The sequence below is a fragment of the Homo sapiens genome, chromosome 2 (genome assembly GCF_000001405.40).
Source record: "Homo sapiens chromosome 2, GRCh38.p14 Primary Assembly".
NCBI lineage: Eukaryota > Metazoa > Chordata > Mammalia > Primates > Hominidae > Homo > Homo sapiens.
In genome coordinates this window covers 223866192-223972013 of record NC_000002.12, presented here as the reverse complement: position 1 = coordinate 223972013, position 105822 = coordinate 223866192, and the positions used below count along the sequence as shown (strand labels likewise).

At 41.8% G+C, this 105822-nt stretch overlaps 2 protein-coding genes, 1 long non-coding RNA gene and 1 pseudogene across 5 annotated transcripts, besides 14 other annotated features; 1 reads left to right on the top strand and 3 right to left on the bottom strand.

Moving 5' to 3' along the window:
- MRPL44 (mitochondrial ribosomal protein L44) lies at positions 4300–21160 on the bottom strand. 2 transcript variants are annotated; one of them, XM_011511668.3, is made up of 4 exons: positions 20950–21160; positions 12012–12480; positions 8080–8258; positions 4300–5151 (listed from the first exon to the last, which is right to left on the bottom strand). In XM_011511668.3, exons 1-4 carry the CDS (start codon positions 21084–21086, stop codon positions 4980–4982), a joined length of 957 nt encoding a protein of 318 aa, XP_011509970.1. In that variant the 5' UTR covers positions 21087–21160; the 3' UTR covers positions 4300–4979. The 2 variants fall into 2 exon arrangements, with proteins under 2 accessions (XP_011509970.1, NP_075066.1); NM_022915.5 differs by lacking the exon at positions 20950–21160 and adding an exon at positions 14363–14551.
- Positions 14467–14636: an enhancer, noted in NCBI's record as "active region_17184". NCBI's record gives its function as "activates an Ori minimal core promoter by ATAC-STARR-seq in GM12878 lymphoblastoid cells {active_cell/tissue: GM12878}" and the evidence as "EXISTENCE:reporter gene assay evidence [ECO:0000049][PMID:35858748]".
- Positions 14707–14776: a silencer, noted in NCBI's record as "silent region_12379". NCBI's record gives its function as "represses an Ori minimal core promoter by ATAC-STARR-seq in GM12878 lymphoblastoid cells {active_cell/tissue: GM12878}" and the evidence as "EXISTENCE:reporter gene assay evidence [ECO:0000049][PMID:35858748]".
- Positions 22227–28790, bottom strand: LOC124907989 (uncharacterized). 2 transcript variants are annotated; one of them, XR_007088100.1, is made up of 2 exons: positions 27607–28790; positions 22227–24173 (listed from the first exon to the last, which is right to left on the bottom strand). It is a non-coding gene; the product is annotated as an uncharacterized LOC124907989 (long non-coding RNA). The 2 variants fall into 2 exon arrangements; XR_007088101.1 differs by lacking the exon at positions 27607–28790 and adding an exon at positions 27459–27535.
- Positions 26679–96666, top strand: WDFY1 (WD repeat and FYVE domain containing 1). The gene is made up of 12 exons (NM_020830.5): positions 26679–26866; positions 54004–54071; positions 59688–59761; positions 66013–66067; positions 70681–70831; positions 72944–73056; positions 76384–76510; positions 77675–77780; positions 87265–87366; positions 89942–90072; positions 91782–91890; positions 93284–96666. The coding sequence occupies exons 1-12, from the start codon at positions 26730–26732 to the stop codon at positions 93341–93343; spliced, it is 1233 nt and encodes a 410-aa protein (NP_065881.1). The 5' UTR covers positions 26679–26729; the 3' UTR covers positions 93344–96666.
- Positions 26928–27107: a silencer, noted in NCBI's record as "silent region_12378". NCBI's record gives its function as "represses an Ori minimal core promoter by ATAC-STARR-seq in GM12878 lymphoblastoid cells {active_cell/tissue: GM12878}" and the evidence as "EXISTENCE:reporter gene assay evidence [ECO:0000049][PMID:35858748]".
- Positions 27678–27737: an enhancer, noted in NCBI's record as "active region_17183". NCBI's record gives its function as "activates an Ori minimal core promoter by ATAC-STARR-seq in GM12878 lymphoblastoid cells {active_cell/tissue: GM12878}" and the evidence as "EXISTENCE:reporter gene assay evidence [ECO:0000049][PMID:35858748]".
- Positions 27748–27867: an enhancer, noted in NCBI's record as "active region_17182". NCBI's record gives its function as "activates an Ori minimal core promoter by ATAC-STARR-seq in GM12878 lymphoblastoid cells {active_cell/tissue: GM12878}" and the evidence as "EXISTENCE:reporter gene assay evidence [ECO:0000049][PMID:35858748]".
- Positions 49560–50060: an enhancer, noted in NCBI's record as "H3K27ac hESC enhancer chr2:224786671-224787171 (GRCh37/hg19 assembly coordinates)". NCBI's record gives its function as "activates a minimal SCP1, AML or CMV promoter by ChIP-STARR-seq in primed H9 embryonic stem cells {active_cell/tissue: H9 hESC(primed)}" and the evidence as "EXISTENCE:reporter gene assay evidence [ECO:0000049][PMID:30033119]".
- On the bottom strand, positions 51138–52119 carry GTF3AP3 (general transcription factor IIIA pseudogene 3; annotated as a pseudogene).
- Positions 74876–75075: an enhancer, noted in NCBI's record as "active region_17181". NCBI's record gives its function as "activates an Ori minimal core promoter by ATAC-STARR-seq in GM12878 lymphoblastoid cells {active_cell/tissue: GM12878}" and the evidence as "EXISTENCE:reporter gene assay evidence [ECO:0000049][PMID:35858748]".
- Positions 75196–75255: an enhancer, noted in NCBI's record as "active region_17180". NCBI's record gives its function as "activates an Ori minimal core promoter by ATAC-STARR-seq in GM12878 lymphoblastoid cells {active_cell/tissue: GM12878}" and the evidence as "EXISTENCE:reporter gene assay evidence [ECO:0000049][PMID:35858748]".
- Positions 75997–76056: an enhancer, noted in NCBI's record as "active region_17179". NCBI's record gives its function as "activates an Ori minimal core promoter by ATAC-STARR-seq in GM12878 lymphoblastoid cells {active_cell/tissue: GM12878}" and the evidence as "EXISTENCE:reporter gene assay evidence [ECO:0000049][PMID:35858748]".
- Positions 76067–76216: an enhancer, noted in NCBI's record as "active region_17178". NCBI's record gives its function as "activates an Ori minimal core promoter by ATAC-STARR-seq in GM12878 lymphoblastoid cells {active_cell/tissue: GM12878}" and the evidence as "EXISTENCE:reporter gene assay evidence [ECO:0000049][PMID:35858748]".
- Positions 76227–76286: an enhancer, noted in NCBI's record as "active region_17177". NCBI's record gives its function as "activates an Ori minimal core promoter by ATAC-STARR-seq in GM12878 lymphoblastoid cells {active_cell/tissue: GM12878}" and the evidence as "EXISTENCE:reporter gene assay evidence [ECO:0000049][PMID:35858748]".
- Positions 87304–87393: an enhancer, noted in NCBI's record as "active region_17176". NCBI's record gives its function as "activates an Ori minimal core promoter by ATAC-STARR-seq in GM12878 lymphoblastoid cells {active_cell/tissue: GM12878}" and the evidence as "EXISTENCE:reporter gene assay evidence [ECO:0000049][PMID:35858748]".
- Positions 89385–89884: an enhancer, noted in NCBI's record as "H3K4me1 hESC enhancer chr2:224746847-224747346 (GRCh37/hg19 assembly coordinates)". NCBI's record gives its function as "activates a minimal SCP1, AML or CMV promoter by ChIP-STARR-seq in naive H9 embryonic stem cells {active_cell/tissue: H9 hESC(naive)}" and the evidence as "EXISTENCE:reporter gene assay evidence [ECO:0000049][PMID:30033119]".
- Positions 89885–90386: an enhancer, noted in NCBI's record as "H3K4me1 hESC enhancer chr2:224746345-224746846 (GRCh37/hg19 assembly coordinates)". NCBI's record gives its function as "activates a minimal SCP1, AML or CMV promoter by ChIP-STARR-seq in naive H9 embryonic stem cells {active_cell/tissue: H9 hESC(naive)}" and the evidence as "EXISTENCE:reporter gene assay evidence [ECO:0000049][PMID:30033119]".
- Positions 96667–105822: the final 9156 nt, after the last annotated feature.

The window sequence follows — 105822 nt, the reverse complement described above, 5'->3', positions numbered from 1 at the left end:
AAAATCCCAGGACCAAGAATTGAGTCCTGGTGGCGGACTGCCAGGAGCCTCATGAACATCACTGTCAAGTCAGTTCATCTGATGACGCTCAGCTGATTTTTTTTTTTTTTTTTTACTAGATTTGTCTTATTAACTGTGTAAGTCTATTGCTAAACGTCTCCTGGCCCTTACTGATATGTCTTCATGTGAAGATGCTGACATCAATAGTTTATGTACAGGAAACATTGTCAGAAAGTCAAACTCTTCCCCTCTCGGAAATATCCTTCTCTGTCAATGACCTCTTTACTCATGTCTTCTGCAAAAAAGAGGATCAGAATAGAACAAACTGAGTTCATTTGAAATTTGAAAAATAAAATAGGGACAGGGTCTTGCTATGCATCACAGCTGGTCTCACTCCTGAGCTCAAGCAATCCTCTTACCTTGGCCTCCCAAAGTGCTGAGATTACAAGCATAAGTCTCCATGCCAGGCCTTCATTTGCAATTTTAATACACAACAGCTCAGGTGAAAAGATACTCCTTGAACTCCTCTGAATAATCAAATAATGTCGTTCTTCCTCAATTGAAGAAGGAATAAGTTAATGTTTTCAACTTTCCCAATTGTTTTTCTCCCAGAAAGTTTTCTTAAACCATTAGTCTTCTGTATTAGTAAACACTAATAGGCAGGCAGATAAATGAACAACAAATAGTCATGGAAAGCACAAAGACCACCAATGCCAAAACAGCTTTCTTTTTTCAGGAGCATGTGTGATTGTGATTTTTGATTGTATAAGTTCCAGGAAAAATTGTTATTAGTTTGCATGATGGGATTAGATCTAGCAATCATTCTTGGTATTATACAGAGAGAACCATGGCTTTCAAGTAAGTGCTCTGATACTCAACCAAAGTTAAGAGACTCTAGGTCCCAGAGGACAATAGTTGAGGGACTTTGCAAACTAAGGCTGGGGGAAATGGAACAGGGATGAACTGAGGGGAAGAAAAACAAAGTGGGCTTAGGATGAAGAACGTGGGCAGCATGCTGGCAGCTGAGCATCCTCAGTGCATACCCCTCTGCTGAGGGCTGCTGTGAGCTGGCCACCCTGATGGGAAGACTGTCTACGTCTGGCTTCAGGAACTGTCCCGATGGACACAGGATTCCCTTGCCTCCGCAGTGCATCTTCTCCTATCAACAAAAGGAAGTAGGAAGAAAGAAACACCAAGAAGAGGCCTGCAAAAAGGTCTTCTAAAAGTTTTATCTATGGCAGCCCTGCACTCTTCCTTCTTTCCGGTGAATAGAAAAGAGCTCAAAAATCCATACCTTCACATCTCAGGTGAATTGTTCATACATCAAATTCTTGTAACATCCAAAGGCGAGGGAAGAACAAGGTGAGCTGGCTCCTGAAGAAGTATTCATGGAATATTAGAGCCGAAAGGGGCCTTGAAAAGTCATATTTCATGGTAATCCTGTGCCATATAGACATAATCTTTCCTGTATCGGTAGAAAATAGGTTCCCCATAATGGCCAATTCACATACTAAATTGTGCAATAGGATTACAGCACCATCTTGTGGCCAAAATCAGTACAGCTCTGAACACAAAAAGCTCCAATTTGTTCCATTCTTACTTGGAGTTTAGTGTTAGTTTCCAGTTTACTTTCTTGTGACCACATACAACACTTTGAGAAAAATATTCCTCATTATACATATGCATATAATAAAGAGTATGAATTTAAAAGAATAGGGGTTATGTAATTAAGTCTGTAGACATTAATGTTACATTTTTGGCTAGAGGATTTTTTTGGTACAATTATACTTTGGGCACAGGGAACTGGAGAGTGGGAAAAGGTGGAAAAAGTCAGAATTTCAAAGTAAATGACTAATGTCTTCCTCTGGTGTGAACCTAAATTCAAATGTCAGTGCTTCCAGTCTTATGACTGTCTTCTCAACATGGACGAGGCATTAGTCAAAGAGCTAGTCCTTCACATGGTCACTGAATGCTCTTGGTCACATGCACCATTTGATGACATTCTTGTACCCACATGTTCCTTCTACCCACATATCATACTTATGCAGTTAGGCTCATAGGACAAATAGCTACTCAGAGACTGGTTCCAAATTTCAAGCTATATTTGATATGCAATTGAAAATGTATGTCAATTTTTCTAAATTTTCTACATTTCTACCCTATTTTAGAGGGTGCTTTTAAAAAGTACAACAATTTAAGTTCAAAGAAGGCTTTACTTAGAAATATGTTGAAATTACATTCTACATAAGGCATATGGATCTCTACTTGCAAAGTAGTTTTATGAACTAGAGCCAGACTTGTCCCACATGTAAATTTGGAAGCATTCAAAGTTTAAAAGTTTGAAAACCTAAAAGGATAGTTCCCCTCTAAGCTTGCAGGGTAAGGTCCTGCAAACTCCCCTGAGCAGGAGAAATTTGGGAACGCACAATCAGCACTATTTAGCGGGGGGGGGGGGGGGGCGGGGAGGGGGAAGAAAAGGATTACTGGGTTTGCAAATGAATTCCCTAGACTTTCTTAATGTTTACCTTAAAAAAAATTAGAATCATACCACAGCTAGATTCTGCCATCTCACAGATGCTGGATAAGTGGTCAGAAGACATGTCTTTTGCTTTCCAGAAAAGTTTGTCATATAATCTCTTTTCTCCTACAGTGCCAATGAGATGCTTATCAAATCATGTTTACTTGTGAGTAACACATATAAATGGCATTTTACCACTGGTTTTGGTCCTCTATCCTTGTGTTCCATTACTAGGAGTTGAAGTTAACTCTGAAAAAAAGGTAAAATATAGTTGACCCTTGAACAATGCAGGGATTAGGGATGTTGACCCCTCATGTAGCAGTAAATCTGTATATTAACTTTAAACTTCCCAAAAACTTAACTCCTAATAACCTATGGCTGACTGGAAGCCTTACTGATGATATATTAATAAATAATCAATTAACACATATTTTATTATATAGATTATAAACCTTATTCTTACAACAAAGCTAAAAATATTAAAGAAATCAAAGAAAATATATTTACTATTCATTAAGTGGACACGGATGATCAAAAAGGTCTTCATCCTTGTCTTCACGCTGAGTAGGCTAAAGAGGAGGAGGAAAAGGGGGATGGTCTTGCTGTCTCACGTTGGCAGAAGCAGAAGAAAATCTGCATATATATACTGATCTGCACAATTCGAACCCACGTTGTTCGAGGGTCAACTTTAACTCACTTTTAACCTGCCAATTCAGTCAACTAGTTAATTTTTCAAATTTTCCCCTCCAAAAAGTCTCTGCTTTACCTTTGGGAGCTATAAACCCTGTAAGATAACTCAAGTTCCACTTTCCTAGCCAGGCTCAGGAAAGGCATTTCAAAGTTCCTTCATCTTTCTTTATAAAAAAATGTCAGGCCGGGCACAGTGGCTCACGCCTGTAATCCCAGCACTTTGGGAGGCCGAGGTGGATGGATCACGAGGTCAGGAGATTGAGACCGCCCTGGCCAACATGGTGAAACCCCGTCTCTACTAAAATACAAAAAAAATTAGCTGGGTGTGGTAGCACGCACCTATAGTCCCAGCTACTCGGAAGGCTGAGGCAGGAGAATCGCTTGAACTCAGGAGGCGAAAGTTGCAGTGAGCTGAGATCGCGCCACTGCACTCCAGCTTGGGCAACAGAGCGAGACTCTGTCTAATAAATAAATAAATTCATGGCAAATGTACTGTTGGTTTTAACATTTTACCTCTTTTCTATTCTCAACTCGTAGGTCCTGCTATTCTTGTTAACCCCTGGGAGTGACTAATGGAAGACTCAAACTAAAAATTACTGTTGCCAAAGTTTTTAACAAATGATAAATCAAAAGGAATTTGCAGTTAGGGGATTATTGAACTGACCACAAAGGATTAGAAAACCAAAACCTCTCTACTGAATTAAATGTGTTCCAATACTTACAACACTGCTTGGTACATACTATTATTATGACTAGAATACTAAATTGAACTAATACTGGCTTTATTTTCCCTTCACCATTAACATTTTAAGCTGTTTTTGAGTTTCAACTTCTTAGAAAAGGCAATTTCTGAAAAGCATAAATTTGCCTTTTCCTGCTATTTATAATAGAAATTGAATAAGAAACATACTAGAAGTATACATAATTTTAAACTTAGAATTTAGGGATCATGTAAATAGCTGCCTACTTATAATCTGTACTATGCATTTCCCAAAGAGTTTTAACATTACTATTTTAGTTAAAATTGTATTACAGAAGCGAAGTTCATCAACCTCCTGCCATTACTGGGTATATCAAATTAAAATGCAATGTTAACATGTGGAGAAAAAAAACTTTATTGGTATTACAGCAAAAAATTCACATAAGATACATAAATTATGATACCTCAAAGCTAGACGCAAATAAAATACACCTAATTATACAAATTCTATACAATTAAATCAAGAACATTAGGAAAATTTTTTTGCAAAAATGTCAAAAAAAGATTTGATCTGGTCGGGTATAGTGGCTCACACCTGTAATCCCAGCACTTTGGGAGGCCAAGGCGGGTGGATCACCTGAGGTCAGGAGTTCAAGACTAGCCTAGCCAACTTGGTGAAACCCCATGTCTACCAAAAATACAAAAATTAGCCAGGTATGGTGGTGTGTGCCTGTAATCCCAGCTACTAGGGAGGCTGAGCCACGAGAATCGCTTGAACCTGTGAGGTGGAGGTTGCAGTGAGCCGAGATCGCACCACTGCAGTCCAGCCTGGGCGACAGAGTAAGACTCCATCTCAAGAGAAAAAAAAAAAGATTTGATCAAACCAAGATTTCAGAAAAACAAAACCAAAAACACTGTGACTTGGTTAACACTTATTTAATTTTGGGAACACAGTAAAAAACAGAAACAAAACATCTATTTCTTCACAATTGTGAAAATGTCTGGCTTGAAACACCTTTGACATTTATCTCACTTTCGCTCTCAAGTTTCAGGCTGCTGCATCCATGGCGGCTAGCTGGCAGTGATGCTCTTTTCTGCTCTCAAGGTTTCTTTGGGCTTGGAATAGTTCCACGGCCGTCTATTTTCTGTGAATCCATAAAGTTTTCTAAGGGCCACTCGAGCAGCCTCTTCTTCTGCAACCAATACTGTTTCCCCAGGTCCTTCTGCAATCAACTTTTTATCACTAGAAAGAGAACAAACAGTAGTCTTAAATTACATGGAATATTGTAAGACAGTACACAAAGCAGTTATAAAGCAATTATGCCTTCTACATCTATTTCAATAATACCCATTAGAAGTAACACAATAGCTCTGATAGATCATCTTTTGGATTTTAACTAGATTTGTTGCAAGTTCATTACATATGGTAATTAGACAAAGATACACTTACGTTTCCTTAGAAATATATACAACTCTGTCAAGTCAAAAAAGCAAGTCGTATCTAGGTTTTCAATTGTTGATGAGAGAATTGGAAGAATATGTAAATAAATATCTCCCTACAAAAACCTGAAACTAGTAAAAATATTATCAGGAATTATGACTATTTTTATTTTTAATGTGTGATATAACTTGGGAAAAATAAATATCTCCTTACAAAAACCTGAAACTAGTAAAAATATTATCAGGAATTATGACTATTTTTATTTTTAATGTGTGATATAACTTGGGAAAAGATTCTGTTGAAAAAATTATGCCTTTTGAGTCTGTCATTTAAACTTTAACACAAATAAGAAACCAGAAACCAGCTCTATATTTCAAATTAAGAACTTTAGGCTGGGCATGATGGCTCACACTTTTTTTTTTTTTTTTTGAGACTGAGTCTCACTCTGTCGCCCAGGCTGTAGTGCAGTGGCACGATCTTGGCTCACTGCAGGCTCCGCCTCCTGGGTTCGCGCCATTCTCCTGCCTCAGCCTCCTGAGTAGCTGGGACTACAGGTGCCCGCCAACGCACCCGCCAACACGCCCAGCTAGTTTTTTGTATTTTTAGTAGAGACGGGGGTTTCACCGTAGCCAGGATGGTCTCGATCTGACCTCAAGATCCGCCCGCCTTGGCCTCCCAGTGGCTCACAGCTTTAACACCAACACTTTGGGAGACCAAAGCAGGAGGACTGCTTGAGCCCAGGAGTTAGGGATCAGACTAGGCAACATAGTGAGACCTCTGAAAAAAAAAGAAAAAAGAAAGAAGATAAATAGTAATTAAATAAAAAGGAAAAAAAAAGAGCTTCAAAACAGGCTCAGATTTTTAAATCATTTTATATATTTCTAATCCACTCTAATTTATTCCCAAGTGAGGTAACACTCAATGTTGGCTATGAGTATTCTATCGATAAATCTAATGTAGGTATTCCTCTGCTTTACTGGTATTTCTATATCATAACCATTTATCTTCTTTAAAAATGTAAAATGTTCCTTCAAGGGAGCAAAGAATGTAGAATGTGCACATCAAATAACTATAATCCTATTTGTTTTGCTACTTCTGAAATATATTTAACTACTTCCTGGAAATTTTCTGACCTAAAATTTCATCTGTGCAATTCAAAGAAGCATCTCCTGAAAGTTTAATGCATAGCAACTGCATTTACTAAATCAGATTCAATCGGCAACTGCATTTACTAAGTCAGATTCAATATAAGCTGATTTGAAAGTGAAGACCGAAACCAAATTAAAGAAAAACTAGTGAAGCTACACAAATAAAACAACAACAATATGAAATAAATTTGCTAAAAAACATCTGTTATGACAATAATTGGAAATGAAACAAAGGTTCTATTAAGTTAAACTTTATAATAATAAACACATACAAATTTGCACAAAGTTTGAGAATCAGAAAAAGTCATCTTGAAGTGAATAACAAGCACAGAATTTTGTTTTTAGTCTAATGTTGCTGGTTTTATCACTGATCACGTTTTAAAAAGTCATTATGTAAAATCTACAAAAACACTACTATCCAATAGTAATCACTGTAGTGATATGGCAAATTACTTCTTACATTTTTTTTTTTAGATAAAAGATCATTCTCCAAAATGTCCCAATCTCATTAAAAATTCTTTTAAAATGTCGCCTGTAATAGCTGTACTATATTCCATCATGTATACGTATCATTTCCCTCTTGTGGAATATCAAATTTATTTCTAATTGTTTTTTAGTTCAACAACTATTTACTGACCACCATGTCCCAGCAACTGTTCAAAGTATGGAGCATAAAGAGGTAAACAACAAACGTCTTTGTTCACAAAATTTGCCTGTAAATCTAAGGCAAACAACCCAAAGTTGAAATACCAAAATCAAAGAACATAAAAAATTTTAAGATGCTTGGCATTTTGTCAAAATTATTCACAGAAATATGGTACATTTTTTTCCTACCAGCAGTATATAAACTGATGATAAAAGATATGTTTAAAAGGTTTGCCAATCAGGTAAGTAACAAAGAGTATCTCACTGTTTTTGCATTTCAATAGATAAAACTTTATACAACACTATCCATTTTCCCCATGTGGTAACTTCTATTTCTTTTATACTTATAAAGTCTTTCGTGATACAAGGATTAGAAAAATATTTACCTAAATTTTAATCTAGCTATCTTAAATATTCAATATTTACATTTAACACTTTAATCTTAACATCTGAGATTAATTTGGGGCAAGTCAACTTTTTACTAACAAAACTAAAAAGCTCTCAACATGGGTTGATTTACACATTTTGATGGATAACTAAGGCCCTTCCTTTTCCAGTTCTAGGCTCAGTTGAAGCTACTGACAAGAATGGATTAAGGTTGAATCTCTAACACGAACAAGTCAACATTTGTACTTCTACACAGAAAAATTTAAGATAACACACTGAAAGTCTATAGCAAATAGTTGGCTGACAAAAGCTATTAGCAAAACTCAGATTCTTCCTAAGCATAACTAGCGGGAAGGGAAGTAGTAAATAATAACCATGGGGAAGAGATTTTTAAAAAATCTTTTCATGCAATTAGAAGTTACGTTAAGGAATCTGAAGAGGTTATGTTAACATTCCTTATGGAATGTGAAGAGTGTTTTTAAGGCTTTGTGAGGAGTCTGTTTTTAGGATTTCCTCAAAGTTATAAAGTTAAGATTAAAATTTCACTAACCAGTATAAGCCAACAAAATACAAAGGCAAAGCTGTGGTGCCACCAGACTGCCTAGTAAGTCTTGATTCAGGAGCTGAAACATTCCTTTTCTTCAGTTCTTCTACCAATAGCCCCATGGGATTTATTATCTTCCACATCTCAAAGAGCTCTTTTCCAGTCATTTGAGTAATTAAGAAGTCCTGCATATAAAAATATAATTTATACATTTTAATTAGTAGAAAGAACATTAGGACAATTCAAAATACATTTTTTACACTTTTTAAATTAGAGAAGCCACAGAGTACATTTTTAACAGAAATTTAAAACTTAATGGGAAACGAAAGACAAAAATGTACTATTCTTTTTCATTCCCACAGTTTTTACACTAATTTTATTGCAAAAATCATAGTTGGATTAAAAAAATTTGCAAGCCCGAGAAACCTATTTCAAGCAGTATGATCTACCAAAATTCCACAGAAGGTAGAATCCTATAATTTTTTTTTTCTTTTTTGAGACAGGGCTTCACTCTATTGCCTAGGCTAGAGGTGCAGAGGCGTGATCACAAGTAGACTGAAACCTCGACCTCCTGGGCTCAAGCAATCCTCCTAGCTCAGCCTCTTCAGCAGCTGAGACTACAGGTGCACACCACCATACTCGGCTAGCTTTTAAATTTTTTATAGAGATGAGGTCTCCATAAGTTGCCCAGCCTAGTCTCGACTCCTGGCCTCAAAGGATCCTCCTGCCTTGGCTTCTCAAAGTATTGGAATTACAGGCATTAGTCACCGTACCCTGCCCTATCTTATAATTTAGAATTATATTCCTACTAGTAAGAAAAAAATTATTTAAAGAATTAACGAATAAAAAGTAGTAACTTCTCATAGAAACTCATGTAAAATGGCACTCAGGGCCTCTAAATAACAATACTTCCTCCATTAATAATGTTTTTAAAAACTCTGCCAGGTGAGGTGGCTCACACCTGTAATCCCGGCACTTTGGGAGGCCAAGGCAGGCAGATCACTTGAGGCCAGGAGTTCGAGAGTAGCCTGGCCAACATGGTGAAACCCTGTCACTACTAAAAATACAAAAATTAGCCAGGCGTGATGCTGCACGCCTGTAAACCCAGCTACAAGGGAGACTAAGGCACAAGAATTGCTTGAACCTGGGAGGTGGAGGTTGCAGTGAGCCAAGATCATGCTACCACTACACTCCAGCCTGGGCAACACGGCAAGACTCTGTCTCAAAAAATAATAAAAAATAATTTAAAAAAATCTTTTAATAATTTCACATAAACTTTTAAAACTGTAGCATACTAGTAATTATTTATATGACGAAGATAACTGAGAAATTATGAACATTCAAAGCAGAATTGATTTTGCCAGTAAAAAGTATTATGTTGTATAGAAACTATGGAAGCAAACATTAATTTCCACAGCAATTTACATATTCCAATTAACTTGTATTAACAAACATTAGTAATATGATAACAGGATGGATGGATGGATGGATGGATGGATGGAGGCAGAGGGAAGAAATTTAAAAAGATCACTTAGTTCATGAAATGAAGTCAATTCATTACAACACTCCTCCAAGCACCAGAACACTTTCAGCTTCATTAATAAAAAATATTAGGCCAGGCGTGGTGGCTGATACCTATAATCCCAGCACTTTGGGAGGCTGAGGTGGGAGGATCACTTGAAATCAGGAGTTCAAGACCAGCTTGAACACCATAATGAGACCACGGCTCTACAGAAAAAATTTAGCTGGGCATAGTGACACATGCCTGTGGTCCCAGCTACTAGGGAGGCTAATATAGGAGGATGGCTTGAGCACAGGAAGTCGAGGCTGCAGTGAGCTGTGATTGTGCCACTGCACTCCAGCATGGACAACAGAGATGCTGCCTCGAAAAAAAAACTTACATCCACTCTCAGTAGGGGATTTTGAAATGTTTTAATGTACAGAGGTAGATATGCCTTATGGGATACGTATATACACATATATAAAAATCACTGAACTGCTATCTGTCATATAGAATAACCAAGTGTAAGGTTAGGAAACACAGCTCTTTCCCATCATCTAAGATATTAGTAGGAATATAGAAAGAAAGCTCAATTTTTCTTAAGTGATTACCTTCTATCGCCTCCTTCTATTTTTTGCTATTTGCTCCTGGTCTTAATAATTAGAGCTTTCTAGTAGGGTTTGAGTTGAATACTCCAATCTCATCTCCCCAGAATAGGGAAGCAGTATGAAGAAATGATGTTTCTAAAATGCACATTTGATCATTAAAAACCTCCCACTTAGAACAACTCCAGCTGTCGCTACACAAGACCATCAAAATACATACGCTGTAGCATGGCTAAGAGTGCCGTTCTAATTTCCAGATGCAGAGATATCACCTGGAGAGCTAGTTAAAATACAAATTCCTAGGCCCTACTCCCAGAGATTATGTACTCTGAGGGGGTGCCTGAGAATTTGCATTTCTATCAAGTTCTCCAGTGATGCTGATACTGATGCCCAAACCACTTTCTTAGTAATACTGTTAGCTCTTCTGTACACTGGCTCTTAAAGGTCCAGACTTATCTCTGATCACTTTGCCAAACGCAATATGATCCAGCCACAAAAAAATTAACTGTAGTTCCCAAGCACAAGCTCATCCTTGACACTGTCTTCCCAAAACATCCTTTTAAGGGGCACAAATCACTTCTGTAAAACCTTTTCTAGCCTTACTAAAGTTGGCTGTTGCCTCCTCTAAGTTCACTCTGCACCTTAACACCTCTAGGAAAGCACTTCCACATTGCATTCCATCTGAATAATGAGCTGTGAGTAGCATCAAATCCTATTTAGATAGCGGCTTCAGAGCTCAGCAGAGTGCCTGGCCCATAGTAAGGCACTCAACATTAAGTGGATGAACAAATGAAACAGGACAATACAAACCTGTCAATTCTACTATAAGAGACATCAAAGCTCAACTTAGACACAGATATTTGAATTATCTATGTTTCATAAGATCTTTACTTGGAACTGTTAAGACGCATTACAATATGGTAAATATTTCCAACATAGTTTCATGACTACCTTGTAGAATTTCAAAATGGTGACCAAAAATTATTTAGAGTTTTAAAACTTACTCCACAGAGTTATAGTTTGGAAATCAAAAAGGACTTTGTCAGAATTTCTATAGAAAAAACTAACTGGGGGGAGAAAGATAGGTCTTACCTATGAACAAAGCCTGAAGTGTCAGTAAATACAGATATTCTCTAACAAAATTATCAAACTTGGTATCAAAACTAAATGAACAGATTCCAACAGCAGGTTTAAAGACTGAATGTCAGTCAGATAGGTGCCTGAATCAAGACTGTTTTTATGACTTAAAGTGATTGTGTGGACTCTCTATTATCAAAAAGTGAACAAAACCTCATGTTTTCATCCAATGGCAGAGGATAAAACTTCTCCCAGTTAATAAATTATAAAAGGACAGTGGGAGTCAAGTTGTACCAATTACATAAGAATCTGAATTAGCTAAGCCACTAGCTAACAAAGAGTTTTACATTAGAGGGACTTGAAATCCAACATTTCATCACTTGGAAGAGCAGACAGCAGCTGGTACTGAAGCACAGGCCTCTGCATAGTGTCCTTTGACTTCACTCATTCACCAAACATCTACTGAGTATCTCTCATGCAGGCAGTATCCTTGGCCCTAAGGATGTAAACTTAAAGATGATATGGCTTGTGGTCCTTCAGAAATCACAACCCACAATTTAATATTCACTTCTGATGATATCCATAATAAGAGACAACTGGAATAATTACAGCCCTTCCATAAAAAACCTTTAGGTCTTTCTCAGTTTTTCTTGGGAGAAAAATTCACTTCCAAGGTGATATATCAAAGAAGTGAATTACAAAAGAATATTTTCCCTTCTGTCTATCTCAAGCATGTCCAATTAATAGTTACGTACCCTGATGAAAAGTGCAGTCCTCTCAGGTCCACTGCTCTGTAACAGGGCTCCAATAACTGCAAAGAAAGTCTGCTGTAACACAGCTGGGGGCACTGGGAATTCTTCACTCAGTGTTAACTGCTCCACAGCCAAGTTTCTAGCCACGTGACACACGACTTCCTCACCAGTGAGAAAGTCAACAAGATTTTTTATGCCTTCAGTGGGCATGTCTGGGTACTCGTCTTCAAGAAACTGTGTAAGGCAAGTCTGTGAAAAAGATGTCCCTTGTTCGGATAGTTCTTGATTACTTTTAAGATTCAGAAGAACAGCTTCTTTCTCTATCCCAAGTTGTTGGCGTTTGGCCTCCTCACTTTTAATATAGCAGCTATTAACAAATGCAGTTTTGAGAAGATCTAAGGAAAAGTTTTCCTGTAACCGATGTCCAAAAGCTTGTATTTCTGCATGGTAATCCCAGTTCGGCTTCTCTGAACTGAAAATGTAAAGACAGTAAGAGATGGTAAAGAGAACAACCTGTTACTGTGATATAAAAATTGTTCACTGTGTTGTAATGTTATTAATTATATAAAGGAAATGAAAGAAGGTTATATTTCTTTTTAATGCCAGGTTGATATTCTAAATGTTAAGACTAAAGTCAGATAAATACTGGCAGTCCTTTGCTATATTCTACATATATGACTGGATTAATTTTCCCTTTGATCCAATTGTCACATGAAATTGGTTCTTCAATATAAAAGACCAAGCCATTAGCCTAACTTTTAGGTTCCTTATTTCTGCTCTAACCATGATACTATGTTTTATACCTAAGTATGAAGCATAAATGTTAATTTCACAGATTCAAGCCATAAACACTAGTATGTTATATTTGCAGTCATCCCTCAATATCTGTAGGGGATTGGTTCCAAGGACTCTCCTGGATACTGAAATTCATGGATGCTCAAGTCTCTCATATAAATGGTGTAGTACAGGCACACTTCGTTTCACTGTACTTCGGTCTATTGTGCTTCACAGATTTATTGCATTTTATTTTTACAAACTGAAGGTCTGTAGCAATTCTGCATGTGCTCACTTTGTGTCTCTGTGTTACCATTTTTTAGCAATAAAGTATTTTAAATTAAGGTACATATATTGCTTTTTAGACACTACTACTGTACACTTAATAAACTACAGAATAGTATAAACATAACTTAGGTATACACTGGGAAACTAAAAAAGTCATGTGACTCGTTTTATTGTCGTGGTCTAGAACCAACCCTACAATATGTATGAGGTATACCTGTATCTGCATATAACCTATGCACATCCTCCTGTATACTTTAAGTCATCTCTGGATTACTTATACGTAACACAATATAAAACCCCTTTAAGAAACAAAGGGAAGCAAAGTATGAAAACCTAGGTTGAAAGTCGTAAGATATACATATAACATATACACCTATATAATCTGTCCAACCCATAAAGTTTCTTCCACCTTTGAGAGCCTAAAATACTTAATCTTATAATAAACAAGGGAATGGGAATTAAGAAGAGATTTTATTTTTTGCTATAATCTTCTCTGTTAGAAGACCGTTCCTACTGGTAGGAGTACAAAGTGGATCAACATTTTTTGGAGGGCAATGTTAAAGTACTAATAGCTTTCAAAATTTCATACTACACATGCGTCCCCTTTACGCGCTGTTACATAGGTTTTAATGGCAATAATATGGAGCTCATAGGCCCATATATACAGAGCCATAAAAAAGAGTGAGGTACATATCTTTGTAATACCATGACAACATGTCAAACACACATTATTAAAGAGAAAAAGCAAGATGAAGGAATTTAAATTATGTAAAGTATGATCTGGTTTGAAGCTATAAAAACCTGTGTCTCTCTCTGCCAAACCTGTTACCAGAACAGCATTAATTAGGGCAAAAATCTAAAGCTAACTTTTTTTCCTTTTACTCTAGACAGCAGAATTCAGGTTGTAGATTAATTTTTTTTCTCCTTAATTTACGATGCTGTGGGCTGCTTTCTTCCCGCTTATCGGAATTCTCAGGCATTACAAACGGGGACTACAACATCCAAGTCCACATAAGGAAGACCCTCCAGTTAGCCCCATTTCTCCCAATTTTCAGTAGCCAAAATCCTAAATGGTAGTTTCAAAACGTCGGGAACAGCCCGAAGCTCTACCGCCCGCGGCACAAATCCATTTTTTTTGCCTCAGGCCCCGCGCCCACAGCTCACGGGTGTCTCCATCGCAAACTTCCTAAGGCTTAACCCAGGGGCGCATCAGCCGCAGACACGACGCCGCGGGAAGAAGACCCAGTGTCTGCGACCGCCACCCTGAGACCTCTTCCCGAGGTGGCTCCTACCGGCGCACGGGCGGCGGCGGGCACCGCAGAAGGCGCTGCCGCTCTAACTCCTTCTGGAAGCGGAAGGCGGCGCGGAATCCCTTCTTCACTCCCCGAACCGGAGGGACCAGCTTGGGGGCGACTGGAGCCAGGAGGCAGCGATGTCCCTGCTGCAGCAATCTTACCAGCCCGGACGCCATTGCACGAGAGAAAACGATGGAAGACGGAACGAAAGTAGTCGGGCCAGTGTCCCCGTAACACACTTCCCCCGGAACCCGGAACGCGGAACGCGAAGAGAAGGCTGGGGCGGAGACAGCCCCCGGGGCGGGGCGACTGAGAGAGGGCAGGGGCGGAGACAGCCCCGGGGCGGGGTGATTGCGGCCGCCTTGAGGCTACGCTTGCGCTAGTTCTCTCCTCTCTTCGAGTTACTTTCCAATGATCCGGACTTGAGGGCGTTTGCGCCCAAAAGTTTCTGGGAGAAGTTGCTTCACCCTGTCACTCTCTTGTTCCTTCCTCTCTCGTTACAGCAAAACAAACAAAAATCTGTTTCGCTTTCAGGTTAAGGAAACATTTAAATCCTCAAAAAAAGAAAACATTTTTAATTTATATTTAGTGTTCTAGGCCACTACTGAGCAAGTATTTACCGAGCTTCTATTTTTGACCCAGCACGCCTCCAAAAGCCTTAGTTTTGGAAACCCTAGACTCAGAAATGTTGGCTTATCCAAAATTAAAATTTTTCTTTAAAAGCAATCTAATAGTACATATTTTTAAACATCCGGAAAATGACTGGAAAAAAACATAAAACGGTAATAGGGGAATTACAGTTTCTTCCTTCTTTATGTTAACACTCTTTAACAATGTAATTCTATTGCTTTCCTACCAAACTGTTAATACAGTACAATTTTTAAAAGAACATATTAAGTCACAAAGGGAGGCTTGTTTGAATTCCCAGTTTTGAGTTGCCTGCTGAACATCTAGACCCTCAAAGGGGCAATGCTTTCTGTGATCTCTTTGTTAAAGGCATCTGTGTCCCCAGCAGTCACCCAGATTGAACTCCTATGTCTTTGATTGTTTTTGTTTCGACAAACCCCCTCTTCGGTGCAGTTTCCACCAAGTGCTTTTTCCATTTATTTCCACTGCAGGTACCTGGTGGCTCTCCTCACCTCTTTCCGTGGTTAGTGTAATTGGCCTGGTACCTTCCTCCCTTCCCCAGACACAGCTCACCTACATTCATCTCTCTGAAACACAGACCACAAAGCATGTTATGACTTAGCCCGAGAATCTTCAGTGCCAGGATCATAGAACTCAATTTGGGTTTCTCAGCTTGACCATTTCAAAAGGGAGAATCTAAATGGTTCATCTCAGCTTATAAAAGGGTTCCCTTTGGGGAGGGAGAGAGCAAAAGAGGGGCTGAGCACACACCAAAAAACAAACTGATGGATTTCTGGTTGAAGGAAATTCTCCAAGAAGGGGTGAAAGGAGGTTACGATTGACCTTCTTGTTTCAATGTATGTAAAGTATTGAAAATTCATGGAACATCAATCCAATAAATGGATTAGGAGAAAATGCAGGGAACTGTCATTTCTGTAGAATTTCATTTATTAGGAAAAATAATCTAAGCCAGTTGTAGCACAATCATGTTAAGTTAAAATGAGGTGTCTCTGTGTTGAGAGTTTCTCAGTCATACAACAACGAGAGCATCATTTGCAGATTAAAAAAATGTAGGTCCTCAAAAGATTTCTTCTACTAATGCCCTTCATGGAACTTAGGAATTAACCAGTTTTTTAAAATCTGCTCATACATTTGTCTATTTATTCAATAAACACATAATAGGAGGAGGACTTGGTTCCAGGATCCAGGCTCAGAAAACTTTAAGGAAGAAAAAGGCCAATGTGTTTTTCAGCCCTCAAAAACCTGATTTTTCCTTTAACCTGCTGTTAGCCCTAATTTGATCAAAGCTCACAGATGTCAACAACTTTCGAGTTTTCATTGGGTTAAGGTCAGGTGGAAGGGTGGGGAAAAGTCACACTTAGGAAGAGGAGGTGAGGCGATTGAGGGTTCACTTTAACCCTTGGGGAACACAACCTTTTGTGTTTTGATGCCAGGGATATTGCTTATATATTCCTTCAATGATGGTGAAGGCAGCTGGAATACGGGGCACAGAAAGATGGATAACAAAGTTAGTAAGCTCTGCTATAGGACCTTCCTGAACAATCAAGCAATTCTGAACCACCTGGGATTACTCACCACTACTTCATAGATTAGCTAAGGAATAACTACCAAATAGTGGCCTTTAATCCAACTCACAAGGAAAATTACAGACAGAAATAATTACCATAGAATGAAAATTACTATAGTTAAAACTGTTCAAAATACAAAATTGGAGTTACTGATAAATATCGATATAGAATCAGTCTTCACCAAAGTTACATCTGTTCAACCTAGCTTTGGAAAATTTGACTTGATGGAAAATTTGACTTGATAGATCTAAAAGCTGCAACAGAAAACTCATGATAGTAAAACTGATTAGCAAAAAGCCTTAGTAAACCTGAGCAACAAATAACATCTTAGGAAATAAATGTGGAAAAAAATTCATGAAAATACATTAAGCAATAGAAACATGAAAATACAATTAGAAATAGGATACTTGTGCTGTATAGAAAATTGATCAAGAAATTTAATTGGTTTCATGGAGCTTATTCCAGAAAACATTTTCTCAAAAAAAATGCATCAATGTTAGTATAATTCTGTTATAAACACTTTAATTCATAATTATGGAAGCAAAACTTTTTTGGTGTGTTAGCGGCCAGCAAGATGGCTCTCAACAAGCCCCACCTCCTGGTACTTACACCCTTGTACATTCCCCTCTCACATTGTGCTGGGATTAGTCTGTGTAACCAATAGACCATGGATGTTTTTATCAATTCTGGGGTTAGGTAATAAAATACATCATAGCTTCCATTTTGGTCAGATACCTTGTATTTCTTGGATTAGTCTCCTGTCAGGAAGTCAGCTGCTATGTTATGATGTTGCCTAAGAAACTATGTGGAAAGGCTTATGTGATGAGTAGCTGAGGCCTCCCGCTAACAGCCATGTGAATGAATGAGCTGTCTTAGAATTGGATCCTCCACTCCCAGTCAGACTTTCAGATGACTGCCTACTGGCCAGCGCTTTGACTGCATCCTCATGAGAGACCCTCAGCCAGAATCACCCAGCTAAACTGCTCCCAAACTCCTGGCCCTCAGGAAATGTATGAGAAAATAAACGTTTGTTGCTTTATGCCACTAAGTTCTGGAGTAATTTGTTACATAGCAACAGATAATTAATACACATAGGGTCAAATCAATTGGATGAAAATGGCAAAATAAAAAATGCTCTATATTCATGAGACTTAGGGGATGGCCTCAGAGTGCTGGTTCTAGATGGAAGCGTGGATTTTGCTAGATGCAGAAGAGATGGAAAGGAGGATCAACATTCCATAACATGCACAAAGTCGTCAGGAATGATGATGACTTAGTAAATTCCGCTCCAAAAAGTGAAAGCTGCCTGACCCTTTAACCCCTGTAGGTATAGATCCCCTTTCCTGTCATTAAGGATACTTTTGAGAAACAAGTTCAGGAAATATCAGAGAAGATGTCAAGCACAGGGTTTCCACTTTACGTGTTCCTTGATGTTTCTGCTAAACTGAGCAATGTTTGGATCTGAGAGAGGGATACCTATTACAGGAAAAGGAATATTTTAAAGGGTTATAAAAATAAGTAAAAACTTGTAATGAGAGGGAAAGTAGAGATATTAGACCACTATGACTATAATATTGAAACTTCACACTTTTGTTTTGCTTTTTAAATAAAGCATTGTAAAAGTGGTTTGAGATTTTTGCAGTGTGATTATTATGCTGGCCTGCAGTGTAAAACTGGGGTAAAATCCAGAGAATGGGTTAAAAGAACTCCTGGCAAAACTACTGAACAAAATTACCAAGTCTTCTTTCCTCTCTGGGATGAAACTGTGTCTCCAGATCTTTTGGCAAGGCCCAAGGAGACGAAGCATGTCCAAAAGCAATAAATCACTGTAGACTTCTTTTTCAGTCTGTCCCACAGATTTAACATGTACTGAACAGATAAACATTGATTAGGTATACATTATAACAACTGCTGAAAGACACTGAAAAGTTTTATAAGTATTTCCTCTTGATTAGAGTTAACCAGATTATAGCCATTAAAAGTTATAAATTTAAAAATCTGGGCTGGCACGGTGGCTCATGCCTGTAATCCCAGCACTTTGGGAGGCCGAGGCAGGCGGATCATGAGGTCAGGAGTTCAAGACCAGCCTGGCCAACATGGTGAAACCTCATCTCTACTAAAAATACAAAAATTATCTGGACATGGTGGTGTGTGCCTGTAGTCCCAGCTACTCGAGAGGCTGAGACAGGAGAATTGCTTGAATCTGGGAGTTAGAGGTTGCAGTGAGCCAAGATAGCACCACTGCACTCGAGCCTGGGTGACAGAGCCAGACTCTGTCTCGGAAAAAAAAAAAAAAAAGAATCTGGATAATCTGGATACTGCATACGAATAAGTTATTCTTTATGAGACTATCATTTCTATCATTATATGGTTTATATCTATTTTTGAAAATACTCAATTACTGAAATATTGCCTTATAATTTACATATGTAACGTCATATTCTCAGTAAGTTATGTCCTACAATCCTCATGATGGCTTTAAAAGACAAACCTTAGACAAATTAAATTTAAGAGTTTAACTGATCAAACAATGATGAATCAGGCAGCCCCCAGAACCAGAACACGTTCAGAAAGACTCCAGGACTGCCACATGGTCAGATAACATTTATGGACAGTAAAAGGAAAAAGTATGTACAGAAAATGCAAATGAGGGACAGAAACAGCTGGTGTCTGCTTTATTTGAATAGGGCTGCCTGTGGTTGGATGAGACTCGGCTACTTTTACAAGAGCAGGTGACAGTCTTTTACACATCAAGTTAGGTTACATATCAAGTTAGGTTCACTGTGTACTGAAAAACCTTTAGGCCAAAATTAAAATATGTACAACGGAGGCTTTAGTCCAAACTTAATTTAACAGTACTACAAGTTAAGTATCAGTATTGCCATAATTGTATCAGTCAGGGTCTTACCAAGAGAACAAAGGCACACCAGATGGTTCCAAGAAAGAAACCGAATACAAAGAACTAGTTACAAAGGTGTTAGAACTGAAAGGCCTAAGAGATTAGGGACAGCAAAACTGGAGAGACAAAGGGAACAGATGGTACCAGAGCACAAGAGTTAGGTGAGCCGAATGGGACCAAGAACCCACAGAGACTGCCTGTTGAGGGCTGCGACAAAAGAGGGAAGCTATAGCCAGTGGGGACTGGAGCCACAGAGAAGGCATACTCCCTAAGCAGAAAGAGTGGAGGAGAAATACCCTGGTTTCTTCTTTCCTTCTACCTTCCAATGTCCCACCACTGCCTCCACCATACAAACTTATCAGGAAGCAAGTCGGTTAGGGAGTCTGGGACATGTAGTTTGCAGAAGTCAACCCCCTGCAATACAGACCAAGCAAGGTACACATAAAGTGGATCTGATAGCAATAGGCAAACGGCTAGCCTGTGATTACACTTAGAGTATCTGAAATGTGAAGAGTAGAAAGTCAAGGCCACATTAGAATGCTGACCCATTAAGCTAACATACCTTACTTCATCCAAATGTTAAAGGTAAGAACTTATTACAATAAATAATATTGGCATTTATGATTATCATCATTATCATTCTTACAGTACAACTATAAAATACTCCCTCAAGGAAGTCTAGCATGACACAGGTATTTAGAGTCAGAGGAGGTGATGGCGGGATAGACATTTAGAGATCAAGGTCCAAGGTAAGGGGCCAGACACAGTGGCTCAAGCCTGTAATCCCAGCACTTTGGGAAGCTGAGGTGGGTGGATCACTTGAGGTCAGGAGTTCGAGACCAGCCTGGCCAACATGGTGAAAACCCATCTCTACTAAAAATACAAAAATTAGCCTGGCGTTCTGGCATGTACCTGTAATCCCAGCTTTTCTGGAGGCTGAGGCAGGAGAATCATTTGAACCAGGGAGGCAGACGTTTCAGTGAGCCGAGAACGTGCCACTGCACTCCAGCCTGGCCACAGAGCGAGACTCTGTCTGAAAAAAAAAAAAAAAAAAACTCCAAGGTAAGAAGCATGAGTTAACAATAAATACTACACATTATCTCTGCTTCCTACATCACCATTAAAAGGTAACATTATTATTCTCACTTTAGAAATGCAAGAAATCACCACAAAATTTCTTATCCATGTAGCCAAACACCACCTGTTCCTCAAAAGCCATTGATATAAAAAAATAAATAATTTCTCTTTGTGTACCTAGAGTCTAGCAGTTCCAAGAGGCTGTGCTAAGGCTCTTCTATCACCACTTGAACTCACTTCAATCAGGTTTTACCCCTGGCATTCATGGAAACTTGCAGTCATTTCATTTGCTTGATCTGCAGCATTTGACACAGTCGATCACTTCCTCCTCCTTAGAACACCTTCTTCCTTTGTCTTCAGGACAATACACACAATATCCATTTTCCTCCTACCTCATAGAGTCAGGGGGAAGGGGAGCAGGGGGAGGTTGGCTCCTCTCCAGTCTTTTTTTCTGGTTCCTCCCTTTCTTCCAGACCTGTTGATGTTTCCAAGGCTTCTGTCCTTGTACCTCTTCGTTATTTACACACATACTTCCTCTTGGACTTCATGTACTCTTATGGCTGTAAATGCTATATGCATACTCTATAAAATCATTTTGTGTTTAAGCACTGATTTTACAAAATGTATAAAGGTGAGTTAAATTTAGAGCTTAATTTGTTTATGTAAATTGCCTTCAAAATGTGTTACAGCTGAGATGTTTTCCATGTGTTTTGGAAGAAATCACACAGAGTAGCTGCTTTTGCAATAAACTGGATCAATGTTACATCTTTGGGTCAGTTCATTGTCAGTGTGCAAGGTGAGAGTTATGTGGGCCTTACCTTATTGTTCACATTGAACCATTCTGGGTGATGATTCATCTTATTTGTAAGACAACTCAATACGTAAGGCCTGTTACAAAGGTAAACCAGGCCAGGCACAGTGGCTCTCACCTGTACCAGCATTTTGGGAGGCTGAGACAGTTGGATCACTTGAGCTCAGGAGTTCAACACCAGCCTGGGCAATAGTAGAGAACCATGTCTCTACTAAAAATACAAAAATTAGCCAGGCATGGTGGTGCTTGCCTACTCCCAGCTACTGCAGTGGCTGAGGCAGGAGAATTGCTTGAACCCAGGAGGCAGAGGCTGCAGTGAGCTGAGATTGTGCCACTGCCCCCAACCTGGGTGACAGAGTGAGATCCTGACTGAAAAAAAAAAAAAAAAAGAGGGCTGGGCACAGTGGTTCACGCCTGTAATCCTCACAATTTGGGATGCTGAAGCTGATGGATCACTTAAGGCCAGGAGTTCGAGACCAGCCTGGCCAACATGGTAAAACCCCACATCTGCTAAAAATACAAAAATTACCAGGGCATGATCGGCACACACCTGTAGTTCTAGCTACTCAGGAGGCTGAGGCACAAGAGTTGCTTGAACCGGGGAGGCAGAGGTTGCAGTGAGCTGAGATCCCAGCAGTACACTGAAGTCTGGGTGACAGAGTAGTAACACTCTGTCTCAAGAAAAAAAAAAAAAAGGTAAACCAAGGCACAATAATATTTTAAAGGGCTTATTTGTGTAAACAGCAATTCATGAATCGGACAGCTCTAAACCGGAAGTGTTTCCAGGGCTCTGTTGGAGAAGCATAAGGGTCAAACTTGGAAGAGTGAATGCAGAAATAATGCAAAGAAAATAATTGATTACAGTTATAAAGTGGCTTTATTTGGTCTATCCTGTGGGAAAATCCCTAGTTATTTAATTGTAAGTCTGTTGACTGCTTCTGAATGGTTGAGCTTAAGTTTTGTTTTTCTTTAATACAGGCATTTACAAGAAATAGTTCAAGTTAAGTTTCACTTATGTTTGCAAATCAAGCAAGGTTAAGATCACTTAGGAGGACTGACTGGCTTTGTCTCTTCGGGGAGTCTTCAGCCCTGGTTTCCATTTTAATTTAGTTTAACAGGCGAATCCCTGATTAAAATTTTTGAACAAGTATTTGTAGAGGGCCTTTCTCTCACTTAGTTTTGACCATCCTGCTGCCTTAAGATCAAGCATAAACTTGGCTCCTGAACTCTACCACCACCCAGTGAGCATCTGCTGACCCTGCAGAGGGTGGCACAGCAGGTTCCATCACTGTGCATTTAACTCCCAGAGTAATGGCTGCAGTCCAGACCTCTCTACTATTCAGTAGCATATACAAAACTCCTATATTCAGGCTGGTCATGGTGGCTCACGCCTGTAATCCCAGCACCTTGGGAGGCTGAGGCAGGTGGATCACCTGAGGTCAGGAGTTCGAAACCAGCCTGGCCAACATGGCAAAACCCCGTCTCTACTAAAAATACAAAAATTAGTCAGGCATAGTGGCACACGCCTGTAATCCCGGCTGCTGGGGAGGCTGAGACAGGATAATTGCTTCAACCAAGGAGGTGGAGGTTGCAGTGAGCCAAGATCGCACCACTGCACTCCAGCCTGGGCAACAGAGCAAGACTCCATCTCAAAAAAAAAACAAAAAAAACAAAAACAAACAAACAAACAAACAAAAACCTCCTGTATTCAACTGCCTACTCAGCCCCTTCACTTGGAGACCTAATACTCGTCTCAAGCTTCCTATGTCCAAAACTGAATTCTCCTTCTTCCCTTCCAAACCTGCTCCTCCTACATTTTCCACAGATCAGTAACTGGCAGCTCCACTTTTCCAGTTGCTCAGCCCACAAATCTTGGTATCATTCTTAACTATCTCATATTCAATATTCAACAAATTTCACTGGTACTACCTTCTACATAAGTCTAGAATCTGATGTCCTCTCACCACCAGCACCCTTAGAAAGCCACATCATTTCTCAATTACCCTGTTAATTTCTCAAATAACTTCCTGACTGACACCTTGCTTCTATTCTTGCCTTTTAAAATTGAAGGCAGATTAGCCCAGGCGCAGTGGCTCATGCCTATAATAATCCCAGCACTTTGGGAGGCCAAAGTGGGTGGATCACCTGGGGTTGGGAGTTCGAAACCAGCTTGGCCAACATGGTGACACCCTCTCTACTAAAAGTACAAAAATTAGCTGGGTGTGGTGGCACGTGCCTGTAGTCCCAGCTACTTGAGAAGCTGAGGCACGAGAATCACTTGAACCCAGGAGGTGGAGGTTGCAGTGAGCCAGGATCGCACCACTGCACTCCAGCCTGGACGACAGAGTGAGACTTCGTCTCGAAAAATAAATGAATACAAATTTAAAAACTTGAAGGCAGATTAAACCAGCCTTCTGTTCGAAACTCTCCAATGGCTTCCTATCTCATTTGAAGTAAAAACCAAAGCCCTTATCAATGGTCTCTGGGCTCAACATGGTCTGTCTGGTGACCTGTCTGTGCTGTTTTTCTCTGAGCACTCCCTCACTCACTCTGCTCCAGCCTCACGGGGTGCCTGGCTGTCTCTACAAAACCCCTGGCATGTGCTCACCTCAATGCCTTAACACGTGCTCTTTTCTTTTCCAGAAAAGTATTTGGCCCACATTTCCACATGGCTTACTCCCTCCTCTCCTTCTTGGCTCAAAATGTAACTTTACAATGAGGCTTTTACTTGTCTCAGGTTGCATTCTCCAGCAGCAGATACGGTGATAGAGGTTGGCTCAGAGGGTGTTTATTAGGAATCAATGCCTGTGAAGGGAGGGGGAGGTACCAGGATTAGGCAGGAGAAGTCAGCTGCAGTACACGCCTTACAAAGCCTTGTCCAATCTAGGAGAGAGTTCTAGAGCAAGTGTTGCTCATCGGTCTGTCTTGATGGTCAGGCCTTTATCCTCCTATCTTGTTCAGTTACTGAATGTGGGCTTCCCTGTGAAGGGAACAACTGAGACCCAGTGGTTCTCAGCAGCTGGGGCAGTCCCTGAAGGAGCTGAAGGCTAGAGGCTCTCTGCTGACCACTGTTCTTCCCTGAAAGCAGATCTGTGCAGTGTATTCCTGAATCTATCACACCATCTATTTAAAATCGCAACATCCCCTAGAGTCCCTATCACCCTTCCCTGCTTTATTTTCTCCATAGCATTTAATAGCATTGAACATCTTCTAATATATTATATAATTTAGTTTACTATCTGTTTCCTTCACTGGGATGTAAGTTCTAACAGCAGAGGGATTTTTGTCTCTCTTGAGCACTGCTGCATTTAGAATGGCACCTGGCTCACAGCAGGCACTTGGGAGATGTTGGTTGATTAAACAAAGTTGTTCAGTAGCGTGTCTAGTCATTACACTGTACAGCCTCACAAAAACCATGTCTTATTAATCTCATCAGCAACAGCATATAGTAAGTGTGCGATATATGTCTGTTGAATATAGGAATAAATAAATTCATGAATGTTTGTTAATAACTTCATCATGAGAAAGTATTAGTACAATGGTGGCTCCTGCCCGTAATCCCAGCATTTTGGGAGGCTGAGGTGGGCAGATGATTTGAGGGCAGAAGTTTGAGACCAGCCTGGTCAACATGGTGAAACCCTGTCTCTAGTAAAAATACAAAATTAGCCAGGCATGGTGGTAGGTGCTTGTAATCCCAGCTACTCGGGAAGCTGAGACAGGTGAATCCCTTTAACCTGGGAGGCGGAGGTTGCCGTAAACCGAGATCGCACCACTGCACTCCAGCCTGGGTGACGGAGTGAGTTCGTCTCAAAAAACTAAAACAAAACAAAACAAAAACAAAAAGAAAGTTCTAGTAAATCACTGTACATAGAAGTACCATCTGATTCACATCCATAATTTAAAGTTTTTATTAGCTACCTTAAAAAAATAAGCAGGTCATATTAATTTTAATAGTATCTAACTCAATATATCCAAAATAGTATCATTTCAACATGTAATCATTGTAACAATTATTGATGAACTATATTACATCTTTTTTGTTTTGTGCTAAGTCTATAAAATCTTGTAGTATTTTGCACTTGTACTACATCTCAGTTTGGACAAGCCACATTTCAAGTGCTCTATAGTCATGTGGATAGTACGGTTCTAATGCAATTCTGCAATTCAGGTGTCAGAATAATATAGTGGGGCAGAAGTTTGGAGTCATTGACTTCCTGAGTCCAAATTTTGGCTCTTGAACTTACTGGTTGTCAATGACCTCTAGCCAAAAACCACCAGGAACAAATGGGGTTGATTGCTTGTTGGAGGGAGAAGACACACCATTGGGAATGGTGAGGTGTCTGGGTAAAGGGATGTTCGGACAGTTTTATTATAGGATTTGTGTTTGTGTTAGGTGACCTGGGAGAGCTTAAGGAAGAGAGGCTCTCCTGTGGACTGGATGTTGTCAGGAAATGCGTATAATTCTAAGGTTGCATATCTTAATAAATCTTATCTAAATGGAGGAAGACTAGATAGCGGTTAACATTATAATTAATAAAGAAATAAGAGTCACTCATATTAGCCAGGATAGGGGGATGTTTGGTAATTTCTGTGGCTTGTACATCGCTCATATTTTGGCCGTGTTTAGATGTGATTATGGAGTGGCCTCGTCTGATGTTTATGTTCCACAGGAAGCAAACACTTCCTAGCAACACCAAAGCTCAGCTGATAGTACCAGGCAGCTCCTGGAGATCAAGGGCTGCTTTTCTCCCTCTCATAGCTGTGCAACCTTAAGGTAGTGATCAAACTTCTCTGGTTGTTTTCTCATCTCTAAAATGGGAATACAAGAGCATCTATTTCATCTCTTAAAATTATCAGTATTAAATGAGATGCAAAGACACTGAGTTAATGCCTGGTATATGGTCACCACTCAGTGCTATCTATTGTAGTTCAAAGATTCTAAGATGCACTATATTTTTTCACATTTTAACATTTCTGAAAGTGTGTGCCTTTCAAACAATGGCTTCTTCAAATGGATGAAATGTAGTATTGTAATTTCTGAAATCTCTGGTTTGGGGGACAATTCCTTGTCCCCTCCAGGTGCTCAATTTATTCCTGGGTGAATGGCTTTACTTTTAAACCTTCCTTACTTTCCCCATTTCTCCGCAGGCGCCCCGTGGCATCCTCTCCCAGCCACAGACTTTCAGCTTGCGCGGCATCCCCAGGCAATACGGGCGGTGCGGCGGCAGCACTCGGGGGCTTACGGCGGCGCGGCGCCCAAGAGGCCCCAGCAGCCGAAGGGAAACCGGCGCGTCCCCCGCCCGCCCAGGCGTCAGCTGATGGGCTGCCTGCCGAGGAGGCCGCAGCAGTCGCCGCGCGAACATGGCGGCCGAAATCCACTCCAGGCCGCAGAGCAGCCGCCCGGTGCTGCTGAGCAAGATCGAGGGGCACCAGGACGCCGTCACGGCCGCGCTGCTCATCCCCAAGGAGGACGGCGTGATCACGGCCAGCGAGGACAGGTAGGGCCCGGGCGCAGCCGGGGCGGCCCGAACTCCGCGACGACGGGGTGTGGGGGCGGTGGGGTCCGCGGCCCCGGTCCTTCCTGCGTGAGGGGGCTCCCCCGGCAGCACGGCCCCACCCCCACTCTGCGCCCCTTAGCTCCGCCGGGTTCCCGGTTCCCTCCCGCCGGTCCTCCAGCCTCGACTTGCACCTTTCCAGCCTGGGACCCCGGTCTCGCCGCGCCCCTCCAGCCCGGATCCCCTGTCCCACCGCGCCCCTCCAGCCCGGGAACTCCGTCTCACCGCGCCGCCCAAGCCCGGGACCCTTGTTCCAACGTGTCTTTCCAGCCCAGGACCCCTGTTCCAGTGCGCCCTACCGCGCCCCTCCCAGCCCACCTCGCCCCTCCTGCTCAGGACCCCTGTTCCAATGCTCCCCAACGCGCCCCTCCAGTCCGGGACCCTTGTCCCACTGCGCCCGTCCATCCCGGGAGCTCCGTCCCACCGCGCCCCTCTAGCCCGGATCTTCTGTCCCACTGCGCCCCTCCAGCCCGGGAACTCTGTCCCACCGCGCCACTCAAGCCCGGGACCCCGGTTCCAGTGCGCCCCAACGCACCTCTCCAGCCCAGGACCTCTGTCTCACCGCGCCCCTCCAGCGCGGGAACTCTGTCTCACCGCGCTGCTCAAGCCGGGGACCCCTGTTCCAGTGCGCACCAACGCGCCCCTCCCAGCCCACCGCGCTCCTCCAACCAGGGAACCCCGACCTGCGGTGTCGCACTAGCCTGGGACCTTCGTCCCGGTCTCTCTCCCTGGCGGGGTTTAGCCTGGTACTCGGAAGGTGTTTCTTGGCCCTCCCGGGTCAGTTCCAAATCGTCTCCTCTGGAAGCGTGGAGGACCGGCGGCTGGTCACTGCGGACCCTGGTGCCCGGGGCTTGCTTCTTTGCGAGGAACTCCAGCCGCCTTCGCTCTCTTCCTCCCCCTGTACTCAGGGATTTCACGCCACGCCAGGCCTCTAGATCAGTTATTTTTGCCACGGCTGCTAGAATCACCTGAACTCTTATTTACTAAATAGGTTTTTGTGAAAGTGACTCATTTTTAAAAATATTTGGATGCATTTATTTTAAAAGGAAATCTTATTTATTAGGAAAACTAACATTACTCACCAGACAGAGTAAACTAATAACTAAAACATGTTAATTGGCATGCACACAGAGTCCTCTCTTGCACTGTGACATCTTGCATTGGACGCCCACCATGCTTTTGGGAAACACTGATTGGGTCCAGTTTTCTCATTTCTCCTAAGAGGAAGCCGAGGCTGGTGGAGGTGTAGCTTGCTGCTAAGTTACAGAGATACTGGTGAAGCCGGAAATGCAATCCAGAACTCCCACCAGCTCTGGGCCTGAGTGATTGGATTGGAACAGTATTTATGATTCGACTTTAAACTTTAGCGTCTTTCAAATCCTAAAGGTTTACAATGTCAGTAGCTTTCCGGTGGGAATTTGAAGGAAATGACTGATGTTTATTGAATGAAACTGTGTTTCCTTGATGCAATGAGCCGTCTTAAATAGGGATAGTCCACAAGTCCAAAAGCTTTCTGGAGGATGGAAGGTACTGCTATTCTCTTAAAGCTGAAGGCGTGGTCTCTAGCCTTTTGTAATTATACCTTTTGAAGTGACATTGACCCTATCCTGAATGGGAAGAAAAAGCCTGAAGCCCCCAACTCCTGTTGGTCCTTTGGATTTTGCTTTTGAGTGAGCTTGTGCCTTTTTCCTCAATTAGATAATGAGCTGATTGTGAGCAGGCAGTGGCCTCTCCCTGCTGGTTCACCTGTAGCTGACTTCCAACAAGGAGGGGAGTGATTGGCAGGACCTGGCTGTGGGTCTGTAAAGCAGAAAGGAGTGAGAGAGATCGAGTGCATGAGACCTGGGGAGAAGGTGGGGACCTGAAAAAGGCAAGGACAGAATAATGACTTTTTTTTTTTTTTTTTAAGATGGAGGCTTGCTCTGTCACCCAGGCTGGATGGAGTGCAGTGGCATCATCTTGGCTCACTGCAACCTCCGCCTCCCAGGTTCAAGCGATTCTCCTGCCTCAACCTCCTGAGTAGCTGGGACTATAGGCGCCTGCCACCACGCCCAGCTAATTTTTCTATTTTTAGTAGAGACAGGGTTTCACCATGTTGGTCAGGATGGTCTCGATCTCCTGACCTCGTGATCCACCCGCCTTGGCCTCCCGAAGTGTTGGGATTACAAGCATGATCCACTGGTGTCCGGCCAGAATAATGACTCTTGCATGATGTGAACGTAGATGCAGACAACACTCTTTAAAAGTTAGCCTTTGGGCCGGGCGCGGTGGCTCACGCCTGTAATCCCAGCACTTTGGGAGGCCGAGGCGGGTGGATCATGAGGTCAGGAGATCGAGACCATCCTGGCTAACAAGGTGAAACCCCGTCTCTACTAAAAATACAAAAAATTAGCCGGGCGCGGTGGCGGGCGCCTGTAGTCCCAGCTACTGGGGAGGCTGAGGCAGGAGAATGGCGTGAACCCGGGAAGCGGAGCTTGCAGTGAGCCGAGATTGCGCCACTGCAGTCCGCAGTCCGGCCTGGGCGACAGAGCGAGACTCCGTCTCAAAAAAAAAAAAAAAAAAAGTTAGCCTTTGGCCAGGCGCAGTGGCTCATGCCTGTAATCCCAGCACTTTGGGAGGCCGAGGCGGGTGGATAACAAGGTCAGGAGGTCGAGACCATCCTGGCTAACACGGCGAAACCCAGTCTCTACTAAAAATTCAAAAATTAGCCAGGTGTGGTGGCAGGCGCCTGTAGTCCCAGCTACTCGGGAAGCTGAGGCAGGAGAATGGCGTGAACCTGGGAGGCAGAGCTTGCAGTGAGCCAAGATTGTGCCACTGCACTCCAGCCTGGGCGATAGAGCCAGACTCCGTATCAAAAAAAAAAAAAAGTTAGCAGCCTTTATTCGGTCAAATATTTTATTCATGAATCATGCGTTTTGGGTAAGTTGCTAAATATTTGAGATTGCTGGTCAGGAGCAGTGCTGATAAATGTTTTTGGAAAGTGATTACTAAGCTGCTCTGGGACTGAAACGTTCTGGGGGAGCTTGCATCTGCTCACTTTTTCACTCGTGCACCACTGTTATTGCAGAGCCCAGGTAGATGACTGGACCAGGATGGGGTTGGCGTTTGAGGTTTCTGTTGTGTTCAGGCTCTTGCAACTTCCTTGAAGGGAGAACAACCTTTTTAGTAGGTGCTACACTTCATGAGATGTAATGAAAGCACATGGGCGTGGGTTTTTTCTTGGTGTTAGCCATGGTGGTTTGTTTTCACATTGTCATAAATACGTGTCACGTTCTTCACTCATTTACTCATTCATTTAGAAAAAGCTTTTTTATTGAGTGTCAGGCCCTGAGGACACAACAGGGGTCAAAAGCCACACTACCTTGGCCAGGCAAGGTGGCTCACGCCTGTAATCCCAGCACGTGTGTGGGGCCCATGCTAGACCTGTGGGGGAGAGACAGCTGACAGCTAAGTTGCTCTTTCCCAAGGGCTGAACAGTCTAGTGAAGAGATGGCCCCTATGTATTCAGCATCCAGTGCTGGGAAGACACAGGAAGAGGAGGCTCTTTGGGCTGGGGCCGGGGTTTGGGGACAGCCTCCTAGAGAAGGTCGTTGAGCTGGTCTTCATGGATAGAGGAGTGGCATCTAGAAAGGAAGGAGGGATGCACCCTCATCCCAGGCAGAGGAAGGAGGAAAGGACAGGAGGGAATTGTAAGAGGGAAAGAACCATAGCTATTTCTAAGTGACCAGAGCAAAAGGTGGGCAGTGACAATAGCAACAGAGAAGACTGAGAGCTAGAAGGACCCAGTGTCCGGTTTTGTTTTGTTTTTTAAATTAAAAAAAAAAAGTTTTTGGGGGCCAAGTGCGGTGGCTCACGACTGTAATCCCAGCACTTTGGGAGGCCAAGGCAGGCAGATCACCTGAGGTTAGGAGTTCAAGAACAGCCTGGCCAACATGGTGAAACCCCATCTCTACTATAAATACAAAAATTGGCTGGGTGCAGTGGCTCACACTTGTAATTCCAGCACTTTGGGAGGCCGAGGCGGGTGGATCACCTGAGGTCAGGAGTTTGAGACCAGCCTGACCAACATGGAGAAACCCCATCTCTACTAAAAATACAAAATTAGCTGGGCGTGGTGGCACATGCCTGTAATCCCAGCTACTTGGGAGGCTGAGGCAGGAGAATCACTTGAACCCAGGAAGCAGAGGTTGAAGTGAGCCGAGATCATGCCATTGCCCTCCAGCCTGTGCAACAAGAGTGAAACTCTGTCTCAAAAAACAAAAACAAAAAAACCCACAAAAATTAGCTGGGCATGGTGGCACACACCTGTGGTCCCAGCTACTTGGGAGGCTGAGACAGGAGAATCACTTGAACCTGGGAGGCGGAGGTTGCAGTGAGCTGAGATCACGCCACTGCACTCCAGCCTGGGCAACAAGAACAAAACTTTGTCTCAAAAAAAAAAAAAAGAAAGAAATAAGGAATTTGGACCTTATTTTGCAGGCAGTGTAGAACCATCAAAGAGTTCAAAACAAGCAAATGATATGATCGGAATTTGTAATTTAGAAATAACAATAGCTAACCTGTTGAAAGTCCCTTTTCTCTACGAGTACAGAATTGGACCTTATGTGTTATTGGATCCAATCCTCACACTTCCTCCCTATAAGGTAGGTACAGTCACCTTCTCTTATCAGCAGTTCCAAAATTTAGTGCATTCTAAACGTCAGAAGTGTGTATGTGTGTGTGTAAATTGGACCTGAAAACTCGTTTGGTGCTAAAATTTGGCCTGAACAAATGAGACTGTTTGTAATCTTTATTTACTGCATGCATCACAGTGGCATGATCTTGGCTCACTGCAACCTCTGCCTCCCAGGTTCAAGCGATTCTCCTGCTTCAGCCTCCCGAGTAGCTGGGATTACAGGCACCCGCCACCACACCCAGCTAACTTTTGTATTTTTAGTAGAGACAGGGTTTCACCGTCTTGGCCAGGCTGGTCTTGAACTCCAAACCTCGTGATCCACCCGCCTCGGCCTCCCAAAGTACTGGGATTACAGGCATGAGCCAGTAGCTTTTTACATTTAAAGTAGGGTCCAGCTGAAGTGAATTCATTTTACAAACGCTAAAAGCAGTGAGAACTAGCTGAGAGCATTTTGAGAAGAAAAGTGAAAGGTATGAAGGTTTTCCTGAAGTTAGTATCCACTTTTGTAAAATCTAGGCCAGTGGTTCTGGGCCAGGGGTGGTTTTCCCACCCAGGGAACATTTGGTAATATCTGGAGACATTTTTGGTTGTCATGATGTGGGGGAGGTGATATGGTTTGGCTGTGTCCCCACCCAAATCTTATCTTGAATTGTAGCTCCCATAATTCCCATGTGTTGTGGGAGGGACCCAGTGGGAAATAATTGAATCATGAGGGCAGTTTCCCCCATACTGTTCTCGTGGCAGTGAGTAAGTCTCAGGAGATCTGATGGTTTTACAAGGGAAAACCCCTTTGGCTTGGTTCCTATTTCTCTCTTGTCTGCTACCATGTAAGACATGTCTTCTGCCTTCCACCATGATTGTGAGGCTTCCCTAGCCACATGGAACTGTGAGTCCATTGAATCTCATTTTGTTTATAATTACCTAGTTTCTGGCATGTGTTTATCAGCAGTGTGAAAACGGACTAATACTGTATGTAACTAATACTGGCATCTAGGTAGAGGGTAGGGATGCATCTCAGTATCCTGTTATGCCCCACACCAAAGGATTATTGAGCCCCAAATGTCAATAGTGCTGATATTGAGAAACCCCAGTCCGGGCTTCATGTACTTATCTGGCCTCTCTAGAACACTGGTTCCTTAACTTGAATGTGCATCAGAATCACCTGGGGGTCTTGTTGAAATTCGGGTTGCTGGACCCCACCCCCAGAGTTTCTGATTTGGAAAGTCAGGTGGGGCCTGAGAGTTGGCATTTCTGCCAAGTTTCCAGGTGACGTTGATGCTGATGCTGCTAGTCCAGGGACCACACTTAGAACCACGGCTCTACAAGAAAGGAGGGTTATTTGTCACTGTGCTTGCCTATGTACAACCACCAAGAAAGAATACTGAATACAGAAATTAGCCAGGCATGGTAGTGTGCACCTGTAATCCTAGCTACTTGGGAGACTGAGACGGGAGGATCACTTGAGCCCGGTAGGCGGAGGTTGAGGTGAGCTGAGATCGTGCCACTGCACTCCAGCCTGGGTGACAGACCAAAACCCTGTCTCAAAAAAAAAAAAAAAATACTGCTTACATTTTATCCTCTTTTTTTTTGTCACCTTCTGGGATATATTTACCTGGGGTCATTCACAGATAGCCACCTAGTTCACTGTAATCAAACTGCATATGACAAAGCTAGATACGGTCAGCACTCCAAAGAGTATTAAGCCAATGTGGAATATCAAAGCTTAATGCCATTACACCTGGGAGTCACAGGTCATTAGTGGTTTGGGTGGTCAGCTTAGGGTTCTGCTTAGAAACCTTTATGGATTAATGTCTCGTGAATGGTTAATAGAAAATGGTACTACTTCTTGTATGAAGTCATTAGTATTTTGCTGAAGTAATAATTACCTTAAGCTCTTTAATTTAAATTTAAGTTTAAGAATTTGAACTACAGTGGTGACTTTCCTGGTAGGGGAAACAGAAAATAAGACTCTGCTTTCAGAGCGGAACTAAAATGGTGAGACAGTAGGAACCAGTATGTTTGCTTTTTGGACTTTTTTGCTGTGGACTGCACCAAAAATGTAGACAGTCAGTTGATTGAATGATACAATTTTTAAAAGGTAAAAGCTTTATAAAGCCTTATAAATAAGTTAAGGCTATAGGCCTACTGTCTTCACTTTTGAGAAATAGAGTTTGTGGATGGACGTACTTATACTGTTGCATTAGGGGCTCGTAGGCCAAGATTGGTTTCTGCAGGAAACTCAATTTTGTTTGTCCCAAGTTAAAGATAAATCTCATGTGATTTAAAATGTTTTGAGATGTTGCACTTAGGCTGGGAAAGAGTAAAGATTACAGAAAACCAACTTTTAGATGTTTTTTAGCATTTTCCTTTTTTAAAAATTATACCAAATATGTAATATATTTGCTTCCACTTAGATATATCTAAGTTTATTAAGATGGTTTGGGGAAAAATTTGTGTATTTACCAATTGTTCACATAGAAACAATCTTAAATAAATAACTTGATTTTTAAGTGTTATGCCTGGGAGGAAGGCTGGCATAGCTGGAATTCATTAGTTAATACAGAAAACCAGGATGTTAACTGCTGTATTTTCATTGTCATGCAGAGCCTAAAAGTAGACTTTAATTTGTGTTATAAAATAAACTGAAGACTTGAGAAGGCAGGAAGCCTGGGTGGCCACCCCACACATTTACTCCTGTATTGTTAGGGTGATCCTTCATTGTTACAATCATTTTCTTTTTATAGCATAGTTAAGAACAAAGGCTTGGGAGCCAGAATGCCTCAGTTTGAATCCCAGCCCTGTGATCTTAGACAAGTTATTTAACCTCACTGTATCACAGTTTTCTCATGTGCAAAATGGACATGAGTCCGTTTTGTACCTGCTTTACAGAGTTTTGTGAGGATTAGGTGAATTAAACCACGTGGAACAGTGCCTAGCACAGAGAAAACATTATGCAAGTGTTAGTTGTTATTGTTTTCATTCCCATTTATTTTCCATTTAATTGCTTTAATCTTAAAGACTGGGACAGAGAAAGCACTATACAAGTGTTAGCTATTATTATTTTCATTTCCACTTATTTTGCATTTTGTTACTTTAATCTTACGAAAGAGTAATATGTTTCTACTTTGTATGCATGTTTGTGTGTGCACGTGAATAAGTGAAAATAAAAAAATTTTTCCTGTTTGAATAGGACAATACCATTTGAGGGGTTATTTACAATCCTAAATTCTTAGAACTGCCTTTGAGTCATGCCTTTTCTTTATTTCCATATTTGGTTACTTGCAGGTCATGTCAGTGATTAGTTTCACTTAGACATCTTTCCCCTGCTATATTTGAGATCCTCAAGATCGGGTTCATTGATTCACTAGAAAGATTGACACATTATAGTCATACGCATGGCTGTGATTTATCATAGCCAAAAGACGCAAAACAAAATCAGCACATGGGGTGAAATCCAGAGGAAACCAGACACAAGGCTTCCAAGAGTCCTCTTCCTGTGGAGTCACAGGACAGGCTAATTCAGATTGAATTAAGACAACATGTGTGAAATATTGTTTATCAGGGAAGCTCCTTAGAGACTTTATTCAGTGTTAGAGGCTGGTCATGTAGGTGCCCTTGGCTAATGTTCCAAAATTCCAAACTCTCAGAAGGAAGGTAGGTGGTCAACATAAACCACATATTTTATACAGGCATGAAGCACAGTGAGCCATTCTTAGGAGTTAGGGAATGGTGAGGTCCCCTCTGGATAAACAAGGTCCCAGACACCTGCCAAGGGCCAACCTTGCAAGCAAGACTTTCTAAGGACAGCAGCAGCAGGCCTGCTGTGGGAACTCTTTTCTGCCCACCTGCCCATAATTACCCTAGTGTTTGTCCTCATCATCTTTTAAACCTCATTTTTCAAAGCCTATTAACTGGCTTCCCTGAGTTCCAGCATACTGTACTTGGATCTGTCCCACTAATCTCCTATCTTTAACTAGGCTTTTATTGTGTCTTTTTCCTGCTCATGACCTTTCATTAGCTCCTTATTTAATCATGTCTGTAAAAGGACTTTGGGGGCCGGGCGCAGTGGCTCATGCCTGTAATCACAGAACATGGGGAAGCTGAGGCAGGCAGATTGCTTGAGGCCAGGAGTTAGAGACCAGCCTGGCCAACATAGTCAAACTCTGTCTCTACTAAAAATACAAAAATTAGCCAGGTGTAGGGGCTCATGCCTGTAATCCTCCCAAGAAGCTGGGCTGAGGCACGAGAATTGCTTGAACCCAAGGGGCATAGGTTGCAGTGAGCCAAGATCATGCTGCTGCCCTCCAGCTTGGGCAATAAAGCAAGACTCTGTCCCCAAAAAAAAAAAAAAAAAAAAGGACTTTGGGAACCCCATAACTGCTCCCTGCTAAGCTTTATTTCCACCTTCTATCTCTCATTTATTATGGTTCTTTTGTGTCCAGTGAAGTCAGTGTGTGTTCTGTCCCACTCACACCTGGTACATTTCCCACCTGGGTGCCTTTGCCTCCCTCACCAGGAACCTCACTTGCCCTCTCTCCTGTATTCAGACCCTCCTTCATCTCCTAGATCCACTTCAAGTTCCACCTCCTCCATTGAATAATTCTTCCCAGCCCATCATTCTCTGTCCTTTCTGAGCTTCCTTCAACACTCCTAGTATATTACTGATGATGCCTAGTTAATTACAATCAGGTATTAGTTCCTGTTGCTTTGTGTTTATTCATCTTATCTTCCCACATAGTCTGTACTCCACCAGGTACTGCATAACTAGCTACTGGTTGAATGATACAGACTTAACCATTTCTGCACAGTAGACATTTCCTCTGCTGTGTTTAGCTTTAATAATCTGCTAGTTCTTTCCTAAGAAGCAGATGGTAATATAATGAATGATACTTGTTTCTAGAATTTAGGTATTCATCTTCCCTCTCTACAAAGTATGCTCAGCAAATCTTTCTGAGAGTTGTTAAGACATTATTAGCACATATATACTGATTTCATGATGTATTTTTGTCATACTTCATGGTGAAATAATCTCTTTATTCATTTTTCTTTGTCAACCACATACTACTTTGCTCAAAACACTTCCCTTCAAGGTCAAGGTGAATCTACAGCAGATCACCGTCAAAGAAATTTTAAGTAAAAAGTCGCCTGTGTGGATTTTTTTTCTCTTTCTCCTCGTCTTTATACTTGATTTAGACACTTAGCGTCAGTAGAGTCCAGTTGCAAAGGTTAATGGGGAGATGAGGGTGCTTATAGTGCAACCAGTATTGATGGGGGCATTTTTGGTTTCTAGGTTATGGTTTATAGAAAATACAGCCTAGTATGGAATTCCTGGGATACCTGCAGTGTCCCATAGAGGCTTCGTCCTGCTGTGCTGTTCCCTCGCCGAAACCCTCTTCTCAGTTTCATTTGCTTGATTAACTCCTTCTCATCCATTAGGACTTCTTGTGCGATGTTTGCCAAATCCCCCAACCCACTATACCACCATTCCCACTCCCTAACATTAATCTACCCTTTTTCTGTCCTCATAGCTCTTACCACATTATATTGTTACTGTTACTCATTTACATATTTGTCTTTACTAATTAAACTTTTTCTGGCTGGGCGCAATGGCTCATGCCTGTAACCCCAGCACTTTGGGAGGCCGAGGCAGGTGGATCACCTGAGGTCAGGAGTTGGAGACCAGCCTGGCCAACATGGTGAAACCCCATCTCTACTAAAAATACAAAGATTAGCCAGGCATGGTGGCAGATGCCTGTAATCCCAGCTACTGGGGAGGTCGAGGCAGGAGAATCACTTGAACCCGGGAGGTGGAGGTTGCACTGGGCTGAGATAGTACCATTGCACTCCAGCTTGGGTGACAAGAGTGAGACTCTGTCTCAAAAATTAAAAAAATAAAATAAAATTTTTCTAACATGAAAAACAGTGTAAAGCTTATAGTAATGTCTCAAGTGTTAGTTTGATTGAATCAGTCAACAAATCTGTTAGGGAAAAAGAAGCATGGAACGTAATCTAAAAATAGGCCACTGTCTGGGTGTGGTGGCTCACGCCTGTAATCCCAGCACTTTGCGGGGCCGAGGTGGGTGAATCACTTAAGGTCAGGAGTTTGACACCAGCCTGGCCAATGTGGTGAGACACCCCATCTCTACTAAAAATACAAAAATTAGCTGGGTGAGGTGTTGTGCGCCTGTAGTCCCAGCTACTCGGTAGGCTAAGGCAGGAGAATTGCTTGAACTTGGGAAGCGGAGGTTGCAGTGAGCTGAGATTGTGCCACTTTACTCCAGCCTGGGTGACAGAGTGAGATTCTCTTTCTCAAAAAAAAAAAAAAAAAAAAAAAGAAAAGAAAAAGGCTGCTATTCCTTATTAGAAACTGTGCTTCTTTGTGATTCCTTTAATTTGTGTTTTAAGACTTCTAGGCCATGGATAGGGTTCGAGACTTTTTTTTTTTTTTTTTTTTGAGGCAGGGTCTCACTCTGTCTCCCAGGCTGGTGTGCAGTGGCACAATCAGAGCTCACTGTAGCCTCCACCTCCTGGGCTCAAACGATCCTTCCACCTCAGCCTCCTGAGTTTGAGACCACAGACATGTACCACCACTCCTTGCTAATTTTTGATTTTTTTTTGTAGAGATGGGGGGGGGTCTCACTATGTTGCCCAGGCTGGTCTTGAACTCGTGGGCTCAAGTGATCCTCCAGCCTCAGTCTGCCAAGTAGCTGGGATAACAGACGTGTGCCACCATGCCCAGCTAATTTATTTTTATTTTTTGTAGAGACAGGGTATTGGTATGTTGCCAGGCTGGTCTCAAGCCCCTAGGCTCAAGTGATCCTCCCACCTCAGCCTCCCAGAGTACTGGGATTACAGGTCTGAGCCACTGTGCCTGGCCAGACTTTGTAATGTAAGAAAGTGTTGCCTAGATCCTCCATGGACTCCAGCCTGTCTAGATTATTCCTGCTCTTCAGTGATTAGAGTGGTTTCTAGGCTTCTTGATGGCACAAGGATCACAAAAAATTATTTTTATGCTAACAGTGAAAAGATTACAGCAAGAATGGTTTGGAGTAAAAAAAAAAAAAAAAAATCTGCAGGTTTTCAGCCAATCTGGCTTCTGGAAGGGTGATATTTGTTTAAAGGGGGTGCAAATGCTGGGGCCACCCAGTGGCTTCTTCCCTGGATAAAATCTGCCTGTGGTGACATCAGCAGTCTAATTCTTGGTCACAGACCCTTGAAGCTGTCCTGTGGGAGGGGATGGAAATTTCTGTTTTTCTCAGCCAATCTAATTCTCCTCTACAAAATGAGGCTGGTTTCTCTGCCTTTTAATTTAGAGAATAAATTCAATAACAATCTAACATTTTCTCTCCCTGTTACCAAAGGAGAAAGACTTCTTTTTGCAGCAAGAATGAACAGGGCAGAATTCCAGAGACTCGTTGGAAGGAAATTGCTATTTATTCGATAAAAACAGATGGCAATGATAGCTATGTTGTTCGTTCCCCCTTTCAGGCAAACGTCTTAATGTTATAGAAACCATCTAGCATGCCAGAAGTACACTTTTTTTTTTTCCTGTATCCCCTGGAGGTACTGTCAGACTAGGAAAAAATATCCTTTGCTATAGGTGACAGAAATGTTCACAGATTTACCAAGATTTGAAATAGTATCAGCATCCCTAAGAATGACCAGAAAATCAGATTTTCTCAGAATTACTGTTTGCCCAGAGTTTAAAAGAAATCAGGACCTTGGACTTAATTTGTAACATATAGTATGCCCTTTTAAAATGATTAATTGAATGATCTCTTTTTATCAGTTTAGAATTTAAGGATGGTTAAATTGCTTTAATTTAGCTGTTTTTGGAGTGATTAGGGTGTGTTTTTGAGAAAGTTTAAAAAAGATATTCAGTTTCAGAGATATTGCTGTTTCAGGCCAGGTAGAACTTGGTGTGATTTTGTAGAAATAATTATGTGCTAGTTGAGTCTGCTTATTAAAGTCTGGACATCAATTTCAAGGTAATCGACCCGGCGCCATGGCTCATGCCTGTAATCCCAGCACTTTGGGAGGCCGAGGTGGGCGAATCACAATGTCAGGAGATCGAGACCATCCTGGCTAACACGGTGAAACCCTGTCTCTACTAAAAATACAAAAAATTAGCCAGGCGTGGTGGCAGGCACCTGTAGTCCCAGCTGCTCGGGAGGCTGAGGCAGGAGAATGGCGTGAACCCAGGAGGTGGAGCTTGCAGTGAGCCGAGATTGCACCACTGCACTCCAGCCTGGGTGACAGAGCGAGACTTCGTCTCAAAAAAAAAAAAAAAAAAAAAAAGGTACTCATACTGGTAATACATACTAGAAAATATGTATTGAACCCAAATGTATACCCTTATGGAATTACAGGTTTAAAAATATTTCCAGTGCCCTTTCTGGTATGGGGAAAAAAAAAAAATTAGACCAATTAGGCCAGGTGCAGTGGCTCACGCCTGTAATCCCAGCACTTTGGGAGGCCGAGGTAGGTGGACCACTTGAGGCCAGGAGTTCAAGACCAGCCTGGCCAACATGGCGAAACCCTGTCTGTACTAAAAATACAAAAATTAGCTGGGTGTGGTAGTGCATGCCTGTAGTCCCAGCTACTTGGGAAGCTGAGGCAAGAGAATTGCTTGAACCCGGGAGGCAGAGGCTGCAGTGAGCTGAGATCACGCCACTGCCTCCAACCTGTGCAACAGAGCAAGACTCTGTCTCAAAAAAAAAAAAAAAAAAGAAAGAAAAATATTAATGACTCCTGCAAGATGCCTCCTGGTTTGTGAGCCAGTGCTTTTCAGAGGAAAAAATTGTACCTTGAATCTATCTTTGCTCCTACTGTATTGTGGCTTAAATAGATGAGGCTTTCAAGACTTAGTGATTCCCTTAAGTGTATTTTAACCTTATTTTTAATTGGCTCTTTGATAGAGTTTAACAGTAGAAATAAAAAGGAATCCTTCTACTTATTATGATCATCAGGCATATCTTTCAGCAGATCAAAGATTAATCTCCCTGGAATAAACACTTTATTCTTAATCATAACTGTGGTTATAACTCCACTTTTCATATATCTACTATAGGAAGGTAAAGCATACAGAAGTTTTATCCTTGGTAGACAGGATAACAAACATTACTATATGATATTTAAGAGTAATAACTTTATTTTGTACTTCAGTGACTGCTTCCATTTTTAAGGATTCAAATTAGCACTTTTGCAAAATGGGAATCCTGTATTTCAATTAAGAGTTGAAATGGAGTTATTCGTACTATCTACTTTAAAATCCTTGGCATTCAATAAATGCCAAATGCTTTTTATTTTTAATTTTAACCTCAGATTCCTATGGTTCTTAAAGGTATATTATTTATTTGGAACAGAAAGCATGGTGTCAGTTAGCTCGTGCTACATAACAAACTACCTCAAAACTCAGTGGCTTAAAACAGCAGGGATTTGTCATTGTTCATGAGCCTACAGGTCACCTAGGCAGTGCTTCTGGCCTCAGCCAGGCTCACTCATGCTTGTGGCCAGCCGTGGGCCAGCTCTGCTGAGCTTAGCTGGACTCTTTCTCATGCCTGGGAGTGAGCTTGCTACAGGCGGGCCGAGGATGGCTTCAGCTAGGACAGTTGAGCTCTCTCCCATGTCGTCATTTGTCCTCTGGTAGGCTGGCCCCTGTGGTTCATGTGACGTGGCAGTCTTCCAAGACACAGAGTGAGAGCAAACCAGGCCTCAGGACCCAGTACTAGCACCCCATTCAGCCACATTTTTTTAAACATAGCGTCACTAGCCAACCCATATTCAAGGCTCAGAGAAATAGGCAAGGCACGGCAGTTCATGCCTGGGAGGCCAAGGAGGGCGGATCACGTGAGGTCAGGAATTCGAGACCAGTATGGTCAACATGGTGAAACCCCGTCTCTACTAAAAATACACAAACTTAGCCTGGCGTGGTGGCGCATGCCTGTAATCCCAGCTACTCAGGAGGCTGAGGCAAGAGAATCGCCTGAACCCGGTAGGCGGAGGTTGCAGTGAGCCGAGATCAAGCCATTGCACTCCAGCCTGGGTGACAGAACCGGACTCCGTCTCAAAACAAAAACAAGGCTCAGAGAAATATATTCCATCTCTTGATGGAAAGAGCTGCAAAATGGCTGATTGTAAGGAGCGTGGATGCAGGGAGGAGTAAAGAATTGAGCACATTGTTTTTTAAATTGTTTCACCACAGGCACTTACATACAATATCGCACGCTGTAGCTAGATTGGGCTAAATCTAGAGCTGGAGGTAGTGAGAGACTTTGTTGGAATCACCACTCGTATTTAGCACAGAGGTCAGTATTTCTTTGAACCAAGTGAGCTTTGAAGTTAGACCTGAACTTTTCCATACTCTGATTTATTTGGGGGGAAAAAGTAATTTACTGCTTCTTGTTTCCTTATTGTTTAGGAATTACTGCTTTGGAGGATAAAGTGTGGATTTCTAAAAAGCCTTTAAAAAAGTTTTACTTACTTACCACATAAGGCTGCTTTGCTTTGAATTGTTTACTTTGATAATGTTTTAAAGATGAACTTTCACCATCTTGATAAGAGAGAAAGTTGGTCAAACAACTAAATGAAGTCAGTCTGATGCAGTGCTGCTGTTGGTTTGTGTGATTTTCAGATCGTATCTCTCCTTGCTTCTGCTTCCTTAAGTGTAAAATGAAGGCAGAAGCGCCTGTCATCCCTGCCATCAGGATGTGGCACCTCGTTCTCAACAGACCACAAGCTTTTCATGAATCTTTATTTTTTTAAATTTTTTTTAGAGAAGGTGGTAGAGGGAAGTTCAGGGAGGTGCAGGGAGGTGGGAAATCACAGAGTTGCTTTTCACGAATCTTGATGTGTGTCTAGAATGCAGGAACATTCTTGTGTGTGCCACAACAGTTCAGTGTTGTGAGCTTGCAGGAAGTTAAGCAGGAGGCTGGGCACGGTGGCTCATGCCTGTAATCCCAGCACTTTGGGAGATCGAGGTGGGCAGATCACCTGAGGTCAGGAGTTCAAGACCAGCCTGACCAACATGGTGAAACCCCATCTCTACTAAAAATACAAAAATTAGCTGGGCATGGTGGTGGGTGCCTGTAATCCCAGCTACTAGCGGGGCTGAGGCAGGAGAATCGCTTGAACCCGGGAGGCGGAGGTTGCAGTGAGAAGAGATCTCACCATCACACTCCAGCCTGGGCATAAAGAGCAAAACTCTGTCTCAAAAAAAAAAAAAAACAAAAAACAGAAAGAAAAAAAAAAAGAAGTTAGACAGGGACACATGCTGATGGAGAGGCACAGTTTATTGCCTTATAACTTTCAGGCCCAAGAGCTAGGTGCCTTTTGGGAGCATCTTCTCCTTCACTGTCCTTCTGCATCTGATGTCTTGGCCAGCTCTGCTGGCTCTGCCTTCTGCTCACTGCTCCTTTGGGAACGATGCTATCAAGGCCCCTGGCTACCCAGGCACCTCTAGTCTGGTGTCCAGGTCCATGTCTCCTTTTTGGTCCTGGGGCTCTCTCACCCCCCCTGCAATAACATCTGCAGACACGTTGAATCCACTAATAGACTCACTGGGGGCAGATGGTGCTCCAGAATCCCAAGCCTGACCCAAGGCACAAGTTCATTTGAAGGCCAGCATAGGCCAGGGTGAGTGTACTCAGCGATGGACAACTGAAGCCTCTGGCATCTGCCTTATGGAAAAAAGGAAAGTTGTGCCACTATATTTGAAATTGCTTCGGATTCCAATGACTTCTGTTTTTGCTTTTGGTGGGGACAGCAATTTAAAGGATAGACTCTTAGGGAGTGGAACATTTTAACATGTAGAATTTTAGGTAGCCACTCTTGAAAACCACATAAAATAAGTCCCTAAGTGCCTCAAGGCTCATTGCGCAAAATGTTTAATTGTGGCTCACTGGGGAGGTCGGTCAGCAGGTATCCTGCTGTTCTGCCAGAACTCAGCCTCCGTATCTTTTCTCTGGGGTTCTCACAAGGAGCCCAGGACATTGTCTGCCTTGGAGGTGGGTTCTCTTCTCCTCCCCTTCTCCTGTCCTTTATCAGCCTCCCTACCTGCCCTGCCCAGCCTGATGTAGTGTGGTTGCATAATTTAGTTATATGATTTGATACAAGCATACCTTGTTTTATTGTGCTTCTCAGATACTGCATTTTGTACACATTGAAGGTTTATGGCAACCATGCACCAGGCAAGTCTATCTGTGCCATTTTTCCAATACATTGTGCTCACTTTGTGTCTCTGTGTCACATTTTGGTAATTCTTGCAATATTCCAAACTTTATTATTATATCTGTTGTGGTGGTCTGTGTTCAGTGATCTTTGATATTACTATTGTAATTGTTTTGGGGAGCCACAAACTGTGCCCACATAAGATGGCAAACTTAAATGATAGTGTGTGTGATCTGAATACTCCATCAACGGGCTGTTACCCTATGTCTGTCTGTCTCTCTCTCTCTCCCTCCCTCTTTCCCTGCCTCCCTCCTTTCCCCCTTTCCCCCCAGGCCTCCTTATTCCCTGAGACACAACAATATTGAAATTAGGCCAGTGAATAACCCTACAATAGCCTCTGAGTGTTCAAGTGAAAGGAAGAGTCACATATCTCTAACTTTAAATCAAACGTTAGAAATGATTAAGCTTAGTGAGGAAGGCACATCAAAAGCTGAGACAGGCCGAAAGCTAGGCCTTTTGCACCAAACAGCCAAGTTATGGATGCAAATGAAAAGTTCTTGAAGGAAATTAAAAGTGCTAATCTAGTGAAAACATGAATAAGAAAGCAAAACAGCCTTATTGATGATACGGAGAAAGGTTTAGTGATCTGAATAGAAGATCAGACCAGCCACAACATTCTCTTAAGCCAAAGCCTCATCCAGAGCAAGGCCTTAATCCTCTTCGATTTTATGAAGCCTGAGAGGGGTGAGGAAGCTACAGAAGAAAAGTTTGAAGCTAGCAGAATTGGCACATTAGGTTTAAGGAAAGAAGCAGTCTACATAACATAAAAGTGCAAAGTGAAGCATCAAGTGCTAATGTAGAAGCTGCAGCAAGTTATCCAGAAGATCTAGTGAAGATAATTGGCAAAAGCAATTACATTAAACAATAGATTTTCAATGCAGACCAAACAATTCTTTTGGAAGAAGATGCCATCTAGGACTTTCATAGCTAGTAGAGAAGTCAGTGCCTGGCTTCAAAGCTCCAAAAGATAGGTTGACTTTCTTCTGTGGCTAATGCAGCTGGTAACTTTAAGTTGAAGTCATTGCTCATTAACCATTCCAAAAATCCTAAGACCATTAAGAATTATGTTAAGTCTACTTTGCCATGTGCTCTATAAATGGAACAACAAAGCCTGGATGACAACATGTGTGTTGACAGCATGGTTTACTGAATATTTTAGGCCCATTGTTGAGACCTACTGCTCAGAAAAAAAGATTCCTTTCAAAATATTATTGCTTGTTGGCCGGAAACGGTGGCTGACACCTGTAATACCAGCACTTTGGGAGGCCGAAGCAGACAGATCACTTGAGGTCAGGAGTTCGACACCAGCCTGGCCAACATGGCAAAATCCCGGCTCTACTAAAAATACAAAAATTAGCCAGGCACAGTTTTGCACATCTGTAAGTCCAGCTGCTCAGGAGGCTGAAGCATGAGAATCGCTTGAGCCTAGGAGGCAGAGGTTTCAGTGAGCTGAGATTGTGCCACTGCACTCCAGCCTGGGTGATGGAGTGAGACTCTGTTTCAAAAATACACATACACACACACACACACACACACGCACATATTTGTATATATATGAAATACACACACATATATATGTAAATGTATGTATATTTGCTTATTGAAAATGCACCTAGTCACCCAAGAACTCTGAGGATGGAGACATACCATGAGATTAATGTTGTTTTTCATGCCTGCTAATACAACACTCATTCTGTAGCTCATGGATCAAGGAGTAATTTCAACTTTCAAGTTTTGTGATTTAAAAAATACACTTTTGCTGGGCATACTGGCTCATGCTTGTAGTCTCAGCACTTTGGGAGGCTGAGGTGGCAGGATCACTTGAGTGACCAGCCTGGGCAGTAGAATGAGACTTTATAAAAGCCTTAAAAAAGTTAGCCAGGTGTCGTGGTGTGTGCCTGTAGTCCCAGTTACTGGGGAACCTGAGGTGGGAGGATCCCTGGAGCCTGGGAAGCATAGGTTGCAGTGAGCCTTGATTGTGCTACTGCACTCCAGCCTGAGTAACCGAGGGAGACCCTGTCTCAAAAGAAAATTTTTTTATAAGGCTATAACTGCCGTAGATAGTGCCTCTGATAGATCTGGGCAAAGTAAGTTGAAAACCTTCTGGAAAGGATTCACCATTCTAGATGTCATTGAGAACATTCATGATTCTTGAGAGAAGGTTAAACTGTCAGTATTAATAGGAATTTGGAAGAAGTTGATTCCAGCCCTCATGGATAACTTTGAGGGGTTCAAGCCTTCAGTAACTGCAGATGTGGAAATAGCAAGAGAATTAGAATTAGAAGTGGAACATATAGATGTGACTGAATTGTTGTAATCTCATGATAAAAGCTGAATGTTTAAAGAGTTTCATATGGATGAGCAAAGAAAGTGGTTTCTTGAGATGGAATCAACATCTAATGAAGATGCGGTGAACATTGTTGAAATGGCAGCAAAAGATTTAGAATATTCCATAAACTTAGGTGATGGAGGAGCAGCAGGCATTAAGAAGATTGACTCCACTTTTGAAAGAAGTTCTATTATGGGTAAAATGCTATTAAATTGCATTGCATGCTACAGAGAAGTCTTTTGGGAAAGGAAGAGTCAATCGATGCAACAAACTTCTTGGTTGTCTTATTTTAAGAAGTTGCCACAGCCACGCCAACCTTCATCAACAACCATCCTGATGGATCAGCAGCATCAACATTGAGGCAGGACCCTCCACCAGCAAAATGATTACCCCTCGCTGAAGGTTCAGATGATCGTTAACTTTTTTTTAGCAATAAAGTATTTTAAAACTAAGGTATGTACATTGATTTTTAGATGTAATGCTACTGCACACTTAACAGACTATAGTGTAACTACAGCTTGCATATGGGAAACCAAAAATTTGTGTGACTCACTTTGTTGCGACATTTGCTTTATTGTGATAAACCTGCAATATCTCTGAGGGTTATAATAATCTCTGTGTTATGCTTTTTTTTTTTTTTTTTAGGAACAAAAAAGCTGACCATTTCATAAACATTTTATTGGGGCTCCAGGACTTCATAACTATTTGTAATGATTATATAAGCTATTGAATTACTCTATCATTAACCCATTTCATTCTTTAACATATTTTCCCCATTTTTACTCCTTGGATAAAGCTTATATGAAGTTTTTTAAATTTGTAGTTCCTTTTTTATTCTATTAAATGATTTCTATAGAACCAATTTCCAAGCCTGGAATTCCTTAATCAAAGTTTATCATTAGTGTTGTTGTCATTATTATTGGGCAGGTGTATTTGTTTCTCTCTATATTGGAGCAAAATTCTTGCCAAATAGTTCTAATTTACAATTCTGACAAAGAAGTATGAGAGCCCTAGAAGTGGCATTTTGTTATTGTTTTGAGTTGTTCCTTTGCTTTCCCTGCACAGCAGTACATTTTAAAAACATTTTAATCTGAAACATTTAGCATAAAAAAGAATCAATTTTGGAATTTTATTTACTTGGAAAATAAATGAATCATCTACAGTGCTGAACAATGATAAACAAATAAAGTCATGGGGCCAGGTGCGGTGGCTCACACCTGTAATCCCAGCACTTTGGGAGGCCGAGGCGGGCAGATCACTTGAGGCCAGGAGTCCAAGACCAGCCTGGCCAACATGGTGAAACCCTGTCTGTACTAAAAATACAAAAATTAGCCAGGCATGGTGACACATGCCTGTAATCTCAGCTGCTGGGGAGGCTGAGGCATGAGAATCGCTTGAACCCAGGAGGCAGAGGTTACAGTGAGCTGAACTTGTGCCATACCGCTCCAGCCTGGGTGATGGAGTGAGACTCTGTTTAATAAATAAATAAAGTGATGGTAGTGGCGTGCATACCCTGTAAGTTATATATGTATAACATAGTCATATATGGAGATACCTTTTCTCATCTGTTCCTGGAAGATATTGCAGCTATATGCAAGTCCTTGCTTCTCTAAAAGTGCAGAGGAGATAGATGGTAGAAGCCCTCCACAGGAATGGTAGCATGGAGAAGTTTGGAAAAGATTTATTAGGCTCTGAAAGCAATGACACATTTCCTTTCTAAGGATCTTTTGGAAAAATATCAGACTATTGTTTTAAAACAACTTAAAAATAGAGCTTGGAAAAGAATGAACACGTTTCTAAGGTTGTGGTTTTAAGGAAAGATTTCTTTTCCCCAGATTGATGTGGTCCTGGAATATAAAAGAAAATCCAGCCATTAGAAAAATGGGCAGAATAAGCAGCAGGAAAAACATAAGATGAGTTTATGTGGGTGTAAAATTGTCAAAATATTAAAGGAAAACATAAGCTGTTTTATCTTAGTGGAGAGAGTGGTTTAGACATTCAATCTAGACAGAAAATATTGTGATTTATACAAAAAATAATACCATCTGATCTTGACACTTCAGTGATTAGACGGTTTATTTATTTATTTTTTTTTTTTGAGACGGAGTCTTGCTCTGTCGCCCAGGCTGGAGTGCAGTGGCGCGATCTCGGCTCACTGCAAGCTCCGCCTCCCAGGTTCATGCCATTCTCTTGCCTCAGCCTCCCGAGTAGCTGGGACTACAGGTGCCCGCCACCACGCCTGGCTAATTTTTTGTATTTTTAGTAGAGACAGGGTTTCACCATGTTAGCCAGGATGGTCTCGATCTCCTGACCTTGTGATCCACCCGCCTCGGCCTCCCAAAGTGCTGGGATTACAGTTTATTAATATTATCCTAGACTTTGAAATAGTTTGCTCCTGTAAATATTACTAAACTATTATTATGTTGCTTTCAACTTACTGAATAGTAGATTTTACTTCCAATTTACTGGATAGTAATTTTTTAGTCTGGAATTTGTTGTATTTTAAATAAGTGGCCCAACTTAAAACTATTTTTACAACCATTTGGTAAATATTCTGGACATAATACAAAATACATTCGTATATTACTCATAGAAATGAGCATCTCTGTTTAATAGGTTCTTGGGGTACAATAGTGTTAAGGGTTAAACTTTGGTTTGATTTAGTCTTGGAAGAGGAAGGGTCTGGTTTGAAAAGAGATGGAAGGGAATGCCAGATGAAGGTGTAAAGACAAAGGTAGCGCCAACCATCCAGGCCAGTTGCCTCATTTGGAACCTGATTCCCAGACAAGGAGGGCCTTCTCTCAGCTGGGATGTGACCGACAGTTTTCAAACAAAAAGCCTAAGAGATCGTGGAAGTCTTGACAATTTCCTAGTTTATTAGATGGGTCCCAGCATAGGTCCAATTTGTGCCAACCAAACTATATGCTGATGTTTGTCTTCCAAAGGAAGTAATACTGTGTTCAAAATGCTGGAATCTAAGTAGGTTCGATTTTGACTTTGGGCTAGTTTAAGTATTCTAAAGCTGTATGAAATTAACATTAGACTTTTCCAGGTTAAATACTTGGTTGGAAGAGACAACCTTTAAGATTTTCTCCTCCCAGCAGAGTTCTCTGATTTCTGAATTGTGCCCTTCTTTCCATGAGCACTGAGCAAGAGCACATGCCACTAGATCCTTTGAGCCACCTACACATTCATGACCTAAGATTGCTGGAATTGATTTGAAGAGTTTTAGAACATGTCAGCATTCTGTTCTTCCTTTGACCTAAGAAACCCGAACACACAGGCAGCTGGCAGGTTTACTTTGTGATTGTACGAATGAAGCCTGTGAGTGTGAAGTGCTGCTGCATGAATCCTTGATCTCCAGGTGCCTTGGCCTTTGTCACTGTGTGTTTGGAGGTGGAGGAGAATCCTTGAACAGAGTTAATGCTTAGCAGGAAGTTGGCCTCTTGTTTATTTCAATGGTTTTGGCTTCATCCCCTATGTCGGAATGTATCCATAAACATTCTGATTTAAGTAATATGGAATATAGTCAACTCACTGCAATAATATATTGGCTGTTCATGTTTAAGGATCATCATTGGATAGAAGCATCCACTGATTCTTTTAGATGAAGAAGTTATGCTGAAATGGCATCCATCCTGTGATCTGCTCAGAAAACACTGTCTGGAGAGAAGAGTTCTTGGTAGGGTGGGGAGGAAGGTGGATTTAGGGCATAACCTGAGCTGGACGTATTCAGGGAATGTGAGGATGACAGCTCACTGGGATGCAGGCTCTGGGATGGGGAGTCATAGGCGCTAAGGTTGTCAGTTGAATCTGGATTTGAGATAACCACTGGTGGGTTCTGAGCATAGGGGCACTGTGATCCAGGCGGCTCCTTGGGAGAGGTAGCTGGGGGTCAGCACACTGGAGGTGGAGCAGAGGGAGGCAAGAGTCCACTACTCCTGTGAGAGCAGGCCTACTGCTGTGTGAAAGATGGGACCTAGACTGTGGTAGTCACGCTGAGGATGACAAATGAGGATGGCAAACGTGATATATGGGAATTATCGTTTAATTCTTAAAAAACAAACAGCGACACCATTAACACACCCAAAGGAATGAGCAACAGCCAGGTGTGGTGGTACACGTCTGTAGTCCCAGCTGCTCAGGAGGCTGAGGTGGGAGGATCGCTTGAGCCCAGGAGTTCGAGGCTTCAGTGAGCTGTGATCACACCACTGCACTCCACCCTGGGTGACGGAGCGAAACCCTGTCAAAAAAAAAAAAATCTTTAAAATATCCTCAAATATCTATACATATCTTTTAGTTTGAATTAGGATTTAAGTAAGTCTACCTATTTTAATTGCTGGATAGACCTCTAAAATCTCTTTAATCATAGGTTTGTTCTTCCTCTCTATTTTTTTTTCCCTTGCAAATTATTTGTAGAAGAAAGTGAGTCATTTCTCTATGGAGTTTCCTGCAGTCTTGACTTTGCTGAATGGTGCTCAGTATGTTCCCATGTCCTCTGTATTTCCTATCAATTGGTTGGTGGATCTAAAGGATTAATCCAGTTGTGTTAGCCCTAAGGCTTGTTTCTATCCAGTTCACATACAGAATAGCATTAATCTCACTGTGGTGCTAGGTCATCTTATTTGTTTGGATAAATAAAGACCAACTACTAGTTTTACTTTTAATCATATATAATAGTGTGTACAGATCTTGGGTAGAGTTGGACAGGTTCTAACAAATACATATATCCATGGTTACCAACACCCGGAGCCTTGATGTTCCCCTAGAAAGTTTTCTCTCTTCTGATTGCATTCAGTCCTCCTCTTACCCCAGAAGCAACCACTATTCTGATTGTCCCTCTGGTCTCTGATCAGTTTGACTTGTATTTTTTGTCGTTGTTTTACATCAGTGATTTTAATAAAGAAAAACAGACTTCTGAGGGAAGGTAACCAGGCCCACTGGTCCGCAGTCCTGTAAACAAAGCGATGTGATGCTTAGCTGAAGGCGAGGATAGCCACTGTCGAGAGTACCTTGTCTTCCGTACGGTTCAGCCACTCTCTGTTTTAAGCAAAGATAAGCCTTGCCCATCTTTTTCCCTTGAGGAGGGATGCATCCACTGAGGCAAGGGCCAAACTCCATTTTTCACGAGATGGTTTTACTTTGAGCTCCATTTTCTCCTCAGGATCGTGCACCAGCCATGCCTGGTGAGACTTTGTTTTATTGCAAGGTTTCCTGCAAGGTTTCCCACAGCCGGCGTGTTCACACACAACAGGGCACTCTTACTCCTGAAAGGAGACTGTGGCTCTGGAGGTTACATACAGCTGTGCAGGTTCCACCCTGTTCTTCTCTTGGGCAGCAACCCATGTCTCTTTCTTGGATATGTTTTCATGTGCTGCTGAAAATCATCTTTCCATGTAAATATTTCCTGGCATACTGCACATGTTATTAATATTTCCTTCTTAGGAGTTTCTCTCATGTTTCAGAAGTTCTATGTTTTGGCCACCAGGGAACATCCCTTTGCTATATACTGTGCAGCCCTCATGGGCCTGGCCGCGTGGGCCCAGCCTGCTGGGTGCAGTGGGTGCTTCCTGATCCCCCTGGGCACACTTGAGCAGCGGGTCACTGGTGTGCTGGCCCTGGTGGATGTCCAGCTGCTGATGCTTCTTAAAGATCTTCTGACAGCCTTCAAATCGCATACCTGTTGTCTTTGTGCATTTTCAAGTTTGCATTGAAAATATTTCTTCAAGTTTGATTTTGTGTTGAATTTGTGCTTATAGCCACCAGCCGCACAGCTTTCCTCCAGTGTGAATGAGGACGTGGGGACTCAGGTGGGAGTCCCTGACGAAGGTCTTATCATGCCCTTCATTGCCACAAACAAATGGTTTCTGCCTTGTGCTTGCATGGGTCTGGCTTGCAGGCCTTGTGGTAATTGGCACTGTGTCGAGGAGAGTGGATGAACCTCCTGGGAAGTGCTATGGTCAGGGTGTGTGAGGGTCTCCCTGGTCTCAAGGGTCAGGGAGGACGCTGCCTCCAGGACACGCTGCCTATGCATCCCACCACCCAGTTTTACTTGTCTAGGCCTCAAAACTGGAAACATATGGTATCAATATTTAGGCTTCATGTATTTTAGGTTAAGGGTGTAAGCATTTATTCAGCTCCTACTTATGCCAGAATCTACATTGCCGTTAGAAATACAAAAATGGGTCACGTGTGGTGGCTCATGCCTCTAATACCAGCACCTTGGGGTCCTGAGGTGGGAGGATTGCTTGAGTCTGGGAAGTCAAGGCTGCTATGAGCCGTGATTGCACCACTGCACTCCAGCCTGGGCCACAGAGCAAGACTGCATCTTAAAAAATAATAAATAAGGGCCGAGTGTGATGATTCACGCCTGTAATCCCAGCACTTTGGAAGGCCAAGGCAGGCGGATCACTTGAGGTCAGGAGTTAGTGACCAGCCTGGCCAACATAATGAAACCCCATCTCTACTAAAAATACAAAAATTAGCTGGGTGTGGTGGCGTGCGCCTGTAATCCCAGCTACTTGAGAGGCTGAGGCAGGAGAATCCCTTGAACCCGGGAGGTGGCGGTTGCAGTGAGCCGAGATCGTGCCACTGCGCTCCAACCTGGGTGACAGAGTGAGACACTGTCCCATAAATAAATAATGAATGAGAAACATAAAAGTGATTGTCACCGAGTTGGCAGTGGGGACAGTAAGGTGGTTATGAGTAACTACAGAGGCAGAGCAGGGCGATCACCTGTGGAATCCCCGGTGTCCTAGGGATGCAGGAGATGGAGAGGCCTGGCGCCCAGAGGCCCTGAGAGTGCAGGAGCAGGAACTGCAGGACTCCCATTGTTTCTCTGAGGTCATAAACCTGAATATTAAACTTTGGCTATTTTGGTCGTTTGTCATTTTCCTGCATGGGCACAGGATTTCCTCATCACCCTGTGCATGTTCCGATGAAAGAGGGCCCCAGAGATGTGGTGTGGAATGATTTCCTCTGGGGAGCAGAAGGCAGAATTGCCATGCCCAAGCCCGAGCCTGCTGTGTGCTCCTGGTGTGCGTGGCGCCCCTCTCCATGCCACTCCTCCATGAGCCTCTTCCCACTCACAGCCACCGCCTTCCTCTCGGCCCAGACGGTCAACCACCAAGTGCACATAATTTGTTTTTACCAAGAAAAGCAGTTAACAGTTCTGTTTTCTTTCTATGTCATTTTGTAATGAACATTTGTTTTTCTTTTTTTTTTTTTTGAGACAGAGTCTCACTCTGTAGCCCAGGCTGGAGTGCAGTGGCGCAATCTCGGCTCACTGTAAGCTCTGCCTCCCGGGTTCATGCCATTCTTCTGCCTCAGGCTCCTGAGTAGCTGGGACTACAGGTGCCCGCCACCATGCCCAGTTAAATGTTTTTTGTATTTTTAGTAGACACGGGGTTTCATCATGTTAGCCAAGATGGTCTTGATCTCCTGACCTCGTGATCCGCCTGCCTCGGCCTCCCAGTGTGCTGGGATTATAGGCGTGAGCCACCGCGCCTGGCCGAACATTTTCATATTATTGAAATGATTTGAAATCCTGACTCCTAGGTACTGCATAACTTACCTTATATCATCATACTTTATGTGACTATATATAGTATGTATATGTATATGGTGTGCATATACAATATGCTATATATGTATCTGTATATAATATATATGTTATATACTATATATGTATGTGTACATGTATGTATATATTTGTCCAGTTTGTCCAGTTAGTTTTATAAGGTCAGTTAGGAAATAGTGTTAAACAAATTTTAAAAATTAAGTTCTCATGGAACACAAAAGATAAAATTACTAAAACCTACTCTATTTTTTCTTTTCTTTTCTCCACAGAACCATCCGGGTATGGCTGAAAAGAGACAGTGGTCAATACTGGCCCAGCATTTACCACACAATGGCCTGTAAGTAGCTGAACTGTTCCATTTGAGAGAAATGTCTCTAATGTTTTTGATGATTTAAATTTCAAAATGTCGGCTGAGCATGGTGGCTCACACCTGTAATCCCAGCACTTTGAGAGGCCAAGGCGGGTAGATCACCTGGGGTCAGGAGTTTGAGACCAGACTGACCAACATGGTGAAAGCCCGTCTCTACTAAAAATACAAAATTAGCTGGGCGTGGTGGTGTGCGCCTGTAATCCCAGCTACTTGGGAGGCTGAGGCAGGAGAATCACTTAAATCTGGAGTTGGAGGTTGCAATGGGTCAAGGTTGCTCCACCGCACTCCAGCCTGGGCGACAGAGCGAGACTCCATCTCAAAAAAAAAATAAGTAAGTTTCAAAATGTCTGATTAAATATTGCTGCTAGATTTCAAAATGAGTTTCTTAGTTGCCTAATACCTCTGACAGGCTGTAATAAACTGCAGGAAAAGTCCTTTTCTTTTGCAAAGGAAGTTGAGTCTCTGGCTTAACTGAAGCAGACTTGAGCAAAACTGAAAAAAAAATAGGAAAATGAACATGTTCTCCTCAGTTTTTCTTTGTCTTAATTTGGCCAACTTACATTAGTAGTAACTTTGTCCTTTATGGTAGCCGATATCAACACTAAAAAAGGACTGTGCCCTCCATAGCGTCATGACTACCTTTGCCCAACCTTTTCACCAACCTCTGGACCTATTGAGAGACATGGTCCAAGGTACAACACATTCTAAATAGAGAATTTTCTCAGCAGTCAGGTATGTTCTATAAATAAATCTGGACGATGAATCTTCTGCTTTGAGACTTCAAAGCAGCCCTGGAGGCCGGGCTTGGTGGCTCATGCCCGTAATCCCAGCACTTTGGGAGGCCAAGGCGGGCGGATCACCTGAGGTTGGGAGTTCGAGACCAGCCTGGCCAACATGATGAAACCCCATCTCTACTAAAAATACAAAATTAGCCGGGCATGGTGGCACATGCCTGTAATCCCAGCTACTCAAGAGGCTGAGGCAGGAGAATCGCTTCAATCCGGGAAGCAGAGGTTGTGGTGAGCTGAAATCACACCACTGCACTCCAGCCTGGGCAACAAGAGCGAAACTCCGTATCAAAAAAAAAAAAAAAAGCAGCCCTGGGATATACCAACATAAGATGACACATAAACTTTAGCCCTTCATGTGAATCTAAGCAGCGTCACCATCCTTGTCTCCCACTTCCTTTCTTCAACCTTTCCTGAAAAGAAAGCCCTGTAGAGAATGCCTGGATGTCATCAAAGTTCAAATGGGGAGTCAACTCCGTTATGCCAAGTAGCCAGACAGGAGGCCTCTGTAGCTGCTAATTTCCTTGAGGTTTCGTCCTTAATCAGTGATTTTCTTCAGTTAAGGGTTTTAATACACAGAGGACAACCCCCTAAGAAAAGAAAAAAGGCTTTAGTGCATGCGTGATGATTTGTTACTGAAGACCATTATCAAGTTTTCCAAAGAAGAGCTCTTGACAGTGGTTGCAGATGCTGCTGATGCTGTCCACTGCTTTCTTAAGAGGTATTCCAGGGCTGTGGAGTTTGTTATAAAGACAGAGCAGCCAGTTATTCAGCAAACTGCATCTCATCAGCTTGAGTCATCCTTTCAGGCACCTCTCTCCTCTGGTAGCACTTTCTCCTTTATACCTATTTCATTGTGCATGCAGCATTTAGATTCTGTAATAATTTTCACAAAAAGTTAGTAGTTTATTAGGATTTTTTATTTTTCTGCCTTCTACCAACAGCCTGGGCAGGCTGGCCAGCTTCTTTGTCTTGGTAGTCATTCAGTGAAATTGAGAGAGACCTTTTGGAACCCTGGTATAAAGATAACTATTATGAAAGGAAGAGTAAAGGCTTATAATACATAAGACATTTGAAGACTTCTTGAAAACCTGATCATAATTTATTGTGCCAAGCAGTGGCATCTCTTCTGTTACCCATGTCTGCATGTACTGTGGATGCGTAACCTTGGTTCTCACACTAAATTCTCACCTTGAGATATGAAGTAACCAATGTCTTAGTGAAGGTGCTTATGGAGCCTGTCTGATAAATTTACTTTGGAAATTTTGGCAGCAGGGCAGAGATAGGTGGGACATCCTGGGTCTCTGAGCCCACCTGTTACCCAACCTGCCCCAGTCTCCCAAAAAGACTTCTGTTAGGCTAACTCCTTACTTTCCAGTGGCCCAGAGATAGATCTGAGAGTTGGAAGTAGCAACAGCCTGAGGAACGCGTATCAGTGCTGGGAAATGTTTTGTCATCATTGGGGAAAATTTTGTTAATACTATGGCTCTTATGCTTCCCACTCTTCCCTTCCTCCATCATTAGCATTTTGGTCATAGCTTAATCTCCCTGAGTCCTTAACCTTGAAATTCATGCTCATTAGAATAGAGACAGAGACTAGAGGGATTTTGTCCCATATTTGGTTCAGTTACTCCTTGACTTGCATTTCCCCCAAATAGTACAACTTTGTAATTAATTTCTCTCCCAGGACACCAAAACCTAGCAGTAGAAATGTGTGTGTTCTCTTGGCTGTTAGATCTCGGGCAAGTGGCAGTGGATCTCTCTGTCTTCAGCCTTTTCTAACTTGGCTTAACTGTCCCCTCCTGAAGGAGCTTCTAGCTCAAGAAGGAGGAACTTGAAAGAACAGACACAGCTTCGCAGTGGGTGGTCGACACCTACATGTTTGTATCTGCACATGTTCAGTGTGTTACTTCTAGATGCTTCTTTATTGCTTCTATTTGGACCTGTATCTGCTGATAAAACTGCAGATACACCACAAGAAGAAAACAGAGTGAATGCATTGTGAGAAATAACTGCATGTCTGTTTTAGAATGACTTTTTATTTCAAAATTAAATTTAGGATACAAAAAGAAGGATGCCATGTTAGTTCTAAAAGCTATCCGCAGATTATCCAATTTAGGATGTCTTAGTGGTTATATCCACCAATTTAAACTTTTTCCTGTGACTTGACAGAGTGATCAATAAGCCAAGCCTTAGTATATTGCTATATGCAGTCCAATTGTGTTCTATAACATTACCTCACATAAAAAAAAAACTTTCAGAATCTGCTTTAGCTGAAGAAAAATGGTAACTCTTGGCTTCTATCTTTACTGTGTACTTCATGCCTTTTTTTGGTAATATAATTTTATGAAACCATCACAACAGCTATGCAAGGCAGATAATATTTTTACCATTTTGTGAATAAGCAAGCTGAGGTTAGAAGGGTTGATTGCTTGTCATTGGAATTCCAATCCATGCTCATCTATGACTCCAAACCTATGCTTCTCACCACAGTGATGGGTAGGTCTACAAACTTTTTATGCAAAGGGCCAGACAGTAAACATTTGGACTATGTGGGCCAATCTCTGTGGCACTTACTCAATTCTGCCTTCCTATCATGCAAGGAGTCATAAACAAGACATAAATATTGCATGTGAGCAATCATAAGTTATATATAAATGTAGCATGCAAGCAATCATAAATGAAAGGGTTTATGTTCCAAAGGAAAAAAAAACTATTTATTAACAAAACATGCAGTCAGCTGAATTTGGCCTTCTGGTGTGATCCAAAGTTTTAAACATTTGATTTTGGACTGCAGTGATGGCTTTTTAAAAGTTCATTGACTTGGCTGGGCATGGTGGCTCATGCCTGTATTCCCAGCACTTTGGGAAGCCGAGGCAGGCTGATCATTTGAGGTCAGGAGTTCGAGACTGGCCTGGCCAACATGGTGAAACCCTGTCTATACTAAAAATACAAGAATTAGCCTGGTGTGGTGGTGGCTGCCTGTAATCCTAGCTACTCAGGAGGCTGAGACAGGAGAATCGCTTGAACCCAAGTGGCGGAGGTTGCAGTGAGCTGAGATTGCGCCACTGCACTCCAGCCTGGGTGACAGCAAGACACCATCTCAAAAAAAAAAAAAAAAAAAAAAAGCTAACTGATTTGAAAGATGATTCCTATTTTGCTTTATATCCAACCCCTCCCCTTCTACATTAAATTTATATTGCTTATCTCAGTTAGAAACCTCCTTTCTAGGGAGAGAGCCAGGATATTACTATATAATACAAAACAAACTAAGGAAGCCTTTTTTTTCTTTTTGAAATGTTATAGTTGTCTAGCTTCATAAAATTACCCAGCACTTTGTAATTTTTACACAAAAGAGGGATTTTACATATTTATGTTGTTTGTTATAGGGTTGGGCATTAAAAAAATTGAAAAGAAGCTTAAAACTAATGCATTTAGTGCCAGCTAGAAAGCAAGCAAAAATGATGACAGTGAATCTCTGAACGCATCAAAGCATGATTTGATTTGTCAAAGATAAGTGTATGCATGGTTTATTAAAGAACATTTTGATTGTATAAAGATATGTATATATATCTTTGTGGTCATAATACTTGATCGTTCTTTTAATCTCAAACATCACTGTGTCAGATAAGGGTATACAGGCTCATAGTCAATTCTAATTGTTTTGTGCACAATTTCAGTACGTACCTTTCAGAGCCAACTACATAGTTCTTGGATGCAACTGAAACAGTCTCTATGGTCTGATCATGCAGTTAGCTATGTTTTTGCTTTGGGGTACGATCCAGTATTATAGTTTACTTCCTTCCTTTGGTGAGGATATCACCCTACTAGAGAGAGAGAACTTTATATTCAAATGGTGACTTCATTTAAAAGACGTTTTTTCTTTTATCTTTTTTTTTTTTTTTTTTTGAGATGGAGTTTCACTGTGTTGTCCAGGCTGATCTCAACTCCTGGCCTCAAGCAATCCTCCTGCCTTGGCCTCCCAAAGTGCTGAGATTACAGGCATGAGCCACCCTACCCACCCGTCTTTTATGAGAAGTTTTATTCCAAAGTGAATTCAAATTTGTTTGTTTTGTTTTGTTTTTCCCTAGCATGCATTTCCTTGTTTTGGTTCTTCCATTGCTAATTAAAATTCCTTAGGCTGAAACAAACCCACATTTTTTTTCCAAATGTTCCAATTTATAAATCACTTTAATTCTAATTTTTGGTAAAAGACAATTTAGAATTTCTCCTTTCTGAAACTCATTCTCTAGCCTGTGATTTCTGGAAGAGGGTAGGGTAGAACATGGAAGGAGGACAAGGAAACCTGTCTGCACTTCACAACTCACATATGCCATATATCTGCACCTCACATATGCTCACTTATGCCATAGAATGGGAATTCTGGTGCTGGGAACCCATCTTTGCACAGCTACTCTTTGACATTTGATGGGAAGGGTGGCAGGGGCGGGATGACCTCCTGAGCTTTTGGGCAGCAGGTCACACACTACAAGCACTGGTCCCCAAGGCTTGCCAGACTACAGGTAGTACTTTCAGTCAGATGAAGCTTCATGCTGGCTCACTTCACCCAGCATTATAGAAACAACTGAGAAGATTTGTGAAATCAAGGTTTTAAACTAAGACAACAGAGAGAACTTTAATAACATTTTCAATTTACGTAATTTGTATAAAACGTTTTTACCCTCTTTCTGTGAACCTAAATTATATAGTTCTTATCATATAGTTCTTAATCACTTTGAAGAACAACTTAAAGTGCTTAGCTTTGCTGGTAATGTGGTCTTTGTCTTTCTGGCAGCTCCTTGCTCTGCTATGGCTTACCATCATGACAGCAGACGGATATTTGTGGGCCAGGATAATGGAGCTGTAATGGTAGGTAGCTTTTAGAATGTATTTATTGTATTCTTTATATTATATTCTTTATATTGACCTCCCATGTCCCATATTGGCCAGTTAACTTTGGATTAACAATGGATGCTCGATTGTTTGGCATGAAAAATGTTTAATTTAGGCCAAGCACAGTGGCTCACATCTGTAATCCCAGCACTTTAGGAGGCTGAGGCGGGCGGATCGCTTGAGCCCAGGAGTTTGAGACCAGCCTGGGTAACATAGTGAGACCTCATCTCAACGAAAAATCAAAAAAATTAATTGGTAGTGGTGCATGCCTGTGGTCCCAGCTGCTTAGGAGACTGAGGTGGGAGGATGGCTTGAGCCCAGGAGGTCAAGGCTGACAGCTAGCTGAGATTGCACCACTGCACTTTCGCCTGGGCAGCAGAGGGAAACCATGTCTCAAAAAAAAAAAAAAAGTTTAATTCAGTATAGATATTAGGTCAAAAATGGATTAAATTATTGCTTAATTTTAAACTAGTTCCTTGGAGCTCAGAATGCTGTCGTAATTGATAGCTGGGTGCTCGGGCTGACCCACAGATCATAGCCTTCATAGAGTGAATACGTCACCTATAGCAGCCCCCATCCCTTAGCCGTGATGGTGGAGAGCCTCTGTCACTCTGTGTGTGTGTGTGTGTGTGTGTGTGTGTGTGTGTGTGTGTGTGTGTGTGGTCATTCAGCTAGCAACTCACAGAACTCTTTAAGGCAATACTTCTCAAACTATCTTTGGCAAAGGACCTGATATTCAAGTTTCTAGTCTGTTATAGACTGGCATTTTTGTGCGTCAAATTGTATGCATACATTTGTTTTTTCTTAATTGAAATATAACTTAAATAACATAATTATATTTACCATTTTAAAGTATATAATTGTGTGGTCTTGTAGCATATTCATAAGATTGTGCAACCATTACCACCATTCTCTAATTCCAGAATATTTTCATCACCCCTCCCTGCAAAAAAATCCCATACCCATTAGCAGTCACTCTCCATTGCCCCTTCCCCCAGCTCCTGGAAATCACTAATTTACTGAATCCAAGGATTTGCCTATTTTAGACACTTTATATAAATAGACTCATACAATATGTGTGGCCTTTTATGTCTGTCTTTCACTTAACATAATGTTTTCAAGGTTCATGCCTGTTTGAATTAATTAATTATTTTTGCAGTGGAATAGCATTCTATACTGCATTTGGTTGATCCGTTTATTAGTTGATAGACATTTGGGTTGTTTTCACTTTTTGGCTATTATCAATAACGTTGCTATGAAAATTCATGTACATGTTTTTGCATGGACATATTTTTTTCTATTCTCTTGGGTATGTATACCTAGGAGTGGAATTGCTGGGTCATATGGTGACTATATTGAACTTGTAAGCAACTATGAAACTGTTTTCCATAGTGGCTGCACCATTTACATTCTCACCAGCAACACGCAAGGTTTCCGGCTCTCCAAATCCTTGCTAACACTTGTTATTTTCTGCTTGTTTTGTTTTGCTTTGTTTTTGTTATGGTCATCCTGGGGGGTGTGAAATGGTACCAGATTGTGGTTTTGATTCGCGTTTTCCTAATGACTAGTGATGTTGAGGATCTTCTTAGGTACTTGTTGGTCATTTATATCTTCTTTGGAGAAATATCTATTGAAGTCCTTTGCCCATTTTTAATAGAGTATTTTTTAATTGTTGAGTTGTAAGAGTTTTTTTCTGTATGTTAGATACTAGACCCTTATCAGATATATGATCTGCAAATATCTTCTCCTAAGAGCTGCCTTTTTACTTTTTTTTTTTTTTTAAGTTTGGTGAAGTCCAATTTATCTTTTTTGTTTTTGGCTACTTAAGCTTTAGATACCATATCTAAGAAACTATTGCCTAATCCAAGGTCATTTATATCTGTAAAGATAGGTGTAAATCAAGATTTACACCTGTATTTTCTTCTGAGAGTTTTATAGTTTAGCTTTACATTTAGATCTTTGATTTATTGTAAGTTAATTCCTATAGTGGTATCAGGGAGGGGTTCCACATTTATTCTTCTGTATGTGGACATCCAGTTATCCCAGCACCAATTGTTTAAAAGACTATTTTTTTTCCCCCATTTAAGTTTTTTGGCATCTTTGTCACAGAGCCAGCCAGGCAGAGAGCCAGGGAAGAGTTTCCAGAAGTCAATGTTATAGTGGCTTGATGGTGCAGGGCTATATAGGGAGGGCACCCTAGGGCGATTGGAGAATTGGGCAGAGGCCGGGTCATGCAAGGTCTTGTAGGTCTGGGTAAAGCTTTAAATTTTATTGTAATTGCAGTGAGAAGCTGTTAAAGTGTTTTCAGCAGATGAATAGCATGATGTAATTTACATTTTTCGAAGATCACCCTAGCTACTGGGTAGAGAACAGATTGAGGCACGGCCAGAGTGGCGGTGGGAGAATCAGATTGTTTTAGCGGCCTGGGTGAAGGGACAGTGGCCATGAAGAAGGACAAATGGATGGACTTGAGTTGAGATAAGTCTTGGAGACATCTGAGATAAGTTGGCTGTGTAGAGGAGAGGAAGAGAAGTCAGATGACAGCCAGGTTTTTGGCTTGAGCAGCTGGGTAGGAAGTAGTATTGTTCGCTGAGAAGGGTAAGGCTGGGTGGGGGAGGCAGTTGGAGGGAGAGGGGACAGTGAGAGCCAGCCTAGTTTAAGATACCAGTGAGCTTCCAACTGGCCATGTGAAGTTGGCACAGGATAAACAAAACGAGTCCCGGAGAGGTCTGGGCAGAGGGCATCATCATCAGGTCATTTTTCAAGCCACAAGAATGACTGTGAGTAGCTGGGGAGGGAATGAAAGAAGTCAGGGCCCAGACCTGCTGCCTAAATAATGACACTGTTTTGGAGTGGGGTCAAAGGGGAGGCCAGCCAGGGAGGAGGGGAAATGATGATCCTTGAGTGTGACTTTAAGGGGCCCAGACCACGTTATGTAAGCTGAATTTCCTGACCTTGCATAGTCACGCCAATCATTGAGGGAACTTACTAAAATACAGATTCCCCGGCTCTATGCCAGACCTAGAGCTTCGGAATCACTAGGGAGGGGCCTGGGGATCTGTACAATAAGTAGCAAGTCCTCTAGATGAACCCTAGGGTCAAGTGCTTTAGGGAAACTACATGGTTTTGCTAAAACCTCTGAGGAGCAGGAGCAGGTTTCTGGTTTTTGTGAGCTCAGAAATTTGTAGCAGGCTTTGAAGGGACAAGGCTGAAAGTGCAGGTGCCAGTTAGGAGGCTGCCTCCGGACCCCAGTGTGAAATCATGAAATACTGGGGTGGTGATGGAGAAGAGGCTGTGGCCTCAAGAACTGTCCGGGAAGCAGGGCTGGGTGTGTGAATAAAGGTGTGTGTTGAAATAGGGAGCAGCTTTAAGATGACTTTCAGGTTTCTAGCCAGGAATTAGCTGTCTTCAGAGACAGAAAAGATGCTGATCTTTTTTGGGGAAAGGTGATGAGTTCAGTTTTGAGAACCGACCTTGGGTGTGTGTGCTGGAACCTCAGGGTTTGGTCTGGGCAGGGGTTGGGAGTTCCCTGAACATAGACGTCAGTGGAAACTACAACGGTGGCTGCCGTGAACTAGAGAGAGCAGGTACATTGAGAAAAGCAGAGGGCCAAGGTCACATTCCTAGGGAAATGTCAATATTTAAAGAAAAGCCAGAGGACTGGGAGCCTAAAGGAGAGACAGGAAGAATGGGCAAAGTGGGAGGAGAGCCAGCCAGGACAGTGCAGCCACGGAAGCTGGAGGGCAGTGAGTTTCAGGGAGGAGGTGAGTAAAGGTGTCAAGGGCAGGAGGGAGAGGATGAAATTGGGCCTGGCTAGTGCCTTTGGGATGGCACGTAGAAGACAGCTGCTGATAACAAGAAGAGCCTTTCCATGCAGTGGGGTAGCCCTGGTGAGCCATGGACTGAAGTGTGACTGGGAGATGTGGGAGCCAGAGAGCCTGAGGGTAACCAGAGTGGTCTGGTCATTAGAGAAGCTTTTGGCTGAGAAGGGGTCAAGGAAAGTAGAAGTATAGTTATGAGAGTTTCATTGTTTTTATTTATGTATTTATTTTTTAATGAAAGAAGCAGCCTTGGACCAGGTGTGGTGGCTCATGCCAATAATCTCAGCACTTTGGGAGGCTTAGGCAGGAGGATTGAGCCCAGGAGTTAGAGACCAGCCTGGGCAATATTAGTGAGACCTCATCTCTACAAAAAATAAAAAAATTAGCTTAGTGTGGTGGCATACCCATATAGCCCCACTACTCAAGAGGCTGAGGTGGGAGGATCACTTGAGCCTGGGAAGTGGAGGTTACAGTGAGCAGAGATTGCACCACTGCACTCCAGCCTGGATGGCAGAACAAGACCCTGTCTCAAAAGAAAGAGAAAAAAAAAAAAATAGCAGCAGCAGCCTTGATGTAAGGGCCGAGAAGAAAGATCCAGTGGAAGGGACAGGCTCCCTGCCCATGCAGTTCACACAGCAGCAGGCGGCAGGTGAGGGTGCTGGAAATGCATGACACAGTAGTGAATGCTGAAGCTCTCCGTTTTAGCTTTCAGAAAATTTTATAGGAATATCATCATGTGCATACACACATATAATGAGAAGCCACTAAGTACAAGCTTCATATAGTGCAGTGGTGCAGTGTTGGTGCATTTATCTCCCTAGGGACCCTTCTTGTGGCCTTCAGTTCAAGGGGAGACTGTCATTATAGGATGGCACATAAGAACTGTTACAGTTGTTCAATGGAAAGGGGCAATGCAAATCCAATTTAGCATTAGTTAGCAATTGATCAATTGCTCTTCCACTGAATACAGATTAATATATACAGTGCTGATACATTTTTTCTACTTTACAAAAACAAGATGGAAAACAAGAAATCTGTATTCTTTTGTGTGCTTTTTTCCCCCCTCACTCTGGTCTGTCAGCAATTCATAATATCCATGTCAATTTAGCATTGATCAATAATAGTATTCTTGGCTGGGCACGGTGGCTCATGCCTGTAATCCCAGCACTTTGGGAGGCCAAGGGGGGTGGATCACTTGAGGCTGTGAGTTCAAGACCAGGCTGGCCAACATGGTGAAACCCTGTCTGTACTAAAAATACAAAAAAATTAGCCGGGTGTGGTGGCATGCACCTTTAGTCCCAGTTACTCAGGACTCTGAGGCACAAGAATCGCTTGAACCCAGGAGGCAGAGGTTACAGTGAGCTGAGATTGCATCACTGTACTCCAGCCTGGGTGACAGAGCGAGACTCTGTCTCAAAATAATATAATAATAATAATAATAATAATAATAATGGTAGTAGTAATTCGTGATTTTTCTTTAGAGTTTTATCTTCATAGCTTTAGTTGAGGTTGATTTTTTTGCAATAAAACACATGTACTTTAAATTTCTTTTCCAAGTTATAAAGTATTACATCTATAGAAAGTTTGGGGCCAGGTGCAGTGGCTCACGCCTGTAATCCCAGCACTTTGGGAGGCTAAGGTGGGTGGATCACCTGAGGTCAGGAGTTCGAGACCATCCTAGCCAACATGGTGAAACCCCATCTCTATTAAAAATACAAAATTTAGCTGGGTGTGGTGGTGCACTTCTGTAATCCCAGCTACTTGGGAGGCTGAGGCAGGAGAATCACTTGAACCCAGGAGGCAGAGGTTGCAGTGAGCCGAGGAAGCAACAAGAGCGAAACTCTGTCTCTAAATAAATAAATAAATAAATAAAATTTGGAAAATATGGGATCATAAAAAGACAAAAACCACCCACAATCTCAAAATTTCTCTTTTGTTGTTGTTGTGTTTGTATATTAAATAGGTGTACTTTCCCCCACTAAATTGCTGAGCTACCCAGTGCCCTGTTTTTACTGTAGCTGAGAGCTCTGTTAGTGAGGGGTCTTTGCAGTTTTGCTTTAATATGCAGTGTCTTGAGGGATTTTTTGTGTCACTAAGAGAATAAAGTTTTGTAGTAGGAGGGAGAAGGAATATGGAGTGCTGATCTGGGCAGGAAGAAGTGGACACAAATCCCATGCTGATCAGCAGCACTTACTTTATTCAATTCGGTCTGTTCTCCCAAACAATGTTGGCCTGAGGACAGGTCTGGTGAAAGAAGCAATTCATATCATTCCTAAATAACTCGCCTTAAGTCCTAGGTCTTGTGATAATCATTTTTGGATTTTACTTCATTTTTGAAAGTCAAGTTTCTGTTGTTTTTTAAAACCATAACTCTTTTAATTTTTTATTTTGTGCATTTGCTTTTAGGAATTTCACGTTTCTGAAGATTTTAATAAAATGAACTTTATCAAGACCTACCCAGGTAATTATAATACACATTATCTTGCGTACACATACATGTAGACATACACAAAACTAGAACATCATCTCTTATGATGAAAATTAGATTTTCACATTAACTTTTTAGTTTTGTTACCCCCACTATGCAAGAGACTTGTCTTTTAGTGATATTTCAGCTTTTTCTTGCTCATTAACATTTAAAATTTTGTATATCAGGCACATGTATCAGATTTAATTAACCATTCTTTTATTATTGGATATGTGTACTGCTTCCATTTTTTTTTTGATAACACACACTACTCTTCATACATGTATGTGTGTGTATATAACTGAGTGTACAATTTTTTGATATGTGTATACACATTGTGTGTGTGTATTGAATAAGTATATACACGTGTGTGTGTGTGGGTATTCTCCACTGTTATTCTGACTCTAATCCTATAATTCATTGTTTCTATTTTATTTTGTTTTGTTTAAATGGAGACGAGGTCTCAGTATGTAGCCCAAGCTGGTCTCGAACTCCTGACCTTAAGTGACCCTCCCACCTCAGTCTCCCAAAGTGCTAGAATTCAGGTGTGAACCACCACACCTGTCCAAATTCTATAATTCCGATTATTTAAGACAAATCCCTAGGTGCTCAGTGAGGAATTTTTTTTTTAAGACAAATTCCTACAAAGTGGAATAACCGGGTCAGACATTAAAAAGTTTTTTAAGTGCCCTAGATTTATTTTGCAGACTGCTTCACAGCAATAGTGCAAGTTTTTACAGTCTGCGAATGGCAGCTGAGAATACCTGTTCATGAAGTCTTCACAACATGGCTGCCTCATAATTTCTTTTTCCTGTTTTATAGTCAAGAAAGTTCTCAATTTGAAAATGATTTAAGCTTTATTTAATGTTGACCATTTGTTGTCTTTTCTGAATGTCCGTTTATGATTTTACGCATATTCCCAGGGAGCTGGAGTGTTTTCTAACTGAATTGTAAGCACTTTTCACTACAAAGCTATCAATACTTTGTGGCATCTGTGACATATACCTTTTTTTCAGTTTTTACTTTATTTTGTAAATTTCAATATTTTAAAACTTAACAAAAGCAAGATCCCAATGACAACTTCAGATTGAAGTTGCAAAACTAAAGCATTTTGATTAAGTTGTGGATTCCCATCAGAGCAATTAGCTGATTCCCAGAAACTTCACCAGAGGACATGACATTTAGCCTCATTTTATTCACTCTATATTTCTAAAATTTTATACTTAATGCTTGTGGATAAAGGTAAAAATTAGAGTGTAGATGTTTTACGTATGTGTTGTTCATCTTGGTGAAATGTGGTCTAATAATAGGATACTTTAATAAGAAGGCCAAATTGCTTTTCCCTACATATTGTTTCACCTGTTCCAAATTTAAAATAGGAGAAAAGCATCCAGGCACGGTGACTCACCCCTGTAATCCCAGCACTTTGGGAGCCTGAGGCAGGTACATCACTTGAGGTCAGGAGTTTGAGGCCAGCCTGGCCAACATGGTGAAAACCCGTCTCTACTAAAAATAACAAAAATTAGCTGGACCTGGTGACACATGCCTGTAGTCCCAGCTACTTAGGAGGCTGAGGCAGGAGAATCGCTTGAACCCGGGAGGCGGAGGTTGCAGGGAACCAAAATCGCACCACTGCACTCCTGCCTGGGCAACAGAGCGAGACTCCTTCTCAAAAATAAATCAATAAATAAAATAGGAGAAAAGTGATATAACAATGACCATACATTTGTCCTTGGAGTATGTTGGTCAGGGAAACTGTTTTGTAACAATGAATGATAACACTTTCCAATCTTGCACTGAGTAATGTACTAGCATTATGGTGTTATTATAACACCAGAAGCAACTTTGAATTCTCAGCCATCATGTGCAGGTTTATCTTTAAAATAATCAAGAATCCGTAAATTCCTTTATGAGGTATATACCTACGAGTTTGGAGACCTTTAAATGCCAGGCTTGGAGACCCTTAAATGCCTGGTCAATGTTTTTGTCAAAAGGCAAATTCCTTAATAAATTATTTCATCTGGACAGTTGTGGTAGCTCCCACCTGTAATCCTAGCACTTTGAGAAGCCAAGGAGTTTGAGACCAGCCTGGGCAACATAGAGAGACCATACTGCTATAAAAATGTAGCCAGCCATGGTGGCACATGCTGTAGTCCCAACTACTTGGGAGGCCGAGGTGGGAGGATCACTTGAGCCCAGGAGTTAGAGATTACAATGAACCATCATCAGACTACTGTACTCCAGCCTGGGCAACAGAGTGAGATCCTGTCCCTTTTTTTAAAAAAAAAAAAACAAAAAACGTGTGTGTGTGTGTATTTTTCATCTTTCATTAAGGATCAAATTATTTCATATTCACATCTCATGTTATTATCTATATTTTGGTTGTCAAAGGTTTTTTTTTGTTTTGTTTTGTTTTTTGAGAAAGAGCCTCACTCTGTTGCCCACACTGGAGTGCAGTGGCACGATCTTGGCTCACTGCAACCTCTGCCTCCTGGGTTCAGTCAATTCTCCTGCCTCAGCCTACCTAGTAGCTGGGATTACAGGTGCGAGCCACCACGGCCAGCTAATTGTTTGTATTTTTAGTAGAGAAGGGGTTTCACCATGTTGGCCAGGCTGGTCTTGAACTCTTGGCCCCAAGTGATCCTCCTGCCTCGGCCTCCCAAAATGCTGGGATTACAGGCATGAGCCACCAAGCCCCGCTGGTTGTCAGAGTTCTTTATGGGCTATAAGGCAGCATAGGTTTCTTGTGCAGTGGTTCTTGGACCTTTATATTTCATTGACTAATAACATTTTAGAAAACATTTGGAGGACTAATATAGGGATTGCTGTATTTTTTATTTTGCCAAGTGAGAGTTTAAAAACTAAAAATGAAGCAAAATAAGCATGACTGTATCTCACCATACTTTCATAAAAGAAAGGATATCAGAAAAAACCAAACAGCAGAAAGGATATAATCTTAGAAATAGGATGGCTCTTCCCAGGAAAAAATAGTTGACTATTCACTACAGCATCTTTACCACAAACTAGTTTAAACCCTATGACTGTTTGGCCCGAGTTTAACAACTACAGATTTAGTGGAAAAAGTGTTTTGAGTGAGACAGACCAAATTAATCTATCACTTATTAGACTTTAGGCGTATATTAATATTTATATTTAATATATATTTATAAATATTTTATAAATAATATTTGCATTTCAGTTTTCTTATCTGAAAATCAGTATAATAATACACACCCTGTAAGTATTTATGGAAATTAAATATCATTAAAACAGAAAAAGCATTAGGCTCCACATCAGACGCTGAGACAGATCTTATGAGATATGGCCTACTCAAATTTAACATTATTTTCAGTTTTAAATTTTTATTTTTTAATTAGAGACAGGGTCTCGCTGTCTTACCCAGGCTGGAGTGCAGTGGTGCAATCATAGCTCAATGTAACCTCCAACTCCTGGGCTCAAGGGATCCTCCCATCTCAGCCTGCTGAGTAGCTAGGACTCCAGGCAAGTGCCACCATGCCCAGCTGGTTTTAAAAAATTTTCTGTAGAGGTGGGGTCTTGCTTTGTTGCCCAGGCTGGTCTCCAACTCCTGGCCTCAAACAATCCTCCTGCCTCGGCCTCCCAAAAGTGCTGGGATTATAGGTGTGAGCCACTGTGCCCAGCTGAATTTAAGATTAATAGCTATCATAGCATCCTTTAAGTTTCAGAATCCTTCATGAGTATTTAATTGTTCAGTGTAACCTTTTAGCAGTGGATGAATCTGACCTGCACGTAGACTTTTGGGGAGAGTCCCTCAGTTCTTCCTAAGCAGTCTGTACAGCTGAGAGCAAGGTCAGCAGTTTCTCTGTCAGGCCTTTGACTTCATTCATCAGACTGGATGCTTATTAAACATCTACTACATGCAAAGTTCTGTACCAGATGAAGTTGAAGGCAGGTTACACTGCCCCGGTGTGGCTTATAATTGACCTGGAAATATTTCCAGAGTTAGGTAACAGACAGAATACCTTCCTCATTCTCAGCTGTTATTTTGGAACAGAGAACTTTACAAAAGCTTTGTCTTTGTAAATAATAAAATGTTACACACTGATAAAAAGTATTCCAGAAACCAAACACATAACACCATTTTTTAATTTTAGAAAACTGCCATTGCTCTTACTTAGAATGCCAGTGTTTTCTGAAGGTTCAAAACACTGAAGTTACAGACGATTAAAACATTGCACTGTTACAACTGCTGCTTTCCACATGGTTCTTGTTCATACAGTTTTTTAGAGCAAAGTAAAAATGTTCTCTTGAGCATAGCAAAAAAAAAAAAAAATCTGTTCTCTAATCTATTATTTGATTTCTCCTTGAGCGTTACTCTTTAATGATTCCTAGCTTCTGGTGGCCATGCCTGTGGGGAGCAGAGGGCACCGCCTTGGAGAGAGCCTGTGCTAGTGAGTTGTTGAGCTGGGGCGGGTTGTCTGAAATATACTCACAGAGGACAGGCATTTCCAGTACACTCTTGTACACAGCTGTGCCCTGGCTGAGCAGATTGAGAGGTTGAGCCTCAGTTCTTCCCCATAGAGTGCTGTTTCTGGAGATGACATCTGTTCACCTTTCTGTTCCTGCAGCTCATCAGAACCGGGTGTCTGCGATTATCTTCAGCTTGGCCACAGAGTGGGTGATCAGTACCGGCCACGACAAGTGTGTGAGCTGGATGTGCACGCGGAGCGGGAACATGCTCGGGAGGCACTTCTTCACGTCCTGGGCTTCGTGTCTGCAGTATCCTTCAGAGCCACGGACCTCTCCTTCCCCTGGCCTCTGCTTCTCAGTGTTTGGTTCTGAATCTCATCCCAAATGGCTGAGATCTAAAGACTGAATGAAACCTATTTAAGTTTGTGCAAAAGTAATTGCATTTTTTTTTTTACCATGGAAAGTAATTGCAAAAATTGCAATTACTTTTGCACCAACCTAATACATATTTCACTGAAAATCCGAGAACTTCCGTAAGTTTGCTGTAAATTGGGTTTATTAAAAATAATGAAATGAATTGTTCTGTGCTGGGAGGTGCTATAGGTTTTTAATTCAAAATTGTGGAAAACCCAAGCCCATTAATGCAAACCCTTCCTCTCATGTCTTTGTGTTTCTAATGGAAAGACTTTTTATTGTGTGAAGGAAGGAAAAAAGGAACTTGTCTTCTAGTAATTGGTTATTTGCAGACTCTGTAAGTATATGTACTGAACATTAAGGGTTTATAGCCCTGGGGTTTGTTCCTAAATGGGCTACAAGGAGTTTTACACAAAACTTTTGCTTAATGCTTTTTTTTGTGTGGAGAGGACCCATAATCCTTATAATACTCTCAAAGATGGCTCAGGATCCCCCAAAATGCTAAAAATCACGGCCTAAAAAATTCCTGCTACTACATGGAATTTGCTTCATGTAGAGCTCGCCCTTACCTAAGGATACCTCTGCCTGCTGTGTATCTTAGTGATGGCAAGATCAAGGTTATCAACAACAGGCAGACACCCCGCAGTAGTTTCTCTCTCAGAGTTGAATGTCTGGCTTAGTAAAATTCTGTCCATTGAAAGCCTTTCTTTAAAATGTTTGCTACAAATGAATGCACAGCATGAGATATTTAAAATAGTATCATATACTTTAGGATCAAACAAGCAAAAAATACTCTGATATAGTATGTGCTACATAAGCGTTTTTGTTACGTGCTAGGCCTCTCAAAATGGATTTGTAGAAAATGACACAGAATCACAGTTCATGCCCTAGTTTACGGTGCTCTTTTTGACCCGTGTTTTGGAAGAGTGATAGTTATCCTACTGTAAATAGCTTTCCTATTACAAATAGTAGTTAACATGTCGTGTATAAATTTCTGGTTTTCCACAAATATCTATGACCACAAATCGAGAAAGTAATGAGTTGTGACCAATAGTTAATATATTTTCTAAATTTAAATGTACTACCGCCACAAATAACTGCGTTTTGGATTATTAAACTATCCACAGTAATTTAAAGTGAATCATCCTCTTCATTTATAGCTAAATTCTCTAGGCCAAAAGAAACATGGATTCATGTCTTGTATTTACTGTCAGATTTACATTATTTTCAGAGATATTTCATAAATAACCATTACGTTTCAGAGCTTTCTTGCTGTTTTCAGTAGTTAGCAATTTCTTTTTCTTTTCTTTCCTTTTTTTTTCTTTTTTTGAGAAAGAGTCTTGCACTGTCACCCAGGCTGGAGTGGTACAGTGGCACCATCTCAGCTCACTGCAGCCTCTGCCTCCTGGGTTCAAGCTGTTCTCTTGTCTCAGCCTCCTGAGTAACTGGGATTACAGGCGTGTGCCACCACGCCCAGCTAATTTTTTGTGTTTTTAGTAGAGACGGGGTTTCACCATGTTGGCCAGGTTGGTCTTGAACTCCTGACCTCAAGTGATCTGCCCGCCTCAGCCTCCCAAAGTGCTGAGATTACAGGCATGAGCCACTGCAGCCAGCCCAGTAGTTATCAGTTTTACTCTTTGACACTTTATTGTACTTGATTATATCTACTTGTTTTCGTGTGTGTCTGCCCTACCAGCTCTTTTTTTATTGCCAGTTCCTGGGATCTTGCTTGATATAGTAACAGGCACTCAATGAGTTCCTGTTGAATGAATGAATATAAACTTTCTCAGTAATAACAGCTGTTTTAATTTTTACCTTCAATATTTACATATTGCATGCTTTTCAGTTGGGTGTTTCCTTTCTTGTTATAGTTTTACGTGTATGCTTATTCTCTTTAAAATGCATGTTTTCTAACTTTGAAAACTAACTTTGACTAATGCTGGTATCTCTCTTATGAGAGGACTTTCAGGTGATTTCTGTTCTACATCCTTGACTGCTTCTCCTCAGATATGACTTTGACACTCAGTATGCTTTCGTTGGTGATTATTCTGGGCAGATCACCCTGCTGAAGCTTGAACAGAACACGTGTTCAGTCATCACAACCCTCAAAGGACATGAAGGTAGGCTATATTATCACCCAAGAGTTTTTTTTGCCTAACTTGGACATCCAAATTCAGTTCTCTACTATGTGGATTCATGAATGCTGTGTTCCTCATGATCTGTCAGATTTCATTTTGATTGGCCAGATATGGGATTTAGAGTGAAAACTAAGTGAAGGTGGGGTGATGGGTTCATTTCATATTGTCGAAATCCCTTCTAAATTGCTTGTGTGGATAATACTTTCTACGTTGCTTACCTTTTTAAATTAAGTTATGGCTGGCACATTGGTTCACACCTGTAATCCCAGCACTTTGGGGGCCGAATTAGGTGTACCACTTGAGGCCAGGAGTTCGAGACCAGCCTGGCCAACACAGCAAAACTGCCTCTCTACTAAGAATACAAAAATTAGCCAGGCATGGTGGCGCATACCTGTAATTCCACCCCTAGCTACTCGGAAGGCTGAGGCAGGAGAATCACTTGAACCTGGGGGGCAGAGGTTGCAGTGAGCCGAGATTACAGCACTACACTCCTGCCTGGGTGACAGAGTGAGACTCTGTCTCAAAAAAATAGAAATAAAAATAAAATAAGTTATTGTGCTGGGAAGACCTTTAAAATTACTTCTAACTGGTAAAAACCTTTTGGAAGAATTGTTGTTATTACTTTAAAAAAATTTGTCAGTTTCTAAGCCCCTGAGCAAGACCTGATAAATACAATTAGAAGAAATGTGTGGGCTGGTTCAGCCTCTGCTTGGGAAACATACCCTGTGTAGGGACTGAGGGAAAAGAATTACTGGGTGGAATTTCATTTCTGTAGTGCAGTGGGTTGGTGAAGCTCTGTGGAGGGGTTTTTAAAGTCCATTGATTGTATTGAGTGACTCGCCACATACACATGTGTAATAAAGAGGTTTCATTAGATGCTGTATTGGGCCATTCTTGCATTGCAGTAAAGAAATATCTAAGACTGGGTAATTTATAAAGAAAAGAGGTTTAATTGGTTCGTGGATCTACAGGCTGTACAGGAAGCATGGTGCCGGCATGCTTCTGGTGAGGGCCTTAGGAAGCTTACAGTCATAGCAGAAGGTGAGGTGTGAACAGGCACATCACATGACAAAAGCAGGAGTGGGGGTGTGGGGGTGCCACACACTTTTAAACAACCATATCTCAAGGGAGCTCATTTACTGACTCAAGGAGAGCACCAAGGGGATGGCACTAAACCATTCGTGAGAAATCCACCCCCATGAGCCAACTACCAAGCCCCACCTGCAACATTGGGGATTACAGTTTAACATGAAATTTAGAGGCTGGGCCCGTTGGCTTACACCTGTAATCCCAGCACTTTGGGAGGCTGAGTTGGGCAGATCACTTGAGGTCAGGAGTTTGAGACCAGCCTGGCAACATGGCGAAACCCCATCTCTACTAAAAATACAAAAAACATTAGCTGGACGTTGGCAGGTGCCTGTAGTCCCAGCTACTCAGGGAGGCTGAGGCAGGAGAATCTCTTGAACCCGGGAGGCAGAGGTTGCAGTGAGCCAAGATCATGCCATTGCACTCCAACCTGGGTGACAGAGAGAGACTCCGTCTTAAAAAATATATATATATATATATATATATATATATATATATATATGCGAAATTTAGAGGGGACACATGTCTAAACTATGTCAGATGCTAAGCTGTAATGGATTGCAGTTTTCATACAGATCACAAGATCACATTCTGATATATGTCACAAAGTACAAGCTTTGAGGCCATCTGGTTTATGGAGAACTGGGGAGTTGCTGAAAGAATCAATGATGGACTTATTTATGACCATAGTAAGCGTTTCAGTTGTAACAAGTTATAATAAATGTACACTATGCTTTCTATGTAATCTATTTAGGTGAAATGGAGTATATCAAATCAAGGACCCTGTAGGGGAAAAGAAGAAAAGAGAACAGCAAGTTAAAATAGCTTTGGGCAGGAAAGCAGAGGCCCGTGAAGAAACCACTTTCTGTTTATGACTAATTCTCTCATGACCCCCAGGCTCGCCAGTTTTTTCAGGGTTGCTAAAGGCAGAATGGGTTCTAGTAACTACCAGAATGGGTACTGGTTTTCATGCTGAAAGACCGTATTTATCTGCTCTTAAGCCTCTAACTGAAATGGATGGCACATAGATTACACAGGGTCGAAAGTCATGTGAAAGTAACCCCTGAAGCCTTTGCAGAATATTTGTTTCTACTTTTGTTCTGTTTTTGGAAAGTGTATGTGATAAAGTAGTTTCTGTTTGCTTTTGAATATGGCATCATTAATTTTCTATATACCTACCAAAATTATTATTAGCTTGTGTGGCTGGTTCAGTTTTACTAAGTTGATTAATGTTTCTTCTAGACAAACAGCAGTCGATGAACAAGGAAAGGACCTACTGAAAGATATACCTGTAGAAAGAAAGATTTCCCCAAGGGTTTCAAATTTGATAAGTTAGCCAATATAAAGTATGAAATGTGAAGTTCAGATTTTTCACATAAATTACTTGGCATAATTATGTAGTGTACAACAGACTTTTTTCTGTGGTACTTAATGTAATTTGCTTAAACATAGACATCTTGGGGTAAAACACCTGCCATGTCCCAGAGACCCAGAATAATCTAGATTTTTTATCTTGTGTAGGTTGGACACAGTAAACTTTACTGGTTTTTGTCACTAAATATTAGTAGCAATTTTTTTCTTCATTCTGAACATTTTGTATGTAAGCTACTTTGTAATTTTTGTCACAGAAGAACGAAAAACTTCTTTAAAAATCTTTGTATTACAAGCAGTTTTTTTTTTTTTTTTTTTTTTTTTTTTGAGACAGAGTCTCACTCTGTCACCCAGGCTGGAGCGCAGTGGTGCTATCTTGGCTCACTGCAACTTCCACCTCCTGGGTTCAAGCAATTCTCCCACCTTAGCCTCCCGAGTAGCTGGGATTACAGGCGCCTGCCACCATGCCTGGCTAATTTGTTTTTTTGGAGAGATAGGGTTTCACCATGTTGGCCAGGCCTAGTCTTGAACTCCTGGCTTCAAGTGATTCGCCCTCCTTGGCCTCCCAAAGTGCTGGGATTACAAGTGTGAGTCACCATGCCCGGCCCAAAGTAGTTTGATGCATAATTGAAAATTGTAATCTTATGACTGTGGATAATGGTGCTGTGTCTTCTGTATGACTCATGATAGCATGGTTGAATGACCCGTTGTACACCATGAAGATACCTTTTTGCTTAAAGACTCAGCTGCTCCTAGTTTGGTCTTCAGCTGTCAAATGTATACGTCCTGATGTAGAGTTATATTTTACTTCTCCCCTGCCTCCCTCTCTCTCTCTCTCTCACAAATCCCTAGGTAGTGTCGCCTGCCTCTGGTGGGACCCTATTCAGCGGTTACTCTTCTCAGGAGCATCTGACAACAGCATCATCATGTGGGACATCGGAGGAAGGAAAGGCCGGACGCTGTTACTTCAGGGCCATCAGTGCGTGACCACTTGTGGGGGTGGGGAAAGAATCCGAGTTAGTGGGGAGCTAGTGAAAGGCATTAATAGTCTGATACCACTTTCTGCAAACCCCACGTTCTAAGATGGCAATTATCATTGATAGGGCTCAGTTCACTTTTAACTGCTTTCTGTCAGCCCCGAGTGTCTGATGTTTAGTAGCAAAAAACTAAACAAAACAAACAAACAAACAAAAAAACAAATGCAGGGCTTTCTTCCTCCTTAGTCCAAAGAGCACTTGCCACTTTTTCTCTCAAGGAGTCACCCTGTTGAAATATCTGATTAAGGCAGGCATAGGATAGAGATGCAGGTGAGGACTTTGACCATGGAAGGTTGCATGTAACATGATACTAAGCTGTTGTTGAGCTGGGAGCCTAACTTGTTTTTTGTTCTTTGTTTTTTTATTCTAAAAGATATTAAATTAAGAAATGTTGTCTAGTTTGACAGTGGAATTCACCTGAGTGATACCATTGTATATTTAGGATCTTGCCCTGTAGCCCTGAAAGAAAAAGAAATACATCTTCACCTTGCTTTCTTTTCTTTCCTTTTTGGCTAGGCTGCAGCTGTTACTATAATCACAGTCAAGCTGAAAATTAGCTGAGGAAACATATTATACACAAGTATAACAGGCCAAGAGCTTGTTTCCTTGGGCATCCTAAGGGGTAGTATGACAGGCATGCAGGAGGGACAGAGGTCTTTACCCCATCTGTGTGTGTCTGTGTGTGTTTGTGTGTGCACACTAGTGATCTTTGTGGTGTTTGACTCCTTGTTCATATGAATTGTGGTCAGTAGGGGAGTTATACCTCCTTCGTTCTTGTTTCTGAACAAGTAGGTAAATCTTATGCATCTGAAAGGGAAATCATGTTGATTGGTCCCAAAAACCATAGCCCTCATCAAATCTCTGGCCTACAATTCTTAATGACCGATTTGAAAGTAGTCATATATTTTATAGAAAGTATCATTCTGTATTATGAGTTATAAAATGCCAAGTAAAGTTTATACTAGAATTCATTTTACCATGCTAAATAGTCAGTGGTAAAATACCACTTGCTGATTTTAATGAGGAGAGCAATTTGAGCCTAAATGAAGACAGTTCCTGTGTTTTTCCGCATGGAGACAAGTGACTGTTGTGTGTGCTGTTTGCAGTGACAAGGTGCAGTCGCTGTGCTACCTTCAGCTCACCAGGCAGCTCGTCTCCTGTTCCTCGGACGGCGGAATTGCAGTGTGGAACATGGATGTTAGCAGAGAAGAGGTAAGAGACAAGGGCAAGTCCAGGCTGATCGGGGGAGACCCCCAGGAACCTGGCTTCTTCTTGGCTTTTCACCCCGCAAGCTGTAAATGCTGGTCCAGGTGCAGACAGTCCCAGCTTCCCCTTCTGCTAATGGGTTATTTCTGACAAGGTCCTTTGTGTCATTTTGCATTGCTTCCTCTGCTCATTTGAGAGTTTCTACCAATGACATGCAGTATATACAATCAGCGTTTAGGCTGGTTCTCAGCCTTGAGCAATACACTGAGATAACACTTTGAGACAGATTTCTGGCATATCCAGTGATTTGGACTGCATAGAGGTCCTCCGAAGCACCATTGTGGTCCCGTAGCATTCCTGTAGGAAACCCTGAGAGATGCATCAGTGACTGCTGTCAGGGACATAGCTAAACACTTGACAGGTTTCTGGGAAAATATATTTCCATTTCTCTGCTTTTACTTCCCATTGAGTTCTAGTTCACTGAGGCCATGTCGACATAGTATTCTTTTCAGGTGACCTAATTTCTAACTTGGTTCGGCCACTAACTAGTTGTGAGACCTTATTTGGTTAAGTGCCTTAATTTCTCTAAGTATCTGTTCCCTCCTACATAAAGTGGAATTGTGGAATGAAATGACTTCTCAGTTGTCTTCCAGTTCTTTAGACAGACAGTCTAATTGTCTAAACAATCTCTCTCTCTCTTTTTTTTTTTTGAGACAGGGTCTTGCTTTGTCACCCAGGCTGGAGTGCAGTGGCATGATCTTGGCTCTCTGCAGCCTCAACCTCCCAGGCTTAAGCGATCCTCCCACTTCAGCTTCCTGAGTAGCTGGGGCTACAGGCATACACTACCATGCACAGCTTATTTTTCAATTTTTTTTTTTTTTTTTTGGTAGAGACAGGGTCTTGCTGTATCGTCTAGGCTGGTCTCAAACTCCTGGGCTCAAGCAATCCTCCTGCCTCAGTCTCCCAAATTGCTGGGATTATAGGCATGAGGCACTGTGTACATTCTCTTTTTTAAATATTTTGAAGAATGCTGCAGTGAATATTCTTGACCTTGTCATTGTGTGATTGATCAATTATTTATTTCAGACAAATTTCTGGAAATAGACCTTCTGGGTCCAAGGATATATACATTCTTAAGGCTTTTTATAGATGTCGTCAAATGATTTCCAATCAAGGTTTCCATTCTCATCTCTGCCTGTACTGTCATTATCTTTCTTTTCTAAGTGACATCTACAACTTACGATGTTGTTAGCAAAAAAGTTGATTCCAGAGAAGATTTTAGATCATGAGGGATGTTAATGACTTATAGTTTAACTTCAGAAATATTTGTTGGGCACCTACAGGGTGTCCTTACAGTCGGGAAACTCAAGTGAATGTATTTAATAAATGGCTTATTGATATTGCATTGCAGTACCTACTGTGTTGCATGACATCACATGATCTGTTCAGTATCCTGTCCTTTATGGCAATATGTTGTTCAGTGTGCTGTGCACCATTGTAATAGACATTATGCGTTGATGCAGAATTCCCACCAGTCCCTGCACATGTGTCTGCTTTGTGTTGTCTCTGATTCTTTGTGAGTCTGATTCTCACTGATTAAACCTTCATTTTTAGCATATTCCAGTAGAAGTGATCAAGGGGCTTTCATCTATTTTTTTTTTAAATGGTGACATTACTCATTTCCAGACTTTATGGCTACTGTACACAAAGATACTTGCCCACAAGAAATGTGTAATCTAGTGGAAGAAATAGACTACCCTATAAATAATAAAATGCAATCCATAATACAGAGACGTACTGATTGTGAGATTTTTTGGTAACTTTGTAAGACAAGTCAGATAGAGGAAATTTGGATTACATGTCTGCTGGTTAATTTCTCTTTTTGAATTTTCTAAAAATTATTTGGTAAGGCTTAGAATATTTTATTATTAAACACAGATACATTGGCTCAATAGTATAGGATGTGGCCAGCGCAGTGGCTCATGCCTGTAATCCCAGCGCTTTGGGAGGCTGAGGTGGGTGGATCACCTGAGGTCAGGAGTTGGAGTCCAGCCTGGCCAACATGGTGAAACCCAGTCTCTACTAAAAAATATAAAAATTAGCCAGGCATGGTGGCAGGTGCCTATAATCCCAGCTACTTGGGAGGCTGAGGCAGGAGAATCACTTGAACCCAGGAGGCAGAGGTTGCAGTGAGCCAAGCTTGCACCACTGCGCTCCAACCTGGGCGACGAGCAAAACTCCATCTAAAAAATATGTATATATATATATAAATTATAGGATGCATAATACTATATTTGCAAAGATTTATTCGAACTGTGTTTTACGTTTATCAGCTACTAGTTATATGCAGCAAGAAAAGCTAGTAAACTGTTCTTGGCTCTTGGCCTATTATTTTTCAGTCTTATTCTGAGAGAGCGGAAAACTCAGAGAAAGGCTGTATTCCCTGGATGATGAGGGGAGGAGACTGTTGGTGCCCAGCACTGCTGGTGGCTTTCCCGAGGGTTTCACAACTTAGATTTTAACCTGCTCTTTTTATCGTTGGTAAATTCTTTTAGAAAAAGTACTTAGAAAGTAGAAGTGGGATTCCTACCGTCAAAGTGCATCACTGTGGAGTGTATTTCTCTATCTAGGGAAAGAAAAAATAGTCCCATCAATCAAGGCATTTCCTGTGTGCACAATTCACTGCGTCTGTAGAAGAGACAGGAAGGCAAATTGTGTCAAAAAGATGCATTATTTTTAGTGGGTTTTTTTGTTTGTTTGTTTTTTAATAACTGAGAAAATGTATTGCAAGGATAAACAGGCTATAATCTATAAGGTTCTGACCCTGCCTTAGGATTTTTGGGCTTTTTTTTTTTTTGAGACGGAGTCTAGCTCTGTCACTCAGGCTGGAGTGCAGTGGTGCGATCTCGGCTCACTGCAACCTTCGCATCCTAGTTTCAAGTGATTCTCCCACCTCAGCCTCCCAGGTATCTGGGGTGACAGGCTTATGCCACCATACCTGTACCTGGCTAATATTTTATATTTTTAGTAGAGACAGGGTTTCACCATGTTGACCAGGCTGGTCACGAGCCCCTGACCTCAAGTGATCCGCCCGCCTCAGCTTCCCAAAGTGCTGGGATTACAGGCATGAGCCACCGTGCCTGGCCTTTAGGGTTTTATAGGACTTTCTTAGACCAGGGCATAGAGGATTGATCCCAGATCCTCTAGCTCTGCAATGCTTGCCTGGAATTTCTCTCCAAGTCCCCTGTCAATACTAACTGGAGCATTTACTACCCACTGTGGCTTCAACCACTACGCTGTCGAGTTGGAAGCAGATTTGCTTCCCTGCCAGATCATAATGAGAAGGGATCCTTTTTTGGAAGTAGGCACAAAATATAAATGAGGAAGTAACAATAATTAGAATGAATCTTCTTGAAAAGAGAACTTTATTTTAAAACTAGTAGGTTACAGAATGTATAGCATTTTATATACTAGTGCAGTGTGACGAGTGCAGCAGTTAGTGGCAGTAGAGCAATGGAATTTATTCTTGCCATATCTTTGTTCAGATTTGGCAGGTGCAAAAAGATGGAGAAAAGAGAGTGAAGCAATTATAATAACTGATTAATACTCTCTCTTGCTCTTCTCAGCACAAAACGAAAGCTTCTTCTTAGATAATAAGTATAAGGATGGCTCATGTTAGCTTACAGTGTAATGCTATATTCTGAGTATTAAGTGAAATAAAGTTAGGGGTATCTCTTATATTAAAATATGTTCTAAAAAGCTATTTGTTTCTGATTTTGATTTTAATTTGTTATCTCAAATTTTTTTAAGCATATATTTTTGTCACTGCAACCTCTGCCTCCTGGGCTCAAGCGATTCTCGTGCCTCGGTCACCTGAGTAGCTGGGACTGCAGACATGTGCCACCATGCCTGGCTAATATCTGTATTTCTAGTAGAGACAGGGTTTCACCATGTTGGCCAGGCTGGTCTCGAACTCCTGGCCTCAAGTGATCCACCTGCCTCAGCCTCCCAAAGTGCTGGGATTACAGATGTGAGCAACTGCGCCCAGCCAAAGTAATATTCTTTCTTAAACCTGTAAACAGAATCATGCTCCCTGAGGCAAGAGCTCAGATCTGTAGGTTGCCCTAGCCCAGGACCATGTTTGGAGACCCCCATAGGTAGAAGTGGATAGGCCTCATATACAGAGGCTGTGTGGAGCATAGGGATACACAGAGAGAGGCAGGCTGGACTCCTGGATCTGCCCAGGATCTGCGTGTACTCATTGACAGTTGCTTTAATCTCTGAGCCAGTTTCTTTGCCTGTAAAATAGGGATAGTGTTGCTCGGTATCTCCTAGGACATAATGAAAATTAAGTAGAATAAAAAAACATGAAACACTTGGCACATTGCCTGGACTTAGATGTCACTTATTGTATGCCACGTAGTATTCTGAACACTTCCCAAATATTAACTCACTTAATCCTCACAACCTTATGAGGTATATACTACTGTTATCCCATTTTACAGATGTATTAGTCCATTCTCAGGCTGCTAATAAAGATATGCCTGAGACTGGGTAATTTATAAAGGAAAGAGGTTTAATGGACTTACAATTCCACATGGCTGGGGAGGCGTCACAATCATGGTGGAAGGTGAAGGAGGAGCAAAGTCATGTCTTACATGGAAGGCAAGAGGGCATGTGCAGGGGAACTCCCCTTTGTAAAACCATCAGATATTGTGAGACTTACTCACTACCAGGAGAATAGCATGGGAAAAACCCACCCCCATGATTCAATTACATCCTACTGGGTCCCTCCCATGACACATGGGGATTATTACAATTCTAAGTGAGATGTGGGTAGGGACACAGAGCCAGACCATAACAGTGGATAAGGAAACCTAGGCACAGAGAAGTTGAGTCACGTGCCTGAGGACACTGCTGACAAGTGGCAGAGCCAGGATTGGAAGGCAAGAGATCTGACTCCTAGACTTTGTGACGACTTGCTACGAACCACTTGCTATGAACCACTTGCTATGACTATTAGAAATGAATTGAGAGGCCAGACACCGTGATTCATGCCTGTAATCCCAGCATTTTAGGAGGCTGAGACAGGTGAATCCCCTGAGGTCAGGAGTTCGAGACCAGCCTGGCCAACATGGTGAAATCCCAACCCTACTAAAAATACAAAAAATAGCCAGGCATGGTGGCAGACACCTGTAATCTCAGCTACTTGGGAGGCTGAGGCAGGAGAATCACTTGAACCCAGGAGGCGGAGGTTGCAGTGAGCCAAGATCACGCCATTGCATTCCAGCCTGGGTGACAGAGCGAGGCTCCATCTCAAAAAAAAAAAAAAAAAAAAGAGTTGAGAATTTAGGCCAGGCACGGTGACTCACGCCTGTAATCCCAGCACTTTGGGAGGCTGAGGCGGGCAGATCACTTGAGGTCAGGAGTTTGAGACCAGCCTAACCAACATGGTGAAACCCCATCTCTACTAAAAATACAAAAAAATAGCTGGGTGTGGTGGTGGGCACCTGTAATCCCAGCTACTCAGGAGACTGAGGCAGGAGAATTGCTTGAACCCGGGAGGCAGAGGTTGCAGTGAGCCGAGATCATGCCAACGCACTCCAGCCTGGGCAACAAAGCAAGGCTCTGTCTCAAAAAAAAAAAAAAAAAATTGAGAATTTAAAAATGGCTTATCTGTATTTATTTTTAAAATCCTTGCTTGAAATTGAATCACTTGAAAACATTAAAATATTAGGAAATCCATTGATGTACTGCTTAACAGACATTGCTGGAGATAGAGGCCTTTTGTGTTAAAGGAATGCTCTGGGTAATTGAAACATAATTCAAATGCCAGCCCCTTATGAAGACAATCACTTTGATGAAAATGTACAGCTGGGCACAGTGGCTCACGCCTGTAATCCCAGCACTTTGGGAAGCTGAGGCAGGCAGATCACTTGAGCCCAGGAGTTCAGCCTGAGCAGCTTGGAGAAACCCTCTTTGTACAAAAAATTTGCTGGGTGTGGTGGTACATATCTCTAGTCCCAACTACTAGGGCAGCTGAGAGGAGGGAGGATCGCATGAGACAGAGGTTGAGGCTGCAGTGAGCCATGATTGTGCCCCTGCAGTCCAGTCTGTGTGACAAAGCGAGACCCTGTCTCAAAAAAAAAAGTGTAAATTTAATGTAATTTACTAATTTCTTGATGATGCAGTTTCACCATTCTGACCACAAATGTTGCATGTGTGTTTCATGGTAATACAATTTTGTATTTGTGTAGAAAACTATTTCATGTAGGACTGAGAACGTTTTTCCTGAAACTATGTTCTTGCCTTCAATTCTACCCACCTTAGTCCCTTTAATCTGTTATGTCCTAGGAAACAAATTTTAAAAATTTGTGGATCAAACCAGGCCAATAATGTCATAAATGAGAGGCTAAGGGGGGAAAATGCAGACATTTCATTCAGTGATTTTTCTTTATTTTTTTTAACCAAATTTTAACTCAAGAAAAATAGAAAATTTAATCCTCCCTCTGTTTTGGTTGAGAGCGAGATTTCTGAATTCCAGACCAGTAAAGTTTAAGATTTTTATTTTAAGTAATACTTAATAGACACTGTGTGTTCAAGGAAAATAGAAAATCCAGCCATTAACTGTAGACAAAAGAAAGAAGTGAATTTCTAAAGCACTGAGCAATAATGGGCAAGTTTGCAAGTCAGGTCTTTTTTACACTTAATGTTTTTGTGCACTAAATTAAACATCGAATTCCCTGCTGCTAAGTATGGAAAGTATAAACGGGAACAAACTTTCATCTATTAGTCTGTTTCCATTAAAGCCTTCATTGTGTCGTCCTTAAAGCATATTAGCCCTTACTGAAGTTGTTTGGAGATGGCTTAGTGAATACATTTTTGTGCTGCTTTTTGGTCCATGTGACTGTGGTTTTGCAAGAGTTACGCTTGGGCATGTCCCAGACATAAGAACTTTCCTTCTTCCGGCAATTAAATACCCTGTGCCATTGGCAGCACAGCCTGCTGTGTCTCTCTTAGGGACAGTGTCCCCAGGTAGTATCCCCACACATCACCAGCCTCCATCACCACCTGCCTTGCATTGATCACAGAAACAAAGAAGTAATTCCATATCAAGAAAATAATCTTTCTCACATAGATACACATCTCTTTATTCTTCTTTCATCCCTTCTCATCTCCAACATTCCCCAGTTATTTAAGGAAACCTTTCTTCTATCTCAGCCTATTTCAGTCTACTTGTGAGTGCCTTCTGCACCCCCACCTCAAAAAAAGGCCTTTCTAATGTCTGTTATATGTAGAAATATTTCTAGTGACCGATCTAAAATAAGAAATAGGAAGGCCAAAAGTTTTGATGCAATAGGAGAGAAAATGAAGAACTAGGGGCACCCATCGTTCAAACCACCAAATATATTAATATATATTTTAGAAAAAATATTTTCTACTATTTTTGTTGCACATATATAATGTTAAGTGATTGGGGTTAAACAGGCTTTTTTTTTTTTTTTTTTTTAGACGGAGTTTCACTCTTGTCGCCTAGGCTGGAGTGCCGTGGTGCAATCTCTGCTCACTGCAACCTCCACCTCCCAGTTTCAAGCGATTTTCTCTCCTCAGCCTCCTGAGTAGCTGGGATTATAGGCATAGGCATGTGCCACCACGCCTGGCTAATTTTGTGTTTTTAGTAGAGATGGGGTTTCACTACATTGGCCAAGCTGGTCTTGAACTCCTGACCTCAGGTAATCCGCCTGCCTTGGCCTCCCAAAGTGCTGGGATTACAGGTGTGAGCCACTGCGCCCGGCCTAAACAGGCTTTTAGCAGGTTTGTCTTAGAATTGAGTATAGTTTGTAATTTTTTGTTTAGAGAAATATTTTCTAAGTTTTTATTTTGTTTTGTTTTGTTTTTTGAGACAGAGTCTTGCTCTTGTCGCCCAGACTAGGGTGCAATGGCATGATCTTGGCTCACTGCAACCTCCGCCTCCTGGGTTCAAGTGATTCTTCTGCCTCAGCCTCCCAAGTAGCTGGGATTACAGGTGTGTGCCACCACACCCGGCTAATTTTTGTATTTTTAATAAAGACGGGGTTTCACCGTGTTGGCCAGGCTTGAACTCCTGACCTCAGGTGATCCATCTGCCTCGGCCTCCCAAAGTGCTGAGATGACAGGCGTGAGCCACCACACCTGGCCTATTTTCTAAGTTTTTTAACAAATTAATTTTGAGACTGCTTCCTCTGTTTCAACAAAAATGCATTAAAAACCTACTGTGTGACAGGCTGTGGCTAGATCAAGATGAATAATACCAAAAAGTAACTCATTGGTTAGAGGGGAGAAGAAACGTGCACCAAGAGTTCCAGTACCAGAGCTTGCTGCTCAGTGAAGCTGCAGGATGCCTGTGTGGCCCCAGGAGGGAGGGACGTGCTGCTGTGGCTGGGAAGGGAAGGGGGGCAAATCTGCCGGCATAGTCCCTACCCAGAGCAACTAGGTGATGGGGTTTTGTCAGATCTCTTCTGTTAGTCACCTGTGACCCCGCAAGCCTTTCCAAGTGGTAGGTCACCAGATTCTGCTGCATGCACTGGGTTTCTACTCAACTGGATTTAGAGTTCAAACATCTTTGGCATAAAAAAGAAATACATAAAGACAACCCTTAAGGGTTCACAATAAAAACTGATTTACTCCCTCCTATCTATAGATTACAAATTGAACACCCTGTAACCATGGCTAAAATTGCCATGATTACTCGGCACACAGTTAAGGCTGGGCGCAGTGGCTCGTGACTGTAATCCCAGTGCTTTGTGGGGCTGAGGCAGAAGGATTATTTGAAGCCAGGAGTTCAAAACAAGCCTGGGAAATATAGTGAGATCCTGTCTCTACAAAAAAATAAAAATAAAAAATTAGCTGGGCATGGTGACACTCACCTGTGGTCCCAGCTATTCGGGAGGCTGAGGCAGGAGGATCATTTGAGCCTGAGAGATCAAGCTTGCAGTGAGCCATGTTCACGACACTGCACTCGAGCCTGAGTGACAGAGTGAGACCCTGTCTCAAAAAAGACCCCCCCCCACACACAATTAAACATAATATTGAATATGACAACTAGCTAGAATATTTCGTGGAATTAAAAAGAAATGCTAACTGGCCGGGCATGGTTGCTCATGCTTATAATCCCAGCACTTTGGGAGGTCAGGAGTTTGAGACCAGCCTGGCCAACATGGCAAAACCCCATGTCTACTAAAAATACAGAAATTAGCCTGGAGTGGTAGTGCATGCCTGTAGTCCCAGCCACTTGGGAGCCTGAGGCAGGAGAGTCACTTGAATCCAGGAGGCAGAGGTTGCAGTGAGCCAAGATCACACATACTGCACTCCAGCCTGGGAGACCAAAAAAAAAAAAAAAAGAAGAAAAGAAATACTAACCTTGGCAAGGTCTAGAACTGTTGTATTAATTTTGAAACATGGGAGTAAATATAGACACACTGATGGTGGCTTTGACTTTCTGCTCCCCCAGGCTCCTCAGTGGTTGGAAAGTGATTCTTGTCAGAAATGTGAGCAGCCATTTTTCTGGAACATAAAGCAGATGTGGGACACCAAGACGCTGGGGCTAAGACAAGTGAGTAGCCACTGTCGAGTCATCTCTGGCTTGATTGTGTATTTCACTATTTGCATACTTAATCTGGGGTTTTTTTGAAACACACTTTGTTTTTGCAAATGCTATTAATTCCTACATTTTCTATGTCTTTATCATTGTGTGACTAACAATGAGGAAGACCTTTCCCAGGGCCAGTGAGACTGTTACCTCACTTTTCCATTGCTTGTCCTGTATTGGAAAGGCAGGGGTGCGTAGAAAATCCTGAGAGCCTATTTTTAAACAGATAAAAGATCTTTCAGTTTAAGACTATTACTTATTAAAGTCAGTGTTTTATGCTAGCCAAGAACAAAATTAGAATAAAGTCATACAGTTATATACCTTATGCTGTCACAAACAGATAAAAAGTAATAATTTAGTCCTCACTTGAATGCCTGACCCTATGAGTTTTAGATTATTTTAAATTGTTCCCTTATAAGCATACCTGGAATATTTTTATTAAGCATGTTTTGAGTACTGTTTTTTAAATTTTTTAATTAAAGAAATATGTTCCAAATAGCCTGTAGATTTTAAAGGTGCTGTTAAAGGATTCTTGTAATACTAAAGTTCTACAAAAAAAAAAAAAAGCAGGTAAGTAAAAAAGAATGCTGATTTTATTCCTTTTATTATTGGTTGCATCTCTATGAGCGATTAGCCTAAAGTTTGTATGTGTTAATAAACTTTTTTGGCCCTGCATGGTGGCTCAGGCCTGTAATCCCTGCACTTTGGGAGGCCGAGGCAGGTGGATCACCCGAGGTCAGGAGTTTGAGACCAGCCTGGCTAACATGGCGAAACCCTGTCTCTCCTAAAAATACAAAAATTAGCTGGGTGTGGTGGCGGACGCCTGTAATCCCAGCTACTCGGGAGGCTGAGGCAGGAGAATCACTTGAACCCAGGAAGCGGAGGTTGCGGTGAGCCAAGATCACGCCACTGCACTCCAGCCTAAGTGACAGAGCGAGACTCCATCTCAAAAAATAAATTAATTAATAAATAAAATCTAAAAAATTTTACTCAGAGATACTCCACAGTAAGGTCTCATATGAGACTGGCAGGCAAGAAGGGAATTATTAGTGCTCAGACCATTATAAAGCTCTGAAATAGCACCTGAGTTCTGTCTGTCATTAGCCAAGTTCTCACAATGCATGGCTGATGGTAATTAGTGCAGTATAATTAATAGGTGAAGTATTCCCTACTTCTAAAGGAAACACAGAGAAATGGATTTTACTTCCATTTATTAACAGTTAACAGAAGAGAGAAGAGGTGCTGGTCACTAAACTTTTGGCGGTAAAAGAATATGTCAAAATCAGTAATAATAATTGGACTATTTTGTAATGTTCTTGAGGCTTATTTCCAGAATCACAGTTTGAGAGATTTTAGAAAATAGCAAAATACATGATTATGGGCATTAGTTTCTTAATGAGAGCATAGTGCATTTAAAACTTATTTTAGACCGGGTATGATGGCTTATGCCTGTAATCCCAGCATTTTGGGAGGCCAATGTGGAAGGGTGGCTTAAGCCCAGGAGTTTGAAACCAGCCTGAGCAACATGATGAGACCCCGTCTCTATAAAAATAAATAAATAAAACTTATTTTAAAACCCTTTAGGCTGGGCATGGTGGCTCACACCTGTAATCCTAGCACTTTGGGAGGCCGAGGCAGGAGGATCACTTGAGCCTAGGTGTTCAAGACCAGCCTGGACAACATAGCAAGACCCTGTCTCTGCAAAAAAATCAAAAAATTAGCCAGACATGGTGGCAGACACGTGTAGTGCCAGCTACTTGGAAGGCTGAGGTGGGAGGATCGCTTGAGTCTGGGAGGTCAAGGCCGCAGTGAGCTGTATGCCATTGCACCTTTGCATTCCAGTCTAGGTGACAGAATGAGACCCTGTCTCTGAAAAAAAAAATAATAATAATGCCTTTTTTATGATGGAGGAATAAATTTTTCTTTCCCTAAATCTACAGTGATTAGGCTCCTAAATGAACTAAATTTGTTGTTAATAATATTGTTTGTTAACATGTAGACAGATAATATGAATGAATGAAAAGCAACATTTGACCAGTACAGCAAAGTTTTTTGGAAATCCTTGACTAGTGTCAGAATTGTCTATCTTGTGAGTGTTAATTGATACATTGAATTGGGGTGATTGCAATTCAAGGCATATCCTCCCCGCTCCTGTTGCCCTACTTTAGAGGGAAACCATGTGCTTTAAAGCAAAAGCTAGGCCAGGCGCAGTGGCTCACGCCTGTAATCCCAGCACTTTGGGAGGCTGAGGCAGGTGGATCATGAGGTCAGGAGTTCGAGACCAGCCTGACCAAGATGGTGAAATCCCATCTCTACTAAAAATACAAAAATTAGTCAGGCGTGGTGACAGGCACCTGTAATCCCAGCTACTTGGGAGGCTGAGGCAGGAGAATTGGTAGAACCCGGGCGCCAGAGGTTGCAGTGAGCCGAGATCACGCCACTGCACTCCAGCCTGGGTGACAGAGTGAGACTCTGTCTCAAAACAAAACAAAAAGCGAAAGCTAACACCCTGTTTTCCTCCTCCCGGTCACCTGTGAAGCATCACTGCAGGAAATGCGGGCAGGCTGTCTGCGGGAAGTGCAGCAGCAAGCGCTCAAGTTACCCAGTCATGGGCTTCGAGTTCCAAGTCCGGGTTTGTGATTCTTGTTACGACTCCATCAAAGATGAAGAGTGAGTGTTTGCATATTTTTGTCTCATTGCCTCTTATTACATCTGTCTAATGGTTCTCTGAAATGTGAAGAGCTTCAGAAGTGATAGGATATGTTTAGCCATGTGTTTGTTTCTCCTGAATTTCCTAAGCCATTTTATTTGTTGTTTGTTTTTTGAGACAGAGTCTTGCTCTGTCACCCATGCTGGAGTGCAGTGGCGTGATCTCGGCCCACTGCAACCTCTGCCTCCCGGGTTCAAGCGATTCTCCTGCCTCAGCCACCCGAGTAGCTGGGATTACAGGCGCCCCCCACCACCTGGCTAATTTTTGTAGTTTTAGTAGAGATGGAGTTTCACCATGTTGGCCAGGCTGGTCTCGAACTCCTGACCTCAAGTGATCTACCCACCTTGGCCTCTCAAAGTGCCAGGATTACAGGCGCGAGCCACCGTGCCTGGCCCCTAAGCCATTTTTGAAGAGAGGACCTGCCCTAGCTTTATGACTTAAGACCATGACTATGCATCTTAAGTTGCCCCTCTGACTGGGCAGCTTTCTCCTGAACACAGTGAGGAATGCTAAGTTACATGGTCCAGTAACTGAGTGGATACCCTGAGCCTCTGCATCCCACTGGCTGCTATGCAGGGATAAGTCCATGCACCTGTGGATGGCAGTGGTTGAGCTGGTTCTCTATAAAAGTATCCAGTGCCCAGACCTTTGTTCACACATGCATGTAAATTTACTGGGAAAACTCTAGAGACCAATGTTCTTTCTTCCACAGAAATCTGGCCTAGCAGTCTATTCTTAAATTGCTCTTTGTGTGTAAGACACATCTGTTTGATACCCCACTCTGCCCTGACTTTTAGGCAAATCCGTTAGGACAGAACCACTATTTTCTTTCCTTCCCTTTGAATCATCTTTTAAAGCAGCAGAGGCAAATGTTGGCAGAGGTCCACATTGGAAAGCTAGTGCATCACGACTGGTGTTGGTAAATGAACTAGTGATGGGATTGGGGCAGCTGGGCTTTGAAGCGGGTGCTGTAAGAGGCACTGCTCCTGTGCATGGCAGAGGTTTCAGGGAAAACGGCAGCTCTCTGATGTTTTGCCCATGCTGTATGATTTTATTCAATGCAGTTCTTCTTTTATATTGAAGATTCTTGTTTTTATATCTAGGAATGTATCAGCCTTTCCAGTAAAAAAAAAAAATCAGTTATTTTGGGAATTTTATAAAACAATCTTGTGATTTAACATGCTTTCTGTCATCATTAAATTATAAGGTTAGTTTTCAAAACCATAGCCACAATTTTAGGAGCAAATTTTAACACTATTATCATAAGCATTTACTTTTTTTTTTTTTTTTTTTTTGAGACTGAGTCTTGGTTGATCACCTGGGCTGGAGTGCAGTGGTACAATCTCGGCTCACTGCAGCCCCCACCTCCCAGGTTCAAGCGATTCTCCTGCCTCAGCCTCCCGAGTAGCTGGGATTACAGGCGTGTGCCACCACACAGAGCTAATTTTTATATTTTTAGTAGAGACGGGGTTTCACCATGTTGACCAGGCTGGTCTTGAACCCCTGACCTCAAGTGATCCACCCGTCTCGGCCTCCCAAAGTGCTGGGGGTACAGACATGAGCCACTGCACCTGGCCATATTTGCTTATTTTATGTTGCTAAAAAAGCTTACCCCACTAGCTCTAGGTACAGTCAAGTAAATTTTCAGTGATCTCTTTTCTCTTGTTAGTCGGACTTCTCTAGCGACCTTTCATGAAGGAAAACATAACATTTCCCACATGTCCATGGACATTGCCAGGGGACTGATGGTGACCTGTGGGACCGACCGCATTGTAAAGGTAAGCTGGCTAATTGTCTGTCAGCATCTCAGTTGAGATTGCCTATTACCATGCTGTGAATGTGCAGGAGACAGTCACTCTTTCTGACTGGCAAGCTTTATAAGCAAATGATTGCCAGTTTAAAACCTTGAGTAACAAATTGCTTGCCTCTGAGTTTCCATGCATTCATTGGTGGTCAGTCCCAGTGGCACCTCCCTCTGCAGTGTCTGTCTGGCAGAGTGAGTCTGGCACCCTGTATATCCCTATGGGTGGAGTTGACCTCTGGGTTCTCCCTTGCTGGCCTGGGTCCTCACCCCTGACCCATCTCAAGACATTCCTACGCTTGCCAATGTTCCTTTTCATCCTGGGCAGAATGCGTCCTCAGTATAAGGAATAACCACACATTTTAACAATTAAATCCCTGGGTCACTAACACATAAATTGAAATGAAGTGTTTTATACTTAGTACCACTCTTTTTTTTTTTTGAGATGGGTCTTGCTCTGTTGTCCAGGCTGGAGTGCAGTGGCACAGTCACTACTCACTGCGGCCTTCACCTTCCAGGCTCAAGCAATCTTCCCACCTCAGCCTTCCAAAGTAGCTAGAACTACAAGTGCCTGCCACCAGGCTTGGCTAATTTTGGGGGGATTTTTCATAGAGATTGGGTCCTACTATGTTGCCCAGGCTGGTCTCAAACTCCTCGGCTCAAGCGATCCTCCCATCTCAGGCTCCCAAAGTACTGGGATTATAGGCATGATCCACCATGCATGGCCTAAGTACCACTCTTCAGTGGTGAAACTGAGATATTCTATATTCCTGATGGGCTTTTCTAAAAAAAAAATTGAATTTATACTAAAACATTATTATGATTTAATTTTTATGTGTAAAGACACTACCTATATGCTTTATTCACATTTTAGTGAACTACATTGTTTTATCTTTCTGAAAATCTTTTTGTTTGAGACAAGGTCTCGCTCTGTCACCCAGACTGTAGTGTAGTGGTGTGACCTCGGTTCAGTGCAACCTCTGCCTTCTGGGCTCAGGTGATCCTCCCACCTCAGCCTCTTGAGTGGCTGGGACCACAGGCATGTGCCACCACACCAGGCTAATTTCTGTATTTTTTTTGGTAGAGACAAGGTTTTGCCACGTTGGCCAGGCTGGTCTTGAACTCCTGGGCTCAAGTGCTACACCCGCCTCGGTCTCCCAAAGTGTTGGGATTACAGGCGTGAGCCACCGTGCCCAGCCACCTGGCCTCTTTCTATAAATCTTAAGGAGGTGTTATGAAAGAGGAGAATGAGAAAATTCATTAATTTGACACCTTTTCAGGTTTAACAGTCGTTTGTTTGTCTGTGTTGACTCTTGCCGTTAGACCTGGTTATCACTGCTGCCTTTTCTGCGTTTCTTCCTTCCTTGTAGATCTGGGACATGACACCTGTGGTGGGCTGCAGTCTGGCGACTGGGTTTTCTCCGCACTGATCTGAGAGCTGGGCGGCGTCCACACCTAAGAACAGCAGCTCCACCAAATGAAGTCCCTCTCACGCAGCTCCACAGCGCTGTCTCGTGAATGGACAGTAGCCACTTACAAACAAATCAACATTTTTAAAAAGAAAATGTAAAGGTGTGTTTTGGGGCATTTGTGGAACTTACCCATGGGGACTAATATGGAAAAGGTCTGTCCATAGTGGTTCCCTGAAGACTGGAATTACTTCAGCAAAACTTCCCCATGAACAGCTAATGTGTAGTGAAAGAATGAGCTAGCAAATGAGTTTTAGCGGGGACAAAAAATCAAACAAAAAAGTGAATGCTTAGAACCTTCTCAAAGCAGTCACAAGTACAGACACTTCACTTAGCCTAGGGGGCCTTCCAGGGTTCTTGTGGCTGTTGTCAGAGCAGGAGCTGGGGGAGGGAAGACTTGTTCTCTCTTTCTTGAGGGGTGGCATTAGGAACTTACGAAACCAGAGACCTTTCCCTATGACTTGGCAGTATGTGAATATCCTCTACACTTAGTTATTGATAAACTTCTTAAAGAGATCTGTTATTTTCAGGTAGTGCCATAATCTGCACTTAGCATTGGCTTGCTTCAGTTGTTTCTCTTCCCAGCCAGTATGCCACAGGTGAACTTTCGGGGTTGTCATTAAGTAAGTTGTGAAATTTCTGTAATAACAAAGGCAGTCCGCATTCTTCCCTTTCCCCCAAATTCCTAGGGCAAAACTTTTTTATGGTGCTGTTAACATGGGAGTCACACAAGCCGCCTGACTTTTTCTCATTGCCATTAGTAATGACTGATGGAAAACCCAGCCACCACTGTGATGCGAAATGATCAGTCTGTTGCCTGAAACAGCCCAGTCCTCTTAACTGAAACAGCATTCTACTTCTTGTTCCAAGATGAGCCTCTGCAATATTCTGGCAATTTAATATACCCCCTACAAAAGCACTCCACAGCTTTTACACTATTTTGACTTTGAGTTATAACTAGTATTATTCATGTTTTCATAAAAAGAAGTTAGTGACCCAGAGCTATAATCATCCATCAAGTCTTCCACAATAATTCCCAACTCATAAATTGCTTTCCTAACAACTAGCAAAAGCTATTGTTCATAATGGCATTTCTAAAGCTTTTGGGCACTGTGTACCAGGATGAGGAAGAGAAGAAATGAGGAGCCTGTCTTTTAATATTCCAGTATTTGTGTGTTTGATTTTTTTTGACAACAGTACATATATCTATTTCTCTAGGGATATGGAAGTAAGTGGAGAAGGGCCTACCTTTTTAAAGGACAAATATAAAAATAGCAACAGTATCTTTGCTAATCTTACTAATAGATATTGATTAAAAAAAAAAAACCTCAGTACTGCATCACTGTGTTGGGATCATACCAGGACAATAGGGTCATTCCATATGATAAAACTAAAGGACTAAATTTGTTTTATAATGATGTCTTAGAGGGACTGAAAGGTTTAAGGAGGCGATCAAACTAAAATGTCTTAATGGCTGTGTGACACACGTAAGGAAAGGAAAGGGGGTCACGCACATCATGTACTGGAATGATCTGCATTAAACATAGACTTGTCTTCAGAAATAAGACTGAAGGGTTTTGTTGTTCCTTAGAGTTTTCGTGTTACATCACCTAAAGAGATTTCTTTTAAAAACTTTCTAGACTCTTTGCAAAATGTATATTACTAACATAGTTTGGAAGAAAAATTGAGTAGTGGTAAGTTTTGTTCAAGCACAATGTTGAATGTTAAGCTTCCTGTATTAATTTTAGTTCAGTTAATGGTTCAGCCCATACAAAGGTGCTATCCTAGGGATTTTATGAATTCCTGAAAGGAAAATAGAATATGATCAATTCCTTGCCCTGTGGAAGAGTGCAGAACTGTGGTTTTGTTTTCCTTTGACTTCTGTAAAATGTGACCGTTTGACATCTGTGGTAGATTGAACGGAATATCACAGCTGCTGAGTTTACTCCATAGCTTTCAAACCTTTTTTATTTTAAGAAATTCTTGAAAAACCCTATGTTCCATGGGAACATAAAGTTATTATAGTGCCTCCTAAGGGGTTAATATAAATCAAGGAGGAAGTTTATATTTAAGGAAGAATTGGAGTGACGTATCTTAGAAAAGGAAAGGCTGATGTTTCCATATAGCTTGCTCTCCACCAGGCCTATCATTTTTCTTTTTAGAGACAAACGTGACAGGCTAGTCTTGTCTCTCTCATATGCTAGGTAGCAAATGGGGTGATATTTTTATAGAAGTGGGCAAAAATTATTTTCTCAATTTTACTGAGTAGGCACAGAAGAAAAGTACAGATAGGCTGATGGTTATTGCCTTATTTTGACTGCATTTCTCTTAAATGGATCATTTAAATTAGTTCTTCAAGTAACAGTTTACTGGTTGTTCCATTCCTGAATATGCAGGCTAATTTGTACAGATAGGGATTAAGGAATACAGACTATTAGAGAAGATCCTTATATTTACATCTAGTATATATGTGGTAAGGAAATGCCGATTCTTCATTATAAACAAGTTTTAAAATTGTTCTTTCTTAGTTCAAATGATAGCAATACCCCTATAGCATTAGGTAGAAACAAATTATTCATTACATCGTAAATCTCTTTACTATGTCCTAGCTCTGTCCTGCTACCTAAAGGATATAAAGAAATACTATTGCTCTAGAATGTATTACTTTGTTCTCCCATGAAAGAATTCAGTTTGTTAGTACCTATATTTTTAAACTGGTGAAACTGACCCAAATATGTAATAAATACCATAGTAGCTCAGACCCAAGGAGATATTTTTCTAAAATCAGTTTTCGTTAAAGTACTTCTACTTCCGTTATTGGATATGGTATCTCCTAAAGTGTAAAAAAAATCTGTTACTATATAGTGATAAACCATCTGCTCATCGTAAGTGTAAGGCTTAACAAATAAGTAATACATGCTATATTTATTCAAGTGTCTATTGCTTAATTGTTAATTGTGAGCAGATTTATTGAATGCCTATTCTATTTTCTGCAGTTTACAATACAATAACTCTTTGAGTAAGTTGAAGTTTAATTGTGCAACAAATTTGTATTAGAGTACAATTTAAAGTGTTTTTCTCTATAGCCTTTTTTGACTGGGGAAGCAAGGGGTAATGTTAATTAGTACACTTTGTTCTTGTACTAGCTATGTTTCTATAAGATATGGTGCCCTGTGTATCCCAGAGATGCTAGAAAACTGTTCTTTGCTCCTATTTGTGGGTTCTGTTTTTGTGGGTTTTTTTTTTTGAGAAAATGTACACAATAAAACATTCCTTGCTTGTTACTGTGTTTGCCTAATATCACTTTTGTTGTAGTCAGCCTGGACGTAGGGCAATAACAGTAGCAACCATTTATTCAGCACCCTCTGTGTGCTGGGTGCTTTCACTACATTATCTTACTCAATCCTGGCAACACTTGGGCAAGGCATCATTCCTCCCATTTTACAGATGAGAAAACCAAGAGAATGTGTGTTATTAAGTCTGCCTTTCTGTCTTGAAAACACATGCCTTCTTCCTGCCTCTGGCCTGAATGTGCTAGCATGTCATTTGTGCTGTCTGTAAGGGTGGTGGGTATTACTGTCTCTGCCGCTTGAGGTAGCAGTCAGCATAGTGCAGGATATTTAGGCGCTCTGACTACACAGAGCTATCTAGTGATAACAAGATCAAGCTCTACTTCTCCTCAGCAGCTCAGTTTTGTGAGTGAACACGTGTGGTTCAGACCCAGAAGAACTGATACCTCAACTAAACCAGAGATTGATTTAGAAACCAGAAAGGCAGTGAATAGTATGTTTTTCAAAATAAATATGGCTTTCTTTTCTCTCATCATCAAAATATTATCTTATTATAATAAAAAGAAAAGGAAGCTGGGCGCGGTGGCTCACGTTTGTAATCCCAGCACTTTCGGAGGCTGAGGTGGATCACGAGGTCAGGAGTTCCAGACCAGCCTGGCCAAGATGGTGAAACCCTGTCTCTACTAAAAATACAAAAAATTAGCCAGGCATGGTAGCAGGCGCCTGTAATCCCAGCTACTCAGGAGGCGAGGCAGGAGAATCGCTTGAACTCGGGAGGCGGAGGTTGCAGTGAGCTGAGATCGTGCCACTGCACTCTAGCCTGGGCAACAAGAGCGTGACTCCATCTCAATAAAATAATAATAATAAAAAAGGAAAAGAAAAAGATAGAACCAAAAAGTATAAAACAAGTTGTTTTTAAAATCATCTCATCCCACCACCTGGAGAAAACACCATTAAACTTATCCTGTATATCTTTCCAATGTTTTTATAAATGTCTCCTTACATATGTAACACACACTTAGAGATACATTGTTTTAATGGGACCATACTTGTTTTCCCACTTGATACATTATGGATAGTTTGCCCGTGTCAAAAAGTAGAACTCCATGTTAGTATTTTTTATGGCTGTGTAGTTGCAGTAGACATTTGCTCCTGCCATCATCTGGACACATGTTGGGATCCCACGTCTCCATTTGAGGTCAAGAAAGGCCCTTGTAACTTGCTTTAGCAAATGAAACGTGGGCAGAAGCTCTTTACTGCAGGTGAGCCTCTGGTACCATGACACTTTCTTCCATGCCCCTCATGAAGCATGTGTTGGTGAAGTGTGACGCTAAGCCATTCTACAGATCACAACCGCTCTAGGACTGCAGTGGACTTTGCATGATCGAGAAATAAATCATTGTTTTAGCCCACTGTGGTAGGGGTGTGTGGTGTGTGTGTCAGGGATGGGAGAGTGGCTAGGGATTTGTGTGTGTGTGTCTTACAGCATAATACTAGCATGTATAGCAGTATCCCATTGTCCTATGTGGCTAAGCCATCATGCATTTTACCAATCTCATAAAATTAGATTATATATGTTTAGATTATCATTGTAATTAAAACACTAAATATTTTTCAAATTTTTACATTTAAAAATATACAAGCTCAGCATGCTTATATGTTTATCTTGCCCACTTTTCCAATTATTTTCTGAGGATAAAGTCTTAAAAAGTGGGAATTGCTAGGTCAGAATATGCATGTTATTAAGTGTTTTATTGTTATTGATAATATCCTCACACTATTGCCAAGATTTGAATTTGTGTTTTTGGATAGGCGATAAAAAGGTATCTCTTATTGTCTGAATTTATGGAATGGCAGTTACTTTACAGTGAAAATAATATCAATTTCCCAAGTAGAAAACTGGAAATTCTGAGGCCAAAGTCCAACCTCCTTTTCTAGTAACCCCGTATTGCAAACCAATTATTTACTTCCTATATTCTCTAAAGACCAGTGATTCTTAGTTAGTGTTTTATGATACCGTATTTTCTTTATTTTGAAATTTTTTAAAAAAATTATGCTTTAAGTTCTGGGATACATGTGCAGAACATGCAGGCCTGTTACATAGGTATACACGTGCCATGGTGGTTTGCTGTACCCATCAACCCATCATCTACATGAGTTATTTCTCCTAATGCTATCCCTTCCCTAGCCCCCCACTCCCCGACAGGCCCCAGTGTGTGATGTTCCCCTCCCTGTGTCCATGTGTTCTCATTGTTCAACTCCCACTTATGAGTGAGAACATGCAGTGTTTAGTTTGCTGTTCCTGCATTAGTTTGCTGAGAATGATGGTTTCTAGCTTCATCCATGTCCCTGCAAAGGACATGAACTCATCCTTTTTTATGGTTGCATAGTATTCCATTGTGTATATATCCCACATTTTCTTTATTCAGTCTACCATTGATGAGCATTTGGGTTGGTTCCAAGTCTTTGCTACTGTGAACAGTGCTGCAATAAACATACGTGTGCATGTGTCTTAATTCTTTCTAGAAAGTACATTTTATTTTTTATTTTTTGAGATGAAGTCTGACTGTCACCCAGGCTGGAGAGCAGTGGCGTGATCTCAGCTCACTTCAAATTCTGCCTCCCGGGTTTAAGTGATTCTCCTACCTCAGCCTCCTGAGTAGCTGGGACTACAGGCGCATGCCACCATGCCTGGCTAATTTTTATATTTTTAGTAGAGACAAAGTTTCACCATGTTGGCCAGGCTGGTCTTGTGATCTAACCTCAAGTGATCTGCCCGCCTTGGCCTCCCAAAGTGCTGGGATTACAGGCATGAGCCACCACCCCGGCCTAATTTTTATCCAAAATAGATTAACATTAATGCACAGCAAGGAATGGAGGGGTGTCCCAAAATTGAGCTAATAAATTTGAAAGAACTTGGGACTCAGTCTTCTAGAGTATGGCTGTTAAACCTATGATGCTCTTAAAGGACTTTGTTACTTAAATCCTCCTAATAGGGATATTATCTCTTCCTATAATATTGAGAATAGCCAATAGCTTTGCAGACTCTACCATGAAAATCAAACACAACTAATAAAAGTTACAAAACAATCACATGATTTTAGTATTTCAAAACTCCAGGTATCATTCATTTATTAAATAAATGTGATATTGAGTTTTGGCAAGATAATAGCAAACAACCAGATTTTTTAATAGCTGTAGATTTCTTTGGTTAATTCTGTGATATTAAGTTTTGCAGGCTTGCATAATTTGTTGAATTCAAAATACCTTAACTCGACCAGGCACGGTGCTTCACGCCTGTAATCCCAGCACTTTGGAAGGCCGAGGTGGGCAGATCACCTGAGGTCAGGAGTTCAAGACCAGCCTGGCCAACATGTTGAAACCCCGTCTCTGCAAAAATACAAAAATTAGCTGGGCATGATGACGGGTGCCTGCAATCCCAGCTACTCAGAAGGCTGAGGCGGGAGAATCACTTGAACCCCGGAAGCGGAGGTTGCAGTAAGCTGAGATTGTGCCACTGCACTTCAGCCGGGGTGACAGTGCGACACTCGGTCTCAAAGCAAACAAACCTTAACTCAGAGAAAGAAAAATTGTTTTTGAACAACTTCACATTTATTTAAATGATTCTTCTAGATCCACCACATGCTTAAACTCTTGTGAGACTCGACCCATGCATGATAATGGCCTGTAACCTGCATTTCTGCTCTAGCTTGGAAGCCTCTGGAAGACAGGGGCTGGTCTTATCCTCAGTGTCCATCACACAAGACCTGCTCAGTCCCTGATCTTTAGACCTTTGATTTAGATCTTGTTTTCATTTATTCCACAGATTGGAGAGCAAAACTTGATATGTTTCTTCTCATGCTTTGAAAATGCCACTTTAGGCTGAATGTGTGGAAAGTTCTGTTGTGCAATTTTCCTCAAGCTGTTGGGGATAGAGGAACTCATTAAAGAGCAACTTTTATAATTAGGAACATCTGGTTGAATGAACCCACTGTGGTGTTAGGAAGAAAGGGAGGGGAGAAAGAAAACATATGGTCAGGCAGAAATTTGTTCATTTCTGGAGTTACCTGTATAAAAACAATTCTTTGCTCAGGTGATTTGAGGACTTTATTTCTAAGTTATTCATGTACTTTATTTTTTATTTATTTATTTATTTTTGAGACAGAGTCTCACCCTTTTGCTCAGGCTGGAATGCAATGGCGCAATCTTGGCTCACTGCAGTCTCCACCTCCTGGGGTCAAACGATTCTCTAGCCTCAGCCTCCTGAGTAGCTGGGATTACGGGCATGTGCCACCACATCTGGCTAGTTTTTATATTTTTAGTAGAGATAGGGTTTCACCATACTTGCCAAGCTGGTCTTGAAATCCTGACCTCAAGTAATCCACCCGTCTCAGCCTCCCAAAGCGCTAGGATTACAGGCGTGAGCCACCACGCTTGGCCTATTCATGTACTTTCATATTTCTTGTATTGTCAGGTATATATTATCTGTTATCTGAGGGAGTCATATCAGCCGTTATCTGTCCAACGAATATCAAGTTGCAACTGTGCGCCGACAACATAGGCGAGCTTGCCAACATCAACCTCGGCACAGGCCTAAGGGCACTACCTTCCAATAGACCCTCAGAACAGCCGCTTCTCACCATTCTGCTGCTACTACCATGGGGCAGCCCACACTCATCTATTCCGGCAGCCCCCTGGATTAGTCAGGGTTCTTTAGAGGGACAGAACTAATAGGATCGATAAATATATGAAGGGGAGTTGACTCACACGATCACAAGGCGAAGTCCCATCATGGGCCGTAATAGGTCTGCAAGCTGAGGAGCCAGGAAGCCAGTCCAAGTCCCAACCTCAGAAGTAGGGAAGCCGACAGAGCAGCCTTCAGTCTGTTGCTGCAGGCCCGAGAGCCCTGGCAAATCACTGGTGTAAGTCCAAGAGTTCAAAAGCTGAAGAACTTGGAGTCTGATGTTCGAGGGCAGGAGGCATCTGGCACGGGAGAAAGACAGAGGCCAGAAGATTCAGGCAGTCTAGGCCTTTCATGTTCCTCTGCCCGCTTTTATTCTAGCCATGCTGGCAGCTGATTAGATGGTGCCCACCCAGACTGAGGGTGGGTCTGCCTCTCCCAGTCCACTGACTCAAAGTTACCCTCCTTTGGCAACACCCTCACAGACACACCCAGGATCAGTACTTTGCATCCTTCAATCAAGTTGACAATATTAACCATCAGCCGGGCATGGTGGCTCATGCCTGTAATCCCAGCCCTTTGGGAGGCTGAGGTGGGTGGATCACGAGGTCAGGAGTTTGAGACCAGCCAGGCCAACATGGTGAAACCCCGTCTCTACTAAAAATACAAAAATTAGCCGGGTGTGGTGGTGTGCACTTGTAATCCCAGCTACTTAGGAGGCTGAGGCAGGAGAATCGCTTGAACCTGGGAGGTGGAGGTTGCAGTGAGCCGAGACCACACCATTGCACTCTAGCCTGGGCAACAGAGCAAGACTCTGTCTCAAAAAAAAAAAAAAAAAATTAACCATCACACCCCCTAACCAGTCTCCTTGTTCCTGCCCCTGCCACTATCAGCTTGTTCTCAATGCTGCTACCAAAACGTGACTCAAATCATGCCATTCCTGTACCAAAAAAAACCTTCACAGCTCCCATCCCATTCATAGTGGAAGTTCCAGTTCTAAAATGTCCGTCATTCTCTCTCTGGCATCTCTCACTAGTCTCCCTGCTGACTCCTATCAAGCCACATAGTTCTCCGTGTTATCCTCCCTCTAACTTCTATAAGGACAGGGAATTTGTGCCTACAACAACATGAGCACAGTGTCAGGCACATAGTAGGCACTTAATACATAATACTGCTTGTATATGTAGAATTTGGGTGCTATATGCATAAATGAAAAGGAAATTATGTGGATTTGCTTAGGGAGTGAGCCTGTAGTGAAAGTTTTGAATGGCTGTTCCCCCACCATGATTATTCCTACCCATCCCACTACACCTGCCAAGCTATTGTCCCAATCTCCAAATGCGGAAAGGAGCATTTAAAGGAAGGTTTAGGAGAGATTATAAAGGATAAATACATGACGGATGTGATGAGATTTTTCTTGTCTTTCTAAAACATCAGACTCCAGTTCTGAGGGGTCTGTTCATCATTAAGCTTTCTTTAAGACAACTCCACTTTGCAGCTTATGTTTGTGTGTGTGGTGTGTTGGTTTTAAAATATTTCTGCAAATGTCTATTTTTTATTTTTTGAGGCAGGGTTTTGCTCTGTCACACAGGCTGGAATGCAGTGATATGATTATAGCTCACTGCAGCCTCAAATTCCTGGACTCAAGTGATCCTCCTGTATCAGCCTCCCATGTAGTTGGGACTAGAGGGATGCACAACCACACTCAGCTTTAAAAAAAAAAAAAAAAATTTGTGGAGACAAGGTCTCACTGTGTTGATAAGGCTGGTCTCAAATGCCTGGACTCAGCTATTCTACTGCCTCAGTCTCCCAAAGTGTTGGGATTACAGGCGTGAGCCATCACACCCAGCTCTGCACAGTTCTTATTTATTTATTTATTTTTGAGACGGAGTCTGGCTCTGTCACCCAGGCTGGAGTGCAGTGGTGCAATCTTGGCTCACTGCAAGCTCCACCTCCCAGGTTCATGCCATTCTCCTGCCTCAGCCTCCCGAGTAGCTGGGACTACAGGCGCCCACCACCACGCCTGGTTAATTTTTTTTTTTTTTTTTTTTTTGTATTTTTAGTACAGACGGGGTTTCACCGTGTTAGCCAGGATGGTCTCGATCTCCTGACCTTGTGATCCGCCTGCCTCACCCTCCCAAAGTGCTGGGATTACAGGTGTGAGCCACTGTGCCTGGCCTAGCCCTGCACATTTTCAGACCTTCCTTCCACCTACTGAGTGGTGGGGTCTGTGTGTCCCTCCCCTTGAATTGGGGCTAATAATCACTCATAGAATCACTAACAGAATATGGCAAAACTGACACTGTGCGATGTCTGAGGCTAGATTAGAATATGTCATGCAGTTTCTATCTGGCTGTCTATGGGAAGCCAGCTGCCTGAGACCACCAGGTGTTCTGGTTGACAGCTGAGCTGAGTTCCCAGCCAACCACCAGCAGCATCAACTACCAGCCATGTGAGTGTGCCATCTGGACATCCAGCCCCACTGAGCTTGCAGTGTGGTTGCAGATCCAGCCGGCAATGGTTGCAGATTTCACACAACAGCATGAAAGGCCCCAGGCGAGGATAGCCCAGCTGAGCTCTTGAATTCCTGACACACAAAATAGTGATCAAAATAAAATGGCTGTTTTAAATCACTAAGTTTTGGAGTGATTTGTTACACAGCGATACTAACCTGAACAATAGGCCCCTGGTCTCTTAATTCCTCATCTTGGGGGCAGAGGGCAGAGCAGTTTTCCAAGCAGAAAAAGTGATGTGGTTAAGGAACCTGCCCAACCTACTCAGTATGGAGCCAGGATTCAATTCCAGCCCTTATTGGCTCCAGCGTGTGCTTATTCTTTCTGCTAGAGCACTCTAGAAACATTCTTTCTCAACTGGAAGCTAATATGCTGGCATTCTTAGTATTTGCTGCTTTTGTTTTGTTTTGTTTTGTTTTGTTTTGAGTTGGTGCTTCCACTCTGTCACCCAGGCTGGAGTGCAATGGTGCAATCATGGCTCACTGCAGCCTCAAGTGATCCTCCTGCCTCAGCCTCCCACATAGCTGGGACTACAGGCGTGCACCACATGCCCAGCTAATTTTTGTATATTTTGTAGAGACAGGGCCTCCCTGTGTTGCCCAGGCTGGTCTTGAGCTCCTAATTTCAAGTAATCTTCACAGCTGGCCTCCCAAAGTGCTGGGATTACAGGTGTGAGCCATGGTGCCCAGCCTGCTTCTTTCTTATATTTATTGCTGTCTCTATTTAAGTCAGAATTAACCGTTGCTTAATGGATGTCACTGCCTTCTGAATTTCTCCTCTTCCATATCAATAGATATTTCAATATCTTTATATCCACAGTCCACTTAATTCATTTACCCATTTATTCAGTTTGAATGGTCTCTGTTCTTGTTGTTTATTGTCTGGTATAGCTTGAACACATTGCTACTTAAAACTGTTAAAGCCAGGTTGCTTTTTGGTGCTAACTATAATTTTTAAATTGTAGATAAATAATTTCTAACTATAAGTATTTAAATATCTATGGTTTCCAAGTATTGGCGTGTAAATGACCAACCTGTAGTTTATCTGTATTTTTGCTGTGTTGACTTCTGAACCATTATATTTATTTTTTACATTTTTTACATTTTTACATTTATTTTTACATTAATAGCACCAGATGTTCTGTTAATCAGGAATGCCAGATAAAATATGTTTTTACATCTTGCTAGACTTCTATTAATATTACATGGACATATTTAATAGAACAAAGATATTGATGAAATGTGGAAATGCGAGCAGCTTAGGCCACATGAATGAATGCCTTCTGCTAACATCTTCAGCCTTGAGCATGTGGGGTGTGGGGTGGGGGAACTAGTCTGAAATACTTGGTTAGATGCCTTTATTGTCTATTGAGAAGAGGGGCTACAGACATTTTATTATCCCATTGTGGAAAGCCATACCAAATATTTTATTTTAGAAGGGTGGAATGTGGGCTGAGTGCGGTGGCTCATGCTTATAATCCCAGCACTTTGGGAGGCTGGGGAGGGAGGATGGCTTGACTCCTGGAGGTTGAGGCTGCAATAAGCCTAGATTACACCACTGCAGTCCAGCATGGGTGACAGAGTGAGACCCTGTCTCAAATTTTAAAAGAAAAGAAAAGAAAAGAAAAAGAAAGAAAAAGAGAAAGGAAGGGAAGAAAGAAAGAAAGAAGGAAGGAAGGAAGGAAAGAAAAGGAAGAAAGAAAGAAAGAAAGAGAAAGAAAGAAAGGAAGAAAGAAAAGAGTAAATAGAAGAGTGACATTGTCCACTGAGAGCTCTGTGATTAAGAAAGCCAGTAAGTATAGTACTTCCTTTGGCATGTGGGCTATGTGCAAATTACAACGGCTTCAGAAAACCTCAAGGCTTTTCAACCTTGGCTTTTTAGTTTCAATTACAACTTAAATTCAGTGGAATCCTGTTCACCTTCAGTCACTCTCTGGTATCATCAAATGGTGCAAAA

Excerpts from the sequence above, each read along its gene's own strand:
- MRPL44 (NM_022915.5), bottom strand. The coding sequence starts at position 14,541 with ATGGCGTCCGGGCTGGTAAGATTGCTGCAGCAGGGACATCGCTGCCTC. Across the intron at positions 12,481-14,362 it reads CCGCCGCCGCCCGTGCGCCG|TTCAGAGAAGCCGAACTGGG; the intron begins GTAGGAGCCACC and ends TTACATTTTCAG. Across the intron at positions 8,259-12,011 it reads GGACTGCACTTTTCATCAGG|GACTTCTTAATTACTCAAAT; the intron begins GTACGTAACTAT and ends TTTTATATGCAG.
- WDFY1 (NM_020830.5), top strand. The coding sequence starts at position 26,730 with ATGGCGGCCGAAATCCACTCCAGGCCGCAGAGCAGCCGCCCGGTGCTG. Across the intron at positions 59,762-66,012 it reads AGGATAATGGAGCTGTAATG|GAATTTCACGTTTCTGAAGA; the intron begins GTAGGTAGCTTT and ends ATTTGCTTTTAG. Across the intron at positions 73,057-76,383 it reads AACCCTCAAAGGACATGAAG|GTAGTGTCGCCTGCCTCTGG; the intron begins GTAGGCTATATT and ends ACAAATCCCTAG.